This window comes from Cetorhinus maximus, chromosome 15, assembly GCF_964194155.1.
Source record: "Cetorhinus maximus chromosome 15, sCetMax3.hap1.1, whole genome shotgun sequence".
In the NCBI taxonomy this organism is placed as follows: Eukaryota; Metazoa; Chordata; class Chondrichthyes; order Lamniformes; family Cetorhinidae; genus Cetorhinus; species Cetorhinus maximus.
In genome coordinates, this window is record NC_135893.1 from 79,586,267 (window position 1) to 79,730,445 (window position 144,179).

The 144,179-nt window shown below is 41.5% G+C and overlaps 1 protein-coding gene across 1 annotated transcript; it reads left to right on the forward strand.

Moving 5' to 3' along the window:
• The first annotated feature begins 19,633 nt into the window (after positions 1–19,633).
• Positions 19,634–106,292, forward strand: clcn7 (chloride channel 7). The gene is made up of 25 exons (XM_078558708.1): positions 19,634–19,809; positions 31,420–31,494; positions 32,128–32,199; positions 34,177–34,242; positions 39,196–39,328; positions 39,787–39,896; positions 42,828–42,908; positions 47,336–47,398; positions 50,558–50,641; positions 51,709–51,802; positions 52,702–52,766; positions 58,909–59,025; positions 61,004–61,058; positions 63,172–63,232; positions 67,668–67,812; positions 75,769–75,862; positions 81,865–82,034; positions 82,981–83,032; positions 85,280–85,407; positions 90,879–90,964; positions 95,347–95,470; positions 97,502–97,576; positions 98,535–98,711; positions 102,449–102,529; positions 103,861–106,292. The coding sequence occupies exons 1-25, from the start codon at positions 19,687–19,689 to the stop codon at positions 103,945–103,947; spliced, it is 2,418 nt and encodes an 805-aa protein (XP_078414834.1). The 5' UTR covers positions 19,634–19,686; the 3' UTR covers positions 103,948–106,292.
• Positions 106,293–144,179: the final 37,887 nt, after the last annotated feature.

Sequence of the window (144,179 nt, forward strand, 5' to 3'; positions counted from 1 at the left end):
TTACAATAGTTACCCAGAAGTTAGAAGAGGTTTTAATTCTTCTAACTTTTTCTGAGTAGCGATTGGTGTAACTCTGACAGACCCATCCGAAGTTTGCGAGTTAAATCGGATTTCCGGATGGTTCCCAGCACAGCAAAATTGTCCAGAGGAAGTGTGTACTTCTGGGCAATTGCCATACAAACCCTTACCTGGGAACTTCCAAGATGAATTCTGCAGTGCATCTTTGGGATATCCCACAAATCTGACGCTTAGGAGCTCAGAAGTTACAGCCCCATATTTACAAAAAAAGCTTCATTCCAAACTTGCAGCATTTTACAATCTTATAAAAGCCAACATGCTTACCTGTCTTTAAGACATTAGGTGGAATTTTCCTTGCCCGCTGGCAGCAGATGGGATAGGTGGCTCACATCTGCTGCTTACTGCAGGACTTGGTGCCAAGGGGACATGGAGGGCATCCACTGCCAGTGGCTGTGAAAGTGACAGCGGTGCTCAATTTCTATGCCATTGTCTCCTTTCAGGGCTCCACAGGTGACCTCTGTGGGATCTCACAAGCCACACATTCACAAATGTATCCATGAGGTCATGGATGCCATCTTCTCAAGGGCACACAACATTGTGCATTTCACCCAGGACCATGACAGCAAGGGTGCAAGGGCCATTGGATTATTCCGGATCTCGGGATTCCCACAGGTGCAGGGTTCAATCGACTGCACCCATGTGGCATTCAGGTCTCCGTCACTACACACGGTGGACTACATCTACTGCTAAGGATTCCACTCACTGAATGTGCAGTTGGTATGCGACCACCAGAGACACATCCTGCATGGTTTCTGGGGAGTGTACACGATGCTTACATCCTCAGTTGGTCACAGGTCCCTGGAGTCTTCCAGGGTCCACAGAAGCTGCAGGGTTGGCTCCTCAGGGACAAGGGCTACCTGCAGAGGCCATGGCTGATGACACCTGTGCGACAGCCTCAGACTGCAGCAGAGCGGCGCTACACTGAGGCTCATGCTGCAACTCGCAACTTAGTGGAGCAGCCCATCGGGATGCTGAAGATGAGGTTCCGGTGCCTGGACTGGTCTGGTGGAGCCCTGCAATACAGTCTGCAGAGTGTGTCACGCATCGTCATCATCTGCTGTGCCCTTTACAACCTGGCAATGAAACGGGGAGATGAGCTGGCTAAGAAGGAGATGGAGGAGCTGCATGTCTCCTCCGACAAGGAGGATGCCAATGGGGATGAGGCTGAGGAGGTCCTCAGAGGCAACGATGACGGGGATGAGGCCCTTGCACTGGCTAGACGAGGCAGGCATGCTCGGGATGCCCTCATAGCTGCTAGATTTGTGGAGAATGATGATGACAACATGCAGTGAGGTGACCCTATAGATCCTCACCGCATTTATGAACGTTTGACTCCAATCTGGCTTATGGCAGCACAAATACCCTCTGTGAGAATGCTCCTGTCATGGAGACGCAGTAGAGGCCCTAATAGTCACTCAGTTGCAGGAGGATGATGACGACATGCAGTAAGGACACTCCATAAATCTTTACATAGCCTCTGAGACTGTCTGACTTCTGTCTGGTCGAGGGCAGCTTGCTTGCTATCACAGAGATGCAGCCATGAAACTTTAGAAGCATCTGATTTTCTATCCGCCTTCAGCACCTGAGCCCTTCTGGAGCTGGAGCACAGCATCAGTGGTCACAGATGCTGAAGAGATGGGGGCCAGCGGCCCCTTAAAAGGTGCTGAGAGCACACGGAGAAAATGAGAGAACACTGTGGTGCCTGCCCACTACATTCTGGCAGCAATGACAAGCACCGCCGAGGTACAGGCATCAGTAATGTTTCCAGGGTGTGTGAGGCCAGACCATCACTTTGGTCTGAAGGCTGCACAAAGCAGGGATTTCCCACGTGTCCCTGGGAAGAGGCCCTCGACTGAGACACCTGCATTTATCTTGTGCAGAAAGGTTTCACATCTGAATGACACGAACACTGCTCATCAGAACAAGGAGCCATAGGTAGGGAGACATTCTTGGGAGTTTATTGACAATAGTGAAAAGTATGTACAAGTGATTAACACCCGTGCCCAGGCTGTGCAACTAATTCTCCTTAACTTTCCTAACCCTGCCTCTATGTCTTGTTGCTCCCTGGAAATCCACAGCGGAGATGGAGGCAGCCTGCTGACTGCAACGCCGTGTCTTTGGCGTGCGTTCTCTGGAGGGCCGAGACTTGGAGGGCCCCGGCCTGCTTTTGGGGTCCTGCTGTGTGGCAGTGGCACCCTCCTCGACTTGTGGAGCTGGAGTTGCTGAGGTCACAGGAAGAGGGTAGTCGGATTGGCCGAACACTCTCGGAAGCATCTGGGTGGATGGGTCTGGAGCGTGTACCTACTGATCCTCCTCCCTATGGGTGCCTGGGGCCCCAGGCTGACTCCTCGAGGAGCAGGGGAAGCTGGAGTGAAATTGAGCTGCCCAGCACCCCTAGGCATGACACAGTTGTGGGCCAACTATGGCATGATCAATGGAGTTGAGCCTGCGCAGCAGTGCAGAAGCGAAGGCCTGGACCAAGGTCCCCATGACGGCTGCCATCCTACCAGTGTTGACCTCGGTGCGTTGGCATGCTGGCACTCCCACCTCAGCCTGAAGGCAGATGGACTCATCCATCATGCCTTGCAATCTGAGGAGTGCAGCGGACATCCCTTCCCGATGTTTTCAAGCTTGCCTTTGCAGCTCCAGCAACTGTGACATGACCAAGTCCAGATTCTTGTCATCTGACTTGGACTCAACAAATTTCTGGCCTCCAGCAGTCCTCCGAATGCCAGGGACCTGGGAAGTCCCTGCTGCTGCCTGCTGTGGATCAGAGAGTGCAATGTGCTCACCGGATTGTGGTCCCGAGGCTACTCTAAAGCTAGGCCCCAGTGAGGTGTGTTTCTGCATTGGTGGAGGGACTTCAGGGAGGATGCCTTCAGATTCATCTCCAGAGGTTTCTACGGGGGCATGATTGGAGGCCCTGGGTCATGGGCTCTGTCGGCTGTTTGGCAGATGTGCCTGCGAAGGCAGTGGGAGATAATTAGTGCATGGCAGTGGCCTGTGAAAGAGGACATATCCCTCATGGCATGGCTGTCTGATGGATGTTGCACTGCTGGATCCTCACTTGGCAGTGCAGCGCCAACCTCACCATCAGCACAGGCCGGTCCAGATTGTGGCTGGCCAGCTGGATGGATCTGTTTTCAAAGTCCATGAGGACATTGATTTTGGGCATTCCACCACCGGTCTGTGACCTCTCCCTCTTGTTGTGTGCCAAATGTCCTGCATGGATAGAGATGGAGAAAGAGTAAGCAAGACGCCTGCCAGGCCAGATGATAAACATGCCTGGCCAGTGTGGGTGGTGCATGGTGCCATGGACTTGATGAGGACATGGTCCGCAGGGCAGACAAAGGTGTGTGTGAGAGAGTGAATGATGATGTCCCTTGAACTAGCAGTGAGTGAGATCCCTGTGGATGTGTGATGGCGTTTGTGAGTGTGAGTTGAGAGTGATGAGAAGAGTGACTTACCCTCTTCTGAAGGGCGTTGGCGTTGACCACTGCTGCCACCGCCTCCCAAGCTGGATTGGTCACATTGCTGCCCATCCTGTGGCCAGATGTACAGGACATCCTGATGGGCCTCCATGTCATCCAGCAGTCGCTCGAGGGACCCGTTGTTGAAGTGGGGGGCTGTGGTCTTTTTTCCTTTGCTGGCCATGTCTTCCGTACAGCAGTGGTGAGCTGGAAGAAATGAGCGCTGTGCTTGTGGCTGGACTTTAAACATGGCACCCGGCATGAAGAAGCGGCGGGATGATCATGGGCGGATGAATGAGAGCCCCGTCTCCATGGAAACGGCATGTTTCCTGGGAATGCATAAATAATGTGGTGGGTTTGGGACGATATGGCATGAAAACCCGCCATCACGGCCAGTTGGTAAAACGTCGTTTGCACTTAATGCAAATCTGGGAAAATTCCGCCCATTCTTACCATCGATTGATCTTTAAACCCTCAACAGGGAATCCACAATCACATTGTTTCAACTGGCAAAATGTATAATTTTTAATGCAAATGGCTGCAGCATCAAACTCCATCAAAATAGCCTTAGTTTTGAACTTCTGTAGGAACAACAGTGGGTGGTCTGCATAGACTAGAGCCTTTTTGCACTCTTCATGTTGCTTTTCTAATACCTGTATCAGACTTTGTACAGTCAGGAGCCTGGATTAACATTCGTCCAAAGGTTTTTCAATTTGTTTGGTCTATGTAACTTTGCCAAGAACAACAGTGCTGATTGATGGCAAACTATCTGGCTTTTGGGTTGTGGCAGCTGTGAATTGGAATCCAAGAAGTAATTCCCTGTCATAGCACGTTCTACCCTCTGGATTCAACAATTTCCTTTGTTCTCTTTTAGAGCCAGACTTTAAACTGTCACCAGTAAAGCTTTCTTTTTCCCAAGAGGGAAGTGTGATGACCTTTGACCCGGAAGCAGAACAGTAAGGAAAATTTGTAATGGCCCTTAAATTTGGAGCTCCCCAGCATCGGATTTGGGGGTTACCCCAAAGATGCCCTGGGGAATCCTCCTGGGAAGATCCCAGGTAAGGGTTTGTATGGCAATTGCCCAGAAGTGCACACTTCCTCTGGACAATTGCGTTGTGCTGGGAACCATCCGAAAATGTGGTTTAATCATAAATTTTGGATGGTTCTGCCAGGGCTCCAAGCAGCGCTGGCGAATGGAAGTGGCAAGGTGATTTTCAAGACCAGGTAAGTAGGTATTTATTTCTTCTAATTTCTGCAGGCCAGCACTTTCTGACACTAATCGGAAGTTACAGCCCAACATATTTAAAAGGTCTGTGGAATCTGTAATTGTTGTTAAAAATGTTTAAGAAGGACTTTTAAGAGTTTGTGTCAGCTGTAAAGGGATCAATTATAATTTTCTTGGATAATAAGAAATACAGGTCCACGTTTTTGCTTTTAAAAACAGATTCCAAACTAATCTGTTCATGTTCTAACTCCTGATTTCCATTTTCTTCCATGTTTCCATGTCTTTTCTAATGTCAAGGCTTTGAAAAAAAGTTTCAGCTAGCCAAACATCCAAATTGTTCTTCACAACAATTGAATTCACCTTATCCTGCTTAAATTCAGCATTATTTTTGTCTTTAAGTTCTTCTTTACGATTTAACCCTTTGGTTTTCTTTTCCAGGAGACGCAGGTTTAACACTACCTCCTTTTGTGCAGGCAGTTTATTATTCTGTTGGGCAAAATCCTTTTTCGCTGTTTTAAGAACTTCATTATGGTTATGTCAATATTAGCTAAAAAGATTGATACTTTATTTTTATTTATAGTTTATTTATTGTTTTAATTATAGTTTATAATTGTCTTAGTTTCTTTTTGCTTTTTGTCTTGCAATGCATTCAAGCTTTGTCTAATTCCTTTCTAGCAAGAGTGATTGCCTCTTCATTTTGAAGTTTTAACATACGCTGAAGATCACATATCCTTCCTCGCAGCTCCAGAGTGTCAGCACTGGACTCAACTTTTCCATCCTCCTTCATAGCATGTTTTCTCCCTGTTTTATGATTAGCTTTGAGCACTTTTGACATCTGCTTTGCCTCATCTTGATCTTACTTTTTCTGCATTTTTAATTCAGACGATTTTAACTCATCTCCAACAACCATTAACTTTTCCTTTTCAGCTGGATACTCAAATGTCATTTTTAAATTAGCAGGAAGAGTTTCAGACTCTCTGAACACATAAAGAAATAATTGTGACTTGCAAGAAAGGTAGTACAATAATCGTGGGTGACTTTAATCCTCATATCAATTGCACAATTCAACTTGGCAACAGTAGCCTGGAGGTTAAGTTCATGAAATGTATTTGGGACAGTTTCTCAGAACAATACATTCTGGAACTTACCTGGGACCAGGCTATTTTGGACCTCGTAATGTGTAATGAGACAGGATTAATTAAGTACCTCATAGTACCGGATTCTCTAGGCAAGAGTGATCATAACATGGTAGAATTTCACATTTGGCTTGAGAGTGAGAAATATGCATCAAAACGGGTGTCTTAACTTAAGTAAAGGCAACTACAAGGGTATGAAGTTGGCGAAAGAGGGCTGGGAAAATAGATTAAAAGATAAGGTGGTGAGATGCAGTGGCAGACATCAAGGAGATATTTCACAACTCTCAACAAAGATATATTCAATTGAGGAAAAAAGATGCATCAGCCATGGCTAACTAAATAAGTTCAGGATGGTATCAAATTGAAAGAAAAGATGTACAATGCTGTGAATTTTACTGGTTGGGCAGAAAATTGGGAAACTTTTAGAAACCAGAAAAGGATGACTAAAAGAAATAGAGAGAGAGAGAGATTGGAGTATGAGAGAAAACTAGCAAGAAATACAAAAAGAGACAGTAAAAACTTCTACAAGTATATAAAAAGGATAAGAGTAGTTAAAATAACCATTGCTCCCTTAGAGAATGAGACTGGGGAATTACTAATAGGAATTGAGGAAATGGAAGGGTCTTTGAACAAATATTTTGTATTCATCTTCACAGTAAAAGAAACAAAAAGCATCATAAATATAGCTGAAAATCAAGAGACAAAAGGGAGGGAGCAACTTGGTGCAATCACTATCACTACAGAAAATGTAATGGGTGGTTGGATCTTTTGTTCATTATGAAAAGGGGGATGTTTGTTTTTGAAATGTACTACATGTTCCTATTTGGCTTGCTGTAGTCATGTGACCCCTGCCATGTGGGAAACTCTGTAAGCTGCCATCTTGCAATCAGTTCAATTAAGACTCTCACTGAGAAAGCACTGCTGTCTTGGAACTCGAAACAAGCTCTTTGCAGGCTGCCATTTTAGATCAGTTCAATGAAGACTTATAATGAGAAAGCACTGCAATCATTGAACTCAAAACATGGTAGTGGGAGTGGATTTAAAATAGAGTTTTAGACCCTAGAAATGCTGCACAGAAGCTCAGAAAGGCACACAGAAATATTCAAATCTGCGAAAAGCTGCTAAAGAAGGACAAAGAAAAGCAAACACACACCAAAGACAAGGCTGCAAGTAAAATGAGTGAGCATGGCAGTAAACTTTCCACTCCCAGCTCCTGTCAAAATTAAAGGCGATATGTGCCAGAACTGGCAGTGTTTCCACTTGCAACGGCAAAACTACAAGCTGGCAACAGATTTAATTAAAAAGCCAGAACTGATAAAAGTAGCCACACTTGTAACACTGCTGGGGAGGGACTGCTACAAATTATATACCACCCTAAATCCATCCGACAAACGAAGAAAACAGATGGCAGAGATTTTGAAAGCCTTGAATGAATACTTTGAGCCCCGAGTGAACGTAACTTAAGAGCTCTCTGTATTCAACACTAGAGCTCAAGGGGAAAAGAACCCAATGGACAGTATGCAACTGCAGTAACACATTTTGCAGAACTATGTGAATTTGAACAACTAAAAAATAATCTGGTTAAAGATAGAATACGCTCAGGCATACAAGATCTCTCAATGAGAGAAAGTCTACTGACAGAGGAGAAACTTACATTCAGGAAAGCAATAAACACATGTAGAAATGTGGAGCTTGTAAATCGTCAGTTAGAGCACATTTATGACACAGCAGACCAGGAGATACATTATACTGAGAGATATTCCAGGCCGAAAGACCAAAACAATTGCAAACAAAGGACAGGATGCAAAGACTGCAGAGGACACCATATAAAGGAAAAGAAGAGTTGCCCTGTATGGGGAAAGCAGTGTTTTAACAGTAAGATGCAGAATCATTTCACACACAAGTGTTTGACAAGAAAAAAGCAAAACAAACCGATACAGAAGGCCACAGGAAAAATATCAGCAGAAGTGTCTGATGAAGAACTATACACGATACAACAGGTTGGTTCTGTCAAGCCTATAGGTGAGAAATGGTTTGTGACTGTTATAATGATGACCACAGAAGGAGAGTATCACGTGAACAAGAAGTGTCAGATAGACACTTGTGCATCATGCAACATAAAGACCTTCACAGACCTGTTCAAAGTAGCTCAACATGGCTGTCCAAAACTTAAGCACTTGAAAGTGAGGTTGAGGCTATGAGATGACACGATACTCATACTGAGAGGACAAATTAGTCTGAGAGCCCAATGCAATGACAAGAAGGAAGATTTAGAATTCCAGATCATAGTTGGGATGCAACAGTCACTTACCTCAGCTGGAACAAGTCTAAAGCTTGGGCTGGTAACCAAAAATGTGCTGACTGAGATTGAATGTAAAGCAGAAGCTCGACTAATCTGGAAGTTATCAACGCAGCAGAGACATTGAATCTGACAGACAAGCACCTTGCTCAAATCAACTGAACTACTCAACAAGATGGAACTCTTCCAATGCTACAAGAAGTAGGGATAAAAGGATGTCCTGAGAGCATCACCTGTGGCCACGAGAGCGTTTTGGGCATGCCCAGGCAAATTGACAGCCCAAGATGGCATCTTGTACAAAGGAAATAGAGTCATTATCCCTAAGGAGATGAGAGGAGAGATGCTGAAACGCATCTATGCAAGCCATCAAGGAATTGAATCAAGTCTGAGAAAGACAAGAGAAGTGCTCTACTGGCCAAACATGAGCAATGAAATTAAAGACCACAAAGGCCAGCGGGTTGCTTGTAATGAGTACCAAGCTAAACAAGCTAGAGAGCCATTGATGATGCATGACACCCCAGACAGACCATGGACGAAGCTGAGAGTAGACCTCTTCACTATAGCCGAAACTGATTAGCTTGTCACTGTAGACTACTATTCTGACCACTGGGAGTTAGACCAGTTGACTTCAACGACAACAGAAGAGGTAGTAGAATGCTTGAAAGCACACTTCAGTCGTTACAGCATTGCAGACATTATGATGAGTGATAGTGGCCCTCAGTTCACGAGTGAAGAATTCAGCAGTTTCACAAAGGATTGGGAAATTCAGCATTATACATCATCTCTGCAGTATCCCTAGTTCAATGAAAAGGCTGAGGTGGGAGTGAAAATCGCCAAAGGAATCACCAAGAAATTGAACAAATCTAGCAAAGATGTATACAAGGCAATCCTTGAGTGGAGAAACACACCGACTGAAGGCATGGAAAGTAGTCAAGTCCAAAGACTAATGTCACACTGCACACAAATCACTTTTCCAATAGCAAAAAAAACTACTGAAACCATAAAGCCAAATTTCATTTTGACAAGACTGCCCAACAACTGCCAGAGCTGAGCATTGGAGAGCCAGACAGGGTACAAACCTTCCATGTTCTCAACAGGAGTCAGCCCACGTGGCAAATTGGGACATGTGTGGAGCACTTGTCTCCTTGATCATATGTGGTGGACATGAAAGGCCAAAGGTGCTGGTGCAACTACAGGCATATATGAACAACGAGCAAAGCTGTCCCTTCACCACAGTTGGCCGGTCAGGGAGAAGAGATCTCACCAGCTGTACTGAGTACGGAACTACCATCAATCCCAGAGGTCCATGGGTACCCAACAATGGAAATGGAACAACAACAGTTACCATAGCAACAAGTGCCATGGTAACAACACTCTCTGGACAAGGAACATCACCCAGATGAACAGTCAATGACAGTGTGCATGCATACCATTAAGAGACACACATGGTTTAAAGGTAATGGGTGAAATCATCCCAGATTTTCACCAAGTGTGGTAGTGGGTGGGAAAAAGGATGCTTTGCCTGCCGACTACAATGGAAGCTTTTCATGACGTATCGCATCATTATTTATGCATTCCCAGGAAACATGCCTGGTCGCTGGCAGAGTGTCCTCTGATTCGCCCGCCCCACCGTCACCTCAGGCCTTCAGTAAATTGGGTGCCATATTTAGAGGCTGCCCCTGCAAAGAGCTAGAACTCTTCAGGGATTAGGAAGCTGCTGGGAACTGATGGCTGGCAAAGGGAGGAAACATGCTGCCCCTAGAATTAGCAACACCTCCTTGAAGCATCTACTGGAGGCAGTGGAGGCCCACTGTGAAGTCCTCTAACCCGCTCTGGGCGAAGGTCAGCATGCAAGGTCACCAGTCCAGCGTGGGAGATGGTGGCAGCAGTGATCAGCACCAATGCCCTGCAAAAGAGGATAGCCACACAGTGCAGAGTGAGGATGAATGGTCTCATCCATTCTGCCAGGGTAAGTCACTCTTTTCATCACTCTCAACTCACACACTCACAAACTCAACACACATCCACAGGGATCTCATACCTCAAGGGATAACACCACTAACTCTCACACACACCTTCACATCTCCATCAGGCTCATATCCTCTTGACCTTGTATCCTCATCCCATCCATGGCTCCACTCACCACACAAACATTTCAGTCAGTGCCATGCATCCTGCTCACACTCTCTTCATCTGCTTTCATGCAGGAGAAGCTGGCTCACAACAGCAGGGAGAGGTCCCAGATCAGGGGTGGAGTGGCCCACATTAGGCCCCTCACTCACTTTGAGGAGTGTGCCATCACGCTGATTGGTGAGGACGTGGACTGTGCCTGTGGCGATGGTGAGGTCAGCGGCGAACACCCACCTGAGGATCCTGTACCACATCATTCCTCTCAACACAACTGTGAGAGCTCTCTCTCCTGCTTTTGACTCTGCTGCCATGCACTAATTAATTACCTCTATTTCAGTTTACAGGGAGCTGTGCAAAGTGACTGACACCCTCAGCCAGCCAGTCCCTCAGCTCCATCCAAGTCCGCACCTCCAGCAAAGAGGACACCTCTTCCATTGAAGAGCTGGAAATAAGCAGCCTGGAAGGTCCATCACAGCGCTTACCCACATCGTCCACCAGCGCAGAGACACACACTTGGTGGGACATAGATCTAGAGCGGGCCCAGGTTCACAATCTGGTGGTCACCACACATGTCTCAGCAGGAGGATGCAGGTTAAGCCGAGCTCCCTGGGACTTGGAGGACTGCTGGGTAAGAAGCATCTGTGAGGTCCGAGTCAGGTGACAAGCCTCTGATTTCGGGCTTCCAACTCATCGTGGAGAGTCAGCAGAAGGCGTGGGAACATCATGCAGAGCTGTTGGAAGCCCTCCATAGAATGGCATGCGAGTCAGAGGAGTGCATCTGCCTGCTTTCTGTTGAAGTGATGCCCACATGCATGGGTATGGAGGCCTCCATGGGAAGGATGGTAGACGCCATGGAGACCCTGGTCCAGCAGAATGCGGAGATGTGTGCAGGCCTGCACTCCATCACAGTAGCCATGGGTGAGTTCCTGCAGTGGCAATGCAAGAGGGAAATGGGGTGACTCAATGTCCCTCCAAGTGCTCCTTCCCCTCAAGGAGTCAGGCCGGGGCCCTCGGGCACCTGAAGAGAGGAGGGGAAGCAGCTGGACACTCCTGGGTCATCCACTCAGGAATCCCTGGGGCTGTCCTCTCCCTCCGCATCCCCTTCCACTGTGACCCCCTCAAAGTTGCCCTCTGTCACCGCAGAGGGAGCAGCTGGCCCACAGGAGGACAGCCAAAGCAAGCCAGGGCCCTCAAGGCCTTGGGTCTCCAGAGAACACATGCCAAAGTCATCAGAGGCAACAGGGCCAGCTATTGCACAGGCTGTCTCCACCCCTACTGCGGATGTCAGGGCAGCACCTAGAAGAAGTGGTAGACCGAGAAAAGGTAAGAATTTCTGATCACAAATGGTTGCACGGATGAACACATTTTGTCACTTCATAATCTGAAATATATTAACTTTCACTGAATAGTGTGTAATGTTGTCTTCCAGCTTCATTGACAGGTTTTGCGGGTTCTCCCCCTGTAACCTCCCCGCCCCACCCATCGCATGTGCACGAAAGAGTGCAGAAATCTCCCTGAGGCACAGAGCTGCCTCAGGGAGATTAGTTTAAGTTTAAAAAATTTTAATAAAGGAAAAAAAATTTTTTAGGACATGTCCCCTCATGTGAAACTATCACATGAGCTGGGAGATGTCCATGAATTTTATTGAAACATTTTTCAAACCTTTAAAAACCTTCATGAAACCTCATCCTGCCCATGGATGAGGTTCCCTGAAAAATGTGAAGGCCGCCTGGGCTCTTTGCCTGCCCACCAACCTTAAGGTTGGACGAGCAACTCAGTGTATTGATTTAATTGATAGTTAACTGGCCTTAATAGGCCTTTGACTGTTCGGCGGGTGCGCAGCCGACTCGGGTGCGCGCCTGCCGAACTGAAAATCTGAATGACGCGCGGTGACATTGGGACACACGCCCGACGTCACCGCGCGCCATTTTATGCCTCGGAGAGCAGGCCTCGCCTCTGCTTGCCGAGCCGAAGATTCTGCCCCTATAGTCTCAAAAGAAGTGGCTGCTGACATAGTGGATACATTGGTTGTAATCCTTCCCTAGAATCTGGAAAGGTCCCAGATCTTCTGTTGGTAGTGCAGATGGTTTCTCTTTTTGCTCATTTATCAGGTTTTTTTAACCTGACTCACCAAACTTGTTGCCAATTCCTTTCAGCTTCTGCAGCTCCCATAGACCTTATTGCGACTCCTATCAGCTTTGAATCTTGGTCTATTTACTACACCAGCTGCCTTGTTGTCATCTTTCTCCCTTGCACTGATCCCACTGCTGCTGCATCCTGGGAATCAAAGGCTATTCCTTACATGGGTCGAGGCCAAATCTGCTTAAGCAGTGGAGAGGGGATTATTCATTCTTATCAAATTCCATTGTAATCACCGTTCAGGCTGCTGGTGAAATTGCCTGTAACTGAAGAAAACTGACAGGATAGTAAGATATTTTTAGTCATTCCAAGCTAAAAGTCTATGAGGTAGGCCTTCTGAAATGCAGGAACAAAATTTGCTATCAAAGTAACAGCGAAGCTAATGGTGCAATTTCAGGCAAAGAACCAATGTGTGGTAAATGTGAACATTCAAAATTGGCTGATCAGCTTGCACCGCACCTTACCATTACCTTCACAAAAATTGCATTTCACTGTTTGTCTTACCATTGGCAGGCATGAATGCCATTCTGTATTTGCACAGTAAATATGAACTAAAGCCACCCCAGATATTTAGGGCTAGTAATGATAATTTTTAGTTATTGCCAATCAACCTCTCTGGCATGGAAAATTAACTATTGCTAGTGTTGAGAGTCAATGATTCAAGTTTGAAGTTTTCAAGAAGAGTTTAAAAATGTCACATTTAAATGTTTTTTCTAATGTTCCTTTCTGTCTCTATCTCTCTCTTAATCTAATCTTTCTCCCCCTCTCGTTATTTAGCTTTATATACCTGGTTTGACATTAAATTCACTATCCTTCTCAGTCCTTTCTATGTTAATTTTTCAACCCTTAAATCTCATTGGATAAGGAGATGCCGTGTTCACTCAGGTCCCAGATGCCCCATTTCTCTCACAGCTGTGTTATCATCTTGGAATTTCAGCAACTTTGTGAAGGGTGCAGTGGCAAGTCCAGCTAAATGTAGTCACAATTAGATGCCCAGCTACAAGTTCTGGCCCAGTAATTTAAAATGACTGCAGCTGCATCATATGACTGGTAGCAAGGGATTGACACTCGCAAGCATGTTCCAAGCACCTCCATAGAGGAGTAGGAGTGTATTAATGCAGCACAAAAGACCATGCAATTCTACAGTAGCATAACTGAGTTATAAGAGACATTGAATATTTACTTAGTACCGAAAAGAGTGTTTAGAGTTGGTAGGAAAGCCTTATAAGTATTTTCAGCTGATACTGTTATTATCTTGAATGTTACATTGTTGTATAACAAAAGTCTTTCCCACAAGGATGTCACAGAGCGGCTGCAGGACATTCTTCTGGGGAAGGGTGAACAGCCAGAGGCCATGGTACACACTGGTACAAAAGGCATATTAGGTAGGAAGGGGTGTGTGGTCCTGCAATCAGAATTTAGGGAGCGAGATAAAAAATTATCAAGCAGGACTTCAAATGTAGTAATCTCCGGATTACTCTCAGTGCCACGTGCCAGTGAGTACAGAAATAGGAGGATAAGGTATATGAATGCGTGGCTGTAAAGATGGTGCAGGAGGGAGGGCTTTAGATTCCTGGGACACTGGGACTGGCTCTGGGGGAGATGGCACCTCTACAAGCTGGACGGGTTGCACCTGAACAGAGTTGGGACTGAGTTCCTTGTGGGTGTTTTGCTAGTGCTGTTGGGAGGGCTTCAAACTAACTCAACAGGGGTGTGGGAACAAAGAGAAAATATTAGAGAGGAATACCAGGGTGCACAAAATACTGGGAGGGACAGATAGCACTAGTATAGAGAATAGTAAGTTAATAGGTGAAGTCAGGGTGAGGGAGAAAGTAACAAAATTTAAGTCAGGCTTACTACGCATGTATGTGAATGCACAGAGTATAGCAAATAAGATGTCCCAGAGGGTTCAAGGACAGAATCAATTTGGCTAGAGCTAAGGGACAAGAAGGGTGCAATTAAGTTGCTCAACGTAGTCTATAGACCGCCAACTATTGAGAAAGACGTAGAAGAATAAATCTGCAGGGAAATTGCAGAGATGCAAGAATTATAGAGTAGTTATAATGGGTGACTTTAATTACCTGAATGTAGACTGAGACAGCTGAGAAGGGTAAAAGTTCCTAGATTGTGTTCAGGAAAATTTTCTACAGCAGTATGTGTCCAATTCAACAAGAAAAGACCTGATTCTTGGAAATGAGATGGGCCAAGTAGATCAAGTGTCAATGGGGGAACATTTAGGTGACAGTGATCATTGTATTGTATGTTTTAGGATGATGATAGAAACGGATGATAGGTAATCCAGAGTAAGAATAATTAACTGGACGAGTGCTGATTTCGATGGAGCAAGAACGGAATGGGGTCAGATAGACTGGAATGAAAGATTGGCCAGAAAAACTGCAGCTGAACAATGGGCTATGTTCAAAAAGCACAGTCAAGGTATATTCCATTGAAAGGGAAAGGTAGGGAAAACAAATCCAGAGCTCCCTGGATGAAAAAGGGATTGAAATTAAGATAAAGAAGAAAAAATGCGCTTCTGACAGGTGCCAGGTAGAAAATACAATTGAGAACCAAGAGGAATACAGAAGGTTCAGCGGGGAGGTGAAAAGGCATATTAGAGAAGCAAAGAGGGATTATGAGAAGAGATTGGCAGCCAACATAAAGGGGAATCCCAAAGTCTTCTATAAACATATAAATAGTAAAAGGGTGGTAAAAGGAGGAGTAGGACCAATTAGGGACCCAAAAGGGAATTTACAGATGGATGAAGGGGCCATGGCTGAGCCATTAAATGAATACTTTGCATCCGTCTTTACTAAGGAGGTAGATGCTACCCACCCAGGCTATGGTGACAGACGAGGAAACTCTGTCACTACAAGTGTTCAAAATTGATAAGGAGGGAGTGTTGAATAGACTGTCAGTACTTAAAGTTGACAAGGCACTGGGACCGGAAGAGATGCATCCAAGGATATTGAAGGAAGTGAGAGTAGGAATTGCAGGGGCACTGGCCACAATCTTTCAGTCTTCCCCAGATTCAGGGGAGGTGCCAGAAGACTGGAGAATTGCAAACATTACACCCTTGTTCAAAAAAGGTTGTAAGGATAAGCCCAGCAATTACAGGCCAGTCAGTTTAACTTCAGTGGTGGGAAACATTCTAAAAACAACTATTCGGGATAGAATTAGTAGTCACCTGGAAAAATATGGGTTGATAAGGAAGAGCCAGCATGGATTTCTAAAAGGGAATCGTGTTTAATTAATTTGCTGGAATTTTTTGAAGAGGTAACAGAAAAGGTCAATGGGGGTAATGCTATTGATGTGGTGTACATGGATTTTCAAAAGGCATTTGTTACGGTGTCACACAACAGACTTGTGAGAAAAGTTATTGCTCATGGAATAAAAGGGACAGTAGCAACGTGGATACAAAATTGGCTGAAAAATAGGAAGCAAAGAGTAATGGTCAATGGATAGTTTTTGGGCTGGAGGAAGGTTTGTAGTGGAGTTCCCCAGGGTCGGTATTGGGACCCTTGCTTTTCCTGATATATATTAATGATCTAGATCTTGATGTACAGGGGACAATTTCAAAGTTTGCGATGATACGAAGCTTGGGAGTGTTGTAAACTGCGAGGAGGGCAGTGTAGAACTTCAAAAGGACATAGCCAAGTTGGTGGAGTGGGCTGGTAGGTGACAGATGAAGTTCAATTCAGGGAAGCATGAGGTGATGCATTTTGGTAGGAAAAACATGGACAGGCAATATAAAATAAGGGGTCAAATTTTGAAACGGGTGCAGGAGCAGAAAGAACTGGGTGTATATGTGCATAGACCATTGAAGGTGGCAGGACAGGTGGAGAAAGCAGTTAATAAAGCATATAGTATCCTGGGCTTTATTAATTGGGGCATAGAGTACAAGAGCAAGGGGGTTATGCTGAATTTATATGTGATGCTCGCTAGACCTCAGCTGGAGTATTGTGTACAGTTCTGGGCACCACATTATAGGAAGGATGTGAACACATTGGAGAGAATGCAGAAGAAGTTTACAAGAATGGTTCCAGGGATGAGAAACTTCAGTTACAAAGATAGATTGGAGTGGTTGGGACTGTTCTCCTTGGAGAGAAGAAGGTTAAGAGGAGATTTGATAGAGATGTTCAAAATCTTGACGGGGCTGGTAAGAGGATCGAGAATGAGAGAGTACAGATTTAAAGTGATTTGCAAAAGAAGGAAACATAACATGAGAAAAAACTTTTTTCACACAATAAGTGGTTCAGGTCTGGAATGCGCTGCCTGGAAGTGTGGTGAACTCAGGTTCAATTGAGGCATTCAAGGAGGCACTAGATGATTATTTGAATAGAAAAAAAACGTGCATTGGCACGGGGAAAGGCAGGGCAATGGCACTAGGTAATAATGCTCATTTGGAGATCCAGTGCAGTCATCGCTGGGCCGAATGGCTTCCTTCTGTGCCGTTAAAATTCTGTGATTAAAAGGGAAAAACATTTCCAACAAAATTAATTTCCTATAAGCACAATTATCTGCATGATTATTTTTAAAATGAATTTAGATAGCAGAAAGATTCCATTGCAATGTTCATATTATTACATTTGTCCAGATCTGGGTATATTTGGATGTTCAGTCACATGGTTAATCAATAGGCGGTTTGTACTCATCAGGGCTCTAATGTAATCAATTACAAATAAATACGTCATACAACCACACAGAGAATAATAAATCACTTTGTTTAGGGAGGGATGAATGATTAGACCACATGATAACTGCAAAGTATTAAGACTAACAAAGCCTAACAAATTTGACTGAATTTTTCGAGGAGGTGACTAGTTGTGTAGATGAAGGTAGTGCAGTTGATGAAGTCTATGTGGACTTCAGTAAGGCTTTTGACAAAGTCTTGCATGGGAGAATAGTCAAGAAGGTAAGATTCCATGGGATCCAGGGCAAGTTGCCAAATTGGATCCAAAATTGGCTTAGTGGCAGGAGGCAGAAGGTGATGGTCGAAGGTTGTTTTTGCGATTCGAAGTCTGTGATGAGTGGTGTACCGCAGGGATCGGTGCTGGGACCCTTGCTGTTTGTAACGTACATTAATGATTTAGACATGAATATAGAAGGTATGATCAGTAAGTTCGCAGATGACATGAAAATTGGTGGTGTTGTAAATAGTGAGGAGGAAAGCCTTAGATTACAGGATGGCATAGATGGGGTGGTAAGATGGGCAGAGCAGTGGCAAATGGAATTTAATCCTGAGAAGTGTGAGGTGATGCATTCAGGGAGGACCAACACGGCAAGGGAATATACAATGAATGGTAGGACCCTAGGAAGTACAGAGGATCAGAGGGACCTTGGTGTACATGTCCATAGATCCCTGAAGGCAGCAGCGCAGGTAGATAAGGTGGTTAAGAAGGCAAATGGCATATTTGCCTTTATTAGCCGAGGCATAGAATATCAGAGCAGGGAGGTTATGTTGGAGCTGTATAAAATGCTAGTTAGGCCACAGCTGGAGTACTGTGTGCAGTTTTGGTTGCCACACTATAGGAAGGATGTGATTGCACTGGAGAGGGTTCAGAGGGGATTCACCAGGATGTTGCTTGGGCTGGAGCATTTCAGCTATGACGAGAGACTGGATAGGCTAGGGCTGTTTTCTTTAGAGCAGAGAAGGCTGAGGGGGACCTGATAGAGGTATACAAAATTGTGAGGGACATAGATAGGGTAGATAGGAAGAAACTTTTCCCCTTAGTGGAGGCGTCAATAATCAGGGGACATTGATTTAAGGTAAGGGTCAAGAGGTTTAGAGGGAATTTGAGGAAACATTTTTTCACCCAGAGTGTAGTTGGAATCTGGAAGACACTGCCTGAGGGGATGATAGAGGCAGGAACCCCCACAACATTTAAGAAATATTTAGGTGAGCACTTGAAACATCACAGCATGGAAAATTGAATTATGATAGATAGGTGCTTGATGGCTGTCACAGACATGATGGGCCGAAGGGCCTGTTTCCATGCTGTATAACTCTATGACTCCTTTCAAGTGATAACTATTTCACATTTACACTTGTGTGTAATTATATCATCTAGTAAGAATCATTGTGTATTAAAATATTGTATGTTCCAGTTTCTGGTAAAGTTTTAAATTCTGGTGCATTCTACAACAGTTTAGTTACCAATCTGGTATAGTTTCCCCCTTCTTCACTTTGCCTGGCCTTACTTGATAAGGGATTGGGAAAAAAAAAACTCCCACTTTAATATTTCGAGTAACTTTCAAAACACTGCTCAGAACTAAGTGGGTAAAAGTGAAGTTTTCTTTTGCAAATCAATGACAGATGCTGTCATAGCAGGAACACAACTTTAATAGCACAACATAAAGACAATTAAGCAATATTTCTAAAATCAGGGGTTGAGAAAAGATAGTCAGATCCTCCTAATTGGATATCAGTTCTTAAAATATTTTTGAAGGTGGAGAGCATTGTTTATGGTATTGTTCATCCTGTGTTAGAGGACACAGTTAATGCTTTGCGATGTGCAGTCCAGACAATACAAATTCAGAATCATTGATTTACAGGGATTTACAGTCAAATTGTGATTTATTGCAGCGTTGTAATGGCGTTATTCTTAAGGCTTAAAGTTGTTTTGTACAGAAACTACAAATCAGTGCCTTAATTATTATTAAAAAGTTTACTTTAATTGTGAATTTATTGCTATCTCAACGCTTTAGAAGCATGGTTTGCAGAGGAAGATGTTCCAGGTTGCAAATTAGTGGGAAATAAATTAAAAGAACTGTGTATAACAGAAATTGGGTCCGCAACACCAGTCCTTTCTCACCCTCAGCGAATTTCTTGCCTGTTACCAGTTAATTATTAATTGAATTCCTGCCACTTCTCTGAGAAACATTCAAAGACTTTTTGGAGTTCAGGGTGCTGTTTATACAAGACACAAAATACCAGTGAGCAAATTATATGTGCTCAAATATAAAACAAAGCGACTGGGAAAAATATTTCGTCAAGTCTGGCTTCCAGCATTTTCTGTTTCTATCTCAGGTCCCCAGCATCTCACAGTGCTGGATGTGCTGCTCTGGGGCTGAGTGAGGAGTGGGGGGTGATGATTTGTAACTGTTTCGAGTTGCAGAATGAAACGCAGTGGGCGGAGCGCACTGAAGCTGCGGACTCGCCGTAGAGAGGTCACGGGACCGGTCTCTTGGCAACAGCACGGGACCGGCAAGATGGCGAACGTGACCAACAAAGTTTCCTGGTCCAGTAAGGATGATGAGGCTCGGCCCGGAGAGAGTACCCCGTTACTGAACGGCTCCCCCAGCGCCTCTCAGAGCCCGGCACTGCCCCGACAGGTAAGAGGCCGCCAGGTGTGGCTCCTGGCCGCTTGCAGGCGCTTCCTCATGTTTACACCCAACACACACGGCGCTTGTTATGCCCAAACAGGCTGGTGTTTATGGAACCGTCGCCGCCGCTTAAGGGCTCAATTGCTTCGCCATTAGCAGTAAAAACACATAACAGAAGATTTGGAGATCTCTCACCCTTGGTGCCCGGTCAGTTTACATTTAAAGCCATCTGTCTGCCCTCTTTAAACAGGCGTTTATTGACCAACAAGAAGAGAATTTCGGTAATAGGTTTGAAACTGTGATAGGTATAAACTGTCGGTTTAGTGGAATATTTTTTTCAAGTATTCTGATGGTGCTTCAAACTAGGAAGTCGGTTCAGGTTCTTTTAAGCATGTCATGTTTGTGCGATATTAAGTTCTGGGTGATCTGTAACTGAAAAGGTCGAGTCTCTCGGCGTAGTTGTTCTAATCATTCCGTTCTATGCAAAAGCTCTGATCTAATCTCTGGGTTTTGATATTATTTGTAAACTATTAATGGTAATCTTAAAATTCAGATTAGATTACATGGTATAGTAACCTTGAATGGAACTTGAGTAGATTAAAAAATGTAATTTGTGCCCAGATTCCAACTCTGAAATCATCTTGAAAATTTTGATTGCCTTGCTCGTATATGTCCAAAACCATTATATGAATGTTGTGGACATGCTAATGTTAGAAGCCTCAAGGCAGTGTTCAGAATATTTTCACGCAATACTTGCCCAGAGCGGCAGTCTGTCTTTGGGTAAGACACTTTTATGTCCCCCTGTATCAAACACTTTCCACACATGTTAAATTGACAATTCTTCAGCAAATCTTCAGTTGGATGGAAGAGTTGGACTCCTTGCAAACCAAAAGCGTCCCAAAAAGACCTTCATATCATACGTATCTGCTGATAGGCAGCTTTGGGTGTTGTGTGACTTCTTCTATACTGCTTCAGAACTGTACAGTTGAAATGTTTTTTCTTTTATAGAAGCAAGGGACAGTTGGGCAAATTCTGCAGATTCTGGGGCTGATGGCAACAGTAATACATTTGATGCAGGATTGTAAACGTTACTGTTCTAGCAACTTTAGTTTTTGGACTATTCAGTCTGTTGTGCCTGTGCTGGCTTTTTGAGAATGTATTTGTGCTTTGTCTCATATCCCTGCCTGTGCATGCAGCTCGGCAACCTTATTAGTTACGCTGTGGACATTGTTGTATGTACGGTTTGACACTTCCTTTAACAATTTTGCAACTTTCCTCAATCTGGTCCCTGCAATTTTTGTGATGTTTCCAATTTTACTTCTGTTTACATCTGTCATCTGATATCATTTCTGCTCATGTCAGCCATAGCTCAGTTAGTAACTTTCTCCCCTCTAAGTCACAGGTTTCTGGTTTCAAGTCCTACTCCAGGACTTAAGCATAAAAATAAAGGCTGATGCTCCAGTACTGAGGGAGTGCTGCACTGTTAGAGGTGCCATCTTTCAGACAAAATGTTAAACTGAGTCATTATCTGACCGCTTGGGTTGAGGTAAGGGATCCCAAAGCACTATTTCAAAGAAGAGTAGCGGAGTTATCCCTGGTGTCCTGCCCAATAGTTATCCCTCAACATCAGCATCAGAAAAAAACAGATTATCTGGTCATTATTTCATTGCTGTTTGTGAGAGCTTGTGTGCAAATTGGCTGCCATGTTGCCCACATTACAACAGTGATTATACTTCTCTTCATTCACCTGTCAAGAGCTTTGTGTCCGGTGGTCATGAAAAGCTCCATATAAATGCAAATTATTTTACTCCTTTCAACTATTTTCTGCTTCTGCTTTCCCTGCTCCACACAAGCTCCTCCCAACTCCCCCCTTCTAACCATATCAACATATCCTTTTATTCTTTTTCCCTCTCATGTGCTTATCTAACTTCCTTTTAAATGTATCTATGCTATTTGCCTCAACGACTCCTTGTAGTCAAACAATCCACATTTTTACCATTCTTTTGGTAAAGACATTTCTCCTGAATTCCCTGTTGGATTTAGTAGTGACGATTTCACATTTATGAATTAATTCTTGGACACTCCCAAAGTGGAATCATTTTCTCTGTCCACCTTAAGAAATTCTTTCATAATTTTCAAGACCTCTATCAGATTACACCTCAGACTTCACTTTTCTAGCGAAAAGACCTCTAGCCTGTTCAGCCTTTCCTGAGAGCAGTATTTGGCCTCCTTATTCTTGCCACCACAATGCAAATCCTCAGACTTACATAATTTTGATATTTATTTGCCAATTACACTCCCACTCTGAGAATCTTTTCAAATCTTGTATTTTGTTGCATACTTTCCCAATATTAACTACATCCCCAAATTTGGTGTTTTTTGCAAGTTTTTAAAATTATACTTGCGATTTCCAAACCTAAATCTTTATGTAAATTGTAAACTACAGTGGTCTAAGCATCAATCCCTGTGAAACATCACATTTTGCCAGTCTGAGTAGTTAACTGTAAGCCCTACTATCAGCACTGTTTTTGCAGTTGGATAAGAAAAAGACTTGTGTGTGCATCCAAAGTTCATGGAAGAACATGGAAGCCCTTTCCAACTGCTAGATAACGCTGCTAACAATGTGAAGTAAATGGATCTCTGGAATGTGATAAGCAGACTTTGGATTCATATCTAGATGTCAGCAAGATTGGTTTAATGAGAATGGTAAATGCAGCTGACTTCTGCATGATAGGAACAGGAGAATGCATCAAACTCCACTTGCTGATCCTGGTTCAATGACCGAGATGGTTGCTTATGCAGATCTTTGTCTGATGGCATCAAATGCAACATTCCCGTTGTAAAGCTAACAAAACTGAGTTGCAGGGATAAGTTGACAGGCGTCACATGAGACGCTTGCATATAGAATTAACAGCTGTTTATGGTACAAGTAAAGAGCCAAGATAATGGATCACTGATGATGAATTGAGCGGTGATATGTTTAAGAATGGGTACTCAACACTACATTGTGCAGTTCTGAAGAAGCATCGGACCCATTCTGCATGTTGGATGTTTCACTGATCGTTATGAAATAGAGGCTGCCACAAAGCCTATGAAGAATGGTAAGATACTAGGATCATTGTTCCCTTTTAAAATTTAGTTGTAGTGTGCAGCCTGTTTTTTCAACGGTCGCTTTAAATTCTTTATGCGTAATTTTGCACTAATGTTATTTATCACAGAACTAGGCCTGCGTGATACCTTTTAGGTTGCTGTGGGGTTGTGTGCTGTGTAGCTTATTGAGGACCAGGACAAAATAACATTACTGGAGAGATTTACAAGATTGGGTGTAGAGCTTTTGCTGAGTGCTTTCCCTACTTGTTCTGCCTAATTTAGAGAGAGAATGTCTCATAGCACCTAAAGGGCCTGATGCAATATATTTTAAAAAAGAGAGAAGTCTGATTGGAATATGTGTTGGGGCATCTCACGTTTATCTTTCAGTGCCAAGATTCTGAGTCAGATTTTTCTTAATCACCTGCTTTATTTTGGGCAGGTGGCTTCTGGAATCACAATACAGATTCAAGGCTAGTCTATGAAAAAAGAAAATAAAAGTGAAAGGAAAATCATGTTTAACCAATTTATTGGAGTTTATTGAAGGAGTAACATGCACTGTGGATAAAGGGGAGTCTGTAGACATATTGTACTTGGATTTCCAGAAGGCATTTGATAAGGTGCCATATCAGAGGTTATTGTGGAAAACAAAAGCTCATGGTGTAGGGGGTAACATAATAGTATGGATAGAAGATTGGCTGGCAGAAAACAGAGTATGCAAAATGCGTCTTTTTCTGATTGGCAGAATGTGATGAGTGGAGTCCCACAGGGGTCTGTGCTGGGGCCTGAACTTTTTACAATTTACATCATTGACTTAGATGAGGGGAATGATGGCATGGATCTAAATTTGCAGATGGCACAAGGATAGGTAGGAAAGTATGTTGTGAAAAGGACATGAGGTTGCAGAAGGATATAGATAGGTTGAGTGAGTGGGCAAAGATCTGGAAAGTGAAGTTTAACGTGGGAAAATGTGAAATTCTTCACTTTGACAGGAAGAATAAAGAAGCAGAGTATTACTTCAATGGAGAACAGCTGCATAATTATGAGTTGCAGAGGGGTTTAGGTGTTCTGGTACATGAGGCACAGAAGGTTAGTATGCAGGTACAGCATGTAATTAAGAAGGCTAATGGAAAGCTGTCCTTTGTTATGTGAGGCATTGAACATAAAAGTAAGGATGTTATGCTTCAGTTATACAGAGCATTGGTGAGACTGCATCTCCAATTACTGTGTGCAGCTTTGGTCTCCTTATTCAAGGAAGGATGTAAATGCATTGGAGGTTTCCTAGATTGATAACTGGAATGAGCGGGTTGTCTTATGAGGAAAGGCTATACAGACTGGGTTTGTTTCCACTGAAGTTTAGAAGTGTGAGGGCTGATTTGATTGAAGTATATAAGATCCTGAACGGTCCTGACAAGGTGGATGTGGAAAGAATGTTTCCTCTTGTGGGTGAGTCCAGAACTAGGGACACTGTTTTAAAATTAGGAGTTGCCCTTTTGGGATGGAGATGAGAAATTTTTTCTGAAGCTTGTGTGACTTTGGAACTTTCTGCCTTGGAGGGCAGTGGAGGCGGGGTCGTTGAATATTTTTAAAGCGGAGGTAGATTCCTGTTAGGCAAGGGAATCAAAGGGTAGTGTGGGTAGATGGGAATGTGGAATTCAAAGCACAAACAGATAAGCCGTGATCTTATTGAATGGCGGAGCAGACTCGAGGGGCTGAATGGTCGTCTCCTGTTCCTATTTCTTATGTTTCTTATGGTAAATTGAGATTTTTGGTGCGTACCCTGCATCAGGCCAATGAACAAGAGATAAGCAGGCATTTTAGTATGAGGCAAGAAAACAAATAAATACTGTGGAGAAGGAATGACCGATTTTTAGATGTCAACTTGCACAATGCTGCATTAAAACAAATAGGAATACAAATACTTTAAGAACAATGCAGTTGACAGCTCAATATCCAACCAACAAAATGATTTTTAAAAATTACTCAAACATTTGAAGATGCTATTAAATTTGACATGAGGAAATGCTGTTCTCTATTCTACTGGCATGTTATTGGTTCAGTTAACATGGGGAGTCATTTATCTTTCCTTTCTTCTGAAGTTGGAGTATCAGCGCTGCTAATGTGTGGAGGAAGAATATAAATACTGGACACACTATCATGTGTGTTGCCAAATAGCTCAGTTGTTTATGTGAGGAAGAAGTAGTTTCAGTTAACAACACAATAGGCTGGATTTTGGATTTTTTTGATGGAAAACTGTAAACGTTTATCATCATTACCCCTCTGAATCTGACTGGAACTTTAGTATTTAGTACAAGTTCAGACCAATGTGGAAATTCTGAAGTTGAGATCTGCCATTCTCTGCTCTATCAAAGGCTGCACCCCTCATCCGCCCCCACCAGAGCCAACAATCTGCAAAATCAATTCATGGGGCATGAACCTCCTTTTCATGCTCATATCAATGTAGAAACCCCATAAAAACTTAATAAAAATAGAGAATGCTGAAAATACTCAGGTCAGGCAGCATCTGTGGAGAGAGAAAGAGTTATCATTTCAGGTCAATGACCTTTCATCAGACAGGTTCTGATGAGAGGTCATCGACCTGAAATGTTGGCTCTGTTTCTCTCTGCAGTGTTACGATCCCTGTGGGGAAACCGTAAACCAAAATAACCAAATTTACCAAGCGGATTCCAAATGAAAAAATTCCCAGCAAGAATTCACTTTTGTGACTTTTAACACTAATCTGAACCAATGTAAATTAACAGGCAAATGAAACTTCAGATAAAAAGATAAATTTCACTTTAAAAAGTTGATACACAAAGATACAACTTTGTATGTAAGCATTCGCATCATTCCCTGCAGACATGTGGCACCACGTAGCTACGCAGTTCCACTATATGCTATTTTTTTTTATTTATGCAGGGTAGGCCAGGAGTCCTATGTGACAACAGCTTTCAGCTCCAAGTTTGACCTCCAAGTTTCAAGGGTACAATTATCATTGGCAAGCGCACTTCTTTGAACCCTCTTCTCCCTTGGGTCATGACAGTCCAGATTGTGTAGCTTTCCATTGTTCCTTTTCGACTGACCAACCAGCAATAACCTGTTCACAGTTTGCCCACTTCTGATAAAGCACTGAGCTCTTTAGCATCACCAAACTATTCACACAGCCTTCCAGGTTTTCGACCTTTTGAGTACACCCACACAGTGCTTCCAAGAGCTCTTTCATCTGTGTGCGGATTGCCTTCTGTCTCCAGCTCTCTTTTGTGTCTGCCAGTCATATGCTTTTTGCATATTGATTAACTTTCTTCTTGTTGGTATCGCTTCCAAGACAAATGTCGCTAGGTCAGATGGACTAGTATTCCTCCTTATTCAGGAAAGTTACAACTGATCCCTTTACAATTAATGCAAACCCCTTAAAGTTCTTTTCAAATATTCTTAAAAACAATTGCGGACTTCACAGACATTTTAAAGAAATTACAAATTTTCCTTTACTGCTTCCAGCTCAAAAGGTCATCACAACAGACACTGCTTAACCTGAATATTTCCAGCATTTTGTTTCTATTTCAGATTTCTAGTATGTGCAGTATTTTACTTTTCTATTAGTACTATAAAAGGTTAAGCCACCTTCAGTGAAGTATGACAGCGTTTTTAATGTTGATCTTAGTAATAACTATTGTTAAGCAGCTGATCTGGCCCTGAAAAATATAGTGGAATATTGTTAAATTTCTCCATTATGATTAATTACTAAATTTTTTGAATCAGATTTTAAATTTTTTAAAAAAGTTTGTTCATGATGTTTCAGCTTCTACTTTAACCCTATGTGTATGCCCCAGTCTTTATTTCACTCTCTGTAAAATTATTAACAAGTGATTTGATTATTAGTACTTTTAATTTCCTGGTTGGTTCTCTGTGAGAATTCTTTCATGTGACTGGTTGCTTGGACAGCTTGATGACATCACTGCTGCTCGACATTGGGAAACCCCATTTAAGAATGCCAATATCAATTGCACATCAAGAGAGGTAAAGTTCTCGCTGAATCTCTGAGCGAGACTTCCTTCAAGGTCAACAGTGAGTTCCCTTGCCTCGCCAATGACACAAGCTCCAAGGCATTATGTTGATAGGAAGTGATGAAGTAAGATGGGAAGAGGCTTACGTGGGGCATGATTGCCACCATTGGATCTGTTGTGCTAAATGGTCTGTTTCTGTGCTGTAAGTTCTATGCAATGAGCTAGCTTAAATTGGAATAACTAGTGGCATCTTGGGTGAATTGACTCTAATGATGGGAGTCTTGTGGTTTTGGGCATTAGATAATCAGCTCATAACACTTTTTGTCTTTTATTTCATGAACAGCATTGAAAAGTACAGAGGGGGTGCCATAACCTAATTCTGAAGTACCGAAGTACAGTGGTGTAAAGAGTGTTATTTCATTAAGCCTTTTCAAACATGTTCAGACTTCACTGGAGTTTCTATGTATTACTTGTTTACCACATTCTAGGAAATTGTCTTTGAATAGTAATCTCTTGATGTCTTGGACTGTAGTCTTGAGTATTGTGTTTAATCAGACTGGAATATTATCTCCTTTATTCTGCCTAGCCATACAAAAGGCTGTCTGATTTAACATCCTCTTTCCATACTGTCAGTTGTCTTAGTTCCTGAGGACCCAATTGTAAAAGAGATGAGTCCCTGTTTGGCTAACATTTCTGCCAAACATAACCATATATATTATCACGCCAGATGCTCCCAAGATGTCTAGCCCTAAAGAGTCATGCGCGCTCATTAATTGCAATACCTACTGTTTACAGATATTCTCACAGCCATTTGGACTTTACAAACGGTGATCATATGTGGTGCTTTTGCTTTTAACCATTTATATTCTGTAGCAACTGACTGTTGTTGACGAGAGGAATGAAATATCACTGAGAGATAAAAGGCTATTCAAAGCACAAAGAGGGGAGAAAACCTAGAAAATCAAGTGGTTCAAATTGCCCTAACTAGGTAGGCAAGTTTGTGCAGAAATGTTAACACTTTCACTTAGTAGCATACCACTCCAGTTCCACGTAGGGTTGGTGTACATTGGAAAGTATGTGCAACATGATATCTTGTATGTGCAATATGATATCTTGTGTGTGCAGTTAGAAATCCTAGAAGTTGTGGGAAAATCTGAAGAAACTTTAAAGAACTAGCAACAGAACTTGTGGCCATTTGGAAATTATGGTTAGAATGGGCAAATGTAGCAAGTTACAAGGAACCAAGTCAATATTTGGTTTGCTTTTTCATTTCTTGCCACCTTCCTTCTTTAGTATTTTGGCTATTTGCATATTCTTTTGTCCTCTTAATGGCTTTTCACTGCTTGACTGAAAAGTTTCTGCCCTTTAAGCAGGTTGCAGGGTTATGCAACAAATAAATTCCTCGCTCAGATTGCTGTATTTTCTTCTTTCCCCATTTTTTTCCCCAAACCCTGCAAAAATGCTAATTTGTCAGTCTTTTTAATGTTGTTGAGGGACTTGCGGTGTACTTGCAACATTTTGTTTGAATTCTAGAAGTTGCTATTTTCTTGTAGTGGTACAACTCAATCTGTTGTAAAGCAAATAGTCCATTAAAGATTTAATTGGCCATGCTGATGGATAAATATTCTGAACTATTATTTAGCCTTGTGTTTTTGAGCAAGCAGGTATTTCTGCCCAGTTACAATTAAACCATTGCCATTCAGGACATGTGGATTTAGACTTTTGAGGGAATGTATAAATCTGTGGCCAAAGTTTTCAGAATATTGTTAACGAATAGTAAGAGTCAATCTGGCTGCATTAGACCCTTTCTGCTTTTATTTTCTAAATCTGCCCAGAAGAGCAATTGGTGGATTTGTGTTTGAACTAGAGGTTATTTAATGTAATTTGAAGTCTAGATCATTTCCTTTCTCATTTCACAAATATATTTCTGAAGTTGTAGATGAGCTTGCAGTTACTGATAAGTGATTTTGTTCCATTTCATTTTGGAGTTAAAACTTTAATGCTTCTATTGTAATTAAAGGAAATATATTAGAGGAAATATTAGTTTAAAAAGAGGCTCATAGTAGATTCTACAATGAGGCTGATCAGAGTCCCAGGTACAGATGATGTACTGAGGATCCCGAAGAGGGTTTTTAACTGAAACATCCTGACCTAGCTTCTTTAAAGGCTTGGGTAAAGAACATTCTTAGTAAGATATAAACTTATTGTATCAAAAATGAAATGTAGATATGAAGAGTAGATTACACACAAATCTAGTGTTTAGCTGAGTGTCTGAAGGGATGCACATGCCAGCTTTGCTTGAAGCAGGAAGTTGCTAAAAAAAGACTGTTTGATTACGCAAAATTCCTGCTGATTGTGGTAATTCGGTTCATTTTGGCTGGGCAAGCAGTAAGAGCACTACATTTGCTACTCGATTTATCACTTCCCCCTTTTGGATCCCTCCTCTCTTGATTTTTTTCCCCCATCCCCCAACGTTCATTAAAAACTGATTCTGATTTGTCTTTCATGGATCCAAAGTAACCCTGCACTTCTCCAGATTGATCGCCATCTGCCACAATTTCATCCATTTGCTTAATGGTCTGGGTTATGCAGTTGGAATAACAGTGAGGCTATCAGTACCATCATTTTTAAAGAGTAAATTGGACTGCAACTTCTGGTCCACATGTACGTAGTTGAACATGGAAATCAGGACATTGTTGTTGGGTTTGTCCTGCTTCTCCACAAGCTTCACAATACCATACCTTTTCAAGAGATTTGGCATTCAAGCACATGAAGGGAGTTGTGCTACTTAGCCACTAGATACCCGATAAGCACATCAGAAAACGTTGGGGCTTGCCCATTCAAGAATTTTTACGGCTTGTGAATGGCCTCCACAGTACCTTGATGATTGCTGCATGGCCACATATGCAGTTAGCTTAAGAGAATATTGCTCCATATCTCTTGATAGTTTAAGCTAATAAAGATGTATCAATCTCAATCTTGAAAATTTCAATAGTCCCAGCATTCTTTAGGAAATTGTTCCAGATTTTCACCACAATTTGTGTGAAAGGCCAAGCTCTAATTTTGTGACTGTGCCCTTTTATTTAGGATCCACCACCAGAGGAAATGGTTTCTCTGTATCTACCCTATCAAATTCTGTGACATTTTAAAAACCCCACTTTGATCATCCATAAACCTTCGAAGGGAATACAAATCTAGTTTAAATAGCGTTTTCTCACAATTTAACATTTTAAGCCTCAGTATCATTCTGGGTCAATCTGCATTGCAGCCCTTCAAAGCCAATGTTATCTTTCCAAAGGTTAAGTGCCCAAAACTGATTCCACTACTCCAGACAAAATAAAATACTGCAGATGCTGGAAATCTGAAATAAAACCAGAAAACTTTAGAATTACCTGAGGTCTGGCAGTATCTGTGGAGAGAGAAACAAGTTTTGGATTGATGTCCTATCATCTGCGCTCCAGATGTAGTCTAACCAAAACTTTATACAAATATTACATAACTTCAACACCTTTTGTATTCCAACCCTCTTGAAATAAAGGCCAATATTCCATTCCCTCGATTTTCCCTTTGTCTCGATCTTTTTGACCCCCACCGTTGCACCCCCATCTCAATTTCTTTCTCTGTATTTCATTTGGTGTACATGATTTTACATTGAATTGAAATTCTAATTTACACTGTGTGTCTGTGTAAGCATTCTGTAATCTGGTTGAAGAGAAGTTGCTGCACAAAAGTCCATAAAAAGCCTGTGTGAAGCTGGAAGTGTTAAGAACAGTGAGCACCTTTTGTTCACTGCTGATCACAGAATCTGGCCAATCTGTATCTCTCTGCACCAAAATATACGACTTACTGTACGTTCCAAATTAATGCCCTTTTCAAAGTTGGTTGTTTAACTCTTGTTTCTTTGATCCAACGTGGTGAAAAGCTGTGACCTGATGCATTTTTAGAAAAAAAATAGAAATATCTGAAAAGTGTAATGATTTTTTCTGAAGAAGATATGAACTTGCATTGGAATGCAGATGTACTATAAGGATTTAGTGTAAATGAATTTTGAAAGAAGTTGATGAAGTGAATCACACTTTGCTCGTTGCAAAATTTGAAGTATATGAACTAGGAAGAAAGGTAGTAACATGAATCGAAATTAGCTGCTGGGTGGGGCAGAGAGCATGGTGCACAGTCAATCATCCAGAGGAAGAGAAGCAAAGGGTGTGGGCATTGAAGTATGGTTCATACTCTTGGATTCTTGAAGTCAAGAAGGAATATTGCTCCTAGACAACTCTTGAACTTTTGTTAAACGATGGATATTGGGCAGGCATATATTCAGATAAGAGTTCTATAATAGGATGGCCAATCTTGCACAAGAACTAGTAAAAAGAATTGTACATTCATAGAGCTGTTAGTTTGTATTCGCATCAAAAAAATTGCTTTCCATAGATGACTTTTGCAGTTGTGCCTTCTGTTACTATATTTTTTTTTGTTAAAATCATGTGCATCTGTGAAAATGATATTGGTCTTTTTTTTGATGTTACAGCTTTCCCAAGCCAATTTTTTCCGCGTTGACAGACTGACCACGGTGAATCTAGATGACGATACAGTACAGGACCAGGTAATGGCATTATAAACTTCTGTGTGTGCATCTAAGAAATGTTGCTGCTTTGCTTGCATGTTGTGTTATAACGTTTGCAGTGAATTTTTAATGCTGCGTAATATAAAATGGAACAAAAAGATTTTCACGATTCTTAGTTTTTTGATTACACTTTTCAGTTTAAAAGGCTTCAGTTTAGTTTCCATTTAGGTGGTGGGAAATATGCATAACATTGCTCTGATTGCACTTCCACAGACCTCTTTGTTTCTAATGATCTGCTGACTTCTGATCACATGGACATTAGAGCCTTAAGTACATCTTTGTGTCCAGTGTTTGGAGAGTGGAAATTGTGGGAAACATGGTTTGGGCCATGTTTTCTTCATTTGCATGGAATTGGTGTTCATTCACTCACATATGGATAGGGCCTGTTTGCCCTGACTGACCTGGCCACTGTAAAATAGTGGAGCGGGGAGGAACATGTTCCTGAAGAACTTTGTGCAGCCTCCTCCCCAGCATCCATTGAAAAATTGGCTAAGGGCTGTGAAAAACCTAGGTTATAGTAACTGCAATCTATCCTTTTGTAATTTAGGTGGTAAATTTTAAAATGAAAAAAGTCACGTGCTATTTACTGAAACATCTGCTTTTCTATCTTAGGATGGCGATCCATCTACTTATGCTTCCAAGGAAATTCTGCATAATGAAAACCTTCTTTCACTCAAGTATGAGGTAATTGGCACTATTTATCTTTTTATGTAAGTCCATTCACAGCGTACATGTTGAATTGGCATTCCAGTTAGTTCAGTGACAGTAATAAGAAGGTTAATTCTTACTCTGGCATACCTCCATGTACTGCAGGAATAAAACCAAATTGATGGGGAAAATCAAAAGTACTTGATGCTTTTAAGATGTTTTGATGTTGATGACATGTCATTCTCAAAACGCTTCCTGCTTGGATAGCAGAAGAACATTTTTTCCCCTGCAGATGATGCAAAAGCCATGTTACACAATTATTAGCTTTGTACCAGTTTTCAAGGCAGTTTGTGTAATTGTGGCTCCTGGGTGAAAAAGTTGAGCATTAACACACTAAGACTTTCTTATGTGGCATAAGAAAGAAACATAATGTAACTTAAAAGAACTGTGCTGTGTTTTTAAATATCAGAGGGTCTATCTCCCATGGTGAATGGTTGAAGCTTCCATTCAAAGAATGGAGAAAGCTTAATAGGTGATTAGGTTGGGTTTGAGAGATCACAAATTATCCTAGCTTTGTCCTTAAGGCACGCGTCTGCTAAGCTATTAGAACTCCAAGTTCCAGCTATCTATTCTTTATTCTGCATTGTTACACATTGCAGGAGTAATTCCAAGCTGCATATGGTCTGGAAAAAGGCATGTATTTTCTAGTCTGCGCATTGCTTAACACAGGGTTTCCCTAATCGAGGGTTGCAACCTGATCAATTGGGGCTGTGGGCATGTCTAAAGATAAGAGTTCAGAGGCTCCAACAACTGGCTCCATCTGAGTCTGCAAAATGTTTGAGGAGCAAACCATTGGTCCCACTTCCAACCACCAGCCCCACCTGCAACTGTCTCCTCAGACCCTCTCCTCCACCCCCCCCCCCCACCCCCAAAGCTCTCGCCATGCTCTCTTGCTGCCCGCTCTCTTGGCTCCCCTCCCCAGCTTTTGCTCTGGGGTCATGACAATTCTCAAGTGGTAAAATGGGGTCACAGTAGGAAAAAGCAGTTTGGGAAGCATTGCATTACCACCAAAGGGCCACGCCAAACTAATAAACAATTAAGAAGGAGAGACCCTTTATGTATAAGTCATAATAACTTCAAAGGAATGATCTGCCAAAGTTAAATCTAAACAATGATTTTTAACCAGTTTAGATATTTGCTTCAAATGGCAACCCTGCCGATAAATTTGAATTTGAGAGATGTCCAGAAAAAATCAATGGAATTGATTTTTGATTTTCCCTTAACGGTAGCATTATAGAGTGTACTCCAGCATCTGTTTGGCTGCCCAATTAGTCATTGGTTAACTACAGATTTTCATGTATGCTCTGCTCCCCAAAATCTATTAAGTTAAATAATGCTCATGTGGAAGATATGTATGATTGGAAGAATGGAGATCCTGCTAAGTAGATGATCTTTATTTTGATATATAATTCAATATAGGTGCTTTAATACCAAGTGGAACAATATTTGCATGAAAATAAATTTGTCCAACATCTTGGAACTTGACAAACATAATGTCTAAATCTTTTAAGAAAATACTTTGTTGAATTAATAAAAGAGTCAGAAAAAATAATGACAATAAAGGATGATGCAAATCACAAAAACAAAAGATTTAAAGGGAACGTTCAAAAATGGGAGGCAACTGTACACTCAGCCTTTGAATGTTTTCAAGGCTGTGCTCCCTGTGGGTGTTTGAGTTACACTTATAAATGTGCATCACATTTCTGTATTCATAGTGGCATCTAAACTTGTTGGCCTGTACTATAACATTATATTAAATATTTGTTCTCCAAATCATATTCTCTTGTCAATGATAGTCTGAAGACTTTGTGTCAGGAAGTATTCTCTGAATTTAAGATTTATAAACTTTTGGTGACAGTTATCCAAAATTAAAAAGAAATATCCACTGTGCTTTCCAATTCCTGTTACTGAGTCACAGCATGAATTTTGATTTGTTCTTAAATTGTTTTTTAGAGCCTTGATTATGATAATAGTGAGAACCAGCTATTCATGGAGGAAGAGAGGAGAATTAGCAAAATAGTAAGTACTTTTATGCAATCTGCCCATTTGTTTTAGTAATGTAATATTCACTTCTAGTGGTGCTGTCAGACAAAAAAAATTGCCTTCCTTTCTACTTCTTTTGTCTCATGGTATTATTTTGTTTTTCTTGTGTATGTCAGTCTCTCTCGTTCTTGTCCTTTCTCACCTCTTGAAGTTTTCCTTTCTCATGTTTTGCTGTTCTGCATGACTGCCTAGTTTTTATAATAATGTGCTTGATATCTATGTCTTATGCAGCAAGGTGCCAGTCAACATGTACCTGGCTGAGGGATAGGATCAAGCTGTAAAAATTACATATAATTCAATATGTAAGCTGTTAGGTAAATGACTCAAAACATAAAGCTCATTTAAAAACCTGAGCAAATATTAGGTGACCATGACAAGACTATGAAAGCAGAGACTGTCCTTCTCAGCCAGAGTCTCAATTCCCTAATTTCATTTTCACTTGTCCAGGCTGCACCAGCTCCTTGCAGCTTGATCATCTACAGGTGAAAATGAATTAGTCCCCTTGCACTGCCTGGGTTGACTGGTTGTTGGGCAGTGTTCTGTTCTGGTTGGAGGAATGGTTCCCAGACTCTGAAGAAGAGTAATATGGACTTGAAACGTTAACTCTGTCTTTCTCTCCACAGATGCTGTCAGACCTGCTGAGTTTTTCCAGCATTTTTTGTTTTTGTCCCAGACTAATCTGTTTCTGTCTGGTTCTTTTGAGTAATGAGATTCATGACCTGAAGTCAGTTTTGATCATGTCACCACATGATCAATACTTGTATTGCTCACATAAATGATTCAAAGTTAGGAACCATCGCTACACAGTGGGGGTTTAATGGTGGCTGTTTTATTTAAGTGGAGAGAAATTGTAGAACTCTTGTTGTACAGAGGGATCTGTGTATCCTAGTACATGAATCACTAAAGGTTAGCATGCAGATACAGCAAGCGATTAGGAAGGCAAATGGAATGTTGGCATTTATTGCAATGGGAGTGAAATAAAAAAATAGAAGTTTTGCTGCAGCTGTAGAGGGCCTTGGTGAGACCATACCTAAAGTACTATGTCCAGTTTTGGTCATCTTATTTGAAAAACAATATAATTGCATTAGAACCATTTCAGAGAAGCTTCACCAGATTCATTTCAGGGATCAAGGGTTTATCCTTTGAAGAAGGGTTTTTCAGGAAGATACAGTACAGTAATGTTATTGGAATTTATTGTAAAATAGTGGTAACTGTGTCAGTGTGTGTGTGCGCGCGCGCCTTTGTGTGTGTGTGACTTAATGAAATTAAAGGCAGCTGGTCTGAAGGCTTTGATGTGTTAAAAGATAAGCTAGGTTTGAAATGTTAAGAAGGTGTCAAGGGAACATTTGCATTTTTAAATAAGGCAGACTAAAGGAGGGGTGAAATGTGTCACCTAGCCAGGTGAAGTTCAGAAACAGTGGGTTTATTTTTCCCAAAGATTACTGGTAAAACTTAGTACTATGAGAGATTTTTATTATCAGAAAGCTGAAGTCTAAAGACATAGTGAAACAATGGGAATTTGCATTCAAAGGGGAAAATATGTATAAAGGAGCGAAGGCTGTGTGTAAGGGTAGGCGTTCTAAGATCTACTAAGTGTGAAATGCCTTCAATATCTAAGCCTCAAGCTGCTGTCTACAAAGAACTGAAGTTAAGGAAACTCACTTTGAATTGGATTGTTCAGGGTATCATTTTTCTTTGGCTGGGTCTTTTTAAAATCTGTGTGTTTTACTGTTGCCTTAACGAAAGTGTAACTGGAAGTTAGATTAATTAGGGTATTTCGAAGTTATAGTAGTAATTTGTAGACATATGTATGTGCTTAAAATCATTTCTCTTATTAATATAGGTTTTTTACAAAAGTAGATTAAACATTTAAGACTTTGTGGTCTTACTACTACTAAATTCAAGGCACGCGTCTTGAAATTTATACACATTTCATAACAAGTTGTGGCAGTTGTTTCAAGTTTTCCACTGGGATTTGAACAACTCAGCATTAACCATCGGCTGTGCCAACAGGTTGGGCTTCTATCTATTGGACTTTAAGAATGAGAGGCAATCTTATTAAAGCATATAAGATCCTTAGGGGACTTGATAAGGTGGATCTGGGAGGACGTTTCTTTTTGTGGGGGATGCAGTTTAAGAATAAGAGGTCTCCCTTTTAAGACTGAGATGAAGAGAAATTTTTTTCTCTGTGAAATTCCGTTCCCCAGAAAGCAGTGGAGACTGGGTAATTGAATTTATTCAAGGTTGAAATGCTTAGATTTTTGATAGACAAGGGAGTCAAGGGTTATGGCAGGCAGACAGGAAGGTGGAGTTGAGACCACAACCATGATCTTATCGAATGGTGGAGCAGGCTCAAAGGACTTGCTCATAAGTCCTATGGTCACCTTTGCATATAATAAATTGGTTTCTCTGCACCTCTCATTATTAAGGGTTTAGCTTGTAGACACTGCGTGACACTTTGGGGCGCAATTGATTTTGAGTTTTGGTAAGTACACAGACAATGGGGCTATAAATTCCACAAGTGGCTTTGTCTACAGCCTGCCTGTTCGAGGGAGGGCACACCACCCACAGTTATTTACATTTTAGGAACTTTCTGGAAGCATGTTCAGACACAAGTTAATAATTTGTCTGTGCAGAAATCATGGAGGGCCAACTGACCTTTGGTGGCCATCTTTAATGCACATTGTCCACTTCTTTGAAAGTTGGGAATATGACACCCTTATTGGGTATGAAAACATTTTTCCATACCATGGCACCAGGGGATGCAAAGCCTAGAGTTTACAACTTATGCATATCTCCAGAAATAGAGCTAGACTATATGTTGAACTGCACATATAAATTGGGATTTGTTTCGACAGCTAGTTGAACTGCTCGATTTTTGAAAAAGAATAGGCAGCACCTAGGGTTGCTAAGTCCCCTGGAGTTGGCCTCGATCTCCTGGTGACCAAACAAGGCATTCTGGGGGCACTGCAGTTCCCTGCAACGGCAGCTAGAACCGGCTGCCAGCCCATCACAGCCCACGCTTGGGTACTGCCTAACTCTAAAAACAGCCAGGACTGATTGTTAGTCAATCACAGATCATGCTTGGGCACCACCTGACCTTCCCTACACCAGGAATCTCCTCCTCAACCCATGGAAAAGCCTGACTTGGTGTTGGCGGAGACAGCTTGACAGAAATATCTGAACGGCCTATAGACCACATGATCAGCTTTCCAATCAGTCGAGGTGATGTCTACTCGGGCTGCAGAGCTGAAGGGAAAGGTGCTGCTTATGAGCCAAGGTTTGGCTCGCCTGAGACTGGCTGGATACTGTTATAGTGATTAATTAGTGCATTAATGTTATTAATTAGTGTTGGACTGAATTGGTAGTTACTGGGTGGATTGTGGTGTACTGCATTCCCCAAGAGCAACTGGCAGGGAAAGGATCAAAGCAAAATACTGCAGATGCTGGAAACCTGAAACAAAAATAGAAAATGCTGGAAAAACTCAGCATGTCTGACAGCATCTATGTGGAGAGAAACAGAGTTGGCGTTTTGAGCCTGTATGACCCTTCTTCAGAGCTACAGAGAAGTAGAAATGTGATGAAATTTATACTGTTTAAGGTGGGGGTGGAGCAGGTGAAGCTGGATAGAAGGCCAGCAATACGTGGGGAGAGATTGACAACGATGTCATGAACAAAAGGACAAAGGGAGTGTTAATGGTAGTGGTAAGAGCTAAAAAAGGTGCTGATAGTGGCATTAAGTTAAGAACTCTGGTCTTATTATATTCTGCTTTCTTACCTTAATGCCACTATCAGCACCTTTTTTAGCCCTTTACCACTACCATTAACACTCCTTGTCTTTTTGCCCATGACATCTTTGTCAATCCCTCCTTTGCCCCCACCTATTGCTGGCCTTCTATCCAGCTTCATCTGCTCCACCCCCTTTAAACAGTATAAATTTCATCACATTTCGACTTCTCTGTAGCTCTGAAGAAGGGTCATATACAGACTCGAAACATCAACCCTGTTTCTCTCCACACAGATGCTGTCAGACCTGTTAAGGTTTTCCAGCATTTTCTGTTTTTGTGACAGGGAAAGGAATTGTTCAGACTCAGTAGCGGAATTTAGTGGAGACAGGTTGATTCTCTCTCACTCAGTGTCACGCTGAGCCAGTGTTCACAGTTGACAGGAACAACCGATGTGGCTCGGGACCAGCTAACCAGCGTGGTGGAAAAGCTCAATCAAGCAAAGCTGCTTTCTGCTGTATCTTTGTAGCTGCCAACCTCATGTTTTACTTTGAACTGCATCAAACTATATAAAATATACAGCACTAAAAGAGGCCATTCAGCTCAAATAGTCTGTGCCATGACGTCACTTCTGTCGGCTTCCCATGATGTCACTTTCACTGACGTGTCCTGGAATATGTCTGGCCAGAGTTGGCAACCCTAGCAGAGATTCAAAGATATTTTGAATATTAATTGCAAGATTGCTGCTAGGGCAGTCTTTCAGGTTAGTGATGCCAAATTGATATGTTCATCAAGCATTATGTGCAGGCAAGGATTGCTTAAGATGATGTCATAATGTCATTGCCTTTTTCAATCTTAGTGACCCATTTGGTAGCCACACTGAATGTTGGAAAGCCCCAAACTAGGAGGAACGTGAAGTTGTCTCATTTACTCTTTGCTGATTTTGGGCTTTGGCGCATTTATTTTGTAATTTGGTTCCTCCCCAGATTAGCTAAATATATACTCACACACTATGGCATTCTGTGGATGGGGGTGTTTTATGGTCTATACTGGATGCCAACACATATAGCGCTGCTATTGGATTATACACTGTTCATTTTCAACACTCTGATTTATTGAAGCTTTTTCCAAAGGCGTGTAGTTGCTTGATCATACCTGTAATACTGACTTATTTACAGTTTCTTTTTCTTTTTTCTCCATATAGGGCTTTCATGTACTTGAAATCAAACGATGGATTGTCTGTTGCTTCATAGGAATCTTTACTGGCCTTATTGCCTGTTTTATAGATATTGTTGTGGAAAACCTTGCTGATGTGAAGTACAGAGTAATTAAGGAAAGTATCCTTTTTCAAGTTTTTTCACTGGATAACATATCCTTCCTTCGGCACTTTCCAAACCCACGACCACTGTCACCTAGAAGGACAAGGACAGGAGATGCATGGGAACACCGCAGCCTGCATGTTCCCCTCCAAGCCACACACCATCCTGAGTTGGAAATACATCTCCAGCCCTTCACTGTTGATGGGCCAAAACCTTGGAACTCCCTTCCTAACATCGCTGTGGGTGTCCCTGCACCACATAGCCTGCAGCAGTTCAGGAAGGCGGCTCACTACCACCTTCTCTAGGACAATTAGGGATCGGTGATAAATGTTGGCCTAGCCAGCGACACCCACAATCCGTAAACAAATAAATTTAAAAAGTATGACCATCGCTGATTTGCCGCCTTGCGTTTATAGAATCTTTCTCTTCAACTATTCTATGCAGATTGCCAGTATCTATCCTTAAATAATATGCAGATATCGACAAATCTGTCGAAGGAGGTGGATTATCCATTTCGCTTGTCCTTTGGGCATCGATGAATGCTGGTTTTGTGATAATTGGCTCCATTATGGTGGCATTTATAGAGGTAATGAGATTTTCTGATACTCTGCATATTTGTTTCAACCTAATTTAATAAAACATAAATTGACGAACTCCTGAGTAAGCAGTACTGAAATTTGATTTTAAAATGTAATTTTATGGCTGAATTTAAATTTGAAACAATATTATTCAGTATTCTCTTATTGATATACCTTTTGGCAATCACATGTGTTTAGAGTGTGCACTGTACAGCTGTCGTAATGGAGTAAATAGAACAAAATGGTTTTCTGTCCACACAATTTTGCCAGACCTGCTGAGTTTTTTCAGCACTTTGTTTTTTTTTCAGATTTCCAGCATTCACAATATTTTGCTTCTATTGAAATGTTTCTGCTGTTGCCTTGTGAAAGTCATGTTTTATCCATGAAGGATAATTCAATATAACACTTTTAATGTGCTTTGGGTGGAGTATTAGCTGATAGTTGAGATCTTCTATCCTAATTGTTTTTCCTAGTTTTCTTGTCAACTTGTGAAATTGCTTGAAGATATGAGAGATCAATCCTAAAAGATGGCTTTCTGTATCATTGAGAGGCCTATTAGAGCTTCCTGTTTAAAGCTGCAGCACCATTTGAGCCTTGCAGATTGATATTGCATGCAATTAGTCACAACTATCTTCTCCAGTGATTTGGGTATCATACATGCTTTTGAAATTTTCAGTAAGGTTATTCTAGCAGGGTTTCAGTATTACCCAGATGCTTACCGTCAGGAGTGAATGGCTGTAAGAGTGAAGAGCCACTGCTGTGTTCACTTCCATCAGGCTCCGTTTTTCCTTGCAAAACCTGAGAAACTTACAGTGCACATGGGCTCTTTAGCACATTGTATATTGATGGCTCTTTGCTGAAGTAATCCAAAACCAACCTCACAGCCCAGGTATCTTCCCCATAGCTTTATCTTACTCTGTTTTATATGTTGATTCACTTTCCCTAAAATATACTGTGGTCTCTGCCTCAATCAATGCCCCTTGCATCCAGGGAGAAGTGGAACTGTGGAATGGGATGTTAAACTAATATATCCCAGTATGAGTACAGCTCCAGCACTCTAGAAACTTAACACCATCCAGAACAAAAGGAACCCACTTGTTCACGTGATCGGCACTCCATCCACTACCAGTGCACAGTTGCAGTGATGTGTACCATCTACACGATGCTCTACAACAATTCACCAAAGCTCCTTGGACAGCATCTTCCAAACCCCTGACCTCTATCACCAGAAGAACAAGGGCAGCAGATCCAGGGGAATACTATCGCCCGCAAGTTCCCCTCTAAGTCATATACCACCTTCTCAAGGACAATTAGAGATGGACAATAAATGTTGGCCTTGCCCACATCCCATGAAGGAATAATTAAAAAAGAAAAGCCCTAAGTTGTTCAAGTATAACTTAATATGTAGGTGAATGTGGCAGCCTTTTTTCACACAAGATTGTTACATAAAGATGGCTGTCACATTTAACCATATAAATATAATGAGGGAGTGCTGCATTGCCAGAGGTGCTGTTCTGAAAATGAGATGTTAAACCAATCTACTATAGGAATTTTAATGCCCACTTAAACATGTAGATAGGACCTTGGTTTAACATCGCATTTGCAGAACACTGTCAATGCAGCATTCCCTTAGCACTGTTCTGAACTAGTTGCCTAGGTTGTGTGCTCGGGTTAACCTACAGATGTTTGTATTATGACTTTAGCATGGACATAACCTATAGAGCAAGATATATGCGGATAGAAAGCCAAAATATCCCAGATGCTGGAAATCTGAAATAAATACAGAAAATGCTAGAAATTATAAGGGAGTATCTGTGGAGAGGGCAACAACATTAAGGTTTCTGGTCGATGGAGGATCACCAACCTGAAATGTTAAATTTGTTGTTCTCTCCTTTATATGTTGCCTGACCTGCTGAATATTTCCAGCATTTTCTGTCTTTATGCAACATATGCTAAATTGGGCAGGACAGTATTTGTATACAATTTATACTTGGAAATTACAGAGCGGAAGGAGACCATGAGTTCTTGGAATCTGTGCCATTGGTAGCCACCTGTTCTGATCCCATTTCTCTGCCTATCAAATAATGTGAAGTTCTCTTTTTAAATGATAGTTCATGCTTCACTAGTCTCTTGCAGTAAAGCATTCCATATGCAATAACCCATTTATTCGAAAGTTTCACCAGCATTGATCTTGTAATATGCCTTGTACTAATTTACGAATCAGTATAAATATACTTTCATGGTAGGCTGTCTCAAAACTTAAATAATTTTGTAAAACAATTATATTTCTCCCGGGACTTACTCTGTTCCATTGACAACTGGCTTGAGTTTTGAGCCTTTTAACTCTTTCACTCCTGATCTGATTTTAGTGAATCCTTATTCCTCCTTTTCCGCAGCTTTGCTATTCGTTGTTGGAGCAGATTTCCTAGAGCTGCATGCAGTATTCAAATTATGACCTAATGAATGCTTTGTACAAAGTCAGCATTTCCTTGCTTTTATATTCAATACATAAAACCCAGAACCACTTTTCCCCTTTTGCAAATATTTCTATTTATGTTCCCATCTTTTTAAGATCGCTATTTCTGCTTCCCTGGATTTCTCTGTTCCTCCACCCTGTTTAGAATTTTACCATTTAGGGTGTACTTCCCATCAACATTCCAATTCCCAAGATATGTGATTTCTGCATTTAATTGCATCTTCACACTTCACTATTCTGATTTATTCTCATGCCATTTCTTGCATTTTCCAATGCCATGCCTCATAATTAATATCACTAATTCCTATTTATCTGAATGATTGGTTTGCCTGTGGTTGTTAAATTTCTTCTATGCAGGAAAAATGGTTTGTGATTAAACAAAGTCAGACTTTAAAATCTGACTATCTCGAGGGACAGTGCTGAATTATCTTTGTGATTTCTTTTATTTAATGTTTTGCTTCAGCCTGTAGCAGCTGGCAGTGGAATTCCCCAAATCAAATGTTACCTTAATGGAGTAAAGGTCCCACATGTGGTTCGACTTAAGGTAGGCAGAACACTTAATAAAATGAACAGAGTGGAGCTTATTCTTTACCTCCAGGTTTGGTAACTGAAAATTTGTATTTTGGAAAGTGTTTGTATGTAGTGTTTGTATGTTTGTGTTTGACAGTACACATTGATTTTTTTTTTAAAAACTGAATTATAAAGATTTAATGTTTGGAAGTTTCATTTAAATGTTGTGAAATGTGCTATACAGAGTCTTTCATGATGACAGGATGGCTCAAAGTGCTTCACAACTGATACAGTACTTTTTGAAACGTAATCATTGTTATAATGTAGGAAACACAGCAGCCAATATGCGCATAGCAAGCTCCCATAAATAGCAGTGGGCAAATGACCAGATAATCTAAGTGTTTGCCGTGGCTCAGTTGGTAGCACTCCTCCCTCTGGGTCACAAAGTTGTAGGTTCAAATCCAGGACTTGAAAATAAAAATCAAGGCTGGCATTCCAGTGCAGCACTGAAAGTGAATTGCACTGTCAGAGATGTCGTCCATCAAATGAGAAGTTAAATCAAGACCTTGTCTGTCTCCTGAGGTGAACGTAAAAGAGTCCATGGCACTATTTTGAAGAAGAGCTAACCCTGATGTCCTGGGCAATATTTGTCCCTCAATGAACATCACAAAAACAGACTATCTGGTCATTATCATATTGCTATTTATAGCAGCTTGTTGTAAATTGGCTGCCCAGTTTCCTACATTACAACAGTGACTAGACATCAAAAGTTACACCATTGGCTGTAAAGCACTTTGGGACAAACTTGGTCGTGAAAGATGCTATATAAATACAAGTTTTTCTTTTCTTTTCATTTTGTTGTTGATTGAGGAATAAAGATTGGCCACAACATCGGGGGTAATTCCCCTGCTTTTCTTCAAAATAGTGCCATGTGATCTTTTATGTCCATCTGGGTGTGCAGACAAGACCTCAGTTTAATGTCTGATCTGAAAGATGAAATCTGCGACAATGTAGCATTTCCTCAGTATTACACCTGGAATGTCTGCTCAGATTTTTATGCCCAAGTCTCCGGAATGTGACTCATGACCTTCCTAAATGGTTGATTCAGTTTAAAGCATTTAATGAAAACCTTGAGCTCTTTCACATCTATAATGCATGAAAGGATTCAGTAGAGTACATAGTTTTTTTTTCCCTCTGCTGGGGAAATCCAGAATAAGTGAGCACAATCTTAAAACTAGGACGTTCAAGGAAAGATACCAGGAAGCGCCCTTTCACAAAAAAGATTGTGGAAGCAGGGAACTGCTGTGACTGTTTGGTCAATTGAAATTATCAAGAGTGAGATCGACAATTTTATTGAATAAGGCTGTAGAGGGATGGAGATCAACGGTGGGTAAATGGAGCTGAGATGCAGATTGAAAGGAGGAACAAGCTCAGGGAATGAATGGCCTGCTACCTTTCCTATGTAAAACACTACTGAATACACACCATGGCGTCACACCATAATTAGCTCGTCATATTTTCATGTAAGCACTATATACTCGTGAAATTAATGGTGGCTCATAAAGATCTAGATCTAGAAAATGTTTTCTATTTTGGGTTATTGTAAAGGAGAAGGAAAATCAAGAAAAATGATACTGATGTTGAGTGAGTATAGAAATTGTGTTAGTGTTGTAATGTTGGGTATTAATGATATCAAGGAGTTCAATTTTCATTGTCTGACAGTCTCAGCTCCTGCTCTGTCACTGATGCGTTCACCCTTACAAAAAAGATCAGCAATGTAATGTAATCTAACAAACTTCGAATGAGTTCCCTGATGACTGAGAGACATTGGCAACCTCCATGTGGAGCAGCAACAAGTCAGATTCAATCTTGGTTTTTATCAGGTTAGTTGGTTGCTAAAATTAGCATAGGAATCCTCATTTAGGGAGTGGAAAATCAGCCAAGGCTTTTAGTGACACCTACATTGTAAGGAGTTCACAGTATTCAGTGATTGGGCTTATTTGTGATGTAGTCCAAATTGGGTAGCATATCAGTATTCGCTGTCTAACTTAGAAATGACTAATTGCAACTTAGTATAGATATTGAATAATGATTATTCTTTCTGGAACCATACCCCCTACAGGTGGAGAGAATACTGGGAAGGAAAAAAAACTAATTGAATGCTTACTGAAGTAAAGTTTATCCCCACTTGTATTTTACTATAGCTACAGTTGCTTATAAGACATTGCATGTTGCTTTTGTCTCAGTGAGGGGAAGCAAAATAAGAACTGTCTAACTTTTGGCCCTCCTTTCACCATGCTACTTCCGCAATTGTCTTTGATACTCCCTACCCCTAATAAAATGCTTACCATCTCCCACCCTGGTTGTTTTCCTTAGTATAGTCCCCATCTTCAGTTCCATAAGTCCACATGATGCATATTTGAATTTTATGGTGCACAACTGGTTTAGCCATTCATCATGAGATTTGCCTGTACCAGATCAAGCGCTGTTCTCCTCTACCAAAACTGCTCACTATTCTAGGAACATTCTGGCATGCAAAGGTAACCCCCAATATTTTTTTTCTACTACCAACCAGCTTTTTAAACCCCTGTCCCCCGCACCCTCAACTCGAGCAAGTTTGAGGAGCTCATGGACTACTTTTTCACTAAGAGTGGGAACATCTGTTTCTGCTACACCCCTTACTTTCCTAGTCTTGAATTTGCAATTTTTCTAGTTTCTCTCCTATTTTTGGGCTTCTTTTGTCTTTTGTCCCTGAAAAACACCACCAGCTCTCAATTTTATTCCCACTAAACTGTTGACCACCCAACTTCATTTCCTGGCCCCCCCCCCATACTAGCCGATGTTATGATAGTTCACTCTCCTGAGGTATTGACCTACTTTTCAAATTTGCCACTATCACCCCTCCTCAAATACCGTTGACCTCACTGTTCTGGCAAACTACCACCCCACTTCCAGCCTCCTTTTCCTCTCAAGCACTTGAATGTATTCCCTCCCAAATCCATCTTTCCTGAAACTCTAAGAATCTCTCCAATCAAGTTTTCCCCCCCACTGTCACAGCAGTGAAACGGCTCTAATCAAAATCATAAATAACATCTTATGTAACTATGACCATGGCGAGCTAGCTGTCGTCATCTTTCTTGACCTGTTTGCAAACTTTGACGTGGTCAAACACACCATCCTCCTCCAATGCCTCTCAGTTGTCCAGCAAATCTCCTGCAATGTTATCTCTAGGAATTCTCAAGGATCTATCCTTGACCCCCTTCTATTTTTCATTTACACGTTTCCCCCTTGGTGACATCATCCAAAGATACGGCATCAGGTTCCACATTAATTATCAGCAAAACACAGGTAATGGATAATTTCTCAAATTGAACTCAATAGTCTCTTTTTGCTGAAGATTCAGATAAGGAAAAACTCCTCCCCATTTCAAAAGTGTCACTAATTTGAAAGTTGATTCTCAATATAACTCAGGTGGTAATTAGGGACATTTTACTTCAGAATTCAAATTCGGGCCTTTTTTGACAAGTTTAAGATAAGGGAATGATGAAATGTGTATGGCTCGCTCAGCTTAACAGATGTTCTTGAAACACTGAAAGTCCTATCATAACACAATATACAGGCAGCAGAGTTAATTACAAAAATATGGACTCTTGCTTACAATGCAATTTTGCCATGGGAATGGGCTTTCAAGTGAGTTTTCAATAATATACATGCCTTGTTATAAATCTGTTTCAAATTGCACATGGGTTCCTCAGCTTCATAAACAGAAGCAGAGAGTACAAAAGTAAGGATGTGATGGTAAGCCTTTCTAAATCAATGGTTAGGTCTAAAAAGGGAGAAAGGAATAGATTGAGTAATTACAGGTATGGTGGGAAAATTTAATTGGAAAAATTCTGATGAAAGAATAAATCTTCCTTAAGAAAGACACTGATTAATCAAAGACAGTCAGCACGGAATTGTTAGGGAAAGGTCTGACTAACATGATGTCATTTTTTCAGGAGTTGATAAGGAGGGTGGATGAGGGTAGTGCATTTGATGTAGCCTATATGGATTTTAGCAAGACTTTTGATAAGATCCCACATGGCAGACTGATCATGAAAGTAAAAGCTCATAGGATCTAAGGCAAAGTGGTATGTTGGATCCAAAATTGGCTTAGAGACAGAAAACAAAGGGTTGATGGGTGTTTTTGTGGCTGGAAGGCTGTTTCCACTGGGGTTCTGCAAGGGTCAGTACTAGGTCCCTTGCTTTTTGGACTTCAATGTAAGGGGCATGAGTAAGAAATTTGTAGATGACACAAGTATTGACCATGTAGTTGATAATGAAGAAAGCTATATACTGCAGGAAGATAGCAGTGGATAATCGGGGAGGAGGAACGGTGGGAGCTTCCTTGCCACCCTCATCAGTTATCACCCACGCAAGGGACTGTTACTCTTTAGATTTATGGTTGTGCTTATTTTGCAGACTCTGGTGGTTAAAGTGTTAGGCGTGATTTCATCTGTCGTTGGTGGACTGGCAGTTGGGAAGGTAATGTACAATAGAGATAACCATTATGTATTTTTACATTTTTGCTTAAAATTATCCTGCATGAACTGTATCATGTCTATAGAAAACAATAAATTCATGCAATAACAACCCTAATTCACAGCAATGTAAATAAATGATACCAAATGGAATATTGAAATTTTACATGCCTTTCTTATATTGACTAAAATGACACATTTAGCAATTGGTGCAGTATTTAGTACCAAAATAAATTAATAAATATTAGAAAGCTATGTGTATACATTTTTATTAATGTTATAAAATAAGTAATTGTTTTATTGTAGTTTTAATTGTGATCTAGCCCTAAGTATTTGCAGGCTTCTGTTATAGATACAAATAGATCAATATTCAGTCCTAAAATGTACACTGCTACAGTGAAGGGTTAGCATTGTCATTTGAAACAGAGAGTATCTGTTCTGTCATGTGGTGTGTGATGACTATTCAGTATTTTTAACTGGATCTGTAAAGTCCTGTGGTTTAAATTAAGGAACTACATTTGAGGAGCATAAGTTATGAGTTGGTTTCAAAAAATTGTTGAGTAATTTGACAATGTAGGAACTTGCAGAAATCAACAAGACCATTGTGATCGATCTAGTAGGTCTGATGCACTGTTCCTTTCTTGCAATTTGTGTGCTGAAAGAACCGCACATAGTGAAGTTACAAAATACAAAGTGAAAACAGGAAATGGAGGTAACCTATCTTAGACCTGTTTCTATTTCTGAAAAATTCTAATTGATACAATTTTGGACCAGTGTTTGTAGATTTGTTCTGGCTCACTGGGAGTAACCTCTTGGTGAATTCACCCTCTTGGTGAACCATGATTATCCTGCTGTTCCCTGTCTTTCCAGTACTAAAATAGTGCTCTTTTCTTCCCCACCCCCTCAGGCCCACCTAAACACCACCTCCATTCTTCAACCCCCTGCCCATGGTATAATCTGGAATGTCAAAACCCACTGTCACAAGGCCTGCTGAACTCTGTCATTATAGCGTGCTTCCACCCCACAATCCTTATCACCTGCCAGTGAAATTGTGTGCCAGGTCAGTGCCTATTGCCGTACTGCCTGAATTATAGGTCAAATCGTCCACTATTTTCAAATGTTTTGTACACTGCAGTTTCTCTATCTTTGCTGAAACACTGAAGAGCTGCCTAGCATACCTGACTTCTCTCCCCTCCTGTCCTCTTTCGCTTAGCCCACCCCCATATCAGCAGAGGTAGTTGTCTCTTTTGACAATGAGCTTCCTATTGAAGAATCCCTGAAGGAACTCTGGGAGCAAGATTTCATTGGCTCCTACGCTTTGTGAAAGTGCCATAACCATGACAATGATGTCAGAGCAGACACTCTGCTCACATCTGTGGAAGCTCAAACCTTCCAAGAAATCATTTCCATGATTACCAAGGTCCAGTTATTTGCCTCCCTCAAGGACTGCAATGCATTACTCACAGCGCAGTTTAATCTGATGTGCGGATGTTACTTGGAGCCCATGTTGTACAGGCATCAGTCACTTATTATCTCCCTAAATGACTCTAAACAAATAATGGATGGTTAAAAATGTCTTTTATTTGTATGAATGGGTAATGTATTGCACTTATTGACTTATTGATAAAAATAAAAATATTATTTAATAGATTTATTTTATTCAAAACTTTACTTCATAGCAAAGTTCTCTCCTGGCTGTAGAAATGCCCTTGGACTCACCCTTGCGGTATTCTGGATTTTGATGTTGGATTCTTGAAAATCTGAGATTGCTCAAGCATCAGTCTAAATTTGTGATTTCTGATAACATGAGATTGACAAGAATAGGGAAATAATTTTCTCACTTCCCCTTCCATTCAGTCTACTTGTTTGGTGAATGTACACTTTAAGTGACATGTAGCATTTGTGCACACAAGTACCAGGCAATGGCCATCTAGTCTAGCCACCTCTCCTTGACTATCAATGGCATTATCATCATCAAATCCACACCATTAAACATCCTGCAGGTCACTAATGACCAGAAACTTAACTGGAGCAACCAAAAGCAAGTCAGAAGTTATGTATTCCTGAAAATCTGAGATTGCTCAAGCATCAGTCGAAATTTGTGATTTCTGATAACGTGAGATTGACAAGAATAGGGAAATAATTTTCTCACTTCCCCTTCCATTCAGTCTACTTGTTTGGTGAATGTACACTTTACTGATAAGTGACATGTAGCATTTGTGCACACAAGTACCAGGCAATAGCCATCTAGTCTAGCCACCTCTCCTTGACTGTCAATGGCATTATCATCATCAAATCCACACCATTAAACATCCTGCAGGTCACTAATGACCAGAAACTTAACTGGAGCAAACAAAAGCAAGTCAGAAGTTATGTATTCCTGAAAATCTGAGATTGCTCAAGCATCAGTCGAAATTTGTGATTTTTGATAACATGTGACTGACAAGAATAGCCTCTTGACTTCCCAAAGCCATTCTATCACCTACAAGGCACAAGTCAGGAGTGTAATAGAATACCCTATTCTCCACGTGCTACTCCAAAACTCAAAAAGCTCAAAGCCCTCTTGATTGGCATCCTATCCACCACTTTAAACACTCCTTCCATCACTAGCACACTGTAACTGTAGTGTGCACCATCGACAAGATGCACTGCAGCAACTTGCCAATGTTTCTTCAATATCATCTCCAAAATCTGCAAACTGTACTACCTAGGAAGATGAGCAACAGGTGCATGGGAACACCACGGCCTTCAAGCTCCCCTCTGAGTCACAAAACATCCTCACTTGGAAATATATCACCATTCCTTCATCATCACTGTGTCAAAACCCTGGAACTCCCTGCCCAACAGTACTGTGGAAGTAGCTTTTCCACATTGACTACAGTGGTCTAAGAAGGTGGTTCACTGCCTCTGTGAGGGCAATTAGTGATGGGCAATGAATGCTGGTATTGAAGACCCAGCTGTTGTTGATGGCAATAAAACCACAATGGTTCATAAACAGTGCTGCTGCATATGTCAAAAGTAGATTTTGTAAAAAAAAAAGTTTGCAAGACTTGAAATGGATTAAATTGAAAAGGAATCAGTAATCCCTAATTGAATACATTTAATTACTTCTGTTCAAATTTTAACACAGTTGTGTATTCATGTTAGTTACTCTGATTCCTAGGAAGGTCCTATGATTCATTCTGGTGCTGTAATTGCAGCTGGCATTTCACAGGGGAGATCCTCAACCTTAAAGAAAGATTTCAAGGTTAGTTTTGTCATTGTTCTCTACTTGCTCATTGGCTTATTCATTAGCATTAGCCCGAATGTAAAATCTATGTTGTTGCTCTTTATTGATTATTGACTGGAACAAGGCCAATGGGGCCTTGAAATTACTGAATTTAAACTGAAAATTTGTTCAAGTAATTATCGCAACTGAACCAACAGCTGGTGATTTCACTTGATTGTTGGCCACAGGTCTGGTGTAACAAGGGCAGATCAATTGACTGAATTTGAACTCATTTAAAGCAATTTAAAATGTCAGCATGAGAAACAGATCTGAGTGAGGTTTTAAATGACTGCTGGTCATTTCAGCTACACACCATTATTAATATGATCACAAACACCGTGTACCCAAAATTCTGTGTGCAATGTGATGTGTACCCCCGACAGATGGAAACTCACCATTTTGCCTTGGTGACACGGCCTATGTGTTGGGTGAGGATTTCTTCAGGCGAATGATCTTGTGAAGTAGGGTAAAAGATGGCAGAAGTTCCAGCGTAAATTAGGTATTGGTGTAACTCGCATATGTTTAAAATTCTGTGATCTTCTATGCTATTCACTTCGTTCTATCCTAAGGGTCCTGTGAGCTGAGTGGGAATCATGCAGGAACTCTGGGCCAATATGTTTTAATGAGCTGTTGATAACAGCAAACCTCTGTTCATTATTCATGTATGTGGGAGTAAACTTGATTTGAAAAATGAAGATTTTTTTTTAGAAACCTTGTGTATTGAAGTTTATTGATATCCTGGAGTATTACTAGATTGTTGGGGAAGGAGGAATTAATTGTCTCAAATTTTGCTGGGCTCTGTACATTGTGTGGAGTTGGATATAAAGTTCACCTATTTATATGCCTTTAATTTGCACCGTCTTCGAGCAATGACTATACACTTCTGGAAAAAATGTGCTTTACTTGTTATTTAAGGAACTTAGGAAAACTTATCATAGCAGTTGTGGACAGGGCAGTTTTTGAATTTTCAGTATCCATCAAACCAAGCCCAAAGCCTTGAAAAAATTGACAGAAAATGAACACTGTCTCACTGCTCTGTGTTTCAGATATTTGAGTATTTTCGCAGAGATACTGAGAAAAGAGATTTTGTGTCGGCTGGTGCTGCAGCAGGGGTTTCTGCTGCTTTTGGTGCCCCAGTAGGTAAGGAGCAATATGATAACCAGTATGCCATGTTTATATTGAATATCCAGCAGAATATTTGGGAAACATTCAGCAGGCCTGCAAGGGTCCATGGAACGAGAAAGAGTCAATGTTTCGGGTCAATGACCTTTCATCGAAATAATTTGTGTAGTTTCCCATATCAGACAATGTTGCAAGCAGGTGAACCCCTGATCTTTAAAATAGCAACACAAAAGATCAGAGGGTATTTGTCTTGAGGGGGGGCGGAAAATCGAACCTTGATTTTCACTAAATGGTCAACCATATCGCGAAATACTTCTAGAGGGAGCTGTCATGGGAATTGATCAGCATGCTGCCTTTTTGCCACTGGGATTTGGGCTTGAATCCAACTTGGTCTGATGGAATGACAGTCTTCCCTTTCTGGTTGTCAAGATCTTGTGTGAAATATGTTTGGGCAGTTACAGCTGCTCAAAGGTAGTGCACCAAGACACAAAACTATCTTCATTTGTCATTAATTGACATAATATTTGCAGTTTCCCTGATGTGGGAACTGCAATATAATTAACCATTATTTCTTAATGAAAAGGCCACTAATCTTGATTATGTTGCACATTATATGGTACACCAATTAAAATACTGTATTAAAAGTAATAAGGACAACTGTGAAAACTTTGCCCTGATTGCCTTTTGAATTTCAAAACCTTTGTAAAGTGTAGTGAAATATGATTGTGATCTTTAAATTACTATTCAAAAATAAAACTTGGTCTAATAGTTTGCAGTGAAGGCACTTTTATATGCAGTAAAATCTGGTGATGCATTTGTTTTAAATGAGAAACATGTTTTTCTGATTTACTATTGATAGATATAGTAATTAGTGATTTTCAAGTGATGCTTCCTTGTAACATAAATTTATTTTGCAGGTGGTGTTCTTTTCAGCTTGGAAGAAGGAGCATCCTTCTGGAATCAAATGCTGACTTGGCGTATTGTGAGTGTTGGAGGTTTACAAAATAGAATATCTAATAGTTACCACAGACTATTGTGAGACACTGCACCCTTCAAAACTATTGTCTTTGCTTTTATCTAGGATTTCCTCTGCAGAGTTATTCACTCTGTTCATCTACTGCCCTCTCTAAAACCATCCATTCATCTCCAAAGACCCCCTGCAGCACTCCATTCTGACTTCTGTTCTCACACCGCACAAGTCAGAATCATTCTAGCAAAAATAATATCCTGTGATTCAAACCATCCTCTTTGAAGGAGGACAAAACAGTTGTCAATATGAACAGCAGCAATGTGTTTGCCTACAGTCTAACTCAAAAACAATTCTCTGCTGCTTCTCTTATATTCAACTCAGCAGAGGCATGCATTGTTGTCTTCGCTTCTCTGTGCACGTGGTCACTGATGGTCTTTGCCTGGGGTCTATCTTTGACTGCCTCCTCTTCACTGTCTACAAGCTCCCCTTGATGACAACTTATCCACTCACTACCTTAATGTCTTCCTCCTGGCTTGTATCCCTACGCATCCTCTGCTCCTGCAACACCAGACTTCTCCTGTTCAGTCATTTCCTCTCAATTCATTGAGTCGTTACATTCCTACTCTCTGGATTTCTCTCAGTTCCCATTGCCTAGCTGACTCTTTTTCAAAATACTTCTTGAAGCCCTTCTTTTTGACCATGTTTCCAGTTACTCATGTTCACTACCACTTTCTCCATACCCCTTTCTCATTAGAAAGTGTTCTGGTACATTTATCCTGTGATACCTATCCTAGTGGTGGTGTTGTCTGGGACATTGATGTGATTCTGTGAGTAGGACTATGTCAGGCTGTTGCTTGTCTAGCCTGGGGGACAGCTTTCCCAATTTTGGCACAAAGTCCCCAAATGTTAGGAAGGAAGACTTCGCAGGGTTGAGAGGGCGGGGTGTGCTGTTGTCATTTTTCGGTCACAAGTCAATCCCAGGTGTAGCGGTTTTGATACAACTGAGTAACTTGCTAGGCTATTTCAGAGAGCAGTTAAGAGTCAACCACATGGCTGTGGATCTGGAGTCACACGTAAACCAGATCAGGTAAGGATGGCAGATTTTCCTTCCCTAAAGGACATTAGTGAACCAGGTGGGTTTTTTCAACAATGAATGACAGTTACAATGCACCATTACTGAGACTAGCTTTCAATTCCTTATTTTATTAACTAGTTGAATTTAAATTCCACCAGCTGCCATGGTGGGATTTAAGCCTTTGTTCCAGGACACGGATTATTAGTCCAGTAACTTTACCACTATGCCACTGTCTCCCTCAGTGATGTAGTGGTGGGGAATTATAACTTCCATAGCAGGATCCAATTAAATTGAGCCTTTGCCAGTGTTGGATTGGCGACCTGGTCCAAAGCGCCGGTTTCTGGATCAGGCCACATATGCACACTCAGATACTTCCACAGACCTGTGTTGTTGAAGAAACCTCCCAGTTTGAAAGGTAGCCTGGAGGAATAGGCAATGAATAAATAGTCGTTTGGTAGTACAGAACTCAAGTATTGCTGAGAAAAAGAGAAATTTTTTCTGAGGAGGGATCATACAGACTCAAGATGTTGACTCTGTTTCTCTCTCCACGAATGCTTTCAGACCTGCTGAATTTTTCCAGCATTTTCTGTTTTTATTTCAAATTTTTGTCTAAGCTTTTTGTCTGGCACTCATCAGGACAATTCACACGAAAATACCAATGTTAGGGGAAACAATATATTTATACTTTGAGAAGAGAGTGCTGAGTGGTTGGAAAATGGACTCTGGTAGAGGCATTGCCATGGAGAACGCTGCAGTTGATGGTGACCAACAGTTAACTGCCAAGCGTTGTATGAAATGTAAACCATGCAGTTTGACTCTGGTCACTGGGGGATGAACTAGCAAATGGCTGTCACTTATTTTGTTTAGCGGAAACAGGTGCAACGTGTGTACATGTTCTTTCTGTCTGCAAAGACCAGGGCCCTGTGTATTAACATATGTACATTCCAGTACGTGCTCATACACCACACTGTGAGCCCGACTGACAATCTAAAATTGGTTGTCAACATAATGCTTAGCACACTGAGGATTATGTAGCAAATGTTGTCCAGTCGTGGAATCACATCTAATGTTGGACACTGTGTTTTGAGTTTTGCAAGTATGGGTACGGTCTGTACCTTGCCTGCTGCGAACAGCGGAAGGGACATGCTGATACGATCCGCCAGATTTGTTAGCATTCTCTCCTCATACAATATAAATATGTTGTTTCACCTGATATTGGTGTTTTCTTTTGAATTGTCCTGATGAGTGCATGACTAAAAGCTTTGGCAAAAAATGTTTTTTTTCTCAGCAATTCTCAGGCAATGAATAGTTTGATATTTCAAATCTTAAATTCCGACACTGTCTCATGCGCAGTTAAGAATGGGCAACAATCCGTGCAATATTCACGTCCCATGAAAGAATTTAAAAAATTCTCATGCTTTCAAATCCCTCCAAGTCTTCACCTTTTCCTATCTCTATGATCTCGTCCAGCCTTCCAGCCCCCAGAGTTCTCTACACTTTGCCAATTAGACCATAAGACATAGGAGCAGAAATTAGGCCATTCGGCCCATCGAGTCTGCTCCGCCATTCAATCATGGCTGATAAGTTTCTCAACCCCATTCTCCCGCCATCTCCCCATAATCTTTGATCCCCTTACCAATCAAGAACCTATCTATCTCGGTCTTAAATACACTCAATGACCTGGCCTCCACAGCCTTCTGTGGCAATGAATTCCATAGATTCACCACTCTCTTGCTAAAGAAGTTTCTCCTCATCTCTGTTCTAAAAGATCTTCCCTTTACTCTGAGGCTGTGCTCTCGGGTCCTAGTCTCTCCTACTAATGGAAACATCTTCCCCACGTCCACTCTATTCAGGCCTTTCAGTATTCTGTAAGTTTCAATCAGATCCCCCCTCATCCTTCTAACCTCCATCGAGTATAGACCCAGAGTCCTCAAACGTTCCTCATATGTTAAACCTTTCATTCCTGGGATCATTCTTGTGAACATCCTCTGGACCCTCTCAAGGGCCAGAACATCCTGAGATACAGGGCCCAAAATTGCTCACAATGTTCTAAATGTGGTCTGATAAGAGCCTTATAAAGCCTCAGCAGCACATCCCTGCTTTTATATTCTAGTTCTCTCGAAATAAATGCCAACTTTGCATTTGCCTTCCTAACTACCGACTCAACCTGTAAGTTAACCTTAAGAGAACCCTGGACTAGGACTCCCAAGTCCCTTTGCATTCCAGATTTCTGAATTCTCTCCCCATTTAGAAAATAGTCTATGCCTCTATTCTTCCTACCAAAGTGCATGACCTCACATTTCCCCACGTTGTATTCCATCTGCCACTACTTTGCCCATTCTCCTAACCTGTCCAAATCCTTCTGCAGCCTCCCCGCCTCCTCAATACTACCTGTCCCTCTACCTATCTTTGTGTCATCTACAAACTTAGCCAGGATACCCTCAGTTCCTTCATCTAGATCATTAATGTATGAAGTGAAAAGTGGTCCCAACCCTGACCCCTGCGGAACTCCACTAGTCACTGGCCGTCATCCTGAGAAGGACCCCCTTATCCCCACACTTTGCCTCCTGCCAGACAGCCAATCTTCTATCCATGCTAGTACCTTGCCTCTAACACCATGGGCTCTTATCTTACTGAGCAGCCTCCTGTGTGGCACCTTGTCAAAGGCCTTCTGGAAGTCCAAGTAGATAACATCCATTGGCTTTCCTTTGTCTAACCTACTTGTTGCCTCCTCAAAGAATTCTAACAGATTTGTCAGGCATGACCTCCCCTTGATGAAACCATGCTGACTTTGCCCTATTTTACCATGCACTTCCAAGTATTCTGAAATCTCATCCTTAATAATGGACTCTAAAATCTTACCACGACTGAGGTCAGGCTAATCGGTCTGTAATTTCCCGTCTTTTGCCTCACTCCCTTCTTAAACGGGGGGTTACATTAGCGATTTTCCAGGCCTCTGGGACTCTCCCTGACTCCAGTGATTCCTGAAAGATCACCACTAATGCCTCCACTATCTCTTCAGCTATCTCCTTCAGAACTCTGGGGTGTAATCCATCTGGTCCAGGTGATTCATCCACCTTCAGACCTTTCAGTTTTCCTAGCACCTTCTCCTTGGTAATGGCCACCATACTCACCTCTGCCCCCCGACTCTCTTGAACTTTGGGGATGTTACTCGTGTCTTCCACCGTGAAGACTGACGCAAAGTACTTATTCAGTTCCTCCGCCATTTCTTTGTTCCTCACTACTACTTCTCCAGCGTCATTTTCCAGTGGCCCAATGTCCACTTTTGCCTCTCTCTTACCCTTTATATATCTAAAAAAAACTCTTGCAATCTTCTTTTATATTACTGGCTAGTTTACCCTCATATTTAATCTTCTCCCGCCTTATTTCTTTTTTAGTTGTCCTCTGTTGGTCTTTGTAGGCTTCCCAATCCCCTGGTTTCCCACTGCTCTTCGTTGCATTGTATGCTTTCTCTTTAGTTTTTATGCTGTCCCTGACTTCCCTTGTCAGCCATGGTTGCCTCGTCCTCTCTTTAGTGTGCTTCTTCTTCCTAGGGATGAATTTTTGCTGTGTCTCCCAAATTACTCCCAGAAACTCCTGCCATTGCTGTTCCACTGTCTTTCCTGCTAGGCTCATCTCCCAGTCAATTCTGGCCAGCTCCTCCCTCATGCCTCTGTAGTTGTCTTTATTCAACTGTGATACCGTTACATCTGATTCCAGCTTTTTCCTCTCAAATTGCAGGGTAAATTCTATCATATTATGGTCACTTCCTCCTAAGGGTTCCTACACCTTAAGCTCCCTTATCAAATCTGCCTCATTACACATCACTAAATCTAGAATTGCCTGTTCCCTAGTGGGCTCCACCACAAGCTGCTCCAAAAAGCCATCTCGTAGACATTCCACAAATTCCTTTTCTTGGGATCCACTACCAACCTGATTTTCCCAGTCTACCTGCATATTGAAATCCCCCATGATCACTGGAACCTTGCCTTTCTTACACGCCTTTTCTATCTCCTGGTGTATCTTGTGCCCCACATCCTGACTACTGTTCGGAGGCCTGTACATAACTCCTATTATGGTTTTCTGGCCTCTTCAGCGCTCCTGGTTTAATTGCCATGCTGTAGCTGTTTAGGGCCTGAGTTCTGGAATTTCTCCCCTAAATTTTTCCATCTCTCTTTCCTCATTTAAGATCTCTCTCAAATCTAGCCCTTTAACCAACTTTTGGTCATCTGATTTAGTGTCACTGTTTAAAAATAAGAGGTGCCCATTTAAAACGGAGATGAGGTGAAATTTTTTTCTGAAGTTTGAGAGCCTTTGGAACTCTCTTCCTGAAAAGGTGGTAGAAGCAGAGTCTTTGAATATTTCTAAGGCAGAGGTGGATAGATTCTAGGCAAACAAGGGGGTGTTAGGTGATTGAGGTAGGCGGGATGCAAATTTGAGGACTTTCAGATCAGCCATGACCTTGTTAAATGGCAGAGCAGGCTCAGGGGGCCAAATGGCCTACTCCTCCTTGTTCGTATGTTCCTGTCTTAGTGTCAGATTTTGTTAGGTAATTCTCAAAAAGTGCCTTGGGACATTTCATTCATTGTAGTTGCCAAATAAATGCAAGTTGTCCATATAACATAACTGTTTAGATGTTTAAAATTAAAATGCTCGTTGATCTTTCATGAAATTGGTGATGGGCGAGATGGATTCAAAAGGCTGGACACTGTCTGCTTACTTCAAGGTACGAGAGCAGTGTTGCAGCAACATACTGCACAACAAATTGAGAGGAATAGTAGCCTGTTTGTTTGGAGATTGTGTCTGGGCCACCTGAATAATGGCACTCTGTTCCCAGGTCAGGACACATTGCTCAGTCATTGGTGTTAGTTTAAATTTTGAAGTGACATAGATGGGTGAGACTGTCATGGCTGATTTCTCATTTTGCAGTCTATTTGCTGATGTTATCAACAAATAACAATCCAAAATTTCAAGCAGACACAAAAAAAACTTTGAGGAGATATTTTATATGCCATCATCTTTTCTGTTCCTTTTCTAAAAATTAAATTTGATCCCTGGAATCTTTTATCTTTGTTCCAGTTCTTTGCATCAATGATTTCAACATTTACTTTGAACTTTGTCCTGAGTATCTACCATGGAAAACCAGGTGATCTGTCAAACCCAGGTCTGATCAATTTTGGGCAATTTCAAAGTGAGGTAAGTAAAGGTGAAATAATGAATGATTTTATTGTTTTATAACCATAATCTCATTATCTCATTAGCAATTTGCTGCATCAGGGCAGAAGTGCAATGTGAAAATTTCATTACTGACGTAGCCAAATCCAGGTTTCTACTATTCTTCATGCTTTTTAAGCATGTCTGTTTGTTTTAAAAGATCTGTGCACTTTGACTCTTAATCTCTTTACCATTACTAGATTTTCATCATTTAAAAAAACAGTGATTTATGTTCCTTGGGTCAAAAGAGGATGATCCTACACTTTCCCACAATAAACTCCATCTGCCCACTTAATTAGTCTGGAAGGGGTAATGGAAGGGGTCATCAACAGTGCTATTAAGCGGCACTTAGCAATAACCTGCTCACTGACGCCCAGTTTGGGTTCTGCCAGGGCCACTCAGCTCCTGACCACAATACAGCCTTGGTTCAAACATGGACAAAAGAGCTGAACTCCTGAGGTGAGAGTGACTGCCCTTGACATCAAGGAGCCCTAGCAAAACTGGACTCAGTGGGAATCAGGGAGAAACTCTCTGCTGGTGGGAGTCATACCTAGCACAAAGGAAAATGGTTGTGGTTGTTGGAGGTCAGTCATCTCAGCTTTAGGGCATCACTGCAGGAGTTCCTCAGGGTAGTGCCCTCGGCCCAGCCATCTTCAGCTGCTTCATCAATGACCTTCCATCGTAAGATCAGAAGTGGGGATGTTCACTCATGATTGCACAATGTTCAGCACCATTCATGATGACTCAGATACTGAAGCAGTCCATGTCCAAATGGATCAAGACCTGGACAATATCCAGGCTTGGGCTGACAAGTGGCAAATAACATTGGTTCCTCACAATTGCCAGTCAATGACCATCTTCAACAATCGCCCCTTGATGTTCAATGGCATTACCATCACTGAATCCCCCACTATCAACATCCTGGAGGTTACCATTGACCAGAAACTGACTCCCCAAAGCCTGTCCACCATCTACAAGGCACAAGTTAGGAGTGTAATGGAATACTCCCCACTTGCCTGGATGAGTGCAGCTCCCACAACACTCATGAAGCTTGACACCGTCCAGGACAAAGTAGCCCGCTTGATTGGCCCCACATCCTCAAACATTCACTCTCTCCACCACCGAAACACAGTAGTAGCAGCATGTACCATCTACAAGATGCACTGCAGGAATTCACCAATGCTCCTTCGACAGCACCTTCCAAACCCACAAACACGACTATCTAGACGGACAAGGGCAGCAGATAGATGGGAACACCACCACCTGGAAGTTCCCCTCCAAGTCTCTCACCTCCCTGACTTGGAAATATATCACTGTTCCTTCACTGTCGCTGGGTCAAAATCCTACAACTCCTTTCCTAACAGCACTGTGGGTGTACCTACACCACATGGACTGCAGCGATTCAAGAAGGCAGCTCACCATCACCTTCTCAAGGACAACTAGGGATGGGCAATAAATGATGGCCCAACCAGCGAAGCCCACATCCTGTGAATGGATTAAAAAGAAACAGCTTCTTGCTTCTACCTTCCTTCCTAATTTAGTGTATATCAAAATTTGCAGATGACGACTCAATTACTTCATCCAAGCCATTAATAAATCTGGTTTTGTTTTTTAATGGAGTCAGTCTTTATTGGAGGATAGGGTAGAAGAAAAACATTACTCAGCCACCTTTAGCCAATCAATCTCTCTGTTGCAATTTTTATTGTGTCTCCATTTTATCAATACCTGCTATGGTTAGTGCTTCTCTATCGTGCCATAATTTTTGATTTACCTGCTCAGAATAATTTATGGTCCTTTACCTAGCTTTCTTGATTGATTATCTTAAATATTGCTGAATATTGTTGGTTAAGTTTTGGGTATTGTGCCCATTAACCTGGAAAACAATAAATGAGTACAAATCTGTGCTAATATTACTAATTTTTTTTTTTGCTTTTAATTTATTTACCTGCTTTCTTTACAGGCTATCCAGTATAATTGGTATGAAATCCCTATATTTGTATGTGTTGGTGCAATCGGTACGTAACACCCTTTCTTACCAATGTTGTGGTGGAGGCAGTTTAACATAGACAAAGTGCTACATTTCTTGAAGTTTTGCAGCAAATCGACAGAATTACTGAAAATCTGAGATTAATTGCTATTCATGTACACTGAAACAAGCTGACAAGTTTGATGTTTGATATTTCATAAAATCTTGATTAGTATTATTTTTCTAAAAGTTATTGCACTAAGCTATTATTGTATGTTCAGTATTATATCCCAGGATATACAGATTCTTGACTCTTGTGATAAACTAGTTATTACTGCAAACTTATTCTGATTGAGCCATGTGTAAATGATGTTGCAAGAGCTTGAGTGATATGGTTGATTTGTCATGTCAAAAAATCCAAAACTAAATAAATACCTCCGTAAACCTTGTCCTTTGTGATTATGGATAGCTGAAAGTGCTTTCAAGACTAACATTTATGTTTGGACTTCATATAAGTTTTATGAACTACTTCAGCTTCACTTTTTGTGTTTTGTGATATTAACTAAATGACCTTAATGAGATTGTTGTAATGTTATCACTTTCAGCTATCTGTTAGTTCTCTTTCTTTTAAATGTGTTTCATGCAACAATGCTTTTTTTTTAGATTTCTGCTTGTTAAACTAAATTGTAGCTTTTGAATTTATATTTGTATTTGCAACTTCTCTTTCCACCTGCCCTCCAAAACCAGTAACACAATAACCGTCAGGATAATTGCATTTCCACCTACAGTATTTTGCTTTTAATTATATCTGGATGTAGTTTTCTCTCTGACTATGAACATCTGGCAGGTGGTATTATAATTTTCTGCATTTCACAGGACATTATAACAATTCCACCCAAGAACAGTTAAGGCAACTATCTGGTTCGAGTAGAAGGCAATTTTGCTATTCAGATCCACCAATATTATGCTTAGGAAGTAACCATAATACCAGTTGCATTACTAGCTAATGAATTGTTTGCACACAAGTGATGTTTTGATGTTCGTCAGCCTGGAGTTAATGATTAAGTGTTTAGCACTTACAAAATTCTGTTGTTTTGATCTTAACTGATATGATCCGTCCCATTCATTCTTTGGCCATATAACAAATGTTCTAGAGGATGGATGGGTGACCTATTCGCACCAAGTGCATCTTTCAAGCCAGACAATTACTCGGATGCAGACCTTGTTAAAGCCCACTGGAACGTCTGCCAGGGAATCGTTATCTAAGGGCTGTGGTGGATGCTCTTGATTTTGGAGCCTGGCCTATATGCTGGGATATCATGAAATGTTGGGTTCTGCATCTTTTGAGTTACCAAAGTGTCAGCAGGCCAAGTTGTAGCAGTTGCCCTTGTAAGTCTGCTTGAGGGTTAAAAATTCTTTGCAGGATAGCTGAAAAGCTCTTGTGATAGAGTGTAGGGATAGAGCCACTTAAGATTACTGCAAATGACAGAAGCAACACTTCCATGATTTCTGTTGGGGTAATAGATCTTGGTACCTAATTGAAATTAAGTTCTGTCTACGTAGCAAATATTGTTGCTGTCTGGTGCTCTATGTGGATATAATAGGGATCATCCTCAAGGTGTGTGTTTTATAGTCCTGTCCCTCCGCTTGTTGACTTCTCCCTAGTACCTGAATGGAGTTCTTCACAAGATTTCTAGCAAGCTTGTTAGTTTGTCATGCTATATGGTATGAATGCCCAGGTAATGTAATTTCCAGTTAGTGAACCCTTTCCTACTATTTCCCTGATTGGACCTTTTGACTGCGTCATTTACTAGATCTGCCACCCAGCTTACAGGCGTTCTTGGAATAAATGTTATGAGATAATTGGTAAGGCAGCAACGTGTGCACTGTTATCAAATATTACTGTTTGCACAGCATCTGCAGATAATTTATTCATATATATTTGGCACAGAACATGAAACGTCATAGAGGGAAAGTTGACATCTAGTTCACTATCTTAACGATTCATTTAACATTCTGTATGATGTGCGCATGATAACTTTCCGTGAAATAGTGAAGATAAGTAATCTGTCTCCGCCTTTAGTTGTTGTGCTGACATATATTTGGCAGGCTTATTTGGTCATTTTTGAAAGACTGTTAACATTAAATTCTCTTTACTTCAGGTGGCATATTGGGAGCCGTGTTTAATCGGTTGAATTACTGTCTTACAATGTTTAGAATCAGGTAAGTTGTGCAAAACCAATGCATTTTTCTCTTTAACATCACTGAAACAAATGCATTAAACGAGAAATGTAGCAATGGCTTCAATGTAGATTTGTTGATATAGATGTACAAAACACTAAAGAATTGGCATAATCCACCTAACCTTTATGATTTTTTGGTAACGTTTTGGTGAGATATTTATTTTAGATCTAAAATAAATAAATTGAAAAAATTTTTGTTAAAATAAATTGATTTTTGATCCATAATTTAGAATCTGTGGGTTATGAACACCTGGAGAGAAGGAGTTTTGCATATTGTAGAAAAGTCCTACAAACCAGTGCAGAAACATTTGTTGAAATGCTGTTGTAAGAAGATATCTTGCCAACAAAGGAATAGGACCAAGCAATTCAACCTTGAACCTGCTGTGCCATTCTATTGGATCATGGCTAATCTATATTTCAGTTTCATTTACCTACCTTTGATTCACATTTCTTGATCCCCTACCTAACAAAAAGTTTTACCGCTCTTGGCCTTGAAAATTTTAATTGCCTCAGTGTCCACAGGCTTCGTGGAAGAGTGTTTCACATTTCCATTATCCCTTATGTGAAAAAATGATTACTTCATTCTTAAGTGAACTAGTTACAATTTTAAGATGACCCTCCCTACTCTTGTTTTGGATGCCTCTGCCAGAGAAAATAGTTTCTCTTTAAAATTTATAAGGATTCAGTAGGATAAAGACCTTTTTAAGATCACCCATTAACCTTCTAACTAAAGGAAATACAAAAGAAGTTTATGAAACGTGTCCCCATTATTTAACACTTCTGAGCTTCAGTACCATTCCATTGAATGGGCAGTGCACCACCTCCAAGGTCAATATATTCTTCCTGAGGTGGGGGTCTCAAAACAATATGGTACTCCAGATGGGATCAGACAAACAGCCTTTGTATAACTGAAGCATCTTATGTATTCCAACCCCTCTAGATAAAGGCCAATGTGTTTAATTAGTTTTTTGGCTGTTTTTCATACCTATGCACTATATTACATGCAGTCATATGACAAATTTGGAGAGAGTTTATAATCACAAACTGTATCCCCTCACATTCCTGCCCCTCCGCCCCCCCTGACAAAAGGGAAAATGCTAAAACTGAGCACTGTCTGCTGCAGATCGTCTTAGCATTATAGTGGTGATGAGGGGCAGCTTTGCATCCCAGGCTACCGCTGCCTGGTCTAGTTTCCATGTTGTGTAGGAAACAAAATAATATATTAATTGCCACATCAGAGCTTGTACTTGCTCTGAAAGCATGCAGCTGTCATGTGAACTGCTTTGGTACTCTTACCTTAACCTGCGATTGGAAATCTTAAATTAATATTTTTAGAATTTTTCCTCAATGGTTGGTGGTGTATGAAGGCCCATATCATACAAATACAGCCATTTTTTGTTTTTCAAGTTCTTTTTTTGTCCTTCATAGGAAGAGAAAAATTGTTGAGTGGCATTGGGTGCTGCAGTGTTAATGCATAACCTTAGGACTCTGGGTCAAGACTCTCCAATATGTTCAAGATAAGGGTCTACTTGGAGTGGAATTCTGGAAGTTTCAAGACCAGTAACTTATTGGCAGTCTTTCTTGTGATGGCTGATGGCTGATGACTTCTTCCTTCTCTATACTTCTCACACCAACTATGGGTTCAAAGCTATTTTTATAGTTTGGTCTGTTCAGTTGTGAAGCTAATGAGGTTGTTGTTCATGATATTTTCCTGTGCCACTGATATCCAAATAGTATATTCCTGAGTATGGAAATATACCGTACTCTAAATATAAAGGTTGCAACTTGCATGATGTATGAGTATGAAAATCTATCACTAATTGCCAATGTCCATCTTTTATTTCTTCCTGAAGTTTTGTTTTATTCATGGCCTAATTGTTTGTAGGTTTGTAAATCATTTATTAGGACTCCCAGTCAATTGCTTTCATTCAGAACCTTGATGCTTAAATGTTTGATTGTTTTTAAGAGCCAACAGTTAGTTTCCCTCTAGCTATATTGCATTCTTGACCCAACGTCATTCAGTTGCACCTGAATGCTGTTAGAATGCACTTGAAGTGGAGGCTGTGAGAACATTGACTTAAAGTGACTGGAAAATTATGATAATAAAGGTCCAGGTATTAAGATATCTTTTGTAAATGATATATAGACTGGTGATGTCCTGTCAAATTTTGAAAATTCTGCCCTCTAAGGATATGAGTTTCACAAATTCTATTCCTGTCTGGTAGAACAGTTTACCACAAGTTCATTTCTACTGCTTCCATCAAGCCTGATTTAATTGTACAGAATTTTTTTTTCTTTTTCCCTGTTGTGCATCTCTACCATCTTCCCTTCATCTTGCCATAGCGTGTGGGTGAGTGTGTACGTGTCTCCTTCTTTCATCCCCCAGTAATCTGGCTGGAATAATACATTTGGGAGTGATTTTGCACCCTTATTCAAAAAGGGAGACAAATAGCAGATAACTATTGGCCAGTTAGCTTAACATCTGTCATTGGGAAAATGTTAGCATCTATTCTAAAGGATGTAATAGCAGAACATTTACAAATGCATAATATAAGCAAGCAAAGTCAGCATGGCTTCATGAAGGGGAAATCATGCCTGACAAATTTATTACAATTCTTTGAGGAGGTAACAAGCAGGATAGATAAAGGAGAACCATAGATGTAATATATTTGGATTTCCAAAAGGTTCTCAATAAGGTGCCGCACATAAAGCTACTTAATAAGACACGAGCCCATGGTGTTGGGATAGTATATTAACATGGATAGAGGATTGGCTAACTAACAGAAGACAGAGTTGGGATACAGGGAGCATTTTCAGGATGGCAACCTGTAACTAGTGGAGTGCTGCAGGGATCGGTGCTGGGGCCACAGTTATTTACAATATATATTAATGACTTAGATGAGGGAAGTGAATGTACTATCACCAGTTTTGAGGATGCCACAAAAATAGGGGGGGAAGGCAAGCAGTGAGGATGACGGAGTATACAGAGGTTAAGTGAATGGGCAAAAACTTGCCAGGTGAATACAATGTGGGAAAATGTGAGGTTATGCATTTTGGCAGGAAGAATAGAGGAGCTGAATATTATTTACATGGAGAAAGACTGCAGAAAGTTACAACACAGAGGGATTTGAGAATTCTCACGCATGAATCCCAAAAAGCTAACATACAAGTTCAGCAGGTAATAGGGAAGGCAAATAGAATGTTGGCCTTTATTTCAAAGGGAATAGAGTATAAAGATAGGGAAGTCTTGCTAAAACTATGCAATGCACTAGTTAGACCACACCTAGAATACTGTGAACAGTTTTGGTGCCCTTAGCTAAGGAAAGATATACTGGCATTGGAGGCAGTACAGGGAAGGTTCTATAGGTTGATCCCAGGTATGGAGGGATTTTCTTATGAGGAGAGGTTGAGTAGGTTGGGCCTGTATTCATTGGAGTTTAGAAGAATGAGAGGCAACTTTATTGAAAGATGTAAGATTCTTAGGGGGCTTGACAGGGTAGATGCTGAGAGTTTGTTTCCCCTTGTGGGACAGTCCAGGACCAGAGAGCATAATCTCAGAGTAAGGGGTCGCCCATTTAAGTCAAAGATGAGGAGGAATTTCTTCTCTCAGAGGGTAGTTAATGTGTGGAATTCTTTACCACAGAGGGCTTTAGAGGCTGGGCTGTTAAGTATGTTCAAGGTTGTTATAGAAAGATTTTTAATCAGTTAGGGAATCAAGGGTTATGGGAAAAAGGCAGGAAAGTAGAGTTGAGGATTGTCAGATCAGCCATGATCTCATTGAATGACAGAGCAGACTCGATGGGCCGAATGGCTACTTCTGCTTGTAAATCTTATGGTCTTATCTTTTCACTAACTTACTGAATTGAAGACTAATATAAATTTATCCCAAGAGCTCAAATTATCCAAAAAGCAAGTTGTGGTCATTTATAGGCAAGGATGGCTGGTATGCAGGAACAGCTTTTTCTTCCTCCTTTTCCCTCTTGTCTTCTTTTCTCGGTGCCTCATGTCTTCACAACTGCAAATTACACAAGTGTTAGACTGCAGTCATCCTTGAAAGCTCTTCTCCACTGCCTACCTTCCCTGAGGTCTCTTACCGTATCCCCCTTTTCAGGGGTGGAACAGGATCGATTACTGACAGGGCCTTAATGCCTTATACAGATTTACTTCATTACAAAATGCCCAATAAGCTGTTGAATTTCCGTCTAAACCACTGCTAGTGGATAAAAACCCACTGCTAGTTATCCACTAGCCATTAGCTGCTTGAGTTTCCAGGAAATCTAAACTTGCAGCACTAACCTATTCCTTGACCTATTTCAGGCTGATTTTATACATATATATATATAATATATATATATAATATACTAAACATATTTCTAAGGTAACAATGTTAACTTGCTTTTGTTTTGTCTAAAAAGGTACGTTCATCGTCCTTGCTTGCAAGTAATTGAAGCTGTGCTAGTTGGGGCAGTGACTGCTACAGTTTCTTTTATCATGATTTATGCTATATACACTTATGACTGCCAGCCTATTGGAGAAGATCCTGTTAAATATCCGCTCCAAGTAAGTTATTTCTGTGTTTATTTTGGGTTTCAGAGATCACTTTCCTTTAACAGCGCAACAGCAGGTCCTGCAAGTGGGGAGAAAGTTGGCAAAAAAACATCAAGCTATTGTAATAAAAATAGAGAAAGAAATGGGATGGGAATGTAATGATTTAAATTACCTGTTACTTTAGTTGGAGCATTGGTACAGTTGCTACAGTTTCCATAGCTCCCGTGGGTTAGGGAACAGTATATTGGCAAGATTCCAGCAGCTGATTAATGATCTACTTTTCTTCATTTGTTCATGGGATGTGGGCATCGCTGGTCAGGCCAGCATTTATTACCCATCCCTAGTTGCCCTAGTTCAGAGGGCATTTATGAGTCAACCACATTGCTGTGGGTTTGGAGTCTCATGTACACCAGACCAGGTAAGGACGGCAGATTTCCTTCCCTAAAGGACATTAGTGAACCAGATGGGTTTTTATAACAACGACAATGGTTTCATGGTCATTATTAGACTTTTAATTCCACATTTTTATTGAATTCAGATTCTAACATCTGCCATGGTGGGATTTGAACCTGGGTCTCCAGAGCATTACCGTGGGTCTTTGGATTACTAGTCCAGTGACAATACCACTATGCCATCAGCTCCCCCTAAATTGATAGCGCATGAACATTGAAAATTTTTTGAATTGACACACTTCCTTCATACCTGGAGTAGAAGCTACACCGATCATAGGCATTTACTGGTACACTCAAATTCGTCCTTTATCTGCATATCAATAATGATTCTACAACTGATCACTGTTTGGATTTGGGCTATGAACAATGTCAAATTCTTCATGTCTTCTTGCCATACCACCACTTGTCCACATCGGTGGTACTGAATCATCTGCTCTGTACACTGGCACTGCATCCACAAAAGCTTAGCGTCAGTTTCAGAGCGCAGGAATGGACTATCAGTCACCGTTGTGTTTGTGCAGTTAATTCTTCCTGCCGAAGATTTCTTCATTATCAGATCCTTCCAGAAATCGTGCGTGCTTTTGATCAGCTGAATGGCAAAGAACTTGTCCTTGAATTCACTGTTGAATGCAAACTGGTGTTCAGGTTCTCCATCAGGCATCTTATATTGAGGAGGACAGGGTTGTGATACCCTACACAATCAAATAGCCTGCTCAAGGCTTTCATACAAAAAATAGCCACTGGCTGTTTCATTACATAAAAATAGATACTGAGGGTGACCTGTTTCAGGACAGCTATATCCAGCATATTCAACAGGAGCAGAAGGGAAAAAAATAGACTAGAAGCAAAAAAAAAAATTTGCAGATTTAATTGAACTATAATAATTTACTAATATGCTGAATACAACAATGCTTTCTAAATGGCTTTATTTTATATCTCAGTTATGGATATTTATTTAACTTCATTGCAAATAAGTAATTTGGACATGTTCTTATGGAGTCTTAGAGAGAAGCTACGTATAATTTATTAATTTAAATTTTATGAATCATTTAAATTTTTTCTGTAGCCTATGTCTGCCTAATGCAAAAACTGTGACCTGTGTTGGACAGAAAATAGCTGTATCTGGTAATGTAAATAGAAACTAAAACTGTGAGTGGTTTCTGCAAATCTGTTCATATCCTGCTGCACAAACTAAATAGCAAAATGTGTGCCCCGATGGCTCTGGGTTTGCATTGCATGTAGTTTGTGCTGAGTTAACTGATTTCAGTTAGTGTGGTAAAGGCAAAATACTGCGGATGCTGGAAATCTGAAACAAAAACATAAAATGCTGGAAAAACTCAGGTCTGGCAGCATCTGTGGAAAGAGAAACAGAGTTAACGTTTCAAGTCCCTATGAGTCATAATCTGAAGAGTCTTCAGAGCTAAAGAGAAATGAGATGGATTTCATATTGTTTAAGAGGGTGGAGCAAAATAAAAGGTTAGGGATTGGTGGGAACTAAGGAGAGATTGACCAAGCTGTCATGGACACAGGACAAAGGGAGTGTTAATGGTAGTATTAAAGACTAAAGAAGGTGCTGATAATGGCACAAAGGTAAGATAGCAGAATGTGTTAATAGCAGAACAAGGGTCAGCACTCTGTGAAAGCAAAACATAAAACCAAGTGACAGATGGCCCTGCGAGGGGGTGGGGTGGGGGGTGGTCTGTTGGGGAAAAAGGATTTAAAAAGATTTTTTTTTTTAAATGAATGAATAAATAAAAATAAAATAAATTATTGGATTGAAAAAGGGATGAAGGTGGAGTTCATGGCCTGAAGTTGTTGAATGCAATGTTAAGTCCAGAAGGCTGTAAAGTGTCTAATCGGAAGATTGGGTGCTATTCCTCCACTTTGCATTGTGCTTCACTGGAACATTGCAGCAGGCTGAGGATGGACATGTGGGCTTGAGAGCAAGATGGCGTGTTGAAATGGACTGAGTGAAGATGTTCCACAAAATAGTCACCCAGTCTGCGTTTAGTCTCCCCAGTGTAGAGGAGACCGCATTGGGAGCAGTGTTTACAGTGGACCAAATTGAAGAGGTGCAAGTGAAGCACTGCTTCACCTGAAAGGAATACTTGGAGCCTTGGACAGTGAGGAGGGAGGAGGTAAAGGGGCAGGTGTTGCCCCTTCTGCGAATGCATGCGGAAGTGCTATGGGAAGAGCATGAGGTGTTGGGGGTGATGGGGGAGTGGATCAGGTGTCACAGAGGGAATGATCCCAATGGAATGCTGACAGGTGGCAGGAGGGGAAGGTGTTTGGTGGTGGCATCATGCTGCAGTTGGTAGAAATGGCGAAGGATGATCCTTTGAATGCGGAGGCTGTTGGGGTGAAAAGCGAGGACAAGGATTCATGGTTCTGGGAGGGAGGGGAAGAGATGAGGGTAGCGGCATGGGACTCAGTTGACTCAGTGCAGGGGGAGCCCTCGATTAAGGAAAAAGGAAGACGTGTCAAGTGCTGTTTTGGAAGGTAGCATCGTCGGAACAGATGCCTCGGAGGCGGAGGAACTGGGAGAATGAGATGGAGTCCTTACAGAAAGCAAGATTTGAGCTGTAGTTGAGGGAGTCAGTGGGATTGTAATGAGTATTGGTAAACAGTCTATCACTAGAAATGGAGACAGAGGTCAAGGAAGGGAAGGGAGGTGTCAGAGATGGATCATGTGAAGGTGAGAGAGGGGTGGAAATAGGAAGCAAAATTGATGCATTTTTCCATGTCCAGGTGAGACCATGAAGCGGCACCAATACAGTCACCAATGTATCGAAAAAAAAGAGTTGTGGGAGGGGGCCTGAGTAGGACTGGAACAAGGAATGTTCCACATGCCCCACAAAAACATAGATGTAACTGGGGCCCATGTGGGTACCCATAGCCACACTTTTTATTTGGAAGAAGTGAGACAAGTTAAAGGAGAAATTGTTCAGTGAGAGAACAAGTTCAGCCAGGCAGAGGAGAGAGTGGTGGTGGATGGGGATTGTTCAGGCCTGTTCAAAGAAGTGGGGAGCCCTCGGACCATCCTGGTGGGAGAGGGAGGTGCAGAGGGACTGGACGTCCACAGTGAAGAAGAGGCAGTTAGGGCCAAGAAACTGGAAATTGTTGATATGACGTAGGGGGAATCTCGAATGTAGGTAGGAAGAGACGACAAGGGGAGAGAGAGGAGTCAAGATAGGAAGAAATGAGTTTCATGGGGCAGGAACAGGCTGCTTTGATAGATCGTGTTTGTAGATTTTGGGTAGGAGGTAGAAGTGGGCTGTGCGGTGTTGGGAGACTGTGGAGGGAAGAACTCCAGAGGGGATGAGGCCAGTGGCAGTCCTCTGCCTTTGTTGCATCTGTTCCAATGATGTTACCTTCCAATATGGTGTTTCAGGCATGTGTTCCTTTTTCCATAACTGAGGATTCCCCCCCACTATGGTTGACAGGGCCCTCAACCATGTACAGCCTTCCAGACTTAACATTGAGTTCAAAAGCTTCAGACCATGAACACTCTCCCCCACCTTTACCCCTTTTATAATCCAATTATATTTCAAATTTTATGTATTTATTCATTTTTTGAAATTTTTAAAATCATTTTTCCCCAACAGACCACCCCACCCTCCCCACACAGGACCATCTGTCACTTGTTTTTGTGTTTTGCTTTCACAGAGTGCTGACCCTTGTTCTGCTATTAACACATTCTGCTTTCTTACATTTATGCCACTATCAGCATCTTCTTTAGTCTTTAACGCTACCATTAACACTCCCTTTGTCCTGCGTTCATGACATCTTTGTCAGATCTCTGCTTAGCTCTCACCTATCTCTGACCTTCTATTTTGCTCCACCCCCTCTTATAAAACAGTATAAAATCCATCACATTCCTACCTCTTTTCAGCTCTGAAGAAGAGTCATACGGACTCGAAACGTTAACTCTGTTTCTGTCTCCACAGATGCTGCCAAACCTGCTGAGTTTTTCCAGTATTTTGTGTTTCCATTTCAATTAGTGTGGTAATTGAACATTTAATTGGCTCCTGTATCTCTGAGTTAGCAATGCTGCTGTTCATGATGACTGTCCAATGAAACACAGCCTATGTGGATGAAGATGGAGTCTGGCTGACTGCTATGTCTCCTTGTGGTTGAATAACCTACTTCCTCTCGCTGTGAACGCACATGAATAATTGTAATAATAATTGGGTAAGGTGCAGGGGGTCAACTGCTTTCCATGGAATTATAACTCAATGATTCAGTGTCTTGAGGAAGAAAAACAGAAAGCTTACTTAGAGAAATAAGTAATTTAAAAAAAAGAGGATTTTCATTGCATTGTTCTCTTCATGAGATCATAAGAAATAGGAGCATTTGGCCCATCGAGTCTGTTCTGCCATTCAATAAAATTATGGCTGATCTGATTGTTGCCTTAAATCCACTTTCTTGCCTGATCCCATAACCCTTGACTTCCTCATCAATCAAAAATCTAACTCAGCCTTGAATATATTCAATGACCTAGCCTCCACTGCTCTCTATAGAGAGAATTCCAAAATTAACAACCCTCTGAGAGAAGAAACTCCTCCTCATGTCAGTCTTAAATGAGACACCCCTTATTTTGAAACTACCCCCTAGTCATAGATTCCCACGGAGGGGAAACATCCTTTCAGCATCCACCCTGTCAAGCTCTCTCAGAATCTTAATTGTTTCAATAAGATCACCTCTCATTCTTCTAAACTCCAATGAGTATAGGCCCAACCTGCTCAACCTTTCATAAGACAATCCCCATCATCCCAGGAATCAGCCTAGTGAACCTTCTCTGAATTGCTTCCAATGCATGCATATCCTTCCTTAAGGAAGAAGACAAAAACTGTACCCAGTCCTTGGTGAGGTCTCAACAATGCCCTATACTGTTGTAACAAGACTTTTTACTTATATACTCCACCCCTCTTGCAATAAAGGCCAACATTCCATTTGCTTTCCTAATTACTTGCTGTACGCGCATGTTAACTTTTTTGTGATTCATGTACAGGGATACCCAGATCTCTCTCTACCACAGCATTCTTCAGCCTCTCTCAATTTAAATAATCTGCTATTCTATTCTTCCTACCAAAGTGGACAATTTCATATTTTCCCACATTATACTCCATGTGCCAATTCTTTACCCACTCACTTAACCTATCTATATCCCTTTGCAGACCCATTACATTCTCCTCACAACTTGCTTTCCTACCTATCTTTATCATTTGCTAATTAGGCTATAATACAGTTAGTCCTTTCATCCAAACTATTAATAAAGATTGTCAATAGTTGAGCCCCCGCACTGGTCCCTGCAGCACTCCACTTGTTACAGTTTGCCAACCTGAAAATTATTATTTTATCCTGACTGTTTCCTGTTAGTTAGCCAATTCTCTTTCCAGCCAATATATCATTCCTAACGCCATGAGCTCTTACCTTGTGCAGTAAACTTTTATGTGGCGCCATATCAAATGCCTTTAGGAATTCCAAATACTTTACATCAACTGGCTCCCCTTTATCCACTGTGCTTGTTACACCCTCAAAGAACTCTAATTTGTGAAACATCACAAAACCATGTTGACTCTGCCTGATTGTCTTATGATTTTCTAAATATCTTGCAACTACCTCCCTGATGTATTCTAGCATTTTCCCAATCTCAGATGTTAGGCTAACTGGCATATAGTTTCCTGCTTTCTCGCTCCCTTCTTCCTTGAATAGAGGTGTTACATTTGTGGTTTTCCAATCCGCTGGGACCTTTCCAGAATCAAGAGAATTTTGGAATATTGCAAACAATGCATCCACTATCTCTGCAACCACTTATTTTAAGACTCTTAGGATGTAGGCCACCAGGCCCAGGGCTGTTAGACATCATAGTGTTGAATCATAGATGTAGAGCAGAATCGTCCCAGATTTGCACTAAGTGTGGTAGCAGGCGGGAAAAACCTGCCAGCCGCAATGGCAGCTTTTCGCGCTGTATCGTCCCATTTCCGTCTCACTAATTATGCAGCCACAGGAAACATGCCGTCTCGATGGCACGCAGCCTCCGATTTGCACACCACACCGTTACCGCACTGCTTCCTTACACAGGGTGCCATATTTAAACTGCAGCTGCACAATGCTTGTAGCCCAGAAGGGCACTGGTAAAGACATGGCCCCAAAAGCCTCCCGATTCAGTGATGCAACCCTGGGATGCCTTCTGGACACCATGGAGGCCCGCTGCAATCTCCTCTACTCCCACTGTGGCCACAGGAGGCCCATCAGTCTCACCACTCCGGCTTGGGAGTCAGTGGCAGAGCTGGTCAGTGCCAATGCTGCACTCGAGGTCGGTCATCCAGTGCAGAAGGCAGCTAAATGAGCTCATCTGTACCGCCAGGATAAGGCAACCATCTTATAATTCTAAACTCATATGCTGATAAGGCCATCATACATTCACTGGCATCTCCTTCAGTGCCAGCTCATGGGACATCACCGCTCACTCTCTCCCACAAGCCCTCACATCGCAATCTGGCTTCATCTGCTCTGGAGACTGCCTCCTCAGTCCTCACCATCTTGAGGCCACTTGCACAGATCAACATGTACCCCCATACATTCCCTCGGATACCCCCCTTCCCCAGTACAGCTCTCGTCCTGCAGCCTCTTCCCTTGCATGAAGCCGCTTCTCCCACTCCCCCAAGCAAACCCTAGCCCTGCAGCTGTTGAAAAGCCATCCCCGTCTTGCAGCTGGTTTGGTAGGTAGATACCTGCTCGTGAGCTACCTTAAAAGTGATGTGGCGCTGCCTGCAAAGTCTGGTGTGAATGATGGTGAGTGCTGCCAGAAGAAAGGTAGGCAAACAAACCTCAAAGTTCTGAACAAAGTGCAGCTCACCAGGTGCACGTTGCTTATGTACAGTTGTGAAATATGTCTGCGTGCAATCATGCCTATGTGCCTGAATGATCCAGCGTGGAGGAATGATTCTGGCGAGCAGGGTTTATAATGATATGCAGATGTATTAAAATGAAGTTCCTGACGTCCGGCGGAGGGCAGGGCAGCCTGCCATTGACGGGTGGAGCAGACGATCGCAAACTGGTTTCATGACGGCGTGAAACCGATTTTTATCCTTCCTGTCATATTGTCTGATCATGCCCGCCATGACGCCTGACACCAAAGGGCAAGGAAAATTCTGCCCTTAGGATGCTGGGTAACCTGCCCAAAAAATTTTGCAAACGAAAGTACATTCCAAGAAAATTGCCATAAAACATTTGGCTGGTCACGAACTGTTCGAGATGTTTTGTGCAAAATGTCACACAGTGCTGTGTTATTTTAGAGACTGAATCCAAGAAGCTTCTGTTAGAATCATTTCCATCAAAAGATTTCGGTGTCTGCTTGCTTTGGAGGAATTTGGCTGGTCAAACTAGAAACTTGTCCGCACTGACTATCTAAACAGCTGTGTAGATACCATTGCAATTATCCAAAATATTAAATGGTCTCTTGTTTTGAATTGAACACATTATCTTAATGACATCACTTTTGTAATTCCAGTTATTTTGCCCCGATGGCGAGTACAATGCAATGGCCACAGCATTCTTTAACACTCCTGAAAAGAGTGTCCGTAGTCTGTTCCATGATTCTCCAGGTCAGTGTTAATCAAGTTGGAAATGCAACTCATCTTTTAAAATCTGCTGAACTGGCATGTTGCAAAGTTAGTATGATTTGAGAATGTTAATTAATAACTCTTAACTACATTGCCTCTCTTTTAAACTGGCACTTAATATATTTCTTTTAAATTCTGTGATTTATAGTTTTTTGCATGTTGTATTTCTAAAATCGTTTCCGTTTACCAACTTGTAAATTCTACTAGTATTTTTTTGAAAGCCTGTAACCACCACAATTTACTAACCCATTCTAGCATATATCTTTCTGAAGAAAAGCAAGTCAAAAAAAGTAACTTTGTTTAGTTTGTTGATGGCTGTATCTGGAATGTGGTTGCAATATTAGGGAGATTTAAGTGTGCCTCATCCCTACCCCACAACCGTTTATGATCAGTCATTTTATTCATTTACAGAATCTAATTTTCCTATGTTCTGTTTGCATTATGTATCTGGAGTGGAAGTGAAGGGGATATTGACTTGGGGAGATGTAGTGACCGTAACCTTTTTTTCAAGAAAACTTTGTGGAAGGTTTTGACTCGTAAAGCTGATGTAAAACCATGACATACTGTAGAGAGCAAAAGTGCAAGGACAAATTTGATCCTGTAAAATTTCTATTGCAATTCTATATTGAGCACAGTGTAGGAAGTAACAAAGAAAGGACCAATCGTTCATACTCCGCCTACATATTTGTAAGCTTCCATCCAAATAAGGTAACACAAATATCTAAAGATTTGGTCCCACACAATAACCAGATATGCATATAGATTTCCCTAGCCTTTGTTCCATTTAAAAACTTTGTCAAAAGAATTTACAGCTAAGTTATCTTTCGTCCATCAGCAGCAATTTGTTCATTCTGTTGTCACCCATCAGGGAACCTACATCCTGTGATTGGTTCATTCCAGGTTCATACATCTAGATGCGCACAATCTACTTCAAAAAATCCAGAAAGCACTTACGATGAGCAGTTGACATGTTAGCAAATATTCTTGAAAGAAAGGATGAGTTATAATATTTCACACACTAGAAAGCTTCAGATAGCTGCCTCCCTCAACATGGAATAGCCTATGCTTCAGATCAAATAAAGAAATAAGTAAAGATCTGTTTGGACTGCATCAAATAACTTTTTTTGTTGTTTGTTATCAGAAGTACCAGCAGAGTCAAATTCCATTGTTACTAGGAGCAACGTATTTTTTGGAGTGCACAGGCAATTTGTTTAATTGGGTGTCCCCTTTAAACTTTTTCGTGTGGCTACACATGCACAGCAACTTAAAGATTCTGACTTTTGCTCAGCCTGCATGGGATCTTTCTGGTACCTGTGTGGCTGTGCAGTTTGGAGGGAGCATTGACCAGGAGTGTAGCTTTCTTGTGCAATGAGACCAGTGTTAGCAGCAGTGACTGCAGAACCTGCCTATCATAGCACTTTAGGCTGCTTCTCAATTAAGCCCGATTTTTCTATAAGTAACAAAATGTGCAAAGTTGCCAATGTGTGTGTTTTTCCTCCTCGTGTTTCTTTCTCTCTGCCTCTTCTCCTCCCATCCCCAGATTTCCTGACCAAGGAGAATTTTGCATCACTTTCCTTTTTTCCAAGAGACAACAGTAGTGCATTTACTAGCCAAAGAAAATTTTGTTATATATATAGAAATTGAGTGACAGACATCAAATAGTAGTGCCATACAAGCCAAACTGTAGTCACAGAATAAGGGTTGGATCTTGTGCAACTTCTGATCCTCCACTGAATGGCTTCTGTCTAAAAATCTGCAGCTGTTTTATTCAAGAGTCTACCTATCACTTAATCGAGCACTACAAGCAGTTAAGACTTCTCAAAAGACGTGTATCGTAAGGATAATAGGTATAGGCTCTTGGATATCACCCCCCCATCACCCCCCCCCCCCCCCCACCCCGTGCCTGCCCCCTCCCTTTTAATAATTCATGTTCCTACTGGGTCTGTTATATGTTTTAAAGGTTCAAGTTGCAGCATGAAACATTCAGATGAAACGTTAAACCGAGGCCCCATCTGCCCTTTCAGGTGGACATAAAAGATCCCATGGCACTATGTCAAATTCTCTGTTTCCTGGACAATATTTATCCCTCAATCAACCTCCCAAAAACAGATTGGCCCAGATCTTCTGAGGAGCAGCAATCAATCATTGGATTGCCAGTCCACTCCTACTTTTCTGCCCCCAGATGATGCTCCACATTTCTGTCTTGGACTTCTAATCCCAGCCTCCGAAATGTGGAATTTACAGTTCCATCGCAGTGCTGGAGCATTGGGAGAAGACAAGCCACACCCCTTTTTTTTTACAGTACTCGCTGCTGTAATCTGGCAAGTTAGTGTTTAAAGCCCCTCAATGTGTTAATGAGTGGGTGGACAAGTGGCTGGGTGGAATAGGGTGGCGGGTGAGGTAGACAGTGGGATAGTCAGGTTGGGTGCGGGGCGGGGGAAGTCAGGGGATCACAGGGGGTCGGGGAGAGGTCACAGGTTGCGGGTGGGTTTGTGAGTTGTATAGTCACCCAGGAGTTAGACTAGGATTTTTTTGTCTAACATTTCCTGGGTAACTATCCAGCTAAGTGAATCGGAAAAGTCTGAAGCCTCCAACTCTAACTTAGAGTTGGAGACTTTTACAGAGGGTCCCAGGGGGTTTGCTGGGCAATTCCCATGGTCAGTGCCTCAGGACATCTGACAATTCCAACACGTATCTTGGGGGAGTACGTCTGACGTTCTGGAGACTGGAAGATCTGGGCATTATCTGGTCATTGCTGTCTGTAGGACTAGCTGTGTGCAATATAGCTGTCATGTTTCCAACAATACAGCAGTAACGTCACTTCAAAATTTCCTATTAGCTGTGATATAATGTAAACATCTGGGGGAGATGGTGGCATAGTGGTAACGTCATTGGATTAGTAATCCAGAGGCCCAGGCTAATGCTCTGGGATATGGGTTGAAATCCCACCACGGCAGCTGGTGGAATTTAAATTCAATTAATAAAAATCTGAAATATAAAGCTAGTCTCAGTAATGGTGGCCATGACAACTACCATCGATTGTCATAAAAACCCATCTGGTTCGCCGATGCCCTTTTAGGGAAGGGCATCTGCCATTCTTACCTGGGTCTGCCCTACATGTGACTCCATACTCGCAGCAATATGGTTGACTCCAAATGGAATCTGAACAATCCCTGTGCTAGAACACATAGGCCCAAAGCGCACCTGACCTTGGTTTCATTTACATGAGAAATTTCATTTACTGTGGGTGCCTGGTAGGTATCCCAAAGCAGTTCGCCAGCACATCAGCTATGAATTTCTTGCCACTGCGTTACCAGCAGTGGCCCTAGGTCCTAGGAGTGGGGTTGGAATACATACAGAGGCTGACTCCAGGTGTGAGGGATTTTAGCTGTAAGGTTAGGCTGAAGAAGCTGGGGTTGTTCTCCTTGAAGCAAGAGGGGCTGGGGGGAGATTTGATAGAGGTGTACAAGATTGTGGCAGGTGAGGCAGACAAAAGAAAATTTGTCTCCATTAGCTGATTTAATGTTTGGGCAAGAGATCCAGGGGGGATGAGATGATGAATATTTTTACGCAGCAAATGGTCGTGACCTGGAACTCAGTGCCCACAACTATAGTGGAAATGGAGATGATCAATTATTTCAAAAGAAAATTGTATAGGCACTTGAGGGAAATAAACTTGCAGGGATTTGGGTATACAGTGGGGAAATGTGAATGAATTTTTTTTATTCTTTACGGACTATGGGCATCGTTGGCTAGGCCAGCATTTTTATTGCTCATCCCTAATTGCCCTTGAGAAAGGTGGTGGTGAGCCGCCGCCTTGAACTGTTGCAGTCCACGTGGTATAGGTACACCCACAGTGCTGTTAGAGAGGGAGTTCCAAGATTTGCCTTGCTCTATAGAGAGCTGGGATAGACTGAATGGCCTCCTGTGTCGTAATGACTCTCTAACTCTAATTCTATCTTCAGGTAAGTTTTCTTTTTAAAAGAACACGTTTTTGATAGCTTGAGACCCCTTTAAGGACAGGGGATTAGGCCATGTAGATACTTACAATTATGGCTTATGATATATTTCTGCCCTGTAAAGATAGATGCTATCCTTTGGCTATGAGTAACCTGTTTGCCCGGGCACCGGGCACCACCTTGACTTCTTTTTCTGCTTTCACCAATATGGCAGGAGGTGCACTTAACAGCACAGAATGTATGTGCATGCATGCCCACCATTTTGGATGCTTGAGCACCTATTTTATGCCTGTAAATCAAGTGCAGCCACAACCACGTTCTAGTCCAGTGAGTTTATTGCTAATGTAACCCTGAACTGAGATTCCAACACCCCTCTCCATTACAAAGACTTCCTACTTCTACCTGCATTTTGTGTTAAATGTCTTACATTTAATCTTTGTTTCTATGTCCCTTTGTTCTAGATCCCTTAATCATTGGAAAGTCTGTCCTTATCTACTTTGTCCTATTTCTACTTATAATTTTAAATAGCTATCAAATCGCCCCTTAACCTCTCCTCTGTTCCAATGTAAGTGGCCGTCTTGTCTGTCTTTACCAAAACCTAATCTTATCTGCTGCTGAATTACTCATCAATGCTTTTGTCATCTCTATACGTCATCAATTTTCAGATTAGCTTCCTATCCTCCATATGCTTCAACTTCTCCATAACTCTGCTGCATGTGTGTCCCCCACCTTGTCTCATTTATAAGCATTGACTTCCAGTCTTCTAATGCCTCTTTGCAGTGTGGTCCTTGCTTGACTTCATTCTTCCTTATAGACTATCAAAGCCCTGAAGTTGCATTCTCCCCAACCCAACTACTGATTCTGGTATTGCAAGAACAATTTGTAAAATGGCAAAACTATTAAAGTTTATGAAAAATAACCATTAGCACAATTAGATGTGTAAGATTATAAATGAATTGATGTTGAATACAATAATTAGTATGCCCTGTTAAGGTGTTAAACCATTTAAAAATGGACATTACCTTGTAATGCTGTCCTGAAGCCATCTTTGCATGATTTTTTTCCACATGCTTCAGCTGTTATGGGTATAGTTTATGCCATTGGAGCTCTCCTATGCTGTAAAAAATATTTGATCACTGAATGCTCCTACTATCAATGGATCACTTTGGGAAATACTGTATATCTGAAGCTGCTTCATATACTTGAATTCAAGTTGAAAACAACTAATTTATGATCCTAAACAGCAGTCACTAAAAGCCACAAATTTAAAAAATCTCCATCTTGGACTTTGAAGACTAACCTGCAACAACAGCTATCGTTTATATAGCACCTTTAATGTAGAAAAACACCCCAACATATTTTTTAAAAAGTGCTGAGCCAAACAAATAGATACGAGAAAAGGTGACCAAAAACTTAGTTGAAAGGGGGCTGTAAGGAGGATCTTGACGAGTTGGATGGGCTTTTGAGCAAAGTGACTAGGTGTCTGAAACTTGCAGACAGATAATATGATCATCTTCGAAGCAAATTCCAGGCATGGTAATATACGGCACAAATTGCCATTAAATAATAAATGGAATCTGGTAACCAGGTTAGTCATGCAATAGTACATAGACTTTCAGCTACCCATTTCCTTCCTCTAGTTGTTGTCTTTGCTCACTCATTTTCTCTCTCTCTCTCTACCTCCCATGTGTTGGGTCATAGATCTTAACTTTTCCATCACCTTTTCTGATGGTGGGAGAAGCTGAAGCTCCTCCTTTCCACACCCTGATTCCTCAAAATTGAATTATAGTAGATTCACTGTAGATGCTGTTACTTTGTTTTTGCTTTATTTTCGCTCAGTGTTTATAAAATGAATTCTTATCATATCTGTTTCTGCGGGTGAGAGGGGAAGTTTTTTGAATTTCAATGAGGGAAGATTAATTTGATGTTGAAAATGAAAAAGAAAACTGAATACTGAGAAACAAAATGCGATTTGCTTATATTCAAGGACTGTATTTACTTGATCAGTATCATCTATTTTTGCAGGTTCATACAATCCCCTGACTCTGGGCTTGTTCACTTTAAGTTACTTTTTTCTTGCCTGTTGGACATATGGGTTAGCAGTGTCCAGTGGAATCTTCATTCCATCTTTACTGATTGGTGCTGCATGGGGAAGATTGTTCGGAATATTTCTTTCCAACATTTTGGCAGTCTCTGTGAGTTTCTTTTTTTTCATAACCTTCCCTTGGTGTACATGGAGTTTTGGTGTTTTCTGAAGGGTGGTCTAAATGGAAAAACCAATGTGTTAAATTTTAAATTTCTTAGTGCATATCCAGCTTTTCCAAAAAATTAATTTCTAATACTTAATGCTATTGTCTTTCCAACATGAAATAATAGATTTGTTACTGTTCATAATATGTTTATTTTATGAATTTGTTATCTGTTTATCTGGTGAAGGATAGTTCTTGCTTCCCATTTAGCTATGAGTTGAAGACAACATTCAGTTCGGGCTGAACCTATTAGGTTGGATTTAAGCAGCCTGTCACGGTGGGAACCACAGCAGCCGGGCCCACTTAATTGCTGGAGAGGCCCTCCATCAGTCTCCTGGCATTGGGAGAACCTCCCCTGATTAAGTCAGAGGGTGGAATTCCCAGCTGCTGATGAGGGCATGTCAATTAGGTTCACTAATGAGTCAATATACACCCATGATCCCTGAAGCCACCGCAGTGTAATGGTACCTCAGGGATTTAAGATGAGCCGCGTGCTTTCCCACCCCCTTGGAAGGCCACCCAGCCCCCTCTGTTAGGGTTGCCAGTTGCCTCTCCGGGGTGGGCGGAGCAGGTTCCCTCGTTATTAGACAGTCTGTACTTAATCAGGGCACCTGACATCGGGACACAGCTGAAAGCCAATCCCACTGCTCTCGCTTCTGACTCCCCTGCGCCCCCGTCCCATGTGTCCACCCCATTTTGCAATCCCCATCCCACCCTCGCTCAACTTTGGTCTGGGGTTCCAGGATGTTCCTGGGCCTCTGTTGGGCCCACTGCCGTATTGTATGTACTTAGTGATATTTTCAGTCTATAACAATAAATTTCATAATTATAGCTAACTGTTGGGCTTTTTTGCTTTGTTATAATTGGTTTAATTTTCTGTTGCACTACACAGACTTGGGCTGACCCAGGAAAATATGCTCTAATGGGAGCAGCCGCTCAGCTTGGTAAGTGTGGTACATGGCCAGTGACCTACATACTGGAAAGTTAGGATTTCCAGACTAACAGTCTTGGGATATTAGATCATTTCCTGTTGTATTTCCTATGCAGAAAAGTAATTTCTATAACAGCACTGCAGTCTTCAAACAATTCCCTTTTGCTGCGATCTGGGTAGGAACATTGGCAACAAATTAATTGTGGAGGATTTTTCATTAATCCCAAAGTGCCACATTTCTTGAAACCTGCTATTATAAAGTAAGCCTAGTGCTTGCACTAGATGGAGGAAATGATTATGATTCTTTTGTTCCCTACATATCTTTGAAACACTAAACTTCTGTGTTCAGTTAAGTTAACAAACGATTTAGCTACGCTTCAATTCTATAAATGTTATTTAACTATATAACACAGAATCAAGCTAATCAGCCCAACGGGTTCATGTCAGTGTTTATGCTCAATATAAGAGAATCCAGGGCTATGCGGAGGGGGGCAGACAGGAAGGTGGAGTTGAGGCCATGTTCAGATCAGCCAGGATCCTATTGAATGGTGGGGCAAGCACAAGGGACTGAATGGCCTACTCTTGCTCCTTATTTCTTAAGTACTAGCCTCCCCCACTCATTTTCATCTTATCCCATCAACATACCCTTTTATTTCTCTCTCCCTCAAATGTTCACCAGCTTTTCCTTAAAATGCATCTTTGCTATTTGCCTCAATTCTTTCTTGTGGCATTGAGTTCCACATTATAGCTGCTCTCTGATTAAGAGGTTTTTCCTCATTTCTCTACCTACTGTGTTTATTTGTGACTATCTTATAATTATGGTTCCAAGTTCTGACTTTGCCCACAGACATGTATTCTACAACTACCCTATCAAACTTTTTCATAATCTTAAAAGATCTCTATCAGGTCACCCCTCAGTCTTTATTCTAGAGGAAAAAGCCTCACCCTGTTTGAATGTTCCTGATAATTCTTGTATCATTCTAGTTCTTTTTTGCACCTTCTCCATTCCCATTCTTTTTTTATATAAAATGGAGACCACAGTTCATAGCACTCTGGTGACTTACCAAAGGCTCCATGCATGTTTAACATAAATTCTTTGCTTTTCAATTCCAACCTTCTAGAAATGAACCCCAGACTTCAGTTTGCTTTTTAACTAACCCTCGTTGCTAATTTTAGTGATTTGCGTATCTGACTTAGTGTATCTTTATTTTATTTGCTCATGGGATGCGAGCATCACTGGCTAGGCCAGCATTTATTGCCTGTCCCATCCCTAATTGCCGTTGTTAAGAGGGCATTTAAGAGAACCCATTGCTGTGGGTTTGGAGTCACATGTAGGCCAGTTAAGGTCAGCACATTTCCTTTCCTAGTGAACCAAATAGGTTTTTACGATGATCAACAATAGTTTCATGGCCACCATACCATTTATTGAATTCAAATTCTTCCATGGTGGGATTCGAACCCGGGTCCCCAGGGCATTACACTTGGTCTCTGGTTTACTAGTCCAGTGACAATACCACTGCGCCACTTTCTCTATCAGTATTTCCACAACTATATCTAAAAAGCTGGGTGCTCTCTGCCCTCCTATTTAACTGATATTTTCTAAAAATCAATGTTTTTCCATGGCTCAGAAGTAGTTGCAATGGTGCATGCCACTTTAAGTTGATGGCCTTTAAGTTCAACAGCAGTATGCTATTTCCTCCCCCTCAGTGGGTGAGCTCCCAATCAGAGACAATCTTAATGCCTGCAATTCGCAAAAAATGATGCTGATCCAAGAAATTATGGTTTTGACAGTGCTTGTCAAGTGCGCTTAGTCAGAAGAACTAAACTTGGGGGATTCAATTGAATGGTGTTCATTTGCCAGCACTTCATTTTATGTACCTTGTTTCTGAGTTGGAATAGCTGCCACTTACTACTGTTGTTTTTGATATAGCAGGGCAAACATTGTTAATATGGAAGGAAACTAATCAGATCCCTAATCATTTATGGAAGGGGGAGAAAGGAAACAGTTAACATTTAAACTTTTAACTCTGAGGAAGTTTCTTGTGTTATGTGCAACTTGGGACATGTTACATTTGTTTCAACAAAACATGTTGACTACTATACAAATGAGAAATCTAGATTCACAATATAACATTGATCTGACTTATACAGTTAAGAGCCAAGTAAGATAGTTTGTGTATATGGTGCATGTATATGCATATTAACTGTCATGTTCTATCAGATGTAGCTGAGCTTACGGTCTTTCACTTTCCATTTGCAGGAGGTATTGTACGAATGACGCTGAGCCTGACAGTGATAATTGTGGAGGCTACTGGAAATGTGACATATGGTCTTCCCATCATGGTGGTGCTGATGACTGCCAAAATAGTTGGGGATTTCTGCATTGAGGTAGGTGCCTGTTCATTTATTTCAAATTTGAATGGTGAAAGTGTTAGCCATTTTATGAAAAAATCTGGATTATTTTTTCCTTCTTTTAATCCCAGATGCTGTGCTACTACTTCAACCTCAATTATTTCTGCTTTCTTAGCCCTTGCTTTTAATTCTATCTCTAACTTTTCTGCTAGCGCGATTAACCTGCCCTTAGTAATTGTTGCAAGTCATTCAGGGATAAGTCTTCCCTTTCCAAAAAAGTCTTAGTAATTAACGAAGCCATTCTGCTTTTCAATCAGTATAGTAAAATTCACCATGGAAATGTTATCAACTTCACCCTCAGCAAGTATAAACACTCGTATTTGTCTGTGGATTTGAAATCTCAGATAAGCCCCCAATTTATCTTATGATCCGTGGCCAGACTGCCTGTTTCCCCCCGGTAAGATCCGATTAGGGACTAATAAGGTTTTGTTTAAAGTAGTCAAAATTTGAGTTTCAAGACACGTGCTTTTAGAATAAAGCCACAAAATTCCACAGGTTCTTGAACAAACAAAAACAAACTTTACTCTCCAAGTTCACAAAGATAAAACAGTTCACAAGAACTATCTTAAGCTTTAATATTCAGGGTAAGTATGAGGTACATGTGAATTGACAGACGAACTGTGGTCGGACACACCACGCTACAGAGTAAATGACAGATGCAACCAAAATAGTTTCTATGGATTTCTCAACAACTCACCCAGACGTTATTGTCTCAATGGGACTCAATTTCATTTGAAACTTCGTCTTTCTCACGAGGGTTTCCACTCTCCACATTTGAAGATCTCTCCTTGGAATACTTTCCAAAAGTCACTCCCTTGGCTTCAACAATGGCCTACCTTGCAGGGTTTCAATCTCGTCTTCCAAGATTCCTTCCCCTGGATCTCCGAGTACCCTAAAGTTTTACTTTCCAAGCACAGTTTCAGATCTTCAGCTGTGCCAAGAAGAACACCACTGCTCCAAAGGGGTACCTTTGCCCGAACAGCCCTCTTTACTTAAAGTCTGCTCCCCGCAGCTCGCTCTTTACTTAACTGGGACCTCTCCCTGTCCCTGTCTCTGTCACGCTTGCTGGCTGACTTCCGAAACTGACTGCCTCTGAACTGTGGTTCACTGACCCTTGAACTGATCTACCGCAACACTCCAAGAGGGTCCCGCCCTTGTTACTAGGCAGGAACCAATGTAACAAGCGTGGGAGCATCCTGTACCTTAAATGTTACAATCTCCACAAACCGCCAAGTTAGCACACGGAGACACAGAGGTAAAAATGGATTTTGTGGCAATATAAGTTTTAATTGTCAACGTAGTTTGTTGAATTTCCCAGTTTACCTGAATTGTGAACTGGGGAGCCAAGGAAATCAACCAGTTGGACAAATTGTTTTATCATGCTCTTGCAGCTAAGATCAGCTGTCATCACCTCTCTCCTCAAACAAAAAACCCTTGACCCCATCACCCTTGCAAACGACCACCTTGTCTGCAGCCTCCCTTTCCTCTCCAAAGTCCTTGAAAATGTTGTCGCTTCCCAAACCTTTGCCCCTCTTTCCCAGAACACAATGTTTGAATCCCTCCAATCACAATTCTGCCGCTAATGCAGTAGTGAAACCGCTCTTACCAAAGTCATAAATGACATCTGGAGTGACTGTGACAAAGGTAAACTCTCTCTCCTCGTTCTCTTTGGCTTCTCTGCAGTCTTTGACATGGTTGACCACATCATCCTCCGCCACTGCCTCTTCACTTTCATCCAGCGGGCTGGGACTGCTCTCAGGTAGTTCCATTCTTAACTAGCTAATCACTTGCAATAGCTTCTCTTTCTGCTCCCTCAACATTACCAAGGACCCCTTCTATTTCCCATTTCCATGTTGCCCTTCGACAACATCATCTGGAAGCACAGCATTAGTTTTCTCTTGTATGCTGATGACACCCAACTCAACCTCACCACATTGTTGCTAAATTGTCAGACATCTTGTCAAACATCCAGTACTGGATGAGCAGAAACTTCCTCCAGTTAAATATTGGGAAGACTAAGGCCATTGTTTTCGGTCTGTTCCTTAGCTACCAACTTGATCCCTTTCCCTGTCAACAGGCAGACTAAATTAGCCTGTTCACATCCTTGGTGCCATATTTGGCTCAGAGTTGAGCTTCTGACCACATTTCATGTCATCACTAAGACTGCCCTTTTCTAGCTCTGTAACAGTAACAATGGATGCATTGGCTATAATATTCCAAAATTCCCTGGATTCTGGAAAGGTTCCAGTGGATTGGAAACATGCTAATATAACGCCCTTATTCGAAAAGAAGGGGAGGCAGAACGTAGGAAACTATAAACCAGTTAGTTTAAGGTCTGTCATTGGGAAATTGTTGGAATCCATTAATAAGGAAGTGGTAATGGGGCATTTGGAAAGTCAAAATGCAATCCATTAGAGTCAGCATGGTTTTATGAAGAGTAAATTGTGTTTGACTAATTTGCTACAGTGCTTTGAAGATGTGACAAGCAAAGTGGATAATGGGGATCCTGTAGATGTAGTATATCTGGACTTCCAGAAGGCCTTTGATAAGGTGCAGCACAAAAGATTAATATACAAGATAAGATCATACGGAGTTGGGGGTAATATATTAGCTTGGATAGAGAATTGGCTAACCAACAGAAAGCAGAGAGTCAGGATAAATGGGTCTTTTTCTGGATGGCAAGCTGTAACTAGTGGGGTGCCACAGGGTTTGGTCCTTGGCCCCAACTATTTACAATCTATATTAATAACTTGGATTCAGGGATAGGAGGTACTATAGCTAAATTTGCAGATTACACCAAAGTAGGTGGGAAAGTAAGCTGAAATGAAGAAATAAGAAATTTACAAGTGGATATGGACAGGTTAGGTGAATGGGCCAAAATTTGGCAGATGGGGTTTAATGTGGATAAGTGTGAGGTTATCCATTTTGGTCGGAAGAATAAAAAGGCGACTTATTATTTAAATGGAGAGAAACTTCTGAATGCTTCAGTGCAGAGGGATCTGGGTGTCCTTGTGCATGAATCGCTGAAAGCTAGTATGCAGGTACAGCAGGTAATAAGGAAGGCAAATGGAATTTTGGCATTTATTGCTAAAGGAATGGAGTATAAAATTAGGGAAGTGTTGTTGCAACTGTACAAGGCATTGGTGAGACTGCACCCGGAGTACTGTGCACAGTTTTGGTCCCCTTACTTGAGGAAGGATGTAGTGGCATTGGAGGCGGTTCAGAGATGGTTCACTAGATTGATTTCAGAGATGTGGGGCTTGCCTTATGAGGAGAGATTGAGCAGTTCAGGCCTATACTTGCTAGAGTTTAGAAGGCTGAGAGGGGATCTAATTGAGGTATATAAGATGCTAAAGGGGTTAGACAAAGTAGACGTGGAGTGGATGTTTCCCCTTGTGGGGCATTCTAGAATGAGAGGCCATAGGCTAAAGGGTAGTAGATTTAAATCAGAGATGAGGAGGAATTACTTTTCTCAAAGTGTCGTGAATCTGTGGAATTCACATCCTCAGAGTGCAGTGGATACCGGGACGCTGAATAAATTTGAGGAGATAGACAGATTTTTAATTAGTAATGGATTGAAAGGTTTGGGGAGAGGGCGGGAAATTGGAGTTGAGGCCGAAATGAGATCAGTCATGATCGTATTGAATGGCGGGGTAGGTTCGAGGGGCTGAATTGTCTATTCCTGCTCCTAGTTCTTATGTTCTTATGTAACATTGTCAACTTTGCCCATCTCAGCTCATTTGCTGCTGAAACCCTCATTCATGCCTTTATCTTTTTTTTTAATCCTTGCCAACATCATAATTCTCCCAACAGAGGCAACTGAGTCACAAACAACATATGACTTCAAAATCTGACGAAATTAGAACTGGTTTTGACTTTCACCCTGCTGAATAAATAGCGGTGCAGTGTATATGGCCACAAATAAAATGTCTATTTCTATCCTGCTTCAATGTGTTTACCATTTAAGGATTGGGACATGAACATTTACAAATTAATGTGTGGTTTATTTTTAAACTGTAAACACAGACCAATAGAGAAGAGTTTCTGTTTTGCAGTTTAATCTGAGAGAGCAATGTCTTTTATTGGCTCAATCTGCCAAGTGTTGAATTGCAGTCGAGGATTAGTATGGATTCGATACTTATCCCAGTATTAACAAGTGCATGTAAATCAATATCACATTTGGAAATGCCATACATACCTTAACTGGGTGTCTGTTTTGAGAACATGGATGTCTTTCTGTTTAGGGGATTCACAGCTTAGTCTTTAAGTACTTGATAAATCGCAGCTGCTTAGCTCAGCTTTCTGTATAGTTTGTCATTGTAACAATACTTTTAGTAACTTAGGCTGCATTGCTTACTTAACATGTGGATTTTATCTTCATTCATGTGCATGCATAACAAATCACGTTTGCTATTTGTAATCTTTTTTGGTTCACTCAGAAAATTGGCTAAGTAGATTTTTTTCAAGTAAGGTTTTGCTATATATGAGCAGGATATATTGGCTAATTAATTTGAATTATCTAATTGTTGGAGCTAGGCTGATAATTTTTTACCATTACTTTGCGCCAGATCTTCCGGCCTCCGGATGGTCTTATCCCGGAAGATATGCTGCGGGACGGAGCCCTTGGATGTCCCAAAGCAAGGACTTGCCTGGGAAGTTTCATCTTACAGTGGGCAATTCCCCTGCATCCGGAATCCTCCAAATAAGTCGCCAACTCTGAGTTGGAGTCGGAGACTTCTGAGGGTTTCGACTCACTTACCTGGATAGTTACCCAGCAAATGTTAGACAAGAAAGAAACCATATCAAACTCCTGAGTAACTATATAACCAACCCCCTCCTACTCCCCACTGACCCTCCAACTCCACCCAGACCGCCTGGACCACTGATGCCCCCCCAACCCCCACCACAACTCCTTGAACCTCTGGCACCCCCCAACCCTCCAACTCCCCCTCCCCTCCATCCTGATCCGACTTCTTCACCCTTTTCCCCCCGCCCCCCTCTGTCCGTCACACTCATTCACTAACACACTGAAAAACTATTTAAATGTCCCAAAATGTTTCATTGTTGATGCTGTTAAATAAAATGGATGATGTCTCCCTTTTTTTGTACTTTGGGACACATCGGAAGAATTCAGATTCCCTGTTACCCAGCTTTTCACTGAAGAAGTAATGAAGTAAAAACAATTAAAATCTGAGTGAACACAAAAATTGCATTTTTATTGTCTCTGTACTGGCCTTGGGAGTCGAGGACTGCAAAAGATTACCTTTGGAAGAATGTGCAAGGGATTCGTGGCAAACTCTGGAGCAATGCAATAATCTATCTCGTAGTAACACATTTCAATCAGTTGTCGAGTGGCCTACATTTGAACTATATCAATATAAAGCAGAATTTGGGAGTACAAAAGCCTTAAACTTTAATGGTTAAATTATTTTTGCTTTTGCTTTTAGGGACTGTATGATATTCACATTAAGCTGCAGAGTGTACCTTTCCTTGGTTGGGAGCCTCCTGAAAAATCTCATGCTTTAACTGCACGGTAAGAATGATCATTTTGGTCCAGTATAGTAAGAATTGCTCCTAATGATCACTTGATCATGGTTTATATAATGACACACCCCTGCTGCTCTTCATTTCAAGTCCTGCCCCCCTTCCCAGTTGTCTCAGAATACATCATGGCTGTGTTTGTTGCCAACGCCACACATGCACGGTCCTAGTGTCTTACTTCATTACATCATTGCAAGTGACAGAGTAGGCAGTGGCTAGGAACAGAAATGCTTATCAAACAATTACTGGAGTTGCTGGGCAGTAGTTTACAACTTCGGCTTCTTTAACTAGTATTCCTCGTCCCCTGGATCTATTAGACATTTTAGGAACTTACCCAGTTGCATAAAATGTTTTGATAGTCCATTAGAGGCGCACTTAAAACATTAAAAATCTAAATTGCAACAAGGGGAGGTGTGTGTACAGATGTAAGTGCACTTTCCAGTGTTCTCTCCATGATCCCAAAAACCAGATTGGCAGCAGAGCCAAAATCAGGTTCTGCCAGGTCAAGCAGCTCTGCAATTAAGGTTGCAGACTATTAGATGCCACATAAACACAGGCAATAAATGGTGAGGATATGCGAATAACCCCTGTGTCTCAGGCAACATCTTCAAGTGAATAATCCCCAGTTGTTGCTTCTCTAAGGGTCCCATTGTTAACAATCTGCGCAACATCATTGGTTTACTGTGGTTAAATAAATGAAATCCATACACTTCAAGTAACGAGATCTTAAAGAGTCAAACAACCACGCTTAATCCAAACTTGTTTTAAACACACAGATGATAAGCATAAGCATTGTGGTGTTAAATTTCTATCTAAAGCTTTCTGGCAGGCTGGGCTGCAGCGGAGTGATGTCATTGGTTTTCTGCACACAAGTGGTCCAACGCACATGCGCGGAAGGGTATTGGTGGCCATCTTGCATTGGCAGGTGACACAGTATTACATCACTGAGTTCTCTGTAACCTTAACGGGGCCGGGGGTTGACTTGAAATCCCTGTTCTTTAAAGCAGAAAGTACAAAATTCTTGTTTTTCATTTTAGTTAAAATCCTGCTGATGAAATTGCAGGAGGATGCAATTTGGAATGTATAGCTTCTGGGAATTCAATTCCTTTAATTAGAGAAAGACAGGCATGTTTTTGTGTTTCTGTCAGTAGCAGTTTTGGCCTCTTGGGAACCTGCCCCGTGATCATGCTGGATTGTGTTAGTTTGGGTGTCTCCTGACGCCAAATTATAGCTGCTGCAAATCTGGGTTTGTTCCAAATTTATTCCTGCTCTGAATTTGCAACTATATGTCGGCAAAAATAGAATTTAAAACAAAAGTTGAACAGATTTTACAACTTTTTACATGACTGTTCTAAAATCCAAGCTCCCACCTTGTGTTTATGTGCACACATTGTATCTTGCAAGTTCTTGTTCATGATGTTACAAACCAGATATATATATCTGTTATATGTACTTTCCTTCACAGATGGGGAGTGTATATGAGGGCCTGTGGAAGAATATGTCTGGTTCCTGGCAGGGTGGGGGCATGACTAAATATCATCAAATATAATGAAAATATTTATGTACTGTTTGAGTGCTTTTGAACTGTATGAATCTAAAGTACAACTTACCAAAGAGCTTTATCACGGACCCATTATATGGCAGTTTTTTTCTGTTAGGATTTTATTTTCATCCCATTTTACATCTTTTGTCACAAGTATTCAAAAAGCATCAACAAGTAGATTTGGTGTGCCTGTGAGAAACCGTAGTTGGCATTTAATACTGTAGAAATTAACAAAATCCCATAGATTGATTGTCTTGGTTTAGTTAAGATATTATGGATCTGAATAACAAGTTCATAATTGCCTGTCTTAACAGTTCATAATGCACTTACACAGTTTTTTGCAGTTTCTGACAATTTAACAAAATAAAATCTTTTTAACCACTTGTATCAGACTTATCCACTTATTATCAGCAAAACCTAGGAAGTAAATCTGTTGCTTATGGCTTAAGTTAATGTTGCTTAACCTAACTAACATGCATCTTCAGGTCCAAAATGCTGCAGAAAATTTATTAGCTGACTTTGCATAAAATGTTGCTCATCCCTAATTGCTGTTCAAAGTGATTGTGAGCCACCGCCTTAAACCATTGCAGTTTTTCATGTATTACTAAATACATTTATTTTGCTTTAAACCTGTTTTACTCTGATGCTTGACATTATTCACCCTGATGTGTGAATGTGGAGAGGAGAGGGTGACTATAAAATGCATGATTTCAGTGGCTGCAGTTCAATGTTACTTAGACAAGTAGCATGACTTTGCACTTGGGTTATAACGTTTCAATGTTAGCTGTCGTACGCTCACCATTGTTATAGTATTGCAGAGTGAACAATACTTTAGTTAATCCCAGCATTTAAGATTAAACCTGTAATGCTGTTTCAATTATGTTATTATGATATCTTTGGTTTGCTGGTGAGCTTCCACTTGTAAGCAGTCACTGCCAATGAGACATATATCTGCCAACAATTTATAGTGCACAAACAACACCAATGCCAAAACCAGTCTGTTCTAAGGGCTTGCACTGTATATGTTAATATACTGATTTCCACTCCCTGCCTCCGCTCCTCTGCTGCTGAAACCCTCTTCCATTCCTTTTGTTCCTCTAGACTTGTCTATTCCAATGCACTCCTGTCTGGCATCCCACATTATACCCTACGTAAATTTGAGGACACCCAAAACTTACATGCCCGTGTCCTAATTTGCACCAGGTGCTGTTCACCCATCACTCCTGTGCTCACTGGCCTACCCTGGCTCCCAGCTAAAGAATCCTTGGTTTTAAAATTCTGTCTTGGTTTTTAGATTGTTCCATGGCTTGACTCCTCCCTATCTCTGTATTCTCCTACAGCCCTCTGAGGTATCTGCACACTTCCTAATTCTGGCTGCTTGAGCATCTCCGATTTTAATCGCTCCATCATTGGTAGCTGCCTAGGCCATAAGCTCTGGAATTCCCTCCCTAAACCTCGCTCTCTGTTGACCTTGCTTTCCTCCTTAAAACCTACCTCTTTGACCAAGGTTTTGGTCATCTGACCTAATATTTCCTTAAGTGGCTTGGTGTCATACTTGGTTTTATGATACCTCTTGTGAAGCGCCTTGGATGTTTTATCACATTAAAGTGCTATGTAAATACAAGTTGTTAATTTTTAAAAATTCTTTCATGGGATGACAGTGTTGCTGGCAAGGCCACCATTTGTTGCTAATCCCTAATTGCTGTTCAGTAAGTGGTTGTGAGCTGCCTCCGTGAACCATTGCAGTCTTTCATGTATTGCTAACCACATTTATTTTGCTTTAAATCTGTTTTGCGTGGATGCTTGACATTATTCACCATTATGTATGAACGTGGAGAGGAGAGGGTGTCTATAAATCAGCATTGGAGCAAAACTGGTGACACTATCCTAAACATTTGAGCTGTAATGTACATATGGAAGAATTATTACCAAGCTCACTGAGTTTGGGTTTCATGGAAAATCTGACAAAATTGAAGACTACAATTCCCCAAAACATCAATAAGGCACCTGGAATCCGATGTAATTAAAGTAGAATTTAATTCAGTCATCATGGGTGAAGGAGTGATCTTGGCCATTATGAATAACTCATGCTATATTGCCTTATTGAAAGCACACAAGTGAAGAAATTGTACTATCTTCACAAATTCCACTCAAAAATTTCCTCTTTGCTGAATTGGCCGATAAAATCATAAAATAGCACAGCTCAGAGGAGGCTATTATGCCCACTAAGTCTTCCCTGGCTCTTTGGTAAAGCCATCTGATGAGTACCATTTCTATGTTCTTCCCCAATATCCCTGCATTTTTTTCTCTCCAAAAATTTATCCAGTTCTCTTTTGAAGGCCACTATTGAACCTGTATCCACCAGCCTATCAGACAAACCCTAACTACGTTGTGTAAACAGGTTTTTCCTTAGAACGTCTCAGATTCTTTTGCCAATCGCTTTAAATCCGTGCCCTCTGGTTATCAATTCTTTAGCTATTGGAAAATGTTTATTTTATTTACTTTATCTAAACCTTTAATGAATACAACTGTAGAGTTCTATACAGGCTTCATTCTGTGTAATCCATAGTCATTTTCGCCCCAGAAATTAAGAGAATTATGAATAGTTAGCATTTCATTTTTTTCAGTCATTTTTCCCTGTTTATTTTAAGTTTACACTAGTTTATTGTGTAAGAGAATAAGAGAGTATTGTAAAATTGTGACGTAATTTCTAATGCAGGGGAGAAAATGGTTTCAGTTGCATTTTTGTAAATGTATCAAGATCTGTTGCATAAATAGAGAGAACATGGTCATACTATGTTTTAAAAGCAAATACTTTCATTCAATTTTAGTGAAGTAATGAGTTACCCAGTAACTTGTTTCAAACAACTTGAGAAGGTTGGACGCATAGTGGACATTCTCAGTGACACATCAGCTAATCATAATGGATTTCCAGTGGTAGATGAGGATCATGAGGTATGTAGATATGCTTTTAAGTGTGGATTTTTGGTGGTTAATACCCATCAAGTATAATTTATAATGTTGAACATTAGCTCTAAAACAGTCAACTAACTGCTTTATTTATTCAAGCTCCATTAGCTGTAATCTGTCAAATCTAGATTTGTTTTATGAAATTGTTCAAATCCTGCAATCCTGCTTGGAGCTTGTGCAGCTAGCAGAGTGACCATCCTGCTTGCAGCTATCTCCATAGTGATCCTAATTTGCCCTCAGTTTTAGTGTTGGCAGTTTTAATTGTTTTTGTAGTTTTTTGTTGTGTAGAATTGAGTGGAAAATCGTCTAACTTGGGGAGAAATTGGAGCCACTATAGTTGTTAAATTTCTATGGAATTTTTGTTTGACTCCATGAAGTTTTCTTGGACAGTTTCTCCATTCCCCTGCGCCCTCCCACTGGAAATTATTTCCTGCTGAAATACAATTCTGAGGCATCAGGTGGTTCTCCCTAACCCCCAGAGCCTCATCCAGAAATCTTTGTAAGCCCTGACAAACAAGTGCTGGTAGGCTTTTTGACTTGGGGTCATCATTGAACAGCTTTTAATACATTTTAATTAAAGTTAGACTTCTCTGATAGGGTGTTTTTCTTTTTTTTTTCTTGCTGTTTTTCATTTATTTGTACTATTTTAATGAACAAGCAATGTACTTGAAATGAATTTCCATATGGATAATAAAATGAAATTGAACTGAATCATAGTTGAGCCTGATTTCTGTACTCGTGGATCATCCATGCACACTGGAGCAAGAGCCTGTATTTTGTTTTCCCCGTTCTCTTTAACCCTTGGATGCTGAGGCAGCTTGTGTACTTTCACTGATTGACTGAGATAGCCTAACTCAGCAAAAGCTGGAGTACAAACCTAGCTCCATTCAGTACTTTATGAATGTTTTAAACACTTAGCCCATTTGAGCCATCGGAAGAGCCCTTCATTAAATTGTTTGATTAATATGCTGTCATCATTGGCTCTGGTGTAACTTGTGGGTTATGGCTCCCATACTGTCAAGAGTATAATTCCTCTTTTTAAGGTTGTTTTAAGGCCATAATAAATGTTTAAGACCAACTGCTGCACTTTCTCCCTTCTTTGTTTTACATTCTAAACCTTTTACATTATTCTTCTGTTAGAAGTGCAGAACTCAGACTACTTACTGTTTTGAGAGAGAATCGGGGACAGTGACTGGAACGACCAGTGTAACCATTTTGCCTTTTTCTCTTTCCCCCCCCATGACAAAAGATATTTGCTTGGTTTGGTGTCAGCCAAAAATAGCAACTTGTTTCTTGGGGAATCATGGGTGTAAAATTAACTATTCCACAGTAATTTGTTGATACACCAAATGTTACTGAATCATCTGGGGTTTTCTGTGTTCTATTAAGTTTTTTTTGCAATTCAAATGACATCTGGATATTCAATCCGGAGAAACTGAACTAGTTGGAATGGAAAATCTTGTGAACCCCAGAGTGTTTGCTGTTTCCATCGAAAATGTTGTTTCCACTCTTCTCTTTCTCATTTTACTTCATTCTTTCTATATTCAACCAGCAATAGTACAGCTTTTTTGATCAAGTATATTATCTACTCCAAAATAGGCAAAATACTGCAGATGCTGGAGATCAAATAAAAACAAAGTGCTAGAAAAACTTGGCAGGTCTGGCAGCATCTGTGGAGAACGAAACAGATAATGTTTCGAGTCTAATATGATTCTTCTTTGGAACTTCAAACCTGTTGAGTTTTTCCAGCACCTTCTGTTTTTATTATCTACTCCTAATTTTGCAACAATATTTTCTGAGCTTACTTTCATTTTACCAAAGTGGAGCACCCCATACCCAATCTGGCATTGTTTTCGGCAAAGTTTATTCTTTTTGTTTCTTGTTACCAGCTGCAAAGGAATGAAGAGCAAGATAAAAAGTCTGGTTACGTGTGTTTATAATATCTGTTTTTGGCACGATAATTGTAATTTCCAGTCATAACTATGTAGTTATCAAATGCTTTCATTTTGTTTTCAGCCTGACAGTGATAATGTTGGAAGATTATGTGGGTTAATATTGCGATCACAGTTAATTGTCCTTCTGAAACATAAGGTAATCTTTCAAATTGAAAAGAAAACAAAACAAAACAAAAATGCTGCTAATCTGAATGAAGTTCTGGGAATTGTGTGTGTGTGTGTAAATCTTAATACATATATTTTTCAGATTCTGAGTGTGATGCATTTTATTTCAACCCGTACAATGATTTTTGAAAGTGTACCTCTGAATTAAATATGAAGCAAAATGTTAATTGTTTAATGCTTAGATATCTCTGACTGCCAAAGATGGCATCATAACTTTTATACTGGGAGAGGGGGAGTGGAGTTGCATTCATCTTCCATGGGATACAAATTCTCTTCTAGCTGTTAGATGAAACAGTGTTAGTACGATATAGCTGCATTGCACTGAACTTTGAAACTAAACCATATGAATCCTTTATTTTGGAATTAATTCAAGTTTTGAGGTGGAAAAAGAACAGCCACATGTTGCTGACTCTGAAGCAATAAAAATGCTCAGCTAATTCATTTTTCCTAGAGCATGGACCAGTTGGTTTGTCTGGCTGTACATTCTATGTAACAGTTAAGATGCAACATCCTTAAAACTTTACTAAAATGTTTAACATGCGTTTTTCTTTTCAAATACTGGGTATTTAACTTGAGATTTATATTTATATCATTATCACACATCTCGGATGCTCAGAAGTACTTCATGTGAATGACTGAAGAAATTGGTGCAAAACGGTCTTTTGGCATAAAGCCGCCTTAAATCCTCTACGCACAATTTCCTCGGAACAAAAATAGTACAAATCCACTCTTAAGTCGTAGTTATGCTGAGAATTTCTGGGGAATTTAGGGCCTCCAATTGTATTGAGACCAATCTGTTAACCAAATAAAATTATTTTATCTTAATTGTCATTTTCAGAATTAGGGAAGCTATTATGGGTGACACAAATGCTTTAGCTCTTGTTTCTTTGACTTTTATATTGGTCCAAATTATGATTTTATTATTTCAGGTGTTTGTGGAAAGGGCAACCTCAAACATCACGCAGAGGAAACTTCAACTTAAGGACTTCAGAGATGCTTACCCACGATTCCCTCCAATCCAGTCTATTCATGTTTCACAAGATGAGCGAAACTGTACAATGGACTTGACGGAATTCATGAACCCAACTCCATATAGTGTCCCTGGGGTAATGAAATTTAAACTGCTGACTTAGAATAGTATTGTCTGCCTGATCGTTCAAAACATTCAGTTCAAATAACTTTTTCATATTTTATTAATTGTCTTGTGTTGTTATTTTAGAGTTGGTATACTCACAATTATGTTTGCATTATTTGACAAATGAGAACAAAGGAAACAAATTGATTTGAGCTATTAAATGTCTAATCTGAAATTTTACATATTTTCATTTACAAGAACATAAGCAAAGATCATGACTCTCATAGAAGCTCGTCCTTCTAGTACTCAAATTGTTACATGTTGTTGTTTTAAAAATTTCTAATGATTCCACTCTACACTTCTGTTTGTCTGTCCATTTCAAAACATTGAATATTAATTCTTAATATCTGAGTTGGAAGTTTTGTAATCTTTGTTAACTGCTCATTCTTTACACATGGAATAAATCCTATTGGTCTCTACTCTTTTCAATGCCACTCCATCTCTTGTGTTATAGTGGCTAGAACTTTAAGACCATAAGACGTAGGAGCAGAAGTAGGCCATTCGGTCCATTGAGTCTGCTCTGCCATTCAGTGAGATCATGGCTGATCTGATAATCCTCAACTCCACTTTCCTGCCTTTTCCCCATAACCCTTGATTCCCTCACTGATTAAAAATCTACCTATCTCCGCCTTGAATATACTTAACCCAGCTTCTACAGCCCTCTGCGGTAAAGAATTCCACAGATTAACTACCTTCTGAGAGAAGAAATTCCTCTTCATCTCTGTTTTAAATGAGTGACCCCTTACTCTGAGATTATGCCCTCTGGTCCTAGACTCTCCCACAAGGGGAAACAACCTCTCAGCATCTACCCTGTCAAGCCCCCTAAGAATCTTTGTATGTTTCAATAAGGTCGCCTTTCATTCTTCTAAACTCCAATGAGTACAGGCCCAACCCACTCAACCTCTCCTCATAAGAAAGTCCCTCCATACCCAGGATCAACCTAATGAACCTTCTCTAGACAGCCTCCAATGCCAGTATATCGTTCCTTAGATAAGGAGACCAAAACTGTTCACAGTATTCTAGGTGTGATCTAACTAGTGCCTTGTATAGTTTTAGCAATACTTACATATTTTTATACTCCATTCCCTTTGAAATAAAGGCCAACATTCCATTTGCCTTCCGTATTATCTGTTGAACTTGTATGTTAGCTTTTTAGGATTCATGCACAAGGGCTTCCAAATCCCTCTGTGCTGCAGCCTTCTGCAGTCTTTCTCCATTTAAATAATATTCAGCTCCTCTATTCTTCCTGCCAAAGTGCATGATCTCACGTTTTCCCACATTATATTCCATCTGCCACTTTTTTGCCCATTCACTTAACCTGTCCATATCCCTCTGCAGACTTCTTGTCACCCTCACAACTTGCCTTACCACCTATTTTTATATCATCTGCAAACTTGGCAATAGCACATTCACTTCCCTCATCCAAGTCATTAATATATATTGTAAATAATTGTGGCCCCAGCACTGATCCCTGTGGCACTCCACTAGCTACAGGTTGTCATCCTGAAAATGTCCCCCTTGTCCCAACTTTGTCTACTGTTAGTTAGCCAATCCTTTTTCCATGCTAATATACTACCCCCAACACCATGAGCTCTCATCTTAAGTAATCTTATGTGCGGTACATTATCAAACGCCTTTTGGAAATCCAAATATATTATATCTATTGGTTCCTCTTTATCTATCCTGTTAGTTAACCTCCTCAAAGAATTCTAGTAAACTTGTCAGGTGTGATTTTCCCCTTCATGAAGCCATTCTGACTCTATTATATTATGTAATTCTAAATGCTTTGCTATTACATCCTTTATAATAGACTCTAACATTTTCCCAATGACAGATGTTGAGCTAACTGGCCTATAGTTACCTTTTTTTTGTCGTCTCCTGTTTTGAATAAGGGTGCTACATTGGCAGTTTTCCAATACTCTGGGACTTTTCCTAATCTAAGGATTCTTGGAAGATTACTACCAGCGTACCAGCGCATCCACCATCTCTGTAGCTACTTCCTTTAATATCCTAGGATGCAACTCATCAGGGGACTTATCAGCGTTTAGCCCCATTAGTTTCCCTAAAACATTTTCCTCTAGTGATAGTTGTTGTATTTATTTCTCTCTCCAGTCTTGTATATTATTGTCATGGCTATATGTTGTTTTGCATTACTGTGCCATCTAGACAATGAAGCATCTATCATTTTATGCAGGTTCTGTTCTGACTCCCCCTGTGTAGTTCAGTTGCATTCATTGTATATTTTTCTTTTTTGATCAATATGCACGACATTGAGCGTTAAATTAAAATTGGCTGCCTGATCCCAATCCTACTGAAAATCTTTACCAATATCCTTTCTCTCTATATCTCTCCCACTGAATTTGTTATACATGGACTTGATTCCTGCACCCAGATTAATTTTATATGCACATTAAAAATAATTGTTCCATATCCTGGAACATGAGAGACCCTCGCCTCCTCGGGTCTAACTTTGCATTTGTCATTAACAATGTTAATGTATTACCTGTTAACCAACTACTTTTCTAGTCCCATAGCTTGATTAGTATGAATTTTAGTTTAATTGGAAGCTTTTTCACACTAAGTGCTCATTAAGCTATAATCATAGTAAGTTCTGGTGATTAATAGAGCTTTACTTGAAAAGAAACACTGGAAGGCAGACACTTGTAATTCTTTTTAAAAGCCAAAACACTGGGATAAACATTAAAGAAAAAGTGCAGGAATCCTGGGAGTGGGACCAAAAATAGATAAACCAATAATTAAGTAAACTCTGCTGATCAGGTCATACCCATTGACCAAATCAAACACCAGTTTCAGACAGACAGGAAAGCTTCTAATCAGCAACAGGCAAACAACACAATATCATCCAATTAACCAAAATGCTTAAGTGTCTCCACATTTCTATCAGCCAACATTTTCTTTCACTCGGGAAATTATTAACTGCTATAATTCTGAAAACAAAATCACTAAATTATCCATAAAGTTGGTCTTTAATGTTTGAAATACTTGCAATATCCTTCCCCTCTAAGAGTCTGCACTTCTGTCTGGAGGTGAAGCTTGAATTGGATGTTTCATGTGAGTCTTGGTTCATGGAGCCTTCTAACTACTGTGAACCAAGTGTGTGTGTTGATAGGGTCAGATGAAGTAAGGTAGGTGGAGGATTGTGCAAAGAATAGACACCGGCGTAAATGCATTGGGCCAAATCAACCTGCTTTTGTTTAACTAAAATATCCAGATGCAGCGCATACATTGTCAAATGATAACCATAGAAAATTGCCAATGGTGATCTAGCTACTATTGGTAATTTGTATGAGAGATGTATCATGGAAGTTGTAATTTTAACTATTCCTGTAAAATTCAAAATATTCAGATTTAACTGTATTCCTACCAAAAAATTGAGGCATGAGCAGTGGAGGGATTTTTTATTTTTTATGTTTACAATTTTTGAACAGTTTTCCTGAAGTAGTTCATGGGTCTATTTGGTCACAAATTGTCCATTTCGAGGAGAAAAGAGAGAACAGTTCTATCTAATTTTTCTGGAAAGTACATGTGCCTAATTGGGTAGGACTAGAATGGATGTGTGTGCCAGTGGCCTTGGCTTATTTACCATTTCAATATGATGTTGTTTAAACTATGCTAGGCAGGCTTCAAGCTAGCTCAAATTTATGTTTGTATAAATTTTCAAATCCATTATTTGTTTTTTCTTTAAAGGAGGCATCGCTTCCTCGAGTCTTTAGATTGTTCCGTGCTCTGGGCTTGAGACACTTGGTGATATGTGATGGATCTAATTGGGTGAGTAGTCAAGTTGTATTAGAAAATACGTTATGGAAAGCATCTAGTTTGGGACTTTTTGAGCATTTTCTCCAGAAAATGTGAAAAATGTATTGAAATGTGTGATTTTTAGATAAAGCATATTAATACAGGTTTGCTGAACAGAAAAGTACCTATCTTAAAGATGATCGATGTCCCAATGCATGCTTGTTTTCCCAAATATTAACCAATAAACAGTTAGTTAGCTTGTCCTCACACCTACTGTGTTGGAAATTCTCTGCTCATATGCATACGGCAGCAGGTCTTTGCCAGGACTTACTTTTATGGTTGTGAACAGGAGATATAAAAAAGAGCACAGTCAGGTGCAGTAAAGCCTGTGAAGGCAATGAGCTTTTTTAAATGGAAAGCTCTGAGCGCAAGCATTCACCAGACTGAGGAGGAGAATGCAAGAGTATTGTTGAATTATTGTATTTACATCAAGTAAGCTAACTCACTTTTTGGTGGTGTTGTATGTTTGTATTCAAATAATGATTTAAAGTAAGTACCAATTGAGTAAAGTGAATTTGATCTAAATATTCAAATCCATAAAGTCTTTACGGCGCAGAAGGAGACCGTTCAACCCATCGAATTCATGCCAACTCTCTGTGGAGCAATCCAATCAATCTCATAAACATAATGCTTTATCCCAATAGCCCAGCAAGCTTATTTCTCTCAAGTGCCCATACTTCTGTTTCCTTTTGAAATCAATGATTGTCTCAGCTTTCTCCATCCTTGTAGGCAGCGAATTCCAGGTCATTACCGCTTGCTGCATTTAAAAGTTCATCCTCACATTCCTCCCTGCATCTCTTGCCAAAAAATGCCAAGAAATACAGCAGCTTATCAATTCATATTGAGCCCTTTCTCACCAAAAGTATTTTTAGTCTACCTTCAAAAAATTGTAGAAGCACATAGGTGAAAGGCACCTGTTCGGGTCACAAGGCCGATACTGGTGGTTTACCTTGCATTATGCTTATTGTTCAGTTAGATATTGGGAAGTAGTGGAATGCCCTGAAACACAAGATGTTTAGAAAGCATATGAGAGAGACAAGCATAGAAGCACTTGATATATCTAATGCAGGACCTGAAATTTTAGGGAAAATAAGCAATGTTCAGCTTAGGAACTAGAAGTTGTAACACTTTGAAGATATTTTAGAAAATTATAAAAACCTGGAATAATATTCAATTGAGTATAGTTGAAGGGCTTGAGTTAAGCTTTGTGATGTAAATCCAGTCAGATAACTTTGGTTAAATCAAGCTCAGTGTAAAGTAACCATGATTTAATGCCAACATTGTGTTTATTATTTTGCATGTAGGTAATTGGAATTGTTACCAGAAAAGATCTTGCCAGATATCGTTTGCATAAAGGACAGCTGGAAGAACTTGAAATGGCACATACATGATTTCATCTTGCACCTTTGTTCAGAAATGGCAATGCACTGATGTTTTAACTGTTTTCTAATTCTAGTTGAAACATTTTATTCACTCAGTATTTTCTTGCACTTCACATGAATGGAGCCTTGTGCACCAGAATATTTTCTGGAAGGGAAGGGTTACCATATTGTGCCAGAATTGACTTGTTTGCACTGTAACTTGTTAAAACTTAAAATTGTACAGTCTTCTATTAATGTATTTTATAAGTTCAATGACACATGCCTTGCACGTTTTTCTGCTGTTCTTTCTGGGTGATGGTAAACTTTGGCACTTGGGAATCCGGAATGCAAATGCATTTATAAAATTGCTCCTGTATAATTAGTTGAACCATTCTGAACTTGTGGAGATTCTATTATGTTTTGAGAAATTCTGCTATTTTGATTCTGATGATGTGGGGGTTGGGGGTGGGGGCGGGGACGGAGGGGGTTGTTGTGGTTAGGGGAATGCAGGCTGATTTGTAAATATTATGAAAGAACAAGTTGATCTGTTCAACAGCAATGCTTGTGTGAATATACAAAGCTGAGCTGTACTTTACTGCAGCTGCCGGCTTCTGTATCAGTCTCAGAAGTCAACGGAGTAGCATTATATTGCTGGCTGCACCTTGCTAGTGATCAGCTGCAGGGGAGCCCTGGGCATGCAGATTGCATACTTGTGCAGAGTTCTGCTCATTGCTGATTTCTAATGTTCAAGCGCAGGCAGGAAAATCTGCTTTTCCTATACATGAAGATATAAAACTAGGTATTTTTCCCCAAGACAGTCCAACAGTCTGATATGGATATTTAAAATGTGTCTTTGCACTATGGTAGAGTTTTACTGCAGCTGGTGTAAGACAACCCTCTGACAGAAGTCTCATGGTGCCTCACTTCTAATTAGGTGGAAGCTGATCTTGATCTCATTCCTGAGGTATACTGTTGATAGGCACCTGAAATTGCTTTGCATTCACACAGGTATAACCCTACTCTTGAAACTGAGCACAATGCAATTTCTGCAGATTTTTTTGTTAATTAGGTAGTATTTGTATTAGCATTTGAATCATTAGAATATACTTTCTATAATCTAATTTATACTTTTTAAATCTATTAAATCAGGGGATTTTTAAAATGCTGAAAGTGACAGGTGTGTTTTCCAGGGAGCACAGTTTTTTTTTAAAGAATTTTGACTTCTGTAGCAGGAGGTAAAATTGGACAATAAAAGGAGATATTTGACCATAGAGGGTTTTACTATATTGTTCTTCCATAAATTCTGAAATGATAAAATGCTGGTATATGCACACCAAGCATTTAACTTTAGATCCTTAGGTTCATCTTATTATCTTACACTAAAAGAATTGTGAATAAATGTTGACCTGACTTCGAACAAATGATGACAACTGTAACAGCTGGGAGGAATTAAAATTTCATATTTTACAAGGTTTTTACAAAAATGATACTTGGATAGCTAATCAGTGTTCTTATTGCTTCAACAGTGAGTTGCATTTCGTCATAAATTTTAGGTTTTATTCTACTTCATTGATGTCTGAGCCATTAATATAATGGTAACTATGTGAATGAATATAAAGGTAAAACTGTAAAATAGACAAATGTTTTAGATTAAGTACGACTCAAGTTATTTTGACTAAAGTTTTAAGGTATCTTTGCACTCATGCATTTCATAAAACGTTGACTTTTATTTCCTGTAGAAAGAAATGTGTTTGCTTAGGTAGCTTGAATGTTTTCCTCTTAGAATTTTTATGTTCATGAAGGTGAATGACTTTAATATTGGAAAATATTCATTTTGGTTTCCCAAGTCAGTCAGTACGTTCAGCTGCAGAGATAAGTTCCTTGTACTCTGTCAAACTAATATGTCTTAATCCCAGCCTATCTTAATAATGTGATATTCTATCTTCCAAATTAGCCAGCCTCATGATGTCTGAGTGAAATTGCCAAACCTGTGGGCCCAGGTTGCAGCTTCTAGATTTAGACTGCCCAGAGTCCATTTATAGCTGAAACAGCACTTGAGATCAGAGACATTGATCATGTAGGATGATTTCAAACTCTGATCATGTAGGATGATTTCAAACTCTGATCCTAGAAGAGAAAGACCATGATCTAATTATTTTTAGATTCCCAAGGAAGTCTTTCATGCCCCAAAATTTGTCAAGTAGTTCACCATTACTTAGCTAAGAAAGTTCTTTCAAAATTGTTTTGTAAGTTTTTGTTGAAGGCTTAATTTTTCATAAAATGTACAATTGTGACTGTTACATCTGAAAATGCATGGTGATGTATATGCAATGTTCAGCTGCAATCTGATTAAAGCATATTGAACTTTTTACAGACGGATAGAACAGAGGTTGTAACACTTCTTTTTGTGGTTGTATTCACATATATGAAACAGGTAACAAACCTTGCAGCTATAGATTAGCAGTCAATACTTGGGGATTATGAATCTGACTGAATGTTCTATAGTTTGTTGACGTGAAGTACTTAGTATTAACAAAAACACTTAGTGATAAATAAGTCTTAACATTTTTTTCTTAAGATTCAAACCATCTGTTCAGCTGCTTCCCCTCCTTGTTCATGAAGCTGAACGCCCGCTTTTGTTCAGTTTTGCATCCATATCTCCCCATGCCGAGCTCATCTCATCCATGGATCTACCACATGCTCCCTTGATCCCCTTCACACTGAAACTGGAGTACAGTTTCTGCTTTGGATGCAAAACTAGCCCAAATTTTGCTGTTTTTGAGAAATATTTTTATCCTGCAGTTTCTGCTTAAACTAATTTTCACATTGCCAAACACACATTCTGCCATAAACCAGCGCAATCGGGCAGCATTTTGGTACGTAATCTTGAACAAATGTTTACCTTAAAGAATTGTGATATATTTAAAAGTGGTAACTTGGTGCAGTTTGGTTAATGCAGCTGACTCAAAAATAAGCATTTTTAATCATTGTCCAGTTACTCTTCATGTGAGTAACCCAATTTTATTTAACTAAAATGACCTTTCACAGAACTAGCAGAACCATTTGCTAGTTACATTGGTCAAGTCACTTTATTTTCTAAATAAATTAAAAGAAATATTAAGCTTTCAAAACACTCATTCGTATCCTTGCACCCAAAAGAGCCATTTTAATTTTCTTAGAGCCTTCTCAAATGCCCATAAATGACAATTACTGTAAATTTGCAAAGGTTATTAATTCAGTCTGGAGGTCTGGCCAGTTTTGTGGGTGGACCAAATTCTAGAGTGGTTGTTTTTGAACTAGTGCAAAAAAATCACAAACTTTTATGTTGGATTTAATTTGCACTTAAAATTCTGTGATGTTTTGCGCTGTTTTGGCCAATTTCGGGCACATTGCACTGAAAATAGGACAACCAAGTGGAAATGCCATTCAACTTTCCTCTTTGGCTTCATACCAGCTCACCTTTTCTCCGGGACTCCAACTCCCAACTGAATCTGTTATTGCCTTCCACACAAACCCATTCTTAATCCCTTTCATATTGCAAACTGCCACCCTGTCTTTGTTTACCCACAAGTTTATGAACATGTTATCACTTCCTAGATTCATGCCAATCTCTCCTGCAATTTGTTTGAATCAGTCAAATCCGGTTTCCACTCCTATTACACCAGAATGACCTTAATTGTTCTCGTGCTTGTTTTCAAATCCCTCATGGCTTCGCCTGTCCCTATCTCAGTAATCTCCTCCAGCTGAACAACCCTGAGATATCAGTGCTCTTCCAGTTCTGGTCTGTTGAGCATCCTGATTTTAATCATTCCATTGGTGGCCATGCCTTCAGTAGATAAGACCCTAAGCTCTGGAATTCCCTCCCTTAATCCTCTGCCTCCCTACCTCTCTCTTCTCCTTTAAGATATCCCTGTATGTATGTATGCATCCTCAGCCACTATTTTTCCTTATCTACCTCTTACCCTTTGGCAACATTAGCTACAGATGTGGAGTCAGCATCTACATGGCATTGAACCTTACAACACAACTCTTTGAAGGAGCTATCAAATTATTCCCAGTCCCTGCCCTTTTCAATGACCCTGCACATTGTTTTTTTGAGCATATATCAATTTCCTTTAGAAAGTTACTATCAACACCGCTTTCACCACTGTTTCAGGCAATACCGTGCATTCATTCCAAACTATAACTTTGTAAAATAATTTTTCCTCATCTTCCCTCTCGCTGTTTTACCAATGGTCTGAAATGGGAATCTGCCAGTGGAAGCAGTATCTCCTTATTTATAAGAACTTTGAACACTATAAATCAACCCATAACTGCTCTGAAACAAATGAACACAATCCCAGTATTTCCAGCGTCTGATATCCCTCATTCCTGGTATCATTCTGGCAAACCTTTGCATCCTCTCCAAAGGCTGTGGATGTGCCATCATTGAATATATTTAAGGCTGAGTTTTTTTTGGTGTCTCAGGGAATCAAGGGATAGGGGAAATGGGTGGGAAAGTGAAGTTGAAGCCTAAGATCAGCCACGATCATATTGAATGGCAGAGCAGACTCGACAGGTCATATGGTCGTCTTCCCTTTTTTTTATGTTCCTAAATTCTTCCTAAATTGTGCTGCCCAGATTTGGACACAGTACTCTTATCTAAGCCCTAGCCAGTGATTTATAAAGGTTTAGCATAACTTCTTTGCTTTATGTTCTTTGCCTCGATTTATAAAAACTAAGACTTACATTTATAAAAGACTTGTCACAACCTTAAGGCAACCCAAAAAGCTTACAGCCAATTAAGCATTTTTGAAATGCAGTCACTGTTGTCATTCAGGAATTGAGGCAGTCAACTTGTGCACAGCAAAGTCCTACAAACAGCAAGGCGATAATTGCCAGACAATCTTGTTTATTATGTGTTGGTTGAGTGCTAAACATTGGCCTAGACAATGGGAAGAACTTCCCTGTCCCCCTTTGAAATAATGTGAATGGCGGGCTTTCATTTGAATAAGTCTATTATATGGCACTCTTTCAAACGTTTATTTGAAAGTCCATCAGGACTGCATCCACAACTCCAGTACCTTCATCAACCCTCTCATTTCATTGAAGAATTGAATTAAATTTGTCTTTAACAAATCAGTGTTGTCAACCAATAATTAAACCATGTTTTTCTAAGTGAAAAATAATTTTCTCAGGTTATGGTTTCCAGACATTTTCCAACATTGTCATTGGACCTAAATAGCTTGTAGTATTCCCCTTTTTTTTGAATGGGATATAACATTTGCAACTCCACAGTCCTCTAACAATACTTGCATATTCTAGAAGGATTGAACGACTTATCAGAGCATTTACTATTTTTAATCTTACTTCCCTCAGCAACCTAAGATGCATCTTCATCTGGACTGCAGTGACTTTTCTACTTACGTTGCCAACCTTTCTATTGACACCTAGCTCTAACTCTCCATCACCTTTCTTGACCCTACCCAAATTTCTGTATCATTAGACTTCGTCTAACACTATTAGGTGAGCCACCGTTTCCTCCAGCCAAATGTTGAGAAGTCTGAGAGCCATCATTTAATAACTCCCACCCCAACTCCATACACCAATCACTAACTGCATACAGTTCCTTGGCCACTGTGCTGGACTGAACCAAACTGTTCACAACCCTGGGGGGTGTTTTGCCATATGATTCTGTTTGACCATAAACTTCAGCTTCTAATCCCTCATTCTCTACATCACAAAGATAACATCCTTCAAGTTCCATAACATCACTGGTTTCCACACCTACCTTCCATCTGCTGCTGAAACGTTTTGGCTGAATAAATCCACTATTTTCCTGTCCCTATCCTATTCTGTACTAAACCCCATATGCTCATCACATCAGCTAAATCCCTCAATTGAAATTTTCAGTCTTGTATTTAAATCCCTTTGTAACTTTGCCCTTCCTATCTCTGCAACATCCTACAGCACTACATTCTCCTTTCACCACTAACTACATTCCTCTATATACAATCTCCTGTGTATTTCCCTACCTTAGTGACCATGGGCGAAATTTTCCCAGGTTTGCTTTAAGTGTGGTAGCAAGCTGGTAGAACGATGTTTTACCCTCCAGCCACAATAGCAGGTTTTCACGCCATATCGTCCCAAACCCGCCTCATTATTTATGCATTCCCAGGCGTTTCCATGGCGGGTGGGCTCCCATTTGCCCTCCTGCCATCACATCGTGCCAGCAGCCATGTTTAAAAGACAGCCGCCAGGATACTGCTCATCGCCCAGGAGACATGGCCAGCAAAGGAAAAAGAACCGCAGCCCGCCCGGTTTAATGACTGGTCCCGCGAGCAACTGCTGGATGCGGTGGAGGTCCACTGGGGTTTCCTGTTCTGTTCCCCTGCTTTGGCCGCAGGATGGGCAGCAACATGACCAATCTGGCTTGGGAGGTAGTGGCAGCAGTGGTCAGCACCAACGCCCTTCAGAAGAGGGCCAGTGCTGCATGAGGATATATGAGTTCTTCCATTCTGCCAGGATAAGTCACTCTTTTCATCACTCAATTCACACACTCAAACCCAGCACACATGCACAGGGCCCTTACTGCCAGTTCAAAGGACATCACCATTCACACTCACACACACCTTCATTGTCCTCATCCCATCCATGGGCCCACTCACCACCCATGCAGGCCAGGCACGTTTCTCATCTGGCCCGGTAGGCATCCTGCTTACACTTTCTCCATTTCTATCCATGTAGTGCAAGCTGGCACACACACAGTGGTCACAGACTGGTAGCAGAATGCCCAAAATCAAGGTCCTCATGGACTTTGAATATGAGCCATCCAGCTGACCAGTGAGAATCTGGACTGGTCCTGTGCTGACGTTCAGGTCGGCACTGCTCTACCAATTGAGGATCCAGCAGTGCAACACCCATCAGACAACCATGTTGTGAGTGACGTGTCCTGTTTCACAGGCCACTGCCATGCACTAATTATCTCTGTTTCTGCAGGCACCTCTGCCAAACAGCCAACAGAGTCCATGACCCAGGGCCTCCAATCAAGCCCCGAAGAAATCAGCCAAGGGGAATCTGAAGGCACCCTCCTCGAAGTTCCAGTGCAGAGAGAGACACCTCAGTGGGACCTATAGTCTGATCCATAGGCGGCGGAGGGACTTCCGAGGTCCACGGCATTCGGAGGACTGCTGGAGGCCAGAAATTTGCCGATTCTGATTCAGGTGACAAGCCTCTGGACTTGGTCATGTCACAGTTGCTGGTGCTGCAAAGGCAAGCTAGGGAACAACAGGAAGGGATGTCTGCTGCACTCCTCAGATTGCAAGACATGATGGAATAGCCTGTCTGCCTTCAGGCTGAGGTGATAGTACTGGGGTCAACACTGGTAGGATGGCGGCCGCCATGGAGACCTTGGTCCAGGACGTTGCTCCTGCATTGCTGATAGCATGGTTGGTCTACAACAGTGTGTATGCGAGAGGGGTATGGGCCAGCTTGGTCTCACTCCAGCTACCCCTTCCCCTCAAGGAGTCAGCCAGGGTCCCACAGGCACTCATAAGGAGGAGGATCAGCAGATGTACACTCCGGTCCCGTCCATCCAGGTGACTCCGAGAGTGTCCGGCCCATCCGAGGCCCCTCTTCCTGTGACCTCAGCAGCTCCAACTTCACAGGCCGAGGAGGGTGCCACTGCCACACAGCAGGACCCCGAAAGCAGTCCGGGGCCCTCCAAGTCTTGACCGTCCAGAGGACGCCCGCCAAAGTCATCACAGACAGGGTGTCGTGGTCAGCAGGCTGCCTCCACCTCCCCTGTGGGTGCCCGGGAGCACCGAGACATGGAGGCAGGGTTAGGAAAATTATGGAGAATTAACTCTCTTAAGGCAAAACAATTAAACTAAATTAACAAAATCAGGGACAAAGTAAAAGCAGCCCCTTGAAAGGGAAACTGCAAAAAACAAAAAGTGCAAAGGAAACTTACCAACATCAAATCAAAATGTGATTAAAGGGGTTTATAAAGCACCCTAGTCCCTGTGGTGCTCACCGAGCATGGAAGACCTGGACTGTGCCAGCAGCCAGACACCCAGCCGCGAACATAGCCACAGAAGAGGGTCAGACAGTCAGGTCGGAGACCCCTTTGATCACCCACTGCCTGGACCTATTAATGGCCAACTTGGCCAGGCCCAGGAGCAGGTTCATGAGGAAGTCCCCCCTCCCGGCCCCCCTCCACACTGGGTGCCCATAGATCAGGAGCGTGGGACTGAATGCAAACAAAACATCAATAAAAGGTTCTTTAAATAACTGAAAAGAGAGTGCAGCCTACAACACCCTATATAGACGTGGTCCATGGACTCCACAAGGCTGAAAAAGGCGCAGGTCTCTCGGAAGTCTGTGAACTGACATATCCTATGGTTGTATGGGACTGCTACGTGCAACACCCTCTACCCCAGGACCCCGATGGAAAGTGGGAGGACACCTCTGTAGAGGGCCCCCCAATGGGAACCTCTGCCACCGGACAGCAACAAGGCACATCAGGCTGTGCCTGGGCGGCGGGCGAGGGCAAGGAAGTGAAGGGTGTGCAGCAGCAGCCCGTACAGGAAACCCCTCCGCACTGTGCTAAAGGGCACGGAAGGCATTTCCACGAGGTGACTCAGGATGCAGGGCACCGGCTCCCAAGGGAGGGTTCGGGTCTTGGGGCCAATGTGGAATTCCATAAGACCATAAGACATAGGAACAGAAATTAGGCCATTTGGCCCATCGAGTCTGCTCCGCCATTCAATCATGTTTCTCATGTTTCTCAACCCCATTCTCCCGCCTTCTCCCCGTAACCTTTGGTTCCCTTACCAATCAAGAACCTATCTATCTTGGTCTTAAATACACTCAATGACCTGGCCTCCACAGCCTTCTGTGACAATGAATTCCATAGATAATGAATTCCATGAATTCCGGCCGAACGAGGGTACACTCAGACAGAAGACCACCGCGCACCTGCGCCATCTCGAGGCCCAGTATGACGTTGGGGCTGAGCACGACCATCCTAAGGTCTTGAATGGCATTGGCCGTGAGCTGGATGTCCACGGATGCACGACGCGCCAACTCCTGCAGAAACATCTAGCCCACTCCTCCACCACCCAGCACGTCCCCGATCCTGGTCACCCCGGCAACCACAGCCCTCCTCTCCGCCAGTCACTGAAACGGACAGAGGGGCAGATTCCTGAGCAGCAGCTTTCTGACAATAGCCACTTCTCCTGACGGCAGAGAGCTGTGTTGTGAGGCGACCACGTTCCAGACTTTGGTCAGGTCCTGGTAAAAGACGGGTAACGCCTGCAAGGAGCCACGAAGGCCCATCAGGTCTACAAACAGGAGCTGCACCTCATAATTCAGGCTGTGCACCTGGCAGAATAAATATAAAAACAAAAAGCTAAAAGCTACTGCGGATGCTGGAAATCCAATGTCTCCTCTACATTGGAGAGACCAAACGCAAACTGGGCGACCGTTTTGCGGAACACCTGCGGTCTGTCCGCAAGAAAGACCCAAACCTCCCTGTCGCTTGCCATTTTAACACTCCACCCTGTTCTCTTGCCCACATGTCTGTCCTTGGCTTGCTGCATTGTTCCAGTGAAGCCCAACGCAAACTGGAGGAACAGCACCTCATCTTCCGACTAGGCACTTTACAGCCTTCTGGGCTGAATATTGAATTCAACAACTTTAGATCTTAAACTCCCCCTACCCCCATCCCCACCCCGTTTCTTCCCCCCCCCCTTTTTTTTTCAATAATTTATATAGATTCTTCTTTCCCCACCTATTTCCATTATTTTTAAATCTAAACTAAAACCTTGTTAGTCTTTCCACCCCACCCCCACTAGAGCTGTACTTTGAATATCCTGTCTTCCATTCTTAATTAGCACTTTTCTCAGACAAATGTCACCACCTTCGACACCTCTTTGACCCTTTTGTCTGTGACATCTTTTGATTATCTGCTCATCTCCACAATCACCACACCCTCAATGTGTCCCTCCCACCCCCCCCCCCCCCCCCCCCCCCACCCGACACCTTAAACCAATTTATATTTCTCCCTTCTTCTAACTATGCTTCAGTTCTGCTGAAGGGCCATGAAGGCTCGAAACGTTAACTGATTTCTTCTCCGCCGATGCTGCCAGACCTGCTGAGTTTTTCCAGGTAATTCTGTTTTTGTTTTGGCAGAATAAATACATTGCCAGGGCACACCATCTCGGAGGAGGCTCAAGGTAAAGGTGCTGCTGCAGGGCCTGGAGGCGGAAGGTCGCCACCTGGGTCAGAACCTCAGCAGTGGCCCAGTGTAGCCTTTTGTCCCAGAAGAAGTCAACGAGCATTCACTGGATTTTCGTGACAAAGTCCGGGGGAGGGGTGAAAGTGACCAGCCGGTACCACAATATGGCAGCAATCAACTGGTTTATGACCAGAACTCGACCCCGGTAAGACAGCACTCGGAGCAGTCCTGTCCAGCGCCACAGGTGAGTTATGACTTTGGTCTCCAGCTCCTGCCAATTCGCCGGCCAGGATTCCTCAGTGGGGCAGAGATGGAGCCCCAGATAGAGGAGGCTGGTCCTGCTCCAGGTGAAAGGTCTGAGCTCCTTGGGTAGGGGATCCATCTGCCACGGACTAACTTGGAGTCCAGAACATTTGCCCCAGTTGATCCTGGCAGAAGACATAGCAGAGTAGACCTCTTGGCACTCGCGCATCTTCCGCAGGTCAGCTGGGTCGGTGAACATGAGCACGTCATCGGCGTAAGCTGAGAGGGCCACCCCAATGCTCGGCCCACGCAGAACCAATCCCGACAACCTCCTCCGCAAGAGGCACAGGAAAGGCTTCATTCAGATCGAATATGATTGGCCAGATGGGGCAACCCTGACGTACTCCTCTCCCAAAGCGAAGGGGCTCCGTCAGGGACCCGTTAACCTTAACTAGACACTCCGCGGCGGTGTACAGAAGTCGGATCCGGGCAACGAAATGCGTCTCGAACCTGAATGCTCCCAGAGTCCCGAATAAATATTCGCGATCCATCCTGTCAAATGCCTTCTCCTGATCAAGGGACAGGAAGGCGCTCGACAGATCAGTCCTCTGGGAAAAATGGATAATGTCCCAGACTAGATGAATATTGTCAAAGATGGTTCGGCCCGGGACGGTGTAGGACTGGTCAGGGTGGATCATGTGGTCCAGCACGGTGCCAAGGCGAGAAGACGTGGCCTTGGCAAAGATCTTGTAATCCATGCTGAGGAGGGAGACCGGGCATCAATTTTTAAGTAGGCGGAGATCCCCCTTCTTTGGCAGCAGGGTAATGACTGCCCTGCACCATGAGAGGGACATCTCCCCGGTAGCGATACTCTCCCCCAGGACCCCCAGTCCCAGAACGCCCTGAAGAACTCCACAGTCAGCCCGTCCAGCCCCAGGGATTTGCCCCTGGAGAGACTGTTGAGGGCGCCGGTCAGCTCCCCCAGACTTAAAGGGGAGTCAAGATTTCCGGCGCCCTCCGGGCCGACCTGCGGCAGGTCCTCCCACAAAACTCTGTGAGCATCCTCGCTGGACGGATCCAGAGAGAACAGGGCAGTGTAATAGTCTCAGGCGATGGCCCTGATGCTCTCCGGATCCGAGACAAGGGATCCGTCGTCGGCCAGCAGCGTAAGGAGCTGCTGACGGACCCCGTGCCTTTATTCCAGCGAGTAGAAGAAGGGGGAGCCGCGGTCCAGGTCCCGGAGAAACCAGGTCCGTGACCGCACGAACGCGGCCCAGGACCCGAGGAGTTGCAGATCCCATAGCGCGCCCTTCTCATCGTACACCGACCGTAGGGCCGGGTCCGCGTCGGGCTGACGGAGACGTGTCTCCAGGTCCCGCAGCGCGCCCTTCTCATCGTACACCGACCGCAGGGCCGGGTCTGTGTCGGGCTGACGGAGACGTGTCTCCAGGTCCCGCAGCGCGCCCTTCTCATCATACACCAGCCGCAGGGCCGGGTCCGCGTCGGGCTGACGGAGACGTGCCTCCAGGTCCCGCAGCGCGCCCTTCTTCTCATCGTACACCGACCGCAGGGCCGGGTCCGCGTCGGGCTGACGGAGACGTGTCTCCAGGTCCCGCAGCGCGCCCTTCTTCTCATCGTACACCGACCGCAGGGCTGGGTCCGCGTCGGGCTGACGGAGACGTGTCTCCAGGTCGAGCACCTCCTTCTCCAACTCCTCGACCCTGGATTTCCGCCTCTTTGTCGACCCCCTCGTGTACTCCTGACAGAAAACGCGGACGTGAGTCTTGCCCACATCCCACCATAACCTCAAGGAGGGGAAGCCTCCCCGCTTCCTTCTCCAGCCAGTCCAGAAACGACGGAACGAGTCCAGGAACCGCTCGTCCTCCAGCAGCAGGTTGTTAAAGTGCCAGTACGCGGACCCCGTCCGAGCGCAGAATGGATCGAGCTCCACCCACACCAGACGGTGGTCCGTGCACGGCACCCACCCCACAGAGGCCGACTGAATGCAGGACACGTACGCCTTAGAAATGTAAAGGCGGTCGAGTCTGGACGCTCCGACTCCAGGTGACGTGGAAGTGAAAACGCTGGAGTCGGGATGGAGATTTCGCCAGACGTCCACCAAGTTGAAGGACCCGACCGGGTCCCGCAACTTACTCACACCTCGCGTGGGGTGCTGGGTACCGTGACAGTCCCAGGCCTCGAGGGTACAGTTGAAATCCCCCCCGAGGACGATGCACTCGCCCGCGTCGATGGAGCCCAGATGAGTGGACACTTCCTCAAAGAAGCTCGCTTGCTGCTGTGCGCCCAGGGGAACGTACACATTCACACAGTGAAGCGCCGTGCCCCCCAGGCGCACAGTAAGGTGCAGCAACCGGCCTGGCACCGGCTCCTTCACCCCCAAGATCTCCGGCTGAAAACGTGGGGCCAACAAGATAGCCACCCCAACAGAATTGGAGGCTGGGTGACTCATGTAGACCCCCCCTTGCCATTCCAGGAGCCATGTAGCTTTGTCTCCCGGAACAGTATGGGTTTCCTGCGGGAAGCACAACGCATACTTCCTATCCCAGAGAACCGAAAAGTTCTGGAACCTGCACTGTGCGTCCCTGCTGCTGTCGATGTGGAGGCTAGCTATAGTAGTCTTCTTTGTCAGAAGTATGTGCTACCAACGCCTGAAATGAAAGAAGGGGAGGACTTTAAGCCTTCCTCTCCTTCAAAAGCCCAGCGAGAACTTTAAGCCTTCCTCTCCTTCAGGAGCCCAGCGAGAAATGTATAGACCCTCCGCCGGGCATTCCTGTCCAACCCCAGAGTCCTTTAGGGCCTCGCGGGTGGACTAGAGCACCAGAGGATATGAATGCCACTGGTCCATGGCCAACTGGACCTTGTCTCCGCGACCGCGATTACTTGCCAGAAAATCCTGGAGTTCCTCAATGGGGTTGAGGGGGGAGTCAACAGCAGGCATCAAAGTCCCCATCACTTCACCTGGCTCCAATGACTCCAGGTCGTCGGTGGTGCTCGCTCTCGACATCCCATCCTCTTCCGGTTTCCAAGCCCTCCCCCTGCATTGAGTGCAGGGGCTGACTCAGAGCCGCCAGCTGGCTCTCCCCCTGCCTCGATCCCACCCCCAGGATCAAGGCCAGAGGGGCTGTCTCTGGTCTCCCCTTGGGTTTCCGGGTCAGAGGGCGGCAGCGGCTGGGAGACCCGCTCCGCCTAAGGCACCAGGTCGCCAGGCAAATCCAGAAGTAGTTTCGGGTCCAGAACAGTAGCGTCTGGCACCAAAGGCTGAGACTGAGCAGAGAGGCCCCCACTTGCCAACACTACGCAATGGCCCAGTTGTCGGGGCCAAGAAGACTGCTGCAGTCCCCTGGCGGGCCAGATGACATCTCGGGGTACAAGGTGGGTCGGGGTAGGGCACCACCGCAAGGGCTATACCCTCACTGACCCCCGAGGGGCCCTGCTCAGGGGACTGCAGCGAGGGAATGGTGGTTTGGGCACCCCCAGAGGGCAGAGCAATGACTTGCTGGGCGGAGACGCCACCACCTCTTTACCGGGGAAGCGGACATATCTAAACTCACGAGTTGGAATGCCCTCCCCCTCTGAGGGGTGACGTCTCTTCTGGGGTAGGCTGTGGGGCTGGGGAGACCTCCATCTGTGAGGCCTCCGCTGCCTTGTCCAGCCCTCCTGGATGCTCCACCCTCTGGGGTTTGGGTAAGTGCACCCTTTTTGGCAGGACGACCGGCTCGGGACGCGTACCCCAACGCCGCTGGACCCTAGAACCCGCGCGGGGACGACGTCGGGCCCAGCACATGGTGCTGAGGTACACATGGGCCCCGGAGCACGTGCAGACACATTGTCAGGGCCGGATAATTCCTCCACCCCTCCCCCCGAGCCAGTGCCTTCAGGGGCTTGGATTTTTGAGTGGTTTTCAGGGGTCTGGGAGCCGCCCCCAGATAGTGGGTCTTCCTCCCCATCTTCTTATGCTGCAGGGGCTCTCCCCCTGCCTCACCGGCAGCCAAGATGGAGGTGGCAGCTGGCGGAACCTCCCCTTGCAGGCAGGAAGATGGAGTGGTGGTGGGGAGAGGAGCGGCCGCCTGGATGGTATTGGCAGCCTTGGAGGCGGGGCAGTTCTTCCTCACATGCCCTGCACCCTTGCAGGCATGGCACCGCACGCCATCCACAGTCCAGAAGACCCTGTAGGTGGCCCCCTGGAATTCTATGGTAAAGGCCCCCTCCATGCACTCCTCCCGGGCCAGGCGGATGAAAGCCTAGCGCTGGAAGGAGTACACATCCTTGAGGCCGAGTGGGATCGGCACAACCCCTGACCTAACCTCCCCCCGTTGATGATGGTGGGGGAGGAGGAGCTCACTGGGGACAAATGGTGGAACATTAGAAATAATGATTCTCGGGGCGGTGGCCTCAAGGGGGTCCACCACCAGAAATATCCCGCCCACAGTGAGCCCCTTTTCCAGGGCCAGGTGCACCGCCCGCTCGGATCTCAAGAAAATTACGGCTTTGCCGTACATTTTTGCAGCGGCGACAATGGCCGAGGGGCCGACAACCCCAGCTATAGGGAGCAGCTGTTCCCCTTAGTTCAAGGGTCAGTCACAAGGGGGCATAAGTTCAAGGTGAGGGGCAGGAGGTTTAGGGGGGATGTGAGGAAAAACGTTTTTACCCAGAGGGTGGTGACGGTCTGGAATGCGCTGTCTGGCAGGGTGGTGGAGGCGGGTTGCCTCACATCCTTTAAAAAGTACCTGGATGAGCACTTGGCAGGTCATAACATTCAAGGCTATGGGCCAAGTGCTGGTAATTGGGATTAGGTAGGTAGGTCAGGTGTTTCTCACGTGTTGGTGCAGACTCGAAGGGCCTCTTCTGCACGGTGATTCTGAGATTCTGTGAAGATGAGAAACATAGCAGGGGGCTGGCTGAAATAGGAGATGATGAGTAAAAAAGATGGGACCAAACGTGTTGAAGGAAATGAACAAGCAGTTGAGATGAACAGCAGTGTTATGACAGGTGGAGGGCAAAAGGAGCGCGATTAAGTGAAATGAGTGAGTAGGAAAGAGAGCTTGTGAGGAGCAAAACTATCACAGTCTTGATGGGCAGAATGGCATTCAATGACATTCAGGCTTACTGCTGACGTCAGTAGTGATATACGTCTTGGTTTTCTTTCTGTTAGCTAGCAGTGGGATTGCAAATGGCAACAATTCAAGGCTACCAACTTGTGCTAATTTATTGGTAGTATTGTGTGATGTGATCGATAAAGGATCATTACAGTTAGAAAAGCAAGAGAACTTTACATTGGTGTGGATTTTAACTCAGAGTCCAGAGTTCAAAAGTTGTGATTAGGTTGATATTGAATCCAATGGTACTATTTTGCCTTGTTGCGGACAGGGACGGGAGAAAATGGAAACCCTTGTCCCCTTTCCCTTACTGTCTGTAATCGATGCGTTTTTGGAAAGGAACGTGTGTGTGTTTCTCAAGCCCTGAATGTGTGGTCAATTTTTAAATAATTTTTACATAATACAGAGGATAGTGCACTTTTACAAGTTATAAACAGAAGAATAGTTCATAGTTCACATGTTTGTCTTGTCTTAGGAAAACAGTTATTGCAGGCCCATTGAAGAAGACGTTCACTTCAAAAGGGTAATCTAGGTGGTTTCAGTAGCTGGAGCCGTATATCAGCATTTTTGTGGGATTCCCTTGAAGAGATGGCTTTTTCAGCAGATCGTGAAATTAGTTACTTGTGGTTTTCTTACCAGGAGGTCAAGTCTCTATACTGGTGGACATGAAAAGGAACAGGCTGGCAAGACTTTTAAAATGTAGCAGTCTCTAGGTTTTAAAGGCATAGATTTCACTGCCTTTTCGCCTGCTGGTATTTCCACAGCTGGTGTTCTGTGTAGACTGACCAGCTTCTCTCTAGTTCTTGAGATAAAAGAATTTGTGAGCTGAAGACCATTTTAGTCACATGATCAACTGCTATTGTCCACCCAGAATGGTTTAAAGCTAGAAGCCATTGCTATACAATGGAGAATGGATGGGCATTCTGTTTAGACCCACCTATGAGAAACTGGTTTCTGCAACCTTTTTGTTAGATTTTGAACTTGGAGACATGAAGTCTTGGAAGTCCATTGATTTTGAGTTTTGGGTAAACCACAAACAATAGCAAGTGTAGTTTCCACAGATGGGTTCCATCTGGGTATGTCTATTCAAGGGGGAAGCCCCCACCCAGGAAATTAGAAACTTTCTGGAGACTTGGGGTAGTCTTGTGCAGAAATTGCAAAAGTCACCTGACCCTTGGCAGCAAACTTAGCTACCTTGTAGTGTCCATTTTTAAATAAAGGACAATTCAAGAAAACTATATACTGAATGCAAATCATGTTTAAAGTTATGAATAGGACATGCCTTCACTGGGCATGACAGCCCCTTTTGATGCAGTTGACTGTTGCAATGTGTATGGAGTTGACAGAAGGGTGGCAAAGCCGAGCAACTTGATGATCTTTAACCTTGACTCAATGGACAAAGAATCCAAAGGTTTGATCTGTGACAAGATCTGCCGTGGCATAACTTCTGTGATAAGGACAGCAAGCTCCCAACTTAATTGCTTGCACTGTTTGGGTTTTAAAATTAATTAGCCACTTGGCAAATGAACAGAAGTTAGGTTCTGCCATAAAGTAACATGTTATTGCTATGATAGCAGAGCTAGAATTGCAAGAACAGTTGTGGTACAACTTCCACTGTAAGGTAAAATGTTTAGGTTAATAAAACCATAAAATCGTAATCCTTCCATTACTTTACCTACAGCACCACAGTTTGTTCATTTCTGGGACAACTGGCCAATTAGATCTTGTTAATGTGTTGCACTAAAACATAAAGTATGCATTTCAGTGACAGTTGGCCTCCTGTTTCCTGTAAACTATGATGGTAATTTTAACCTAATTCACCTGGCAGGAAAAAAAGGACATGGTCAGGTGGAATAAAAACAAAAAAATTTGGAAAAACTCAGAACTGTTTTGATGAAAGGTCATCGACCTGGAAGGTTTAACACCTTTTTCCCCCACAGATGCTGCCTGAACTGCTAAGTTTTCCCATCATTTTTTTGTTTTTATTTCAGATTACCAGCATCTGCAGTCTTTTGCTTTTGATCAGGTGAAACGTGGGTAGACAGCACAGAAACAGGACTGTACATAATTGTATAGAGAAACAGATGCAACTGTTTAGTAGGTTGGGCAGTTAGATATCAGATGAAATTTATTGGAGGGAAATGTGAGGTAATGAATAAGGATGGTGAAACTTTAAAAGTAGAGACTTGGAGTTCAGACAGATAAATTGATAAACGAGAACAAAAACAGAAAATGCTGGAAAACTCAGCAGGTCTGACAGCATCTGTGGAGAGAAAAACAGAGTTAATGTTCTGAGTCCATATGAGCTCTGAAGGGTCATATGGACTCAAAACGTTAACTTTGTTTTTCTCTCTCCACAGATGCTGTCAGACCTGCTGAGCTTTTCCAGCATTTTCTGTTTTTGTTTCAGATTTACAGCATCCGCAGTATTTTGCTTTTATAATTGATAAACTGGGTTGGCCAGTCGGTAACTTGACAATTCTAAGCTCATCACAATAAAGCCAAGAGCGTTATGATAATTTATATTTAAACAAGGGGTGTGACGATAAGAGTATGGGATGGTGGAAGCAGAATTCATAACATCAGAGTTAGGAGAGAAGGCAGGAGAATGGCGCTAGGTGAATTGCTCGTTTGGAGAGCCAGCGCAGACACGATGGGCCCAATGGCCTCCTTCTGCACTGTAACAATTCTGATTATTTTTAGGAAGGGGTTGTGGGAAAAATCTCCGTAAACACGAAAAGCGTCAAAGGGAATGGGGAGGAAACTCTTTCCAGTTATCAACAGTCACAGATTGCAACTCTTTTGAGTACAATCACAGTTCTTGGTTTCCGGGAAACTCTTTTGAGTTATCAACAGTCACAGATTGTAACTCTTTCGAGTACAATCACAGTTCTTGGTTTCCGGGAGTGGGACATGAACCCACAACCCTCTGATTCAAAGGCGAGGGTGCTACGAACTGAGCCACAGCTGACACCAGGAGAGTTCCTTAAGGGGCAGCAAGAGGCTCCTGGCGACCACCACCGAGCCGGTCTGAATGAGTGAAAACAACGCGCTGCACGTGACGCTCACCTGAGCGCGCGCTCCCGTCGAACCTTTGGGGGGCTGATTGTGACGTCAGCACACCAGAGGTAACAGCTGCGAGAAGGGGCGCCATGAATGTCGGCAGGTAACCGGGGTAACTGTGAGGCAGCCTTGTTGCTGGCTGGTAACAGGGAGCTGTCGGTTGTTGTGGAAAGTTGCGGTTTCAGTCCGTTAGTAAATAGCACCCGTCCTTTCGATGAGCGAAATTCCTTATTTCGAAAGCAACGAATCCCATTATTGACCCTGCCCACCCGACAATACTGTAAGAGTGTTTGAGGCAGAATTATGTAGTTAAAATATGAAATTTTAGACGTGATATTTTAAATTGCACTTTCTCTAGCGCTTAACAGCCGCGTTGTACAACAAGTGGCCCATTGGAAAATAGCGCCACTGCCTGTATGAAACTTAGAATAAGTCGTCTTTTAAATAGTGGCAAGAAAGCTTTCAATTTCTCGTCGTCCTGAGGACGCAAAGCCAGTTAAACGAAAGGAGTCAGAGGAAAACAGCCTTCATTTCTAAGCAATAGAGATACTTCAGCAATAAAAAATAAACCGCTTTAATTCCTGTTATTTTCTGGCTTTAGGAAGATGAGAATGTTAGTTCATCCTCAGCCTTATAAGTACATTCCTTAGAGAGAAAAAAATTAGTTTTTTTTTAGCTTACACATTTTTATCGTACCTAGTATGCATTAAGCCACAGGATTACAAATGTCCATTGTCCAACATCTTGTCATTAACCAACGTCTTAAGTGTGTTGATAAAAATGTTGATCCTTGTGGAACATGTGGAAGCAGATGTCCTTGCATTTGCCATGTACGATTCAACAATGTCTGTTCAGTATTGCATCTCCAGCATTAGTATCCATGAAACTGCCGTTCACTGGGACCTACGATTGTCTATGAATTTCAAAACTGCTTGCTGCAACAAAAAGGAAATTGTTGTCATGTTAGTCATGTACGTTTTTATAAGATATAGTAGCCCATAGTTAAAATGAATTTTGTTCTTTTTCTTAAAAAAGGGAGACTTGTTCCAATTTGTTGGAGACAAAGGGCTTTTTTTGATCTGGAGTATGATGTTCAAATGCAAGTAAAGATTGCAATGTATCTGCATCTGACCAAGTATTCAAAAAATGTGTTTATTATGGCACATGTTTAGTTTGGATTGTGGAAAATTGTGTTCTTTGTGGTCAATCTCCATGATTGTGATACTAAATCCCAGCAGTCATGAACCTAAGAAAGGCTAGGAATGACATTGTTGAATGTTAAGTGGCACTGCTTTGATTTACTGTTCCCTGGACCCCTAAGTATTTGGGCCCAGTTTTTGCATTGAGAATAATTGTGAGGCTAACAATACTGTCCATTATTGCAAAGTACATCAGACTGTAACTTTTGAAGTCTGCACATGCACAGTTAAATTGGAAATCTGAAGTTGCAGTATGAGTTCCTCCACAGGCTGAGCTATAACAGTACCTAACTGATAGACTTGGCATTGGAAGCCATGTAAGGGTGTGAAGTTGCAGTACTTATACATTAGTATTGACTAAACATGCCAGAAAAAGTCACCTCAAGAACCTGGAACACATTGCTTGAGTTTAATGGACTGTTGATATTTTTGAGATTAAGGAAGACTCGATTGTTCCATTGCTGTATGTATTTTAAAATATTGCCTTGTGTTTATGGTGTGTCCACTTTTGTATGTTAACTCTGTAAATAAATTGTGTTAATTAAGCTTATGGCTCGAGTGTGATTGCTTTGTTTCTAGATAGGAATTCAACTATGTCTTTAATCTAAAATAAAAGCAAAAAACTGCGGATGCTGGAAATCCAAAACAAAAACAAAAATACCTGGAAAAACTCAGCAGGTGTGGCAGCATCTGCGGAGAGGAACACAGTTAACGTTTCGAGTCCAAATGACCCTTTCGGACTCGAAACGTTAACTGTGTTCCTCTCCGCAGATGCTGCCAGACCTGTTGAGTTTTTCCAGGTATTTTTGCTTTTGTTATGTCTTTAATCTATGCAAGTTCTGGCATTCAACTTGCAGTATTTTGATTATTAAACATTGGCCACATTATTTTGAGGTCAGAGCTTGGCAAAAGCATACATTCAGTTGGTATTTTTCATTCATTCTAGGGATGTAGGTATCACTGACAAGTCTAGCATTTATTGGCCATCCCAAGGTACACTTGAGAATGTGGCTATGGGTTGCCTTCTTGAACTGCTCCAATCCTACATGAAGGTGCTCCCACAATTTCGTTAAATATGACATTTGAGGATTTTGACACAACAACATTAAAGGAATGATGTTACTACTTTATGTCATTCTGGTGTGTGACTTGGAAGGAATCTAGGAGCTGATAATGTTCTCTGGCACCTGCTGCACTTGCCAAAGATGATGGAGATTATTGTTTTGGGAAGTGCTGCGGAAGAAGCTGTTGAGCATCCTGTGGATTGTGCCTGCCATGTGTAGTACGTGCTGATGTTCTGCGAGTCAATAGATTGTACAACACTATCCTGGATGGTGTTGAGCTTCTTGCGTTTTGTTGGAGCTGCACCCTTCCAGATTGTGAGAGCCTGGTCAAGATGTTATCTGCTATTTGCCAGCCCAAGACTCAGCTTTGTCCATGTTCATCGTTATCAAAGAGATTGTGAATGGAACTGAATACTGTAGTAATGTCAACAAACCGATCAACTTCTGAACTAAAGTCATCGCCTAAACAGAAAGAAACTTTCATTTCATCAGTCTGGGCTAGCTGAAAGCTCAGGTCTGGATGTTGAAAATACACTGTACTAACTTCCTGTAACATTCAAACCATTGAAGTTGGTTTTATTAGAGAATAGAAGATTGATATATGATTCAGATTTTTAAAATGATCAACAAAACGACCAATAAAGATGTGAGCAAGTTACAAGACTGCAGAGGGTTTGGGTGCAAAACTCACATCTCGAACAACATATTGGATTTTTTCCCTCAAACACATACTGGATATTTGTAATAGATTCTCAACAAAAGAAGTTACTGCTCTGCCGGTTTAACCCATTAAAAAAATTTTTGTTTAGTCAATATTTAGGAAGAGAATTGAGCAGACTTAGTTGATCAAATACTATAAGACAATAAGATGTAGGAGCAGAAGTAGGCCATTTGGACCATCGAGTCAGCTCCACCATTCAATGAGATCATGGCTGATCGGATAATCCTCATCCCCACTTTCCTGCCTTTTCCCCATAACCCTTGATTCCCTTGCTAATTAAAAATCTCTCAATTTCAGCCTTGAATATACTTAACGACCCAGCCTCTACAGCCCTCTGTGGTAAAGAATTCCACAGATTCACTACCCTCTGAGAGAAGAAATTCCTCCTCATCTCTGTCTTAAATGGGCGACCCCTTACTCTGAGGTTATGCCCTCTGGTCCTAGACTCTCCCACAAGGGGAAACAACCTCGCAGCATCTACCCTGTCAAGCCCCCCTAGGAATCTTATATCTATCAATAAAGTAGCCTCTCATTCTCCTAAACTCCAATGAGTACAGGCCCAACCTTCTCAACCTCTCCTCAAAAGAAAATCTCTCCATACCCGGGATCAATCTAGTGGACCTTCTCAGGACTGCCTCCAAAGCCAGTATATATTTCCTTAGATAAGGGGACCAGAAGTGTTCACGTTATTCTAGGTGTGATCTAACTCGTGCCTTGTATAGTTTTAGCAAGTCTTTCCTATTTTTAAAATCCATTCCCTTTGAAATAAAGGCCAGCATTCCATTTGCCTTACCTATTACTTGTTGAACTTGTATGTTAGCTTTTTGGGATTCATGCATGTGGACTCCCAAGTCCATCTGTGCTGTAGCTTTCTGCATTCTTTCTCTATTTAAATAATATTCAGCTCCTCTTTTTCCTGCGAAGATCCATAACCTCACATTTTAACAAATTATATTCCATCTGCCAAGTTTTTTCCCACTCGCTTAACCTGTCTATGACCCTCTGTAGACTCTTTGTGTCACCCTCACAGCTTGCCTTCCCACCTATTTTTGTGTCATCCGCAAACTTGGCGACAGTACATTCACTTCCCTCATCTAAGTCATTAATATATATTATAAATAATTGTGGCCCCAGCACTGATCCCTGTGGCACTCCACTAGTTACAAGTTGCCATCCTGAAAATGCTTCCCTCATCCCAATTCCCTGTCTCCTATTAGTTAGCCAACCCTCTATCCATGCTAATGTACTACCCCCAACACCATGAGCTCTTATCTTATTAAGTAGCCTTATGTGCAGTACCTTGTCGAACACCTTTTGGAAATCCAAATATATTCCATCTACTGGTTCCCCTTTATCTATCCTGCTTGTTACCTCAAAAAATTCTAATAAATTAGTCAGGCATGATTTCCCCTTTCTGAAGCCATGCTGACTCTGCTTGATTATATTATGCATTACATTTTCCTAATGACAGATGTTCAGCTAACTGGCCTATAGTTACCTGCTTTTTGTCTGTCTCCCTTTTTGAATAAGGGCATTACATTGGCAGTTTTCCAATCTTCTGGGATGTTTCCAGAATCCGAGGATTGTTTGAAGATTACTACCAGTGCATCCACTATTTGTGTAGCTACTTCCTTTAATCTCCTAGGATGCAACCCATCAGGCCCAGGGGAATTTTTGGCCTTTAGCCCCATTAGTTTCCCTAGTACTTTTTCTCCAGTGATAGTTATTGTATTTATTTCCTCCCCGCCTTTTGCCCCTTGATTGTTTACTATTTTTGGAATGCTATTAGTATCTTCTACCCTAAAGACTGATACAAAGTATTTATTCAACTACTCTGCCATTTCCTGGTTCCCCATTATTATTCCCCCAGCCTCATTCTTTAAGAGAACTATGTTTACTTTGGCCTCTCTCTCCCTTTTTATATATTTAAAGAAGCTCTTACTGTCCGTTTTTATATTACTCGCTAGTTTCCCCTCAAAGTCTCTTTTCTCCCTCTTTATTATTTTTGGTCATCTTTTGTTGGTTTTTAAAACTTTCCCAATCCTCTGGCTTACCACTAACCTTTGCCACATCGTATGTTTTTTCTTTCAGTTTGGCACATTGTATGTTTTTCTCACTATACTGAATACATTGGGCCAAATCTTCCTAGAAAAATAATAAGATGTTAATGACATACCAGAAGTGTGTAAATTAGCCAACAAATTCAGAAGATTAAGACATACTCCATGAATTGCACATCTTCAGAACTTGCTGGTCGACTTACACCACTTGCCTTGCACAAAACGGCATCTCACCTTAGCCTTTACTGTGTTTCTAAGAACTTGATTTATATATTAATTGTCTATTAAACTTAGCACAAAGTTTAGACTCTTAATAAAAGGTATAAGTGCCCTTTTAATTGACATTGCATTAACAATTGAAAAACAATCAATCTCTGACCAAGAAAGGAACGATTTAAACAGTTGAGTCTCATTCCCGCATGTAGTAAATTACTGTTAGAGATTTTAAAGATTTTAAAATTCAAATGTTACATTTTTTTCTTTTCTGTTATGTCTCTTTTATTTCTCTTGTTTTCTTTCTGTACCTGTTCTGACTTTAAATCACCTTCCTTCTCCATCGTTCCCCTTTCTTCCTCAATTCTCAAAACACATTGGTTAGGGGGATACATTATTAGTCCCATCGTCCACTAAGGTTTCCGAATGCCCCCCTGTTGGCCTCAACAAGCTCACCTGCAGCAAGTTACAGTGTAATTTTTTTTTCCAAGCAGAAGGGTGCAAGAAAAAGCCTAATTAATGACGCAGGCAACAAGATGTCCCATTCCAGTCACATTTGGCCCAACGTTGCTGAGCCATGAATGAGATAACTGTGGAATGTATCTGGCTAGTGTTCTATCGTGTCAGTTTAGATTAATATACTGAAAGTTTGTTCAGGTATTTATAAAGACTGAGAATGAGGCACTTTGATGTTGTTTGTTGTCTTGAAGGTTTTTCTTCTGCCTCCCTCTGGAGGCTGATTGAGTTGGTTAGTATCTATTATAAGTAAATTGGCCAGGGTGGGCTGAATCACCTTTGACTCCAAATTTTATTTTCTGTGGAATTTACTTATCATTTGTACAGCTGCACCCAGATATTCTAAGCTAGTTAGAGCACAAGATGACAAAACATTTTCAAGAAACCGAACACATTGTATAACCCATAAAACAGTTCTATTTCCTATACCTTGATGAAGAAAGTTAAATGATTATATTAGAAAATGTATTTTGGTGTTTAACTTTTACTATCACACAAACTGCAATTAGTAATTATCTTCTTTAGTGTTATGACATGGTAGATGATGTATGCCAGGCAGACCAAATCCACAAGGAAAACTTGGATGCGCTATCACAACAGTTTTGTAATTTGTATTTATTATGAGATGTGTGTACTGAATTCAGAAGTAATAAGTCCACCAAGACCTTTAGAGATTTAAAAAATTAAATCAAACATTTATTAACAAAATGCAAAAGATTTCAAGCACATACATAGGACTACAATTACTACCATAATAACTCCTAAAATTCATAATTAACCTGATCCCCAGTTACACCCGCTTTAAGGCAACGGTCCAAAATAAATTTTAGATTTAAAACAATTAGCAAGTTAACACAATACTCATTTGACAGTGGAATTCCAAATGGCTTTTCCCCAACTTCAGTTTCGTTGTATAGCAGACTTATGCACACATGGTTGGAGACTTTGTTAAGGCTATTTCATACACTCCTGTTAGATCTTACATGGCCTTCTGACACACAGCCTTTCAGCCTCCTTTGTATATGTTTCTCTTTTTAATATGTAAATTCTATTGTTCCATATGTCTTTGAAACTGTATCTTCCTCATAATATACAACTTCCACGTTGCCAATATTGTCAGTAACCTTTAGGAAAAATAAACACATTCCTTAGCCTTGCTGATCTGGCTAGTTGTAAACAGAATAAGACCCTTTGAAATCCAAATTTCTTCATTTATCTAAAAATGAAAATTCCCTTCACACTTTACATGCTAAGCCAACATCCGTGTTTACTCATTTGCATGTCAAGCACCTAGCTTCCTTTGATGATTTCAAACTTGCAGTCTACTTGATTCCAAATGTAATTAAATCACACACAGACCCAGCTATACTTACCCGCATAAACCTACTTCACAATAAACCAGAAAAATAATATGTAAATTATTATACTTTCATCACACTTAGCCTTTTAAGCTTTCCTATGAATAATGATTCAGTTAATTTACTGCTAGGAGCCTTAAATATTTGTTCTAAAAGTTGTGTGATGATCACTTAATAATCCAAAAGCAAGTCTATAAAGATAAAGATAATAGCACCCATAGAAAATAAGATTAGATAGTTCACTAAAAATATGCTTGCATAATTAGAAATATGTTTCTGTACATTTATAACTGTACAGGTACAAATTAGAGGATTTTTAAATTAAAGCCTGCAGCGTAACACTTTAAACTTGCAATACCATTGGAATGTATCCATGAGAATTACAACTAGCGTTAGAAAACCTATGTATCGACCATGAGCTTTAATTTATGAATACAATTTGTGAATGTTTCTTTTCAAAAAGTGCTTTACATGTTCGTGAAACTATAGTAAATGCTTTTTCAAGTTGATTCTGATTTTTAAATTACCTTTTAGATCAACTAGTAAAGCTGTTCCTCAGGTTGGCATTCTCCCGAATCTTTACATGTCAGATCCCGATAAAGAGAGACCGTATGGTGCAATTAGACAAAGGCACAATTTACAGGGCAGTGATTATAACAGAAAAAAGCTACCTGCCCTTGAGACGGAGATTCGGAACAATGTTGAAAGTTCAAAGATATCTTTGTTAGAATACAGAGTGAAATCAGTAGAAGATGCAAATCGTTCCTTACGAGAGGAGGTTGCACAACTTCAAAATGAACTCAAACAAGTTGGAACCAATGCTGTTAATTTCCAAGACCAGCATAGCTCATGGTCAGCTATTATGGACAGTATTAAAACAAGCAATAACATGATTTCAAAGATTGTGTCTCGTTTGAAGGAAGCAGAAGGGATGCTTTACTTTGAGAAAAGGTCAATTGATACATTATTAGATCATATGAGTCAACTAGATCGAGCTATCACTGACCAGCAGGAAGATATGGAAAGACAAAAGAATCATCTTGAGCAGAGGTGAGAATAATTGACATAAACACAACTCATCTTAAAGGTGCAATGCAGTCTCCTATATTTGGATTGAATTTAATTGTGTTCATTAGTTCACAGATCAGATCCTAGTGAGTTTTTAGTAATGTTACAATCCCTGTAGGGATAGGTAACTTTTAAAAAGAGATTTGAATCCCCAGTGACTGACTCAAAGGACCACACAACAAGATTTCATGTTTTAAGATTTTTACTGTTACAAACATACTAAGAGCAACATCGACTAAATATTACTTAGTAGGCAACTAATAAATTAAACTAAAGAATAGATATGCCCCTTAACTTCCCAGCATGATCGAAAGCCCTACACCACATTTATACATTACACCACAATCTCTGCAGAATTGTAGTCTTTACAGGAACCTGTCCAAAGTTACTCTCAGCTGCCAACAGGCTAGCTTCTCCACACTTCACTGAGCTATAATGTCCAGTATCCATCAAAATTAATTTCCCTCAGACTTCTGAGATCCACTTTGGTGATTCCTTCTTCCAGCCACATCAGGATGAAGTTTCCAGCATCCTTAAATTTCCATGGGTTCTGCCTCTTTGGCCAGAGGCCATGCTCCCACCTGCATTCAGACTGGTGGCTAACAGAGAACAGCCTTTTCCCCTGCTGCTTGCAACTGCTGTTGTTCCCCTATCTCTCTCTCTCTGTCTGTGACCAGGGTCTCTGAGTCAGTAAGTGTGCGATAGCAAGGCCAGCTGCTCTCCCTCTATGTTCAGGTGTTAAATCTGGCATTTGGGTTTCAGTTGGACTTGACCTGGGGCCCCTGGTTCCCATGGCAACTAGGTTTATCAACATGCAGAACAAGTAGGAAGTCTCCATTTTACCTTGAATTAAAAAGGACAGTTTAAAAAACCATCTTATAAAATTTCATACTCATAACAATAAGATTTGTAAATTTGCTGTGATGTTGCAGACCTATATCATGGTTTCTGATGCTTAATCACAGTCCCATTATTATTCTGTAGCCAATTTGCTTATACAAAATCAAGGTGATAATATTATACTTGTAATAGATATTTAGATATTATTATATAGATACAGATATACTATTTGAAGTCATATTTGATTGCAAAACTGACAGCATCATTTTTGTCCTTCATAATCATAGAATTTCAGAATATGGAAAGAGGCCATTCAGCCTATCATCCATGCTAGCTCTCTGTGAAAGGTATCCACCTTTCTTCTGATCCATCTTGTTTTTACATTTTTCTTTTTGAAATATGCATGAATTTTCCTTTGCCCACTTTTCTTTTAAGCAAATTGGTTATCCTTCTACCACTGTTTTCTGGTAGAGCATTCCATGTTCTAACTACCCTCTGCACAAATTTCTACTAGCCTTTCCCTTTGTTATTTGAGTGGTAATCTTAAATTTATACCCTCTAGTTACTGGCTCATCAACCAGTGGAAATAGTGTTTCCTAGTTTATCTTTTAAAGGTTTTTATCAAAACCTTTCAATTTTAAACACCAGATTCCTCATAATCTTCTTTGTTCTATATAGCATCTTTTCTATAGCACTTTTAACATAACTTTAGTGTGTCAGCTGTGGCTCAGTTGGTTGCACACTCTGCCCTGAATCACAAGGTTCTAGTTTCAAGTCCCACTCCAGGGCGTGGGCACAAAAATCAAGGCTGACACCACAGTGCAATATTGAGGGAGTACTATATTGTTGGAGGTACCATGTTTCAGGTGAGATGTTAAACCAAGGCTGCATCTGCCTGCTTGGATGGATGTAAAAGATTCTATGAAACTATTTTGAAGAAGAACAGGGGAGTTATCTGCAGAATCCTGGCCAATATTTATCCCTCAATCAACAACACAAACAAAAACAGATTATCTGCTAATTATCACATTGCTGTTCGTGGGAGCTTGTTGTGAGCAAGTTGGCTGCTGTTTCCTCCATTGACTAATGAAGTGACTGCACTTCAAAAGTACTTCACTGTAAGGTGCTTTGAGACATCCGGTGGTTGTGAAAAGTGCTATGTAAATGCAAGTCTTTTTTAAAATGTTATCCCAAGACACTTCACAGGAGCATTATAAAACAAAATATGACACCGAAACACAAAAGGAGCTAGATCAGACGATCTTTCTTAAAGAAATAGCTTTTAAGGACTGTCTTTGAAAAATAACGTAGAGATGTGGAGAAGCGTATGGAGGAAATTCCAGTCTTTGGAGCCTAGGTAACCGAAGGCACCGGTACTAATGGTGGAATGAATAAAATCAGGGATGCTCAACAGGCCAGAATTAGAGGAGCAAAGATATCTCTAAGAGCTATGGGGCTGGAGGACACTACAGAGATAGGAAGGGATGAGGCCATGGAGCGATTTGAAAACAAGGATACAAATTTCAAAATCGGGATGTTGCTTGACTGTGAGTTGATGTATGTCAGCGAGCACAGAGGTAATAGCTGAACAAGATTTGGTGTGATAAAGACAAAGGCAGTAGAGTTTTGGGTGGCCACATGTTTATGGAGGGTAGAAGGTGGGAGGTCGAGCAGGAGTACTTTGGAATAGCTAACTCCAGAGGGTTTTTTGCAGCAGGTGAGGTAAGGCAGGGGCAGAATCTGGTGATGTGATGCAGGTGGAAATAATTAACATTTCTCCATTGCTTCAGTAGTCTATGGCCTGGTATTTTTTGGAGCAGCGTAGCCTGTAAGTTGCACCAAAGTTCATGTAGATCTTGCAATGCCCAATATTTCCATCACAAAGAGCTAGTGGACAATGACCAAAATTAATTAAAGAATTTTGGCCTTTATCTCAAACGGATTAGAATACAAAGGATTGAAAGTTATGTTACAGTAGAGTTGCCAACTATGATGAAACATATTCTTGGAAGTTTCATCACATGACTTTTTGACTACAGCCGCCCTACCCCCATACACTTGCCAATGGTCGCCCAACATGTCCACGCACATGGTGCCCTGCTTTCCCAAGTCATTTGGAAAGTAAATAACTTGTTACCCATTTGGATGACTTTGGACTGACAAATGTCCTTTTTTCTAACTAGTAAACAAGTGCTCAAAGAAAAACAATTCTTTTTAAAATCCCTATGATTTTTCTCCTTTGATGCTTGCATAGCTGTCCTGGGGATAAGTTCTTTATTCCTGAAGACTTTGAAAGGTTGGCAAACCTAGGTTACAGTTATACAAATTTTAGGTTAGATCAGATTTACATTTCTAGTCACTGCACCTAAGGACAGAAATATTGGTCTCGGAGGTGGGGGCTGCACAGATTCACCAGAATTGAAAGGGTTAAGTTGAGGACAGGTTGCAAGGGTTTGCATGGAAGATTAAGGGGCAACCTAATTGAGGTTTTTAAGATGATTAATCCCGGCTGTAGTACTCGAGGCCTGTGCCTTTTGCCAAACTGCTTCAGTACAACTACAATACTGACATCTACGCAACAGTGTGGAAAATTACTCGGGCTTGTCCTGTCCACAAAAAGCAGTGCAAGTCCATTATGGCCAATTACTTCCCAAACAGTCTACTCTTGATCATCAGCAAAGTGATGGAAGGTGTTGTGGATAGTGTTATCAAGTGGCACTTACACATCGATAACCTGTTCACCGATGCTCAGTTTGGGTTCCGGCAGAGCCAATCGGTTCCAGACCAGACTTCATTACAGCCATGGTCCAAACATGGACAATAGATCTGAATTCCAGAGGTGAGGTGAGCGTGACTGCATTCAATATCAAGGAGCTCTAGCAAAATTGAAGTCAATGGGAATCAGAGGAAAAACTCTCCATGGGTTGGAGTCATACCTAGCACAAAGGAAGATGGCTGTGGTTGTTGGAGGTCAATCATCTCAGTCCCAGGATATCGCTGCCGGAGTTCCTCAGTGTAGTGTCCTAGCCTCAACTATGGTCAGCTGCTTCATCAATTACCTTCTTTTCATCATAAGGCCAGAAGTGCGGATGTTCACTGATGATGACACAATGTTTCGTACCATTCATAACTGCTCAGGTTACTAAAGCAAACTGTTCCTGCATGTTGCAAGAACTGGTAAACTTTTGGACTTGGGCTGCTACATGGCAAGTAACATTCACCAGGAAATGACTATTTCTAAAAGAGAATCTAACCATCTCTTCTTGATGTTCAGTGGGATTACCACTGCTGAATCCCCCACCAACAACAGCCTGTGGCTATCATTGGCCAGAAACTTAACTGGACCAGCCATAAAAATACTCTGGCTACAAGGGCAGGTCATAATCTGGGGATTCTTGTAGTGATTAACTCACTTCCTGTCTCTCTAAAGGCTGTCCACCATCTACAAGTCACAAATCAAGTGTGTGATAGAATATTCTCCACTTGCCAGGCTGAAAATCATCTCCTCATCAGGACCTGTTTTCTCAACTCTTAAATGGCCAATGTTCTGGGGAGGACAAAGCAATACTTCAAAGATGCTGAAGCTTTCCTGGAAGTGCGGCAGCATTGACGTTAATGACTGGGAGGAGCTTGCTACCGATTGTTCAAAATAATGATGAGACACAGCAGCAGCGGAGAAGGAAAGAAAAGGAAGCAAATCCTGCACTCAGGATTCCACTATCCTGTGGGATGCCCTATCCTATGTGCCCAAAGGTAAGCAGCTGAGATTCAGCCTGTCCAGTCACTTGAAGACCCATGGCAAAAGCTCAAGTAGACGTCATCCTTGAATCAAGTGTCAGCCCATTATGGCTCACCTGCCATTACCTGTCATCTGACCAATTGTTGGGTTGAAAAATGACTTTTTGCCCAGGATGGTGGAATCGATTCATGTTCTTTTTAATGGTATGAAGAGCATTAGAAAATAGATATATCGCACGGGGTAACTATTCTGTTCATTTATCTATTCTATGCAAAATAAACCATTTATTAGTTTACTACTGACCACATTTGGCGCGACTACCTTTCAGTCAATCTCCCATATGACAGGAGAATACATGACACCATGGTATCCAGCACATTTAACAGAAGCCCATGTTACAGTCCTCATTGAACCCATTTCTCTGGTTAGAGGGAGGTCTGAAAAAGTGTTTGGAAATCTCTGGGTTATATTATTCATTGGGCAAAGTTTCCAAAGATTCCCTGCAGCATGTCATTACCAGATATTCAGTTAAACATCGGCTGACTTAACCTGGTGGAATTTTACTATGTCTCGATAACTGTTTCTGCTTTATAGTGTTAACAGTTTTTCATTTCACTACAGTTGCAGTAGTTTCAATCTTTGCTATGGTACTTTTAGCCCTGGAAATTTTTTTTGTCAGTTGTCCTTTCAATTATAGTTCTATATGAACAGTTATATCCCATTTTCAAAATTATAGGTGACAACTTCTGTGACTATTTACTGTGCCAACTCTATAACGTTTTAAAATGTTTGAATGTGTTGATATTGTATAAAAAGTTTATTTTATTATGTGACTTTCAAACCCAAGTCATCTATTCTAATTTTATTCTATTAAAGTGAGTTGTGTTTTGTAGGATGGTAGAACTACAAAATGCAGTACTTGAGATTCAAGGCCAAAGAAACCAGACAAAGCAAATGATTTCGACTTTGCTAAATGATCTTGGACAGAAAAATAATAAAATCGAACAGCAAGACTCTGAAATTAAACTAATCAAAGCAGAGATGCAACAAATTTCTAAAAGAATGGTAGATGATATCAACATTGCTGTAAGTATTGCTGAAAGTTTACGGTTTAAATTTTAGGGTTAGATTAAACATCTGTGAAACCATACAATCTCATTACTTCCAATGATACATAAGTTCACACACTAAATATTTTTCAAAAATTCCAATGGTTCATATTTCGTTTAACTTTCTTTCTCATGTGTATGTATAAATGGCTTGACTAAAGTTTCCATAAGCAAACTGTTTTCTTACCTGCTCAAATCTACATTTCTTACTTCCTACTGTACCGATTTAGCATAGATCTTAATGAGGAGACCTACAATGCTGCTGCACTCAAAGGATATCAAAGGGCCTGGACCGCTCTGGAGGAAGCCTGCAGCTCTCAGCTGAGAGGGTATCTAGATGTGTGGTAGTATGCTACACGACATGGCCATTATGAGGGAAACAGCCCTTGCCATCACCTATCAGGTGAGGAGCTAGAGGAAAAAGTGCAATAGGAAGCAGTAGAACAGGAAGAGGAAGGAAGGCTACAACGTAGACAGTCTCTTTTTGCCTGGCTCTACATAATGAAATAATTAATGACTGATACCAGTAACCTCAATCACACCTCTTCATTCACTAACAGTTCACACTCTTTTCCCTCCCCCTATCACTGACTGTTAAATGGCCCTTGTGCATGGGCTTTCCAGTGTTCATTGCGTTTTTGCCTATTGCTCCTACTGCTTCCTCAGTGGCTGCAGCATTGGTGATGGAAGGCTGCTGCCCTCCAATTGAGGAGATTGCAGATTGCTTTGGTAGGTCAACTTTTTTGAGCAACACTGGGCTGAGAAGAGCCAGCTTCAGACTGCACTGTGGCTGTCTGGGCTGGCCAGCTGATGCACAACAAGGTCATTGGCTGAGTGGCAGAAGTGGGAGCAGAAATGTTGGCATCTTAAGAAAGTGGTTCATCCGCCTTGAAGCCACAGACACTCTCGCAAGTGTATTGGGGAGGGTTGCATCTGAATAATCCTAGGGTAATCTGTTAAACAGATTGATGGATTGCTTAGATGCCCTTGAAACCCCTTTGAACAGTGGATATCCAGAGCCATGATGGCAGCAGTCTGTACATCTACTACAGCACCCAGACCTTTGTTGGAAGCTATTTGTGTTGCATTAGAAGCTGTGACATTGGCCCTTGGATATCATGCTTGGTTTGAGAGGAATGCTGATAGCAGGTGACCACCTGTTTAATTTTGGAAAGGTTGGACTCCAAAGTCTGCACAAAGTACTGTACCATGTTGCTGCTGGACTCCTCCGTGCTCCGTGAGGTTGAGAGCAGGCTTTCCGGTTTGCTTTCCAGTGCACCAAGCATTTGGTCATGTATATCAGCCTCCTGTAGCCTGCCCCATCAAGGTCCCTGTTTGAGACCTCTGAAACAGAACTGGTGTGTCAACTTTCCCTCCAATGCTTTTCTTTCTCATCCTGTGGCTCCTATATATTTGTGCCCGGTGTCTCCCCCCGCACAGATTGCCCCTCTGTCCTAGCTTGTAAAGTATGCGCATTGTCAGCATCTGAGTTGGTGGCTGGTAAGTAGAAGACCAAGTGACAATGTATTTTCATCTTCATTGTTGTCTTCCTCTTCTTCCAGTGACTGGGAAAGTTCCAGTTCTTGTTGAATGTCGTGCAATATGTTTGTGTGATGTAATTATCATGATTGAATACTTGCCAGTGTGTATGAACTGAACTGTGTGTGCAAGATTCGCAACATTGTTAAGCATATGAGGGTGAGGTAAAGCATGCAAGTTGTAGGATTGAGTCCTGATTGATATGATTGATAGATATTGTTGCAAGGTGAACGATGTGGCTACAATGAATTGAGCAATGGATGAAGCTTTGGTACAGTTGGTAGGATAGGCCATTTTAAGATGCACTCATGACCTTGGCAGCTCAAGATTATTAATTTCCTGTGCTGCTTTCATATTTTTGGAGCACTCGTACTTTTTCCCTCTGTCAACTGAGAATTTGTCTGGAAGGCCTCCTTCCTCCCTGCCTACACATGTCCTCCATTCCACCACTTCTACCAAGGCCCCCAGTGCATCGTCAGAAAACTTTGCTGTATGCTTTCTCTGAAAAACCTCTCTCCATATCATGCAGCCACAATGGACCTCCCCTTTAAGAGGAGCAGGCTACCTTTAAGTAGCATTAGCCACTCGCACTGTGCCTGTTGGAGCTGGGGGCTGAAAAGTGCCTGGGTCCTGATGGACTTCATCCTAGGGTCTTAAAAGAAGTGGCTAGTGAGATAGTTCATTTTAATTGGTTTTAATTTTCCAAAGCTCCCTAGATTCAGGGAAGGTCCCATTAGATTGGAAGATAGCAAATGTAATTCCACTATTCAAAAAGGTGGGGAGACAGAAAGTGAGAAACTACAGGCCAGCTAGCCTAACATCTGTCATTGAGAAAATGTTAGAAGCTATTATTAAAGAAGTTATAGCAGGATATTTGGATAAGTTCAAGGTAATCTGGCAGAGTCAACATGGTTTTGTAAAAGGGACATCACGTTTAACCAATTTATTGGAGTTCTTTGAAGGAGTCACATGTGCTGTGGATAAAAGAGAAGATGTACTGTACTTAGGTTTCCAGAGGCACTTGATAAAGTGCCACATCAAAGGTTATTGCGGAAAATAGAAGCTCATGGTATAGGAGGTAACATATTGGCATAGACAGAAGTTTGGCTGGCTAACAGGAAGCAGAAAGTAGGCATAAATAGGTCTTTTTCAGGTTGGCAAAATGTCACGAGTGGTTGCCACAGGGATTGGTGCTGGGACCACAACTGTTTACAATTTATATAAATGACTTGAACGAAAGGATGGATGGATGGATGGCTGCCAAATTTGCTGATGACACAAAGATAGGTAGGAAAGTAAGTTGTGAGGAAGACATAAGAAAGCTACAAAAAGATATAGACAGGTTAAGTGAGTGCGCAAAGACGTGGCAAATGGAGTATAATGTGGGAAAATGTAAAATTGTCTATTTTGGCTGGAAGGATAAAGAAGAAGCATATTATATAAATGGTGAGAGATTGTAGAACCCTGAGAAGCAGAGGGATCTGGGTGCCTGAGTGCATGAATCGCAAAAGGCTAGTATGCAGGTACAGCAAGCAATTAAGAAAGCTAATGTTATCATTTATTGTGAGGGGAATTGAATACAAAGGTAGAGTGGCTATGCTTCAGTTGTACAGAGCAGTAGTGTGACCACATCTGGAGCACTGTGTACTGTATTGTTCACCTTATTTAAGGAAGGATGTAAATGTGTTGGAAGCAGTTCAGAGAAGGTTTACCAGATTAATGCTCCTCTTAAAGGGGAGGTTCATTGTGGCTACATGACATGGAGAGAGGTTTTTCAGAGAAAGCATACAGCAAAGTTTTCTGACGATGCACTGGGGGCCTTGGTAGAAGTGGTGGAATGGAGGACATGTGTAGGCAGGGAGGAAGGAGGCCTTCCAGGTTGTCTTATGAGGACAGGCTGGACTTGTATCTGTTGGAGTTTAGAAGAGTAAGAGGCAACTTGATTGAAACATATAAGTTCCTGAGGGGTCTTGACAGGGTGGATGTGGAGAGGATGTTTCCTCTTGTGGGAGAATCTAGAACTAGGTGTCACTGTTCAAAAATATGGAGTCGCCCATTTAAAATGGAGATGAGGTGAAAATTTTTCTCTCAGAGGTTTGAGAGTCTTTGGAATTCTCTTCCTGAAAAGGCAGTTGAAGCAGAGTCTTTGAATATTTTTAAGGCAGAGGTGGATGGATTCTTGGTAAGCAAGGGAGTGATAGGTTATCGAGGGTAAGCAGGACGAATGATGGAGCAAGCTCGACTTAGCCCAGTGGCCTACTCCTGTCCCTTGTTCATATGTCTTTTTGACCAATTTTATTGTTATGCATGTGTTACAGACAGGAGGGGGGTTAATTTAAACAGCACTAATTTCTCCTCTCACTACCAACCTGTAAATGGAAAGGTGTTTTGATTTGTTTCCCTCTTTATAAGCTGTGGTGTGTTTCCCAACCCGTTGGTTTTGGTGTGATCCAATTTTCTATTAATAACTCCACAGCAAACTCGAGATAGGATGAACTCAAAGGGTTATTTTATTTGCACACACTCAAAATGCGAAGAGGATCTACAATGTCCTCCTCACATTCAGATAGTAAAGGGAGAGCTAGAGGAATGAAAGATTTACAATACAGAGACCGCAGAGAAAAGATATACGGTTTCATGTGGATTCTAGAGTCCAGAATCAAAATCTAATATTGTATTCCTTCACAGAGGTCGGTGGGTTGAAAACCGCTGCTGGATAATTCACTTTTCTGGTGGTGTTGACTTCACACAATGGGATAGGCATGCAGGGATGAATCAGCCTTGTAGATGATGTAACAAAATTTCCAGCAGAAACGGTGTAGTTGGGGTCAGGTATTCCGCCTGGGCAGAGCTCCTTGGTTGTGAGGCTGTTAGTTAGATGGTAAACAGCAGACTGAGCTGTGCATCTCAGCAAGGCAATATTACTTGTTCTGCAAGCGAGAGACCCATATCACACGACTCCCACCTTTCCTCAAGGTTTTTGACAAAGGATGTGTATCCATCATCTGGATTCCAAAGATTGATAAATATCTCAGCCATTAGGAATTGAAAGGAAGGTTGCAGATGATCCATCTCCTCCTGGCCAGCCTGAGTCATTAAATGAAGATGGCCTTTGTGTAGCTCTCTTTGAAGTTGGGCTGTACAGTTTACAGGTGATCGTTAGTGGCTCTTCAAAGATAACGAGGTGTGAGTTTTCCCAAAACTGCCAGGTAGCTTTTGTTTGGGGGGGGGGTCATAAGCAGTAGTAGGTCCAACCATTTCAAAGGTCTCTGTTCAGTTTTAAAATTTTAGAAATAGCAATGAACATATCTATATACATATGTATATTTTATAAAAAAAATATGGAGTGTGAGGTCTTAGCTCCTCACACATGCAAATAGATTCTTCTTTGCTTTGGTTCATTTTTTTCTAATTTCCCTGTAAACCACATTGGAGTGTTTCTTTTCTGAGATGATCACAGAATCACAAAATTGTTACGGTGCAGAAGGAAGCCATTCTACTTCTACATAATCAAATGCTGTGCAATGTGGTCTGGGAATCTTGCATCAACAGCATTACCCTCATCAAACCTCTCTGTTACCTCTTCAAAAAAACTCCAGAAAGTTAGTTAAATACAGTTTCCCCTTTAGAAATCCATGCTGGCTCTTCCTAGTCAGTCCACATTTTTCCATGTGACTACTAATTCTATCCCAAGTAGTTTTCTTTGGAACCTTCCCCACCACTCAAGTTAAACTGACTGGTCTGTAATTGCTGGGCTTATCCTTACAACCTTTTTTGAACAAGGGCGTATGAAATGTTTGAAACTCCCCAGTCCTCTAGCACATCCCCTGAGCCTAGGGAAGACTGAAACATTTACGGCCAGTGCCCCTGCAATTTCCACTGTTACTTCCTTCAATATCCTTGGGTGCATCTCATCCGGTCCCGGTGCCCTGTCAACCTCAAATACTGACAGCTTATCCAGCACTTCCTCCTTATCAATTTTGAACCCTTCTAGCGACAGGCATTTCCTCCTCTGTTACCATGGCCTTGGTAGCATCTGCTTTCTTGGTAAAGACATGCAAAGTATTCATTTAACACCTCAGCCATGCACTCTGCCTCCATGTGTAAATCCCCTTTTAGGTCTCTAATTGGCCTTACTCCTCCTTTTACCACCCGCTACAATGATAGAAGACTTTGGGATTCCCCTTTATGTTGGCTGCCAGTCTTTTCTCATGATCTCTCTTTGCTTCTCTTAATTGTTTTCTCAGCTCTCCTCTGAACCTTCTGTATTCAGCTTGATTCTCAGTTGCATGTTCTACCTGACACCTGTCATAAGCACGCTTTTTCTTCTTTATCTTAATTTATATCTCCTTTTTTATCCAGAGAGCTCTGAATTTGTTTGCCCTACCATTCCCTTTTGAGGGAATATACCTTGACTGTGCCCAAAATATTTTTTCTTTGAAGGTAGCCCATTGTTCAACTACAGGTTTCCCCACCAGCCTTTGGCTCCTGTCTATCTGGCCCAGCTCCGTTCTGGCCCTATTGAAGTTGGCTCTCCCTGAGTTAATTATTCTTACTCTGGATTGCACATTGTCCTTTTCTACCGCCATCCTAAATCTTATGATCACTGTCTCCTAAATATTCTCACACTTGACACTTGATAGTGCTGTATAAATACAAGTAGCTCTTATTTTTCATCCTGGTGGTATGTATTAATAGTAAATACAAATTATTTGCACAATAAAGATTTAAGTCAGCATAATGTTCTGTACGTTTATATATAAATTATACCGGACAACAACAGCACTTTTTTTCTGTTGCTTCTACTTGTGGGGGTAATTTTCATTTTCTCTCAAATTGTGCTGCTCTCCTGTCTCCTGTGGGAATGAATTCCTTGATGGGGTACAATTCCACAAATGCTGGTGCTTTACCTTATTGTGCTTTGACTGTTGGTGCTGGCAGCCCCTTTGACTGTGGCGGGGCCAGGAGGGTGGGATTACTGTTGAAATCCATACACACTCATTTCCGGCGTGGGTTGTTGCATAGTAAACAAATTAATGTTTGCTGGCTGACTTTCTTTTCCTACTCCTTCCACTGGGGCATTGAAGCAACTGTAGTGTCCTAACCAGTGCCAGGCCTGTTGTGTGCCTTGCTGTGATCAATCTGTTGTAACTGCTTAGATTATTCCATAAGACCATAAGACATAGGAGCAGAAATTAGGCCATTCGGCCCATCGAGTCTGCTCCGCCATTCAATCATGGCTGAGAAGTTTCTCAACCCCATTCTCCCGCCTTCTCCCTGTAACCTTTGATGCCCTTACCAATCAAGAACCTATCTATCTCGGTCTTAAATACACTCAATGACCTGGCCTCCACAGCCTTCTGTGGCAATGAATTCCATAGATTCACCACTCTCTGGCTAAAGAGGTTTCTCCTCATCTCTGTTCTAAAAGGTCTTCCTTTTACTCTGAGGCTGTGCCCTCGGGTCCTAGTCTCTCCTACTAATGGAAACATCTTCCCCACATCCACTCTATCCAGGCCTTTCAGTATTCTGTAAGTTTCAATCAGAGCCCCCCTCATCTTTCTAAACTCCATCGAGTACAGACCCAGAGTCCTCAAACGTTCCTCAAAAATTCCATTTCCAGTGAAAAAATTATTATAGATTTACTTTAAAATGTTATATTAGTGCTAATGCCTAGTAACTAGAAATTATTTGTATGCTTAGCGGAACTTGAGAGAAATTATTTTGCCAATGTTTAATATATTTATATAGGTTTTATTTGTTACAAAATTATAAACCATGCCAGAAAAAAATTGATTCTGAATTTTCAAATGGACTTCCTCTGGCAAGAAACCAAGAATGTATTTATATGTATTACAGCTACAGAATGAAATTCAAAGGCAAGCTGAAGTGTCAGTTATGCAAATAAGGACCATATTCGAACAGAGGTATATGTATTATATATATATTAATATTATTATATATATTGTGTGTATGTATGTGTATTAACTACATGATATCCCATGTTCATATGCAAAAATATTAGAACATAAAAATCTGTGATACTACCCAATTATTCATTTTGGCTTTGCTTTCCCCATGTCAAAATATTTGAAGATTTTTCTTCTCCAATAATGGCCTTGTTCAGTTTGAGAAGGAATCCAACAATTATCCTTTCCTGTTCACTTCCATTGTTTCAAAATAGGTTTATTTTT

What these genes read in the sequence shown, in the direction of transcription:
- clcn7 (XM_078558708.1), top strand. Translation starts at nt 19,687, where the DNA reads ATGGCGAACGTGACCAACAAAGTTTCCTGGTCCAGTAAGGATGATGAG. An exon ending in TTATGGTGGCATTTATAGAG is followed by an intron (nt 39,897 to 42,827) that starts GTAATGAGATTT and finishes GTTTTGCTTCAG; the next exon opens with CCTGTAGCAGCTGGCAGTGG. An exon ending in TGCTTTTGGTGCCCCAGTAG is followed by an intron (nt 51,803 to 52,701) that starts GTAAGGAGCAAT and finishes TTTATTTTGCAG; the next exon opens with GTGGTGTTCTTTTCAGCTTG.